This window comes from Tetrao urogallus (assembly GCF_951394365.1).
Source record: "Tetrao urogallus genome assembly, chromosome: 3".
Lineage (NCBI taxonomy): Eukaryota > Metazoa > Chordata > Aves > Galliformes > Phasianidae > Tetrao > Tetrao urogallus.
Genome location: NC_136815.1, coordinates 38,432,695 through 38,576,873, shown reverse-complemented (window position 1 = coordinate 38,576,873; position 144,179 = coordinate 38,432,695). Strand labels below are relative to the sequence as shown.

General features: G+C 36.8%; 1 protein-coding gene across 2 annotated transcripts; it reads right to left on the bottom strand.

Moving 5' to 3' along the window:
- Positions 1 to 47,274: 47,274 nt before the first annotated feature.
- Positions 47,275 to 103,100, bottom strand: RB1CC1 (RB1 inducible coiled-coil 1; the record flags this gene model as incomplete). 2 transcript variants are annotated; one of them, XM_079533730.1, is made up of 22 exons in its annotated part: positions 47,275 to 47,352; positions 47,927 to 47,997; positions 51,541 to 51,677; positions 53,442 to 53,500; positions 56,523 to 56,570; positions 57,585 to 57,636; positions 60,363 to 60,603; positions 60,722 to 60,830; positions 62,969 to 63,128; positions 66,307 to 68,222; positions 74,383 to 74,509; positions 76,589 to 76,692; positions 77,541 to 77,602; positions 78,290 to 78,371; positions 78,452 to 78,638; positions 81,356 to 81,540; positions 85,725 to 85,895; positions 89,153 to 89,588; positions 90,621 to 90,823; positions 100,974 to 101,144; positions 101,398 to 101,524; positions 102,979 to 103,100. In XM_079533730.1, 22 exons carry the CDS (start codon positions 103,047 to 103,049, stop codon positions 47,275 to 47,277), a joined length of 4,797 nt encoding a protein of 1,598 aa, XP_079389856.1. The 2 variants fall into 2 exon arrangements, with proteins under 2 accessions (XP_079389856.1, XP_079389855.1); XM_079533729.1 differs by having other exon boundaries at positions 51,550 to 51,677; positions 102,979 to 103,049.
- Between the last annotated feature and the right edge of the window lie 41,079 nt (positions 103,101 to 144,179).

Below are 144,179 nucleotides of genomic sequence, written 5' to 3'. Positions count from 1 at the left end.
ACCCATGTGCCCTTTTTCTGTCATCAGCTTTCCAGCGCCTCCATGACTTTCTTTTCATCTCTCTCGAGCCCTGATTGAATACTGTTCTAATGCTTCTCTACATCTTTTGAACAGGCTGAGAGAGCTGGGGCTGATCAGCCTGGAGAAGAGAAGGCTCTGAGGAGACATGGGGACAGCCTTTCAGTATCTAAAGGGGGGCTGTAAGAAGGAAGGGGACAGACTCTTTGGCGGGGTCTGTTGTGATAGGACAAGGGGAAATGGTTTCAAATCGAAAGAGGGGAGATTTAGATTGGACATAATAAGGAAGTTTTTTAGGATAAGGGTGGTGAGGCACTGGAACAGGATGGTAGAAGATCCATCCCTGGAGACACTCAGAGTCAAGCTGGATGGAGGTCAGCAACCTGATGTAACTATAGGTGTCCCTGTTCCTTGCAGAAGACTAGGTAACCTTTAAGGACCTCCTCCAACTCCAAAAATTCTGTGATCTTTAAAGTAAGCAAGCATTACTGCAGTGATTGCTAAAGGACACACCTGAGAGCAATTCTTGGTTCTTCTAACACACCACAGAAACATTGATGCACATTAGTTTTTGCTTTTTTGAAGGAAACCTGCTCCATCAGAAAAAACTGATTAAAAAGGACATATGTATCCTGCAGGAATCCATAATAAAGTTCAGCAGAAATAACCCAGCTTTGGAGGCACTAGCCAGTTGGCTGGCAGTAAGATGGGCAGGTTGGCGGCTCCCTGGGACCCTCAATTTCCCTATCAGAGCAGCTGGGTCCTTAGGCATCTAACAAGCCAGCTTGGCAGATAGGCAACAGAACATCCAGGAAAGCAATCAGAGAGGTAGGGAGTTAAAGAGTTTGGCAGCTGGCAAACCAAGAGGGACATTAAAGTTATCTCATTCCCATGGAAAGAGTCAGGTTTCTGGCTTTTCATCTTGATACAGGAAGCTATATGCATATATTTATAATATACATATATAAGCATATTGATGCATATGTCTACCTATTTAAAATGTTATTTCTTGTGAGAAAGGAAATCCTTCTTCCAGCTGGCTGTGATGAATTGTTGCTATCCTTGCCATGAAGATTACAAGTAGGCCAATGTAGGCTGAAATTAGGGAAACAAATTTCAGGGAGCCTAGCTGATGAAAGGAAGTGCCACGACATTATCACTACAAATAAATATGAGATGGAATTGAACAGAGAGAGTGTAGCTTTTTTAGTCCTGCATGAAGCAATCATCACAAAATACTTCTTAAAGCTCTATTAAGCATAACAAAAATAAGAAAGATAGAGAAAATAAGCTTAAGTAATATAGTTATGTTTATAAATGTTTATCCTTATAAAGAAATATATCATTACACTTACAACATAATACTTTATACTTATAAATACTCAACATATTTATAACTTATACATACATTTATACTTATATTTGCATTTGAAATAGAACTACTGCATCAGTAATATTTTTTCTTACCTTTCTTCTGCCCTTATTCTTTATAACAAAAAATATCCTCAGTTTGGCAATCTTCATGAAAATATATATATATATATATATATATATATATATATATATATATGTATAAAACCCAAGCTGAGAGGATCTTGAGCACTTTCTGAGAACTTTCTGTTCCTGGTTCTTGAAGTCAAAGATCAAGTTAAGGGAAGGATTAAAGAAAATAAGAGCAAAGGTAGGAAATGCTGTTGTCTCTAGTGTGGACTCCTCTGGCATCACAACTTCAGAGTGGTGAGCAAGCTGTCTTGGCAGCTGCCTATTAAAGTGTCCATGTGAATCTGCTAAGGACATTGTTTTCATCTAGTCAAAAGCTGAAATAGTGGGTAGAGTGATGCAGTCTTGACTGGCTCGCTGAACTCACCATTCCCAGGTCACAAATAATGACTTTCCTGGCTTTCCAACAGTTTCTGTTTGCATTAGTATGATGTCTCCAAGGGACTTAGCCAGTTCCCTCTGCCTGTGTCCAAACAACAACTGTGCATGGAAAATCCTAAATCAATAGTTAAACATATCTGGCTTCTCTGAACTTTTAAGAACACCTGTCTAATGTCAGATGCAGTGAGAAGGCTCATGAAGGTACAGTCGATGTCAGCATTTTTCATTGGATTGTTTTTTATTGATCAAGGTAATTAATGAACTTGAAAATCACATTATTTGAGTAGTATCTAATATAAGCATGTAGAGAAACAATTTGTTTTCTTCTAAAATAATTTTCCAAATTGTATTTGTTATATAATGCCAAATGAAAGAGACTTGCTCCCAAAAATTAAATGCCTAAACTAAAATTAGCAATAATAAATATTATAAATAATATAAATAAAATATTTTTCTTATTTTGATAATGAGAACTTGTTCTCATGTTTTGTTCTCATTATTTTGATAATGAGAACAAAAGACCTCTGTTGCAAGTAGACTTACAACATAAATATAGCTGTCAATGCCTGTGTGCTTTGATCTTAATACCGACAGGCCCCTGCTACCTCCCACTTTTGATTTTGTGAACAGTAGATTAAGCAACAACCTTTCTCAGATAAAAGGATTACAACTCTATTACAATATTCTCTTACAAAACTCAAACATTCATAAAACTTGTCAAACAGCTTTCCTTGCCTTGTACTTCCAAAGCACACAACTGAAGCCCTCGGTCTATGCTGAGCACTTAGTACTGTTTGGGTATGTTAAACATTCATTGCAAAACAATGCCAAAATCTCATTACTAAACCGTGGGTATGACATCACTCCCCATGCTTTGCACAAACACAGTGTGAAAAGTGCACCCAAGTCCTGCTCAGCCTATGGCTCTAATGACTAAGCAGCCCTCATGCCTCCTTGGGGACAGTCCTTCCCTGAGGCTGCCACACTACCAATGGCTGGGGTAAGAGCTTAGTGCACTTCCACACAGATGGATTTATGCTCTGGTCTTCTTGGTGATGCTTTGCTTGGCAAAGCAGCTCATTTCATTCTACCAGAATTCACATTACCACATTTTCTTTTTTTTTTTTTTTTTTTCTCCACCTCCAGAGAGCATCACTTGCTACTAAATATTAAACAACATATATTTTAAAAAAAGTCAAATATGTCCTAAGTGCATGGAAATAACCATTTATTTTTAGAATAAATTTTCCTATATAAAAAAGAATGAAAAAATATTCCTCAGTGTTTTTTCATAAGATATTTCAATATATAGCTTCTCATTAACTCTGGCAACACTGTTGTTTTTTTGTTTGTTTGTTTGTTTGTTTTCATTTGTTTAATTGTTTTAAACTGTAATCAACACATATCATTTATCTTTATTCACCTTACCTTTTGAAAAAAATTTCAAGTTTTTTGTTCACTGCTCCCAGGACCTGGGAAATATTCATTTTAATGAAAAAATAATGAAATTTTAAGATACATATATACATGAATCAGTATTCCGCTTTTATATAGATCAGTTTTCATCTTATCTGTTGAATCTATACACATCTTACATAGTGAATATTTATAGAAAAAAAGATGTCAGTTGAAACATTTCAAATCTCAATGTGTAATTCAAATCTCAATCTATAATTGGCAACACATGGATGAAATTTGTGGCTTCTGAAAGAATAAATCCTTCGCTAATATGTCAAAGGATCTAATATCCCAGTGTATTTAGAAAGGTCTGTAAAAAATTTATTTAAAAATACAGGAATAATTTATTTCTTCTAAATGTATGTTTTGTTGAATTCTCTAATTTAAAGTCCAAATGATATAATGGAAGTATTAATGGTAAGAGACTTTACTTTTGTGTCAGTTATAACACATCTGCAATTATCGCTCAATGAACACTAGAAATTCTAATACAGTTAGTGGCATGAGCCACTGAAGTCTTGCTTAAAATTAGTTTTGACTGATTTATTCATAGGTGTGGAGATCTTATGAACACTCTAAATAAGATGTCGAAGAAAATTACTTAGCTCATTATTCCATCGTTAGTTCTGTGTGTACTTACTACACTCATTAAGCACTATTCAGAAATAGAGATAAATGTTTTAAATATTAAAAAGAGGTTAATCACTTATTTTACTTTGATTAATTTCATAGGTATTGGTCAGGACGGTTCTCCTTTACATATTTGAAGTGTAGAGCACTCATGCAACAAGTATTTCCCCGTGGTTTTTTTTTTTTTTTCTATCAAGGATAAAGTGATAATGATAAATCAAACTGTGGCAATCAGTACCATTGATCTAGAAGATATCATGGTACTTCTTAGGAGATTCTCCCAACAGCATGAAATATTTCTCACTGGCAACCACATTATCTCAAACTTGAGAATCCTAGAATCCCCTTAACACCAACTAGGTGTTTTCTTCTGAAAACATGAGTACAGTCTCATATTAATTATGGAGAGTTGTATTATAACAGACAAAACCAGCCAAGTAATACAAAGAAAAGCTAGCATAAATGGAGTACATTTCATGTGCTGACAGTTTCTCATTTTAAAACATCATCATGAGTTGTGGTAGGCTGAGAAGATATATGATCATGTTTAACTTCAAAGTATGTCTGATTTCAGGTAAATTATGGGATTTCTAGTCCCTTATCTTAGTGGGACAATAAGGTTAGCTTATTTGTTACCAATAGATGGCAGTGATCGCTCAGTTTCCTGCGGGAGTAAAAAATGTGGATCAAAAGTCAGGTGTCGGGAAGTGGGTCAGTGTTCAAGATCCACCTGTAAATGTTGGAGTATTGTTCTTATTATTCTGTTTATTACACACATACGTTTTATTATTCTGTTTATTACACACATACGTTCAGGTAATCCTTGGATTAAGGAAACCTCTTTTAATGCCTACTGTGATATCAAATCCATGTCTTAGTTACAACCTGCTGGATTTAAGCCTTCTCGTTGAGTTATCCATTCCTCCTCAGGAGGCAAGTGGATGAGTGTACTTCCTTTGCTAACAAATATCTCATGGTTTGTAGACAGCTCTTCTCAGCAGCCTTCCCTTTCTTCTTTCCACCATGTCTCACATGCTTAATGGGCAGCTACCAAGGGTGACTCAGTAGGCAGTCAACACTATCTTGGAAAAGAGCACTCAGAAGCAGAATTGATGAATAATACATTCTGGGGACAAGAATGAGGAATTTTCTGAACAAATGGTTTTGTGTCACTGGTGATAAACAAGTCCTCTCAACTGCTACATAAATTCAAAATTTCTGTCAGTATGTGCTGTCAGTATGAAAACAACAGAAGAGAAAAGCAAGTCTGGACTCTCTGCTCTCTTTCTGATGATTCTCACTGGGCTTGAGTCTTCCATAATTCTTGGCAATGGGCATGTGTCTTTTCAGTAAATAAGAGCAGTCGAACAGTCATGGTTACTCCTAGGAGGAATCAGCCAACTCCTGAAAGGCCTGAGTATCCAGATGGTGAAATACGTAACACTCAAAATTTTCTCTTCTATTACTTGCACAGCTTACTGAGATACAAGGTAACTCTAACCATCTCATAGCTTTGATGAAAGAATTAATTACCTCTGTTCCTTGTCTTTACTACTTCCATTGGCCATTCAGGTATTTACAAAAGTTGCTGTTGTAAAGGAATATGAGCCCTTCCCAAATGTTTCTTGAGTCTTCTGGAGTCTTTGAGTTGGCTAATTACCATAGATCCATTAAAGGGCTTAGGAGTTCAACTCTTGCTTTAAATACCTATGTTCAAACTGTAGATCCTCAAAATACCACGCAGATCTATCACCTAATCATGGCCGCATCTATAGTTTGAAAGCAATTCTGTTTCGGAGTATTTGATGGTCAGATAAACTTTAACACTACATCAAAGCTCCAGCAAGACTCACAAATGAAGACTTCTCTTGCTGAGCTCATTCTCAGAACACTATTTATAATCAAAGGAGAAGTAATAGTGGCAGCAAATTTGTCCTCATTAGCTCTGTGGTTACAAACATACGTGGAAAGGAGAAAAGCAAGGTTAATTTTATTTTTCACCTAAAGACCTTTCAGATCATAGCTCTGATGACAATGCCCTAACTCCAAGACAAAAGTGTTTTGAAATTTTCCGGCTGCTCCTATCTGAATAGCTGAAAATTCATAGGAAGTGAAGCTGATCCCACTCCTCTTCCCTCAAGACATCTGAAGCCATTAAATCATTTTTAACTTCCATGTCCCTCTTCTCTTTCCTACCACCACTTGGGTTGTGTGTAGGTTTTCCTAACTACAAGATAAGTGCTACAGTATGAGCACCATAAGGAAGCCTCTTTCTTACCCTCAAGATAAGCTCCTAACTCCCCAGAGGAAAAAGTGATTGCTGTGGATGCATGGCAAAGCCTCTCAGAATGACAAGAGGTGTGTCCCTGTACTGCTGCTAGGACTAACCAAATTTCTACTTCATTGTCATTGCTGACTGTATTTGCGTCCAGTATATTTTCCTGGGAAGCAAAAGTCTACGCTACCAAATGGACCAGGTTGTGCACATCTCAGCTGCAACACACTAATTAGTATAGACTAATAAATACATAAGGATGAAAATTTTTAATTCATTTTGGTTACATATTTTAAATTGGAATTGTTTTAGATTTTTAAGACAGATCACTGTAGGAATAAATAGTCATTCCTCACTTACCAAATTTCTCCTGCTTTATTACACTTAGGTGGTAATTTTCTCTAAGTGGCCCAGTAATAAGTCAGCTGAGAGACTGTTTTACATTCAGGTTAGAAATACCAGAAAAACACCTGCTTATGCTAATTTGGTGTTTCCAATCTGCATTTACCGTGGTGCCAAAAATGTTGCATAAAGGAAAAAATGCCTGGCTCATTTTGTTGAAAGGTCTGAATATTTCCTTTTCCTAATTTTTATGTACAATAAAAGTGTGTTTTCCAGTAAGGGTTATGATTTCTCCTAGCAGCGTTAAGAACTCCCCTTGTGAGACAGGATCTCTTTTATTCTAGGCACTCTTACAGGTAACAAAACTGCCTGAAGAAATTCTCAGTATAGACAAGACAACATAAAACCAGTGTGCAAATGTTTTACAAATGAGACACCAAGGTATAAACAAATTAAATGCCTTGTCCACTTTAGGCCTGTAGCAACAGAAATTGATCAAAGGTCTCTGAAGTTACACATCACCTCCTTAAGGGCAAGAAAATTACTCTTTTTTTTAAAAAAAAAAGGTGAAGATGGCATCAGAAGAGATGCTCATCAACAGGTAAATATTTCTGAGTGAAGTCAGACTGCTGAGTTGGCCTGTCATTGGCAATCGCTGTAAATACATAGACAATAGATAGCATTGGTCAACCAGCATGTATGTTGTATACAACAACAAGCTTTAACATTGCTTCTTCCCCCATTGCCATCACATTTCTTCGTGAAAAGAGAAGCAAAATTATTTTTTCTGTTACAAGTGAGCTGGACATTTCAGTGAATTGACACCAAGTTATCTAAGATGGCAAAGATAAGAGCTATCTCTGAGGAGATGCAGAAGTATCATGTGAGTAGACCAAAACCAGCAGAGGAAGTTCAGTGTAAATAAATGGATCCTGATTCACATAGGGAAAAATAATTCCAAATGTACATAAGAATTAAGTTCTGAGTTGATCAGTAGCACTGGGATCAAGATTTCGGGGCAGTGAATAATAACTTCATGAAATAGCAGTTCAGAGCACAAAAGCAATAAAAAAATTCAGACCAGATGTTAGGAATTACAAGGAAAGGAATAAAGTAGAAAGCTACAGTGATCAAAGCATCATTCTGCCATCTATAAATCTTTAACCTGCCTGCACTGTCTGTATTCTGGTTCTCCAAAAAATAACTTTTTAATCTTGAAAAGGGAAAAAAATTGTGAGACTTTAGGAAAAAAAAAATAATCAGAGTATTCAGAGAAATGTCTTTACCCTGATGGTTTGGGTCAATCCTTGTAAAATACATCTAACTAACACCATTTATACAGCCAACAGTATAGTATACTGGGCAAGTAGTTGTATGGCCTTGTATAATGCTGTTCGGAACAGAGTAATTTGACTCTATTTAGTACTCAGAACTTGTTGATGAAGAGAGTTTTGTGGTACAGGAAATCACTGAAAGCAGTTTGACTAGAGGTAATTGCCTCTGTAAAGGATAGGAAAAAAGATGGTAAGATATGCTTACAAGTCCTTTTACTTCAGTCTTAACCAAGCCAAGCATTGCCTGTTTGAAAGAGATGTTCTGGGTCATCTTCTAAAAGTTATAGCTTTAGAGATGCTAGGAAACATGCAGGCAGACTTTGGCTGACAACAGAACTTGTTTCAACAGGGAATATATCTAAATTTATTGTTTTCTGATAAATGCTCTACATTTTATGACAAGTCATAAAACACAGCAAAGTTAAAATTTATTCACAGGATCTCCTTAGCTTATAGAAACTATGATAAATCCCATTTTAACCTTTTACTCACTACATGAAATGATTTAGGTCTGAAGGTCAAAAAGTATACAGAATCAGAGAACTTCAAAACCTTCATAAGTTGCTTTTAAGAAGAAACAGATATAATCAGCTGTCCACACTGGCACTTGATATCTCAGGATAAAACAAAAAGAAAGGTAGACTCCACATAAAGCAACAGGGTGGTCTCTTAGCAGAAGGTACATAGAAAACAGCTTTTTTGGCTAGGAATACAGATCACTGTAGTGGAGAAAAGAGAGCTACCAAAAGAATGCCCATACGTTGTACAAGGTGAGGCTTTAATAATGTGATTTCCTTTGTTTATCAATCTGCATATAAAACAATAGCCTGTAAACACCATGTTTGGTCAAGATGTCAGGAAATATTTAATAGATAGTAGAAGGATGGATGAGAAGGAAGGGGAACAACTGCTCTTAATCCACCATCGTTAAGGAAGTCTGTAATTATTTATAGGTAAACAATCAACTTATATCTGTTGTCACTAACCTCCAAGAAAATAAGAGCTCTTGAATCAATTCTGACAGCTTTTAGAGGAGCTTGAAATTCTAACTTTCAAGATGGAATAAATCTTAGTCTTAACAATAAGAAGCATAGAAGTAGAAGCAAGTATGTACAAGTCATATTACAGCAACTAGAGTGTGTCCTAGATTAAAAAAATAAAGAGGAATGCTTTGGAATATTAAGGAACAGATAAATTGCAATCTTCTGTATTTAAAAAAACAATTTATAAAATTACTGTTCTTATTTTCTTTGGAAATTAACATTAAATGAGCAAGTAATTGTCGAACGTTTGCAACATACATAAATAGTGGAGCAACCACTTCTTTGTAGTTCAATTATTCTGACTGCAAATGATTTGATTACATCAAGTTTAACTTTAAAATATTGTGTTGGTGTGGGTGCAACTTTTTGCTTACACAATCCACTTAGATGCTAGATACACAATTTTTTCAAATCACTTTCCATGTAAGCAAGTGTTCAGCAGAACTAATAATTACCATGGTACAGAAAACCTTATATATGATTATTAAAAAAAAAAAATAGCAGACAATCTGTTATATTTCTTCTCAGGGATACTTTCAACAATAGGCACACAGCTGAAGTGGCCAAAACTTGAAGCAAAACACAGAACTTGCAGTCAAGTGTTCCTATTCGGTGGTTGGTACCAATATCACACACTATTCAACATTATTCAATATAACACAAAAGGAGAGAAGGGTGGAAAAGAAAGGGTAGACAAGTGAAAGAGAAGAGAAAAAGACAACATGTTGAAATGCCTCTGTCCTCCTGGTTTATCTTAAAAAATTAATCTGCCAGAAAGCTTTTAAAAATCAGTCTACATATGTATTGTCCTTTTTCTTTTCATATATAAATTTGTGTTCAATTTGTCATTAGGTTTGTTTTCTGCTTTGAGTCTGAAGAATCATCTAAGACTCCTGAAGTATAGATCATGTTTTTTGACATGTATTTAACTAGATTTTATTCCAGTGTAAAATTTTAACTTGGCTGTGGCCCACACTTCCACAGCTGACTCAGTGCATGACATTCATAAATAATGTGATTTATGACACAGAACTTAATACCACTAAGATAGAAAAGCAGGAAGTTTTCTTAGATCAGAACATCTTTTTTCATTTGAGCCTTGATAAGTATTAATAATTTGTCTTTGACCTTTTTAGAAAGAAGCTCAGACTTACCGCTCTCGAACTGCAGTTACAGAATGCCTTGATGATTATTTGAGCCTCCAGTAAGTGCCAGAAGAGAGCTTAGTTTAATAAACTGCTGTTTATTTGTGAGGTTTGTTGATGTTTCATTCACTTCTAAATAAATCCAGAGTCATTACCGCTTACCTAAGGTCTGCATGAGTTTCACATTTCAGAAATGTGAATAAGTACCTCTTTTCTCACCTGTTACAGAAGCTCTAAAACATTTAAGCTCCTCATGTACTTGGCCTGAGAGGAATTTTTATGGTTGCAATGACTTCTAGGTCACGATGCCACAATTCATTGCTGTCCTTAAACACAAGTATGAAAGGAATAGATACCAGTAAGTGGCTAAAAGTACACTTGTTATTTCTGAATTCCTAGAAAAGCAAGAAAACGGTATTAGATGTTTCATTCCAGACTAAGATCTATAATAAGCATATTCAGTAATGCAAGTGACACATTTGAATCAATCAGTGCATAATAAATGACAGTAAACAAAGATTATTTGTTAAGCTTAGGTGTCAAAAAAACACTTTTCTAAATTCAGTGAGAGAACTACAGAGAGAACACAAGATCAGTTCAATAATAATATAATATACATTTGGATTAGAAATAGTCTCCTAATTTGTAAAGACCCATGCATAATGTGCAGACCTTTAGAAGCGCAAATCATCACTGTCAGAATCATGTTTCAACCAGTGTTCACCAGTTGGGATCTTTTCCAAATGCCTCAGAGAAGCTACAGTATCTGCTAGTCTTGATAATTGCATGTGGCTTTTGTCCTCTGATAGCTTTATTAAGATTTTTCTCTCTTGTCACTGACACAGCTGAAAAAAGGTAGCTGAAGACTTTAGGGCTAGGTATAAAACTACTCATTTCAAAGGCAAGAAGGCTATGTTAAAGTCAAAAATCATATTCCACATGTTATAAGACAACAAATGCAATTTAACTTTTTCGCCCATTTGCAGGTTTTGTACAAGCTCTGTTTTGGAATAGTTAGTTTAGTGGTAACATAAATGTGTTTAATCATGACAGAAACATAATACTCTCCTGGATTCTGGCTAACTTGGTTTGTTAGAAAAATCTCATTTGCAAAATCTAAACATTTCATATTAGCACATAAGTATTAAAATACAACCCGATCTCTCAATAAACTTGCTGTTCAGCTTATAAACCAGGGTTACAAACTCAACTACTTTCTATTAAAACATTGTTCACATCTCCAACCTTCAACATTTAGAAGAACAAAATGAAACAAAATGTAACAAAATGAAACAACAAAACAAAACAAAACAAAAAAACAGAGCAAAAGAAAAATAATTAATTTTTGGCTCTAACTAAATTTTGAAATGACTATAGCTAGACTTAATGAAGGCATTAAAATTATGAGCTGCTGCAAAGAGGTAAAAGGTGGCCAAAATAGAAATGTTACTTACATAGACTTTAGAGATATACAACTTGATGGTGAAAAAGAAATGTTTACATCGCTCACATACCAGCAGTCACTTGGGAATCCAAATGCCCTAAATAGGACTCTGGGAGAAAATGTAGTTCCCTAGTAGGCAGTATGTGTATTCCCTTCGAGACACAACATCCCTGATTCACTTCCTTTTGAAGTCTGTCTCAATCTGATCAAGAGGACCATCAAGTCAGATGATCCTCTTTTCATGAGGACATGCTGGAAAAATAATATTCGCAGCTCTCTCATTCCCTCCAAGTCACTTCTTGTTCCACATTCTTTTCTTTCAAATGGATCTGTAGCAGTTCTTTTCAGCGGCTATTTATTATATTCCGTAAAGACAAAAATTCAAGAGCAGGAAATGTTTTCCATTCATTTGACTAACTTTTGCACTGACTATGAGGCACAGATATAGCAAAAAACAGTTAATAACAACGAAACAAATGTTTGATCCTTTGTAACACCCAAAGAAAAAAATGGAATTTGTGCCAATCAATCAAACATTTAATTTCAGGTTGGATTCACACAGTGAACTTTTTGGTAAACCCCTTATTTTCAATGTCGATACAACTGTAGCTTAAAGGTGGCATTAATTCTAATTTACGTATCTTTCACTGGATGAAGTCCATAGCTAATCTAAATTGTTCCTTCTTTGTATGAAATGAGGCATTGAGGGACCAATGTATTATAGAAGGGAGGAATCTGGTTGCAAAACACATGCACACAAAATTGAATTCTCAATAGAGCATCACTCAACTGTACTTATTAAAGTAAATCACCAATTGTCTTTGATTAGATTTTGGTTCCACTGCAAGTATAAATGTGTCGATAGAATCCTATGAGATCAGTATTTTAATAAGTATTGTGATTCATTTTGGACAGTGTGTCCATCTGTATTAACCCCAATAACATGATAGCCAGCAGGATCCTTGACATGACATAAGGGGTGAATACATTTTTGCTGGGTTGAAAAACGGGCTTGCACTGATCTGCAAGTGAAATGTAAAAAAAAAAATGTCCAGCTGGTCAAAATGAGAAGGAAATCATTTAAACAGCTAGGGAGTCTTCAGAATTCTTCTTTGATTTCTTTATCTCTGAAGACAAAGCTTCAATTTATCATTGAAAAGAATACATGTATCTGTTATGTTTCACTCATTAAGGAAATAAAAATCAGAATAGAATCATGGACACTTTTTAACCTGTTGTCATGAATATAAATAACCTCCTCTTCACATCAAAATTTTTATAATTCCTACAGGTTTGATTAATTCACAGCATTGCTGAACTCAGCCCCATGAAGATACTAATTTAATTTGTTTAGTTCTTCATCCCTTGCTAAGTACAGATTTCAAATATATATTATATATACATATGTAAATACATACACACAACTACAACTGCCTTCCTTCATCCCTCTTTTCTAGACCAGAGTCACCTTAAGTCAGAGTCGAGAAATATAACTGGTGTGTTGAACAAAATATACTTGTCATGGACAAATGTAAGCAGAGGAAAAAACACCAATACTGACCAAGGAAGAGTATAAAGATGTCATTAGAGGGACTGGAACGCATATGTACATGTAGTGTGCAGTAGATTGTAGAAAGAAAGAAAATTCAGTCTCATAACTCAAAAGACATTTTTCACTTTCTGTGACTGAATGCACTGTCAGAAACTGCTAGCTTTCTACTAACTTGGGATTGCAACCAGAAATAGTTACTGCTGTAATTATCCTTGAAAGAATGTGTAAAGTTTTGCTTAGCTACTTTTGCTCTACCAAAAACTTTTGCTCTACTTTTTCTCTCCTGGGAATATGGTGCCTGTCCATTCAACAGTAAGAATGATTGCATGCTCCATTTAGCCAAGAACAACTGAGCAAAATTCTGTGCTCTAAGGTTGACAGGGAACTCTGAGTACCTGACTGGTTTTGTGTGATCTTGAACTGCCACTCAGCCACTCTGACAGTGTCACTGTCAGAGTGACCCATTTTGTTCATCTGTAAAATAGAGCAGAATCCTGAGATCCTCAGCTGAGAGACATTACATAAGTGCAATTCTTGTATGCTCCAGTAAAGTAGTAACTGCTGAAAGCCGAGAAATAACTGAGCTCTTAAGGGTCTGGAGCCTATAGGAATCACACAGTGTAAGAGGAAATTACACCAGTGTCTGCTCTGGAGTTAACATCCAGCTAGTAAATGCTTCCTTTTCCATTAGAAAAGATGAAAGCAGAGTGAGTACAAGCCTTGCAGGAACAGCAGATAAATGGCTCTGGCTTTGTCATCATTCTTCCATTATTGCTCATAGTGCTGTTCTCCTGCTTGCATTATGCAGTTTGATTGTCCAGACTTTGCACCATGGGATGCACAGTCTACAGTGTCTGTTTTTAGAAGAGATCAATATTGCTTTTTCTGCATGAAGCTCTTAAGTTCTCTCTTCTCACAGGGACATAGAGATGGAAGTGATGATCACAAGACATCCAGTCTCTCACCCTTCTTCAGAACACACCACTGATATGTCTGACTGATGCTTGTCAAGTCTATTCTGAGGAGCTTACAGTGGTGGGAGACTCTACCATCTCAGTACAGACACTACTTCAATGCTGTAAGAAAGTTTTCTTCCAATATACTTCTTTGTCACATTGTAACTTATATCCATTACTCCTAGTTCTATTTAAAATGGGCCAAGTGTAATTATTCTTTCATGTCTACCTTAATGTTATTGAAGACTATTATAAAATCTCCATCAAAACTTCAGTCTCCTGAGGTAATCCAGGTCTTTGGGGAAGACTAGTGACTGTACTGGTCATTTGTTTTCTGAGGGTCAATAGCAAAAGCAGCCTTGGAGAAGCCTTTTGCCTTCTTACTGTTTCCTCCTGCAAAATAATTTTTCTAGCCATTCTACAGTCTTCATTCTGGGAGTGGCTGGTACAATAACACAGCCTGCAACTCAAATGCATTGTTATTTTAAATTTTAAAGGTAAAAGTTATTGCCTGAAAATATTAAATCAAATCACCAAGAATTACCTAACCCTTGAACTAGGTTCACTGAAGACATCAATCAAAAATAGAAATAAGCATTTTTCCGGTAAGACAGAGAACTCCTTAATAGAAGACTAAGGCCAGTAAAAAAGAAAAAAAGATCTGCCTCTTAAATCATAGTCCAACTTACAGAAAAGCCAAGAATCTATAACATCGCAGCATTACTGAAATTGCCTATTAGAGTCCTTGGAGAATCTCCCTTCAGACTTTTGAAACATTCAAACTGAGAAAGTAATAGATAGAAAACTGCTCTTGATTTTCATCCTCTGTTACTTAACTTGAAAGTAAAGATAAAGCAAGGCAGTGAGTTCAGCTAGAGGCATTATTTTTTGGAGAATGTATTTACTTGAAATATTCCAACAACAACATTTAGGAGTGGGGGAGGGCAGAAAGGAATTATACTATAAAAGAATCAGCATTTTCACACACCTAAGGATCTTGGTGTTGTTTTGCTTTACTTCAGCACATCTTGGTCTAGCTTCAAAAAGCTGAAATGTTCTATCTGAAAACTAGGTTTTTTAAAATCAAGTTTTTTTTTTCTTCCCTTCTCTGTCCCAGATTAGATGTCACTCCCAAGTATGATGAATTCAGTAAATGCCCATCCACAAACAATACACATGAATAGCAAACAAATTAAAAAAAAAAAAAAAAAAGAGAGAGAGAAAGAGTCACTGGTTACTGCCAAAAATGCATTCTTCCGTACGCTGAAAAAACAAATCAAGACCAAAGGACTCTCTAGAGAGCTCAGTATAAGACAATTTATCATTGTAAGAGAAAAGGGACTGAAGATTTTCAATGGAATTGACATATCCCAGTCCATGCAAGCCAAAGTTAAAATGAAGGATTACCAAGACTGTATAGATGATGTACTACCCACAGAAGATGGACTTTCTCTCTTTTGCTTACTAAACACTCAGAAGTCCGCAGAGAAAGGTGATAATAAATTTTACTCTGATTTGCTTTTTTCTTTTACTCTGATTTGCTGCCTGGGAATTATAATTCACTTTTAAAATAAAACCATAACACAAACAGAAAGGCAGTTCCCCATTGGTACCTCTGTGCAAACTGACAGATTATGAAATAGACTCAAAGAACAAATTTGTGTAATCTGTTTCCGAAAGGCAGTTTGTTGCATGATATAAATTTACACCAGATTACCTGTAAGAAGGGATAAAACCTCTTCATTCCTCAGTGAAATTCTTAAGCCTATTTAAGGAGAAGCACTGGACAGGCAGGAAAGAGGTGTGACTTTCCTCCTCCATCATCTTACATTGCTTATGAAACAGCTTAAACTCTTGAAAAAAAAAAAGTCAATCCACCAATCATCTTCATCTTTCTTTCTGAGACCAACTGCTGAAGTTACTGGGAGCCATGGTCTTTCCAAGCCCAGGTGGGAAGCAGAACCAGGTATTTGCATGCCTTGATTTTTGAGGTGAAACAGTCAGCATACTCAGCACACAAAACCCCTACTGCCTGTAGATACCTGCTACAATAGGCACCTTCAGCTTTGGTATGATACTCAGTTGCCCTGTCAGCCAAAAATAGCCCAGAAATGAAAGTGAAAAGATATAAAATGAAAGGATGGAATTAAATCCATGCCATTTTTTAATGAGGTGAATAAATTTACTCTGAAATATTCATGGATTCCTGTTGAACCAGTAATTTATTAATGAATTATGGATCTATTTATATCAGTAACTTTGTGAAAAACATTCTGAAACTCTTCTTAATCAGGTAAGAACTGGAACTGTTCTTTCTTATATGCCTTATTTATATCACCATGTACTGTCTGGAAAAAAGTCAGAAAGTAGCAAATAGAATCATAAAAGGATGGTCAAAACACACCAAACTCTCCTTTCTAGTCTAACCTGCCTAAAGCCTGATATCTCTATCTAGGGTCAAAGTTTGACAGGTTTATTTGTGGTCAGGTGGCCAGCCAAATTTACTGTTAGGCACCTGAAATCAAGCCGAATGTTCAACAGATCTGGAAAGGGAAAAAGAACTGAAGTCAGTATTTCAGGCTGTGATAATTACACCTTACAGTCAGTTAAAAATATGAAGGCACTTACCAAATTTATCCTCAAAATAGTATTTTCAATCAATGATAGTTATAAAACATTTTCTGATCATTGGTACGTCATAAATAACATCCAATACCTAAGGAAAATTGAGACTAGTTACATTTTTTCTTTAAATCATAAACTTACCAACTCCAACAGAGAGAAATAAGCCTAGCAGATGTTTTGCAGATACCCACAGTATGTAATCCCCCTCCTTAAATAGTTCACATGCTTTATTTACACAGTGAAATATCACTTTCCAAAATACCAAGCCATTTTCATTCTTATAAATGAAAATTTGACCAGCACAAGAACCAAGATGAAAATACACCCAGATCTGAAATGCAGGATATATCCTCATAATACCTACTGCTTTTGAAGGCTAAACCTGATATTATCTTCTCAAGCATACACTGATAAAAACTTTCTGAAAGGAAACTTCTTTTTAAGTATCAATGTTCCCCTTCTGTTTCTATTTTCAGATTCTATTTTCTGTGACTAACAAGTTAATTCAATTACAAAGACTCATTCAAAAGAACAAAATGCTACAATCGGATCACAGTATGAGCCACAAAAAAAAAAACACTTAAACGTGACAGCCAGAAGTTTTAAGCCCATCATCCATTGTATAATGTAGGGACAAGAATTTATTGCAGGTTTAACCCTCATTGGATGACTCATTTCATTTCATTGACTCATTTTAATTATTTTAATGACTCATTGTGATTATTCTAGCAGCATAAATTCAGTTTGTTTTGTCAACAGCACACAGATATCAGCTAAATACTTCAGAAGAATCAAATAGCATAAACAGTTAAAATTAAATAAAAACCTTATTTTTTTCAGGGTGAAGCATTGATTTCATATGCATAAAACCTTTTTTCTTTACAATACTCCTCATTCTCTTGTGGCATTATACCCCAAAGTGTGGCCCTTGACACAGTGAATGATGTTTCACAGATTATTATTTTGCATTTGTTTGCCTTGATTTATCATGGCAAAGATCTGAAAGCTCTATGCCACTACTGTTTAACTCCTGCAACTGTCAGCATGTAATTTCAAAGCATTTGTTACTGCTGATCTGTTCGTTCTAGTACACTTGTCCTCTAACTGAATACTCTGAATTATCCAAATTATCATCTCTCCTTGGAGGTAGGTAGTGGGGCAAAGTGGAAAAAGAAACTGCTACCCATCTTCTCTCTCCTGCAAGCACTCCATGGAATCTGCCAGATACATACTCATTTTTCATGAGCTGTCTGGAACTGCAGCACTGTGCCTCGCTGAGATATTGGTAAACCCCCAAACCCAGCTTTATTTTTTCACAGTGGAGCCAAAAATTTAAACACAAGAAATATTCAGTCACATACCAGTTCACTGCATGTTATTAAGTGGCTCAGCAGGAATATACAAACCTTGCTCCCTTAGTTGCTGGTGCATGCAAAGGTCCCCCACAACAGAGATTCCCTAACTGCCAGAAGACAGATGGTTTCAATACTTAAGACATAGAAAAGTATTTCCTAAATCACATGAGTGACCAGGCAACTTTGAAATCTACATGTTGCTTTACCCACAGATACCAATAAGCTAAAAATTTACAAAGAAAATTATTAACCATATTAAATCATGAATCATTTATCTCAGTGGCAAAAACAACAACTAATAAAAATAAATTGGCCAAAATAATAGAATCATAGAATGATTTGGGTTGGAAGGGACTTTAAGATCATGTAGTTCCAACCCCTCTATATAGGAGGGATACCTCCCTCTAGACCAGATTGCTCAGAGACGCATCCAGCATGGTCTTGAGTGCTTCCAGGGAGGGGGCATCCACAACCCCAATGGGCAACCTGTTCCAGTGTCTCACCAGCCTCACAGTAAAGAATTTCTTCCTAATATCTACTTTAAATCTACCCTCTTCCAGTTTAAAGCCATTTCCCCTTGTCACATCACTACATGCCCTTACAAAAGTACTTCCCCAGACTCAGCTATAGATGCCAATTCAATTCATATTTTCAATACCGAAATTCTCAATGAAGATAAGTTTCAAATTTGCCATTAAAGTGTAGCCAGTCCATGTATCTTTCAGTATGTCCCATGCCAGAGATTAACAGTTATCCACTTTTTTGGAACTTCTTTTCCCTACTTTTATTGTTGTACATTTGATATAGTTCACTAGGAACACTGTTTAGACGGATTTCCTTCTTTAAGTGATTGCAGTCAGAGAGCAACTGGAAGGTTACATATAGTTTAGGATGAGTCCATATCTTCCAGGTACCAAGTGAATCAGTGTAAAACATTTAATGATTGACCTCAAACCTCATTACTGCCAGCTAAGCTTGGCAAACAATTCTGTGATGCGCTCACGGCTCTGGCTTTTTTGACTGATTTTCCTCTACAAAATGTAACCATACATTTTCTGTTTGTCTGCCCATTAAAATATAGCAGATGATCAAAAGTATTTGAATATAAATTTCTTGATGTCAGACACCATAGAATTTTCATATACTTGTCATAGATTAAAAAAATCAAATATTTCTCATATGCAAATCAATCCGTCTTACTATGTTTTGGTTTATATTCTGTTGCCATGTTAGGTTAATAACATTAATATTTTAACTTACTAAACAAATACATTGGCCTGTCTCCATTAAAAAAATCATTCTGCTGGGTCCTCCTAACTCCACTGGGAGGGGCAATTCAAAGACATACTCTCAGGAGAGCCCTGAAAGCAAGGCTCAGTTAATCATATCCAGAAGTCCAAAGAGTTTCTTCTGGACTGATAACCAGTCCCTTTTCACATCTTCAGTACAGGGCTCCATATAGACAGAGGAGTCTCTAAGGGGGAGCAGAGGGGATAATATTCTGCTCTAACCCAGTTTTTGCAGCAACAAGAAGGTAAAATATACCAGGACTTTCTGATACATTATGATGATGGCTCCTACAAGAACTCCTAATACATTTGTATCGGTTTCTGTCTTTTGAATAGACAAACATGGTCAGGAAGATAATTTTTATGAAGGATTTGTCTTTCTCAGAACCTCTTGCTTGCTTTGTATACATCTAACACAACATCAGAGCAGAGTTTGTATGGAGTAACAAGGTACGAACAATAACTAAACTCCAAGAATAAAGCTTTAACTTACCATAAATAAGCTATCTGCATTATAAACCACATTGTCTCTCACCAATTTTAAGTATGATACCCTCTGAAATAAAATAATTGATTATCTTTTTTAATGCCATTTGTGGAGGCTGGCATTTTCGTCTGCCACTGCAGCAGGCTGAATAGCGTGCAATGAGAATACAGGTGAATGTTTTTCATCTCAGGCATTACCCATTGATATTTGCTATTGGGGACTGTGCTGTAGACCAGAGGAAGGTTTTGTCTGAATGGGACCAGCCCAAATGTGTTTGACTGTGAAAGGGAGATAATTGCTACACACACACACACACACACACGAAAAAAAAAAGAAGTAGAAGCAGTTCAAACCTGCTCCATAAATTTACAACCAGCCATTATGAAGTAGGAATCTATTCTGGGGAAAAGAAATCGACACAATTGTAATGTAATGAAAGGAAAAAAAATTACAAACTCTAACCTTTTACTACTTCACCAGTCAAATGAAAATCAAATGCATTTATGTGCATTAGTGATGATAAAATGCTTGGGATTTCAAAGCACAAAATGTACTGAAAAGTTGCAGTCCTACTTCCTGCACTGAATGTATTGGTGCCATCCAGCAATCAAAAATTCTTCAGTTGAATGGAAAACAGCAAGAGTTTAGATTTTAAAACTTCTTTGAGAAAGAAATTAATTTAAAAATGCAGGTTTTTTTTGTCATATTTCTGTTCTCTTTCTTCTTATTCTGGCATTTAGGATAAGGACGGTCTTCAAAAAAACACAGCTTTCAGGATTTCTTAATGATAAATATTAGAAAGTCTCTGTATGGAAGGAAACATTTTTTAGATATCAATTTTAGGCAGTTCAGCCATTAATCTGAAGTGTGTAATTGCTTCAGTTAACAGCCAGAGAACTCAGAAGCTTCTACCAACCAAAGCTTTGGCAGGAAATTACGTGGTTTACTATGACTTATAAAGGAGTTAAAGAAATTTAAATTCTAAAGGATTGCCAGGAAAAGGCTCTCTTTTCAAGCAAGTAAAGGTACACAGAGCTCTCTTTTTAATTTTTTTTTTCTGTAAATTATGCAGGTTTTTTTTGTTGGTGGTGATGGTGTTTGTTTGTTTTTTTTTCCTTTTATTACTTGCACATAAAAACCAGCCACTATTTCTGAAGATTCACTCAAGCCCCCAGTGTAGCCTTAAAAATTCTGGATTGCAGTACCATTAAATAGTCTAATTTCCCTGAAAGAACAGCTTAAGGTGGTCAGGAGGGGAGGAGTATGTTTCCAAGAGCAATCAAAAATCCAATAAAATTGGCAAAGAGATTTTAATTCAATTAAGTGTACATTGCTGAATTTTAACCTGATCTATCTGCTACTGCTAGAGCTGAAAAACATTTCAGTTAGAATTAATCAGGATTTAATACTGGCCTTTGTATAGAAATAAGGAGTCTTAAAATCTATTTTATAATCTGTCTATTCAAAGGTGAGCAACAAGCTTGCAAGCTTCTGCTAAACCATATACAGTGCCCAGAAGGTAATAATTTTTTCTCCTCGCTATTTGGTTAGTTCATTTGTAAATCATAAGGCTTCAGCATCAGATCTGCACCACATGTACAGGAAAGCTTGAACAGTCACAAAGACAAGGCTGTGTTCACAGCAAGAAAACAGGCAAACAGCTAAAAAAGGATATTAAACAGCAGTGTAGGTCATGTGTTGGGGCTCAAACAATTACACAATTACTTTCACTTGTGCTGCTTTTTCTAAAAAGTTGGGCTTAGAATAGTTTTGTTCCATGTTAAAGTGTGGTGGCAGCTTAAAATAGTTTGGGTTTTTTTTTATTTCTTCGTTTTCCTTTCTTTTTTCCCTGAGTGACCTCGGGGACCTAGCTTTTAGGTCTCTAATACTGGGAATGCAGTGTAGTAATTTCAGCATTTAATGAATATCTCTAAGCTCTTCAGCCTTTAATAGTCTCTAGTCCATATGGATTTCCCAACTTATTTTATTTGTATAAACTTGCCCAAAATTTAGACAAAATTACACCTATGTGGGAAAAAAAAAAAAAAGAAAGAAAGAAAAAGAAAAAGAAAAACATTCAAATGTTTTCCCTCATGGTCCAAACTACATTTTAGTAGATTCCACAGAGAAACCAGAATATCACTAATGCGTGCCCACATCTTACCAGTGCTGGCGGCGTCTCTGTAGCAGCCTGTGCCAATGGGAGACATCACCTGTAAGTTTGCCAGAAGGAAAGAATACTCAATTGTGCAATCCTACATAGCAACATTTTGAAGTACATATTATCTGAATGAACTGGGGCCATCTCTCCACAGAAGTTACAGGTTAATTTTCTCTTGCTCCAGCCTGTTTCTTCAGTTCTCTGTTAGTCCAACTTATAAACAAAGCATAAAGTTTTTAACTAAGACAAAAATTAATTCTGCTCAAATGTAATGAATTTGTCACACTGATTGAAGTAAACAGTGTCACTTGCAAACATGAAAAGAAATTTCCCTGTGGTCTGAGTCCTGTACTAGTAGCAGGTCCCAGTTGTAAGCACCACTGTTCAGATTATATCCATCCCCAGATGACAGCTTGCGGGAGTGGGGAAGTGGATGCTTAAAACTTCATGGGATCTGTCATGATGCTGCTCTTCAAAAAGTTCCCCTGAACGTCCTCTCCCATGTATGAGAGCCGAAGCTTGCCCATTCAACTCACAAGCTCATCCACAGCTTGACTCCCACTATCCCATCAGCCTGAGCTGGGCCGCTGGGTGCAAATTGGCACCTGGTCCCAGTGTTTCAATGCTCTTCTAACCTTCTTGACAGATGATCTGAGAACTTTTGGCTTAAACTACTTCACTGGGTAGAAGTAAACCCAGCCCATCTCGTTACTGCCTGGAGCCTTACAGAACCAAACTTGCATTTGTCTGAAAGAACTGAATGTACCACTGATATGCTATTGCTCTATCTGGCCTAAGATTGACTCTGAAGTTAAAACAAGACACTCGATGAACATATGGATGCAGTAATTTTCACTCAGAGTCATTTGAAAATGCCATAAGAGCAATAAATTTGAGCAAAAAATAAAAAATAACTTTTATTTTAATTTAGAGTTTTAAGCAATTTCTTTCCCCTGACATCTAATTTTTCTTATTTAAATGTATTGTAGGGATGAAATAATTTCCTCTGTAAAATGCTCAGTACTGAACTGTTTCCAAAGTGCATGTGGCATGTGATTAGATATCTGAGAAAAATCTTTTCCATCTCTATCATTCACAAATGTTTTCACACTTCGAAAATGTTGTTAGACTTGGTGTTGTCATAACAACACTTTGTGTTTGTGCCCTTTTTTTTTAATATACAGAACCACAGGTGCACAGCTGATGGAACATTTGTGGAAATTTGGGACAATCAAGAGTTGCTTAGTTGTCCCAAATTGTTGATTATTCCAACCCCTTCATGACAGACTATTAAACTCCTGCAAACCTCTACCTCCTCAAGCTAAGAAAGTGCAAATAGCCATATAGTCCAGATAGAGGATCTCATCTCAATGCTCTGCCACATGTGTCCAACCCACTCGTTTTGGTTTTGTTCCACTCTTTCTTTCTTCTTTTTCTGTGTATTCAGTACAAATACAAAGAAATAAAAGAAGTTAAAAAAAGAAGTTTGTTACTGACATACATTAAATATATAATATATCTTATTTGCAGCCAAAGACAATTCTTTTTGTCTCAGTATGGCACAGGCAAGCCGGAGAGTTGGATATCCTCTGCTCTGACTAATCCTTGCAGTGGCCAGTAACAAAAGCAAAGGGAAAGAGTTTAAGCATGAACAGTATTTGCATGCAGTTTCCAGCACTCCAAAGTTTGAGGGGTTTCTGGTCCAGATGTTGTATTTGTACCTTTAAATAAAGATCTTATAACAGTAAGCAACAAATTTTAGTATGTTTTTTTGTTTGTTTGTTTTCAAAAAAAATAGTACTATCGTTTGCTTTATTTTTTTTTAATATTACTTTCCACTTTAGTAATACCACTTGGCTGCTCTTTTTATCAAGAAAAACACTGAATAATTATTCCCTGTATATTACTCTATCACAGACTTTGAAATAGGTTGTTTACAGTGTGCCCAGAGTTGAGAATGCTGCAGATTGCAAAGCTGGGCAATGGGAAGTCCCATACCTGGCTAGGGATGGATGAATGGATTACAGGGCAACCAGGCTGAAAAGCAGCTCCCCTTATTTGACATGGAACGTGGATTGCAAGAACAGATTTCTCATACTGTTAAAAAAAAAAAAAAGTAATTTAAAACAATCTGGCATGTTCTAAAAGCTCATATCAGATATCCCAGAACCCACGTGCAATTAAAGCATGGGGTATGAATGTACTGCCACAAAAAGCACTGAGGCTCAGAAAATCTGCAGTCTGTGGAAAAAGTGGTCATTTCCATGGATGACAAAAGCATCCATAGGATCGTGATTCAGTACAGCTGACTGAGACATGAAGTCACAGTCCTCAGGATTTAAGCCAATTTCAAACGACTGCAACTCAGAATAAGCCTGCAAATATCTGTGGAGGAGCAAAGGCCACATAATCCCATTTTCTTCTGAAGTAATCTTTACTGAAGATGTGGTATGGGATTAGGTGTGTTTGGAGCCTAATCCAGGATGGTATTTCCTATACGCCAGCTCAGTGCTACTTTTAGCTTTTCCATTAACCCCCTTAAGGTGCCCAGAAGAAAAGCAACTTTTGCACACTGCCTGCACTTGCAATCTTAGACTGAAGTTCTCACAAGATCCCCCCATAGATTCAGTACATAGTATAAAGATGAGGAAATAAATCCTTTTCTCTGAGAATGAGCATTCTATTAAAAGGCCTCCCAGTTTCCATAACTTTGAGAAATGCAAACAGAGAAGCTAACTTAGGAAAACACAGAACTGATGTGCCTGCCGCATTGGCTAAACTGTATTTCCTCTTTAATCGTTTCTCAGCCCCACCTTCTTCTGGAGTTGGAGGGAAAGAGTAAAGACCTCTATTCAATTTTTGAAAAGTTTAGAAGTCTGAAATACATTAGGATTAAAGAAACCTAGGGAGATCCACAACTGGGTATTCCAAGCACTGCAGTACTATGGGTCAGATCCCAAAGCATCACATGACAGGCTTAGAAAGATTTATGACTTTTTTTATTTTAAAATAATCAACTTTCAAGCAGTTTCTCTTCTGAAATTAGGACATTTAGTTGAGCTGGTTTTCCAAGTTCACACATACAAAGCTTTGAATTCCATAGTTCAAAGCTTAAAAAAATAACAAAACCAACATAAGATTAAAAAGGCTCAGAGTTCTCTTTCTAATGCCACTACAAAACAGCCAGCATACCAGTTGTATTTTCTTTCTTTCCCTTGACTCTGATCAAGCTGTGAAAAAAAATGAAAATACAGGGGAAAGCCTTGATACCAAATCAAAAACTCCTATTTGATCTCCTGGAACCAGACTTTCATCTTATGAATTGCTATAATACGGCCAAGAATTATACCCAGCTACAGTTCAACTAATTCAACATCCCCTTGATAGCAAACCTGTGAGATTCAGTATAAATCAGCATAAAGAGCTATGAAAGGATTCCTAGGGAACCCCTAACTCACCAGCTCTGTTATAAATAAAGAATGTGATTAAAGAGAACAAAAGCATGAATACAATATTGTTTCTTCCTGAAGGTTTTCTTTATTGTTCCAAATTAAACAATTCATGTGATACCTTTTTTTTTCTTTCTGTTTTGCACTCGGTGTGCAAGCACAAATAGCAACTGTCATCTCTTCCAATTTCCTTGCTGCCTCTGGAGCTATTGAAGACACATCTTGGTGCTTTTGATATTTCTTGACTGCTAGTATGCTTCATGCTTGATTTTCTGCAATAACATATATTGTTCCTCCATGAAGACAACAGTCTGTCTGCTTAGGCTAATAAGTACAGAAACAGCAGCTGGAGTTCCTGCTTTTTCTCAGGAGATGTCTCAACAACACTGATTCCCTAAATAACATATTTTCAATGCATGTACTGGGGGTTTACAAAGGACATGGAGCTGCAGTGAACCTAGGTTGATTTTCCTACTCAACATGGCAAAAGGCAGAATTTTTCTCATATTAAATTAATAAATGAAGGTGATAGTCCTCAAGTCATCAATTAATTTGACTATAATTATTTGATTTTGAACAAAATACTGGCATCTGATGCATCAGTGCATACTAATTGCATTAATGCAATTCTGCTGTGTTCTTTTATGCTGTGATTTGAGGTCTTGCTGCTCACTAGTCCATTGCATTATTAGCAACAATATATTTCAGATCAGAGAAAGGTTGTAAAAGACTTATGGCAACCCTACCAGAAGCACTATTCTGCTTATCACTATTTCCCTTCATAACTATTAACTTCTCATGTATTAGATTGATGTTTCCTTTCCTGAGATTCTAATATCATAGTAACATAATCCACATCTTTTTTGCCAGCGAAACTACAAGTGTGTCCTGCTGGTATTCCAAAGTCCTTCTAAAGTGACATGGTCATGTTGGAAGCTGGAATAGGCATTTTGGTTTGGCCAGTGAGTAGTCTCCTTCTGACATTTGAAAACAATGTCTGATACATAACACATCTGCAGACATGTCTGGCTCAAAAGAGGGTATGTTGCTACAGCCTCAACAGCACCAAGTAAAGTAACACAGAATAGGGCTTACTTTACCAGTGAATGAGTGATCAGTGCTGACTCGTATTCGGTTTGGTTTCTGCTGTAACGTCTGTTCCTTTTGAGCAGCGCTGATCTTTCTTTTTTTCTTTTTGTTATTCTCCCTTGAAAATCCTAACATCTTTTCCTCCCATAGTCTTGATTATTCTCACAACATTATGTGGAAATGTCCTCAAATTCCATGGAAAAGTAGAATAAACTTCTCTTTGTCCGAATAGTTCCTTACTGGCATATTTTATAAAAATTGATGGCAAAATAATGGGAAATTCATTGCTTGGAGAGAGAGATAATATTCCTCATAGTGACTACCAGATAGCATTTCCTGATATTCAGGCTCTGTGGATTGGGGCTGCCCATGCAGCAGCACTCCATAGAGCAGTGGTACCAAACCTGGTGTCAAGGATTCACTCTGTAATGCAGCAAAGTGTCTGCCTTCATGCGGGTGCTAAGCAGAGAGCATCAAGACGGCACCAAATTCTTTCTCTTCTCAGGTTGCTTTCAGCTGATGGAAGACATCATTCACCCCCCTGCTCCAAATATGCCCTGGCTGCTTCTTGGATGGCTCTGCACACTGAACTGAAGATTTTATTACATGGCCCACAGACAAAGGCTAACTGTCTCTTCAGTAGAGATGTTTAAGAAGTAAATATGTGTAATCCTTTAGATTAATTATCTTATTTTCTTAAACTAGTTTGCCACTAGAACTCATGTGCACTTGGAAAAATCTGTTTGACCTTTTGGGTGTGTGCCACAGCTGTAAGAAGAACTTCCTGAATTTCTGTTCTCCTTATGTGGAAAAGGTGTCACATCACTCAACTAAAAAATTTACGTATTTTCAGATATTTGTGAACTTCTTCCCTTTATAGAGACTTGCTGATTTTCTAATGTACCACATTTTGCAGGCTGCAAGTCACTTCCCACAACATATTTTGCAAGATACTCCTCCCATCCATGTCTTCTCTAATTCATTAGACCAACTACACATTTTTAAGACTACTATTCTAACTTCACCCTTGTTTTTTGTTTACCATTAAGCTTACTTTTTCCTGCATGTTAATTCCTACAGTTCTGCCACATCATCAGTTCCTTGTTTTGTTTGAATTTTATTGGATTTTTTTCCCCATATTTTATTGTTATTATTATTATTACTACCCACATTTGGGTAACATTCTTTCCAATGTCATTCACTTGTCCCCTCCAACTTCAAAAAGGGATAAAAAGTTTGGGAAAGATACAAGAGAACAACTAAATTGATACATAATTATTCTCTGCAGAAAGTAAGTTAGGTCCAAATAATCAATACTGATCTTTTAAATCTATTTAGTTCATAAACTATTTACACAATCCCTCAAAGTCAGATTATATCTATTTTGTATTCACTTATGATAACTATCATTACCCTAGGAAAGAATTTGGTTTAAGCAAGGCCGATCATTTTCATAACATATTCACTCAAAATATATATTAAAAAAATGCTGCATCCACATCTTACTCACTAATTTTTAATTTAATCCATTTCATTTTTTTAACAGCTCTGAATGTCACATGGTAAATGCATAAAAATTCATTATGCCATCCTCTGAAAATGCATTCACATGCCTGTAGCAGTGAAAAAGCTGCATCTTTCTCCTTAAAATGGTAACACAACAGAAACACGATACTGCCCTCCATCTCCAAACTCTCACTGCTCTCAGCAGAGCCCAGGTTTGCACTCAGTTACAGTGCAGCACAGATTTCTAATGCAAAAAAAGTGTTACATTACTCACATATTTTTGTGAATATAGGTCACGTCTGCGCTATGATGCACTTCACAGTTGTGATGCACTTGCCTCTAATGTGATAAAATTATCAAAGCTGAAAGTTTCTTACAGTTTATATTTTGTAACATCCTCTAGAATCTTAAACGCATCAGTCTTTCTTGTTTGTGGGCTAAGAGCTCTCCTCTGGGAATGGAAACATTAGCTACTGATGAAAATATTCTTGAATTCTTTGTCATGCTATTTTTATGAAGGGAAATTCCATCTATATCATGATCATGAACCAGCAAGTAAACTAATCTTTACTGTTATGTATTAGTCATATTTTCCTTCATGTTCTTTGTAGAACAAGTGGTACATTACTATTTATACAGAATTAAGTTAAATACTCAATAGGGCCTTTATCATATCACCTTGATATCTCCTTTGGGCTAGTTGCTATTTAGTCTAGAAGCCTGAAAAAGAATACATTTTTTTCAGTTAATACAATGGTGTGTGATGGTAGTCAGCCCTCAGCCTTGCAGAAAATTTAAGAATTACTAATCCTACATTTAAATGACTTAATAAGTAGCTGACCAATGACAGAATCTCCTCATTTTCAGTTATAGTATTAATTGATTTCTCGACAGATTCTTACTTGCAAGAATTAATCAAAGGAGCTTTCAAGACTTGATATGCAAATATATTGAGTCCTCCAGTTAGCATGGCTGGTGGTTTTGTGTGCACTGTTAAAAGGTTGATGGGAAAGACTGTAGAACATGAGTGTCCAAACTTTTGGCTTGCCTGGACCACACTGAATGAAGAGAACTTGACTGGCATCAATGTACTGGTCATTGCTGAGCAAAGGGAGCATATCCAGGCCTTGCAACCCAGTGGCAGAGCCACCACCATGATGGCATGGGCCAGGGGTGGGACAGGGCCAATATAGGTGCCTGAATGAGCCTGGGTTAATTCTGTACTTCTTGGCACCACACAGGGAGGTATAAAGCTGCAGGGAACTGGCTGGGGATGGCTGGTTCTCAGAGGTTGTCCGGGTGTCAGTCAGAGGGTGATGAGACATTGCATCGCTCAGCAGAGCATTGATTGGCAGGTATTTCTATTCTTAGCTGGGCATCAGGTTGCAAGTAACTGCATTGTGAATATATATATAAATATTTATCATTATTTTGTTTCATTTTCCTTTTCTGTCTTAGTAAATAGCTTTTATCTCAATCCACGAGTTCTATTTCTTCTCTAATTCTCTCCTTCATACTATGGAGAGGAGTGAGTGAGTGGCTGCGTGGCACTGGGCTGCCTGATGGCTTAAACAACAACAGTACGGTGCTGACACATTTTGTAATTTCCAGCACCTCAAAAAGCTCACAAAAATTATAAAATAATTTGCAATATCTCAGAATCACAGAATGGTCAGGGTTGGAAGGGACCTCAAGGATCACGAATCTACAGCCTCCCTGCCACATGCAGGGCCAACAACCTCCACATTTAGTACTAGACCAGGCTGCCCAGGGCCCCATCCAATCTGGCCTTGAACACCTCCAGGGACGGGGCATCCACAGCTTCTCTGGGCAGCCTGTTCCAGCACCTCACCACTCTCTCGGTAAAGAACTTCCCCCTGACATCCAACCTTAATGTTACCTCTCTCAACTTAAAAGCATTTCCCCTTGTCCTGCTCTTTTCTACCCTTTCAAAGAGCTGAATTATGATTTTAAATGAAATGTAAGTTGAAATATTTTTTAAATTAGTTTTGCAACATATATTTGATTAGTGTTTCTGGTATTCTGAACACATTGGGGCAATTTGAGAGTAGGTTTAAGGATCTCTGAATGTCATCTTTATTTTTTTTGTATAGTTGCAACTCCATTTTCAATCAGCATAAATATATTATCTGTGTATTTTCAAATTGAATATATAAAGCTGCTATCAGATATTCCAAAAAAAAAAAAAAAAAAAAAAAAAAAAGGGATCATGTGTCTATAAGGATTTTATAAGTCCTGTCTTATCAGAGAAAGATATCTATTTCTTCACAATCACACTTTATTCATGTCATCACTTTTTGGCTATAGTTAAATTTTTGAAAAACTCTTTTCAAGGATGTAGCACAGGAAGAGTAAAATTAAATGAAAATATCTCTGACAAACACCTTGAGACCTCACTAAGTATTGCAACCATTGCCATCAAACCAGGCTGATGTATTAGTTTCACAAACAAAAGGTCAGACATCCCACTAATTTTATAGTTTTGTTGACCACTATTTTTAATGTTTTAATATAAAAATATATATATATATAAAAAATAAGCTATAAGTTATATGATATATTTTATGTGCAGCCCAAGACTATTCCTCTGCACTCACTGAGGCCCAGGCAAACCAAAAGGTTGGACACTCATGCTTTAAAACAAGCACCTTTGCTGCATGTAGCTGCACAGCCTTCTGTGGAGGAGAAGAAGATTCTATCTAGCTTATCTCTTCATTACAGGATATCCCAGCTAGTGCTATGTTCCCTCAAAATGCAGGAGGCTACCAGGCTGTCAGGGGAAGGAGCCATGACCATGCAGTTGCACTAATTGCATGTAGGATGGGGCATGGAGAAGCAGCCTAGGACCTGTGTATGTGAAGCTGAAATCCCTGACTCTGTTCCTGCTTACCCTTGCCAGTATTACATCATTCCACAAGGGCAGACAACCCAGTTTTCAGACCAACATTAAACTGGAAGACAGCTGAGTTTTTCTTTCCCACCTGTAAATTTATATTCAAAGGGTTTTTTTTTAGGAAAAAGTATATAACACGCCAATCTATTTCTAATCCAAGCATATGTTGAAAAGCAGCCTACGATGGTGTACAGATAGATACAGAGTGGGGTGTAGGAAGGGAAAAAACTCTTACATGAGCTCCAGAATCACTTACATCGCAATACAAATTGAATTTGCCCTATGAGCCAGTTCTAAGGGGTTCAGAGTCATTAAAAGTGAATTCAGCCATCTGAGGAATGCACCTGAGCAGCTGATTTTCATGACTGTGCTCCCTGATGCCTTTCTATGTGAAAAGATGCTCTAGCTGTTTAACTTCATCTCACTGGAATGTGTTTTGCAAATGTTTTAATAAGTTATGACCCTACTTGTCTGTGTAATGCAATTCTTCAGATACGTCAGCTGTGCTCCTCTCAGCTTAAACAGCTGCAAATTCCTTAACAGCTTGGATGTTTTGGAAAAAGGGAAGCTTACACCTTGCTAAACAGGGTTGTTGCTACTTCAGTGATAAATTCTCACTGAATGAATATCTAAGAAAGCAATTTTAAAATAAAGTCTATATTTTTATTGTTTCTCATGAGTCCTTGAGGCTGTGCTGCACATTTCCCATCTCCCACAGTGAGAGTGTATCAGGACAGGTAACCTGACTGCAAATCTCTCCGTGCCAGGCAGCTGGAACAGCTGCAGAGATGCACACTGAAGAATACCTCCCACTCAGCTGCTCATCCTTGGAGCACACTGTGTTCTGCTTAGACACAAATCCCAAGGCATGGGAAGCCCTGCTCTTTACTTGCTATCAAGGTGCCTCTGCCTTCTGCAGTAGCTGTCAGAAATATGCAATTTGTGTGTGAACTTTGATACTGCCAAACTATCAAACTGCATAGGTAACCATTTTGTTTTAGTAAGTGTACAGCACAGAGATTGTAGGAGTGGCTTCAGACCAAGCTGGGGAAAAAAACAATCAAAACAAAGAAAAAAAACATCAAACCCACAAAACAGCAATCAAAACTCCACCCTCTACTGAGTATATCTCATTTCAGAAGGCCAGCCTGAAGAGACTATTAAATATTGATTTGAAGGAGCCTGGAAAGAGGAAATCAAATCAGATTTTGGTTTGCCCAACCAACAAGTGCTTTTGAAGGCCTATTGTGTCTACTTGAACAGTGAAAATAAAGTGATACTTTTCATTAATTGTTGGTGCTTTGTTTATTCTCTCTAAGGTCATGAGAACCTGCATGAATTGCTTTTTATATGATTTATAAAATTAGATTACTCTCTTGTTCAACAGGAGCAAGACAGAAATTCATTCTCCTAAAGAAAGCCTACCTTTGGTCCTTGCAGTTTTTGAATAGCTGTAGTCAGTCCATCCACTTAGTAGGATCTCTTAGTAGAGACCTCATCTTCAGCAAGGGACACAGAAGAAAGATTTTCAGAACTAAATTCTCAAAGTGATTTCATTGCACATCTGGCAACCTAAAAGATGCTAAGGAGAGAAGGATAAGTTAAAATAAATTCACAGAGGCCAATTCGTAGAGTTGAGTTCCAAACACATTGAGAAGCAGAGGAAAAGCATGAAGAGTCTTGGGGAAGATGATTTGCTTCAGACAGCACTACGAATTGGTAGAGCAAACCTGGGATCCCTCCTAAGGACTCACATCAACCATATAGTCCCATTTCTATGGGACTCAGGATATCTAAAACAAACAACTGTTCACTAAACAACTCTGAGAGGAAGTTTAGCATTTTTAGCACACAACCTTCCTTCCTTGTGTGCTGAGGTTTAAATCACAGGCCTAGGTAACAGGAGGCATGAAATCAACCCCTTTGTGGTCCTGAGGAAACCTGAGCAATACTTTTGATAAACTATTTATTTCATGAAAATAACCTAGCATTCTTTTATAAGGATATGAATTTCTAATTTATATTTCTATAAAAATATTCTTTTAATAAGGATATCACTGGCCAGCAGCTGACAGAGCACCAGACACTCAAATCTTTGGTCATGAACAAGCCTGAAGATTAATCAAGTTTTTGACCAATTTTGGCGAAGGGAAATAAAAAATTCATAATAAAAAATGTACATAAAAGTCCTGTCTTATAATACTTCAGTCATTAAACTCCAAAACAAAAAAGGAAAAGCTGAATTGTTGCTCCTGCTTGGGGGCACTTGAATCCACCTCTATCACCATCTTTTAGAGCACATTTTGCTGTCATATCTAACAGCATGACAATGGATGCCAAGGGAATGATTTCCTGGAAGCTTTGTTGCATCTCTACGTGTACTGACGCCTACAGCACTTCACTTGGATGTTAAACATTAACTTTCTCATCAAACATGCTGCTGCATTAAGTGGCAGATCTTAATGAAATCTTGTCCCTGTTACCAGGTCTGCATAATTTTTGTTTAAAAAATACAAAGCCTCCTTATTGACTTTTATAAAGTACAGGTTTTTACACAGAGGAGGAAAGAGTTTAAATATCTATTCATGTTGAAACTTGCAGTCCTCAAGGGGAAATTTGTTCCACAGAGAAGTAACGAGGCTAAAATCTTGTTAGTTTGCAATTAGCCATTCTTCAGCTGTTTTCATAGCAGCATTTACAGTAACAAAGAACACTCATCAGAGACCAGAAGTGCCTGATACAGACATCAGGACTGGATTTTTTTTCCTTGTTTAACAGATCACAAATGTTGTTTCATACCAAAAACTAAGTAATTTCCCGTACAATCCACATTACCTTATATTATCAAAGCTGGGAAAAGATTATCTGCATAAGACTGGTATTATCATAGTCATCAGAGCTGTCCATCAGTCTTCTGAAATGTGTCTCCAAGCATTAATCTCAAATAATTATTTTCTTCTTTCCAATCAGAGCAGCAACACAGACGCTATCACATAGAGCGAGAACATCTAAATATTCTTTTGTATCTAAATATCTTATCCAACATCATTTAAAATATCTTAGAAACATCCCTAGCTGCTGTTAACAGTCAATTTTTATTCATATTTAACGTGCACAAGAAACCAGTTCTGGTTGGTGATTTTATGTGGATTAAGGGCCAGTTTTCAATACTGTCTCCCCTTGTACTCAGTCAATGCAAAGACATCCTACAGACAATTTAACAATTGTCATCCTCAGCTTGGCAATCTGCTCTGGAATTTCTAGCCACAGAGCTAGAGGCTGGACCAATACCAACTAGCATACGTACAGATACATACAGCAGGCGAAGGAAGAGGAACACATGCTCTCTCATTAGCACTGTGAAGTCGTTGCCCTTGGTTGCGAACATAATTAGGTCAGCATGGATGTGGGTGGCGGGCATTCATGAAGGTACCTCTGATTCTCCTGCTGCTCTCCAGATTGAAGAAGGATCTCTCTTGATCAATCAAGAGATCAATCTATGAAGTCAATCAAAAAGAAGAATAAGATGCAATTATCTTCAGGAAGGGAACATGCTTTCCTGCTTCCCCCATGGTCCAGTAGATACAGGGTCACTAAAGCATTTGTACAAGCTACAACTCACATTTTACCCTAACACGCCCAGGGCAACAGACCACTAGAATGAGACCAAGGGCCATGTGATTTAGAAGTCAAGCTCATTTTTATTGTTTGCATTTTTAGAAAGCAATGTTAATTGCTGTAACAAATTAGTAGGTGCTGCTGAGAGTCTTGATAGTAGGATCCAGTATCCTCATGAAAAACAAGCTCATGCCTGTTATTTTGATTTAGGCAGGTTGTTGCGTTCAGTCGTAATGGAGAAAAGTATTAAGTGCTTAGAATGCCAAACTGAGGTCAAACTAAATAACCTAATCAGCTTTCTGACTTAAAGTCTACACAATTACAAAAATATTTTAAAAATAAAATTAATAAATAGAAAAATATGAAAACAGTCACTAGGACAACAGCACAAAATACCATTACCAGCATTCCCGCAGATGGAAGAATTGATACTGGCTGAACGTACAGTCATTTTAAAGACATTACTCAGCATAAAAAATAGATCAGTCTAAACAAAACAGGTTTTCAAAAAAAAAAATCTAATTAATTATGTAAAATAAATTCATATTTATCCATAAATGAGATACTTTGTTTCCATGCAAATTACTCTTAAGGGAACTTGAAGCTAATTAGTTTGGAATGGAAGACTACTCTAAAGGAGTAACTCCCAGAATACTTACCCAGATATTAAGCTTGTTATTAACATACATTTCTTTAGTCTCATGATGCAATACAAAGAGATTTTTTAATGCAGCCATTTTAGCATTAGAAAGGTAAGTTAGAAACAGCTTACATTTTTTCTTTCTTTCTTCAAAAAAACCCTACATTTTCCTTAATCATTAGAGGTGTAAACATTTAACATAAACCTGTGAAAACCAGTTTTAGATGAGAATCATATCATAGAATCACAGAATCATAGAAGGGCCTGGGTTGAAAAGGACCTCAAAGATCATCTAGTGTCAATTCCCCTGCTATGTGCAGGATTACCAGCCATCAGACCAGGCTGCCAAGAGCCACATCCAGCCTGGCCTTGAATGCCTCCAGGGATGGGGCATCCACAACCTCCTTGGGAAGGAGATTAGGTTGCTGTTTTTACTTTTTTATTTGGAAAAAAGTTATTGGAAATAAACTCCAAACATTACAGAACAGATATTGAGAGCATCAGTTCATACATAGTGAAAAATTATATACCTTTAAAATGATTTACCTCTAATAAAATACCAGAAGACAGCCTTCCACCTGAAATGCAATTTTATTTTAGCACGTCTTTCCTTGTAGATAAAGTTGTTGGCTCATCTTATTTTAAAGAAATATGCTGGTGTGAGGCTACAACAATATTTTTCTGCCACTGCATGGTCATGCAACATCTCCCACAGTGTGCTTAATATCTAGAGCTGATTAAATTCTTGCAGAAGACTCCATATCAGTTAACAGAATACCCTGTCCATGGCATTGTGTTTGTTAGAGGAGTCAAAGGTTCATCTCAGCAAGAAACTAATAAAAAACATTCTTACTAAATATAAGACTTCTAATGAATAGTGAAAAATACGAAATAGTGAAAAAATATCAAAGGACATCTCATGAGTTGTCTTTTGGTTCATATTGGTCACAGATGACTTTTCTTAATCAAGGAAAAAAATATTCAAAGCAACAGTAGGTTTTTGATTAGTTTAATAACTTCATAGGAATTTACCACCCTTATGGCTCTGATATTCAAGGATTCAAAGCACTGGAAAAGATCTGCTTTCTTCACTGATATTCACCCAGTTACTTCCACAAGCAGGAAAAAAAAAAAAACAAAAAAAAACCTAAAAAACAAAAACCTCTACTTTCTTCTCTCACCAATGAAGAAACTCAGCTAAAAATTCCACCACGGTCTTCTACTACAGGAAAAAATGAAACAATCAAAACCTTGCCTTCCAAAAACGGACAAAATCAGTTCCAAATTCAGAATCATTAAAACCAGTCCACTGAATAACGTTTATAGGTTATTTGTTGTTGCCTGGATTTGTAGGGGCCTTCCCTTAAATAGGGGTGCTTTGGTATCAGGAGGCATCACATTCCTTTCATCTGGCATCAAAAGGCTTCAGAAAGGAAAGTTGCTTTCCTCCATCAAGATGTAAGATCTCGTGCTTTTAATTCACTGCCTTGTGTGTTGAAGTCACACACTTCTCTACTTGCCTATCTTTGAAGATAACTTCATTTTCTTAAAAGGTTATCTTACTCCTAAACAGCTTCTCAGAATGTACCACCTTTCTCTCTGCACATACAGTATCACGCTTCTGACATTGTGCCAGCCACAGGCATCTGAAATAATCACAGATTTTTTTTAACCATTGTATGTTTTGACACTTCTGTCTGCAGTTCCTCTAATGCTGCTTTTTAATGTAGCTATTCAGGGTTTTCTGTTAAACGCATCAGAAAATGGCAGTTATTTGAGAGTATAGATCCCAGTTTCTTTTAGTGACCCTTTATTGACCTTGAGCATCATCTTGCCCCCAGTGCTTTGGGGAGAGGGAAGTGAGCAGTCAGAATTGCGTCCCTAAGCCCAAAGTTCTCTACAGGCACTGCATTCCTCACTGAAACAGTGGCTCGTTACAAACATCACACTATCTATCACTAGATATTTTCAGCTGAAGCCACTGAGCTGTTCCTCTGTATTATGTGTTACAGCAAAGCCTCAGCAAGGAAAACATCACAAGAACTTACAGGTAAAGGTGTAAGGCAAGCTCTTATTTTTCCCCAGTGCAACACAAACCAGCCATAATGACTTTGGTCTGTCCTTAGCCAGCACCTTGGTCTCTTTTGTTTATCTTAGTTATTAGCATATACTGCAAAACCCTGAATGTTTCTTGACTGGACCACATGTAGTCAAAACAGCGTTGAAAAGGCCTTCTCAAATGTTTGAAGTGGTCAAAGACCTATGCTAGAAAATTAGATATAGTGGGAGAAACAGAATCTATATGAATATTTGATGAAGCATATTCAAAAATATCCATTCTTTTCTGCAGAAATTAAGCAGCACAATGGAACATGAAACACAGAAGACTGCCTCTGAATTTCAGACAGCACTTCTGAGATGTAAGGGTGACGGAACACTGGCACAGGCTGCCCAGAGGTTGTGTGTGGGGTCCTCAGCAGCTGCCGCCTGGACATGGGCCTGGGCCACTGCTCTGATACCCATGCTGGAGCAGGGGTAGGACCCGATGGACTCCTACATCTGATAGTTATTCAATGAAATTACACTGAGCCATACTATGTCTGTGTATGCAATTGACAGTACTAACATAATTCTCTCACGAGCCTCAAAGGCACATTAGCAGATACCGCTCTGATGATGTCAACCCAGCAGGACTTGCTCCCCAGAATCCCACTGGCTTTCCTGTGTCGAAGGCATTCCACTGCCAACCTTGTTCCTCCAGTGGTATGCAGCCAGCAGTCCTCCAGCTGCTCATCCTTTTGGCAATAGCTAGAATTTTCCTTTCCTCCTTCAAAGCTGACAGCTATTCCTATTATGAGACTGTGAGCTTTCAGTATTATTCTCAAAACTATGTCACATAGCTATTTTCCACCTCACAATTGAATTGCATCATTTCCACTCAGATATTACTTACACGCACTGAAGCTTTTTGTAGAAGCTAATACTGAGTAATCAATTTTCATTCTTACTCTCAAGACAGCAAAATTTTTCTTGCTTCTTCATAGTATCTTCCTGAAATGGAAGCAGCCATTTCCTCCTTAAAATTGCCATAAAAGAGGCATTCAGGAGGTGTGAACTCTTCAGGTTAGATGCAAACTACTGAAAGCTCAATTGAGAATAGACAGATTAAGTTAGCTATCACAGAATCACAGAATGGCCAGGGTTGGAAGGGACCTCAAGGATCATGAATCTACAGCCTCCCTGCCACATGCAGGGCCAACAACCTCCACGTTCAATACTAGACCAGGCTGCCCAGGGCTCCATCCAATCTGGCCTTGAACACCTCCAGGGATGGGGCATCCACAACCTCTCTGGGCAGCCTGTTCCAGCACCTCACCACTCTCTCTGTAAAGAATTTCCCCGACATCAAACCTAAATCTCCCCTCCCTCAACTTAAAACCATTTCCCCTTCTCCTGCAGTTATCAACCCTTTCAAAGAGTTGATTTCCCTCCTCTTTGTAAGCTCCCTTTAGGTAATGAAAGGCTGCAATGAGGTCACCCCGCAGCCTGCTGTTCTCCAGGCTGAACAAGCCCAGCTTCCTCATCCTGTCTTTGCAGGGGAGATGCTCCAGTCCCCTGGTCATCTTCGCGGCTCTCCTCTGGACCCTCTCCAACAGCTCCTTGTCTTTCTTGTACTGGGGGCTCTGGACCTGGACACAGGTCTCTAGATGGGGCCTCAGAAGAGCAGAGTAGAAGTGCACAATCACCTCCCTGTCCCTGCTGGCCACCCCTCTTCTGAAGGAGCCCAGGATACCATTTGCTTTCCAAGCTGCAAGAGCACACTGCTGGTTCATGTTAAGCTTTTCATCCATCAAGATTCCCAGGTCCTTCTCTGCAGGGCTGCTCTCAAAGACTGCTCCTTCCAGTCTGTATGGATGCCTGGGATTCCTCCGGCCTAAGTCCAAAACTCTGCACTTTGCTGTTCTGAACTTCATTAGGTTCACCCAGGCCCACCTTTCCAGCCTGTTGAGGTCCCTCTGAATGGCATCCCTTCCTTCCACCGTTGTCAACCGCACCACTCAGCTTGGTGTTGTCAGCAAACTTGCTGAGCACACTCAATTCTGTCATCGATGTCACTGATAAAGATGATAAAGATGTTAAAAGAGCACCGGTCCCAACACAGACCCTGGGGAACGCCGCTCATTACCAGCCTCCACCTGGACATAGAGCCATTGATGACCACCCTCTGTCTGCAGCCTTTCAACCAAGTTCTTATCTATCGAGTGGTCCACCCCTCAAATCCACACCCCTCCAATTTGGAGATAAAGATGTGGTGGGGAATGTCAAAGGCCTTGCTCAAGGTAAATGACATCGGTTGCCTTTCCCTTGTCTACCGATGCCGTCACTCCATCATAGAAGGCCACCAGGTTAGTTAAGCATGACCTTCCTCTGGTGAAGGTGTGCTGGCTATTTCAGATCACACGCTATCTGGCACCACCTACTCCCTTCTGTTCTTCCATAGTTCAGTACTCTGGGACTCTGGGAAGCAGATGCTAAGGAAAAAGAAAAACAAAACAAAAATTCTATATATTCTCCCACAGTAATCTCATGATTTCTCATTTTCATTATCAACACGGAAAGGAATTAGGGTTAAACATACAAAGGAAAAAGGAAAACTCATAAATGGGAGGAAAGAAAAAAGACGCAGAACAGCCACAGAGAACAGCTACAGGTTGTAAGTCTAGCCTGTGCGAAACATGGACCTGGAGAAACATCTCAGCCAAGATCCTTCTTCCCATCTATCAAGATGTTACACAGAGGAGAGAGTGGAGTTACAGGTAACCACTAATGCTAAACATCAGTGAAATGAGTATATACATAAAGCAGGAGATATGCTCATTCACAAGTCAAAAGTAGAACTTAACGAAAGACAGGAAATACAGACTATTTGAAGTACTACCTTGTATGAAATTAGGGTGTGGTTTTTTTTTTTTTTATGTCTTGCCTCAAAACATGCAACTTCTAAAAAGCAGGACTGGAGGACGTCAATTGTAAAGACTAATCTTATATCAGACAGAAACAGGCATCAGGAATTACCAGCTTCACATCACAGCCATCCAGATACATCACAAACATGAAGCTACCCATACAGCAACACCATATTGCTGTTTTCGTGCTATGTAACCTCTATAGAACCACAGATTAGAAGCAGGGCATGAAAAAAACTTGGGCTTACTGCCTTATGCCCAGTCACTTTCTAAAGGATGAAATGCAGCAGAAAGCAAGCAATTATTTTCATTATAGCTATTAACATATTGTTTATTCTGTGATTTTATTGTTCATCAAGTAAGCATACACAAAAAGAAGAAGGAACTATCCTGAATACATAATTGCATTCAGTTTAATAAGAGATAATTTTTTTTTTTTTTTAAACTCTGGTTTTTAAAATAAAAAGCATCCAATTCTCTTTTTTTAAAAATAGATTTAAGCATAACTTATGTAAAAAAATTGTATGAGACTACTAATATCTTGCTTTGTCTCTTTCCATTGAAATAACCCACGGATTTTATGTTATAAAAAGACTTCTGGATTGCCAGGACACACTTGAAATAGTAACTTACTGAGAGTCATTTTATGCTTTCAAAAATTTAATAATAGTCCTCCTTTGCACTTGAAATCCAGCACATTATTATTATTTTCCATTCTGGATGTGAACATACCTACCTAACCAACTATTCTGCCTTTCATATTATCATCATATGCTTGTTTTAAAAGGATCAACTATGCACGCAGAAATAAGTGCTACTATTGCTCTTTCATTTACCTAACAACCATGTTCTTAACAAAAATATTCTCTCAGAAAGAACCCAAAGAAGGTAATGCAACAGAGACAGACACTGTCCTGTGGGAACTGTTAATTCATTGTAAGAAGCTAAAAGTGTGAGCACTCATTTCTGGAGGTGTATTAAAGATAGATGAATGCCACAACTACATATGGTTAGGACTCTGGCAGTTGGAAGTAAAAGAATAACAACATTTTTTTTCCTTCAGGTTCATGAATCTCTTGCAGCACCACACTTTGTAAGAGAAGGCATAAGCTTTAAGCACTGTCCTGAACTTTTATTGGAGAACGTGTGCAAGAACTACTTCACTACCTATTCTACAGACTGCCATCCTGAACCACTTGCTACACTCAGTTGAAGGATTAAATTTGAAGAAAAATATAATAAATATATAATATAATAAATAAATATATAATATAATAAATAATAAATATAATAAATAATATAATAAATATAATAAATTATTACCTTTTCCCCCTCCCACTATAGGCCAATAAACTATTTTGTACAATAATCTGAGGCAAAAGGCAATGTCCCAAAGGTCCCACCTGTAGATCCTGCATGGTCAAGGCCAACAACACAATTCAGCTGCCAGGATGGCCTGCTGTTCACAGCTGGTACTCAAATCTGCTCCCTTCTATGTTCCCTTCAATTGCCTCAGTCATTTCAAAGAGCTTACAATGACTGGGTTGGAGTCGGCAGCACCAAAACAAACTGAATTCTAGAAGAAATGAAGCAGGATTTGGTAAGCTTGTTCAAAGGTTTAAAGAATCATGTGAAATGGAGCATTTTGACAGAACCAGCTATTCAACAAAGTACTGGAAGCAACACCATAATTTCAGAATGAAGCAGGCAACTTCAGCATCAGATTAATAACCTTCTCTGAAGACCTGTCAAACAAATCACCAGTATGTTTCCTTCCTATCTCTGCTTGATCAGCAGGTCCTTGTTCAGCCATGCTAGTTTCCTACCACCTCTGCCTGATTTCACAGAATCACAGAGTTGTAGGGGTTGGAAGGGACCTCCAGAGATCATCAAGTCCAACCCCCCTGCCAAAGCAGGTTCCCTACAGCAGGTCGCACAGGTAGGCATCCAGGCAGGTCTTGAACATCTCCAGAGAAGGAGACTCCACCACCTCCCTGGGCAGCCTGTTCCAGTGCTCCGTCACCTCACTGTAAAGAAGTTCTTGCGCATGTTTGTGCGGAACTTCCTATGCTGCAGTTTCCAGCCGTTTCCCCTTGTCCTGTCTCCACTCACCACTGAAAACAGTCTGGCCTCGCCATTCTGCCCCCCACACCTTAGATATTTATAGACCTGGATCAGGTCCCCTCTCAGTCTTCTCTTCTCAAGGCTGAACAGACCCAGTTCACTCAGCCTTTCCTCATAGGAGAGATGCTCCAGGCCCTTCACCATCTTCGCGGCCCTCCGCTGGACTCCCTCCAAGAGATCCTTGTCTTTTTTGTACTGGGGAGCCCAGAACCGGACGCAGCACTCCACTTTCACGCACTGGTGGATGGAGAGCTCTTGCGCTACAAGGTATCTTTAAAGAGGATGTGTTTAGATCACATAGATTGCATGTAGAAGCATGGGGGCAGGAACAGAATTTCTTACTCTCTATGAATGACTTGACAAGGCTTGACAAGGCTTCTCCACACTAACATCTCGGTGAACTTCACCAGCTCAGTTCAGGACAGGAATTTAGTCTAAATGTTCTTTTTAGTACAAGAGACAATTAAGGCGGTCCACTGGGAAAAGTCTCAAGATAAATACGTAGAAGACAAATTTAAATCCAAAAAGAAAATGTTGAGGAAAGAAAAGCAAGGCTGCAGCCCATGATCAATTCCACAGAATTAAGATAAAAATACGGAGAAACTATTCAGCAGTGCAGCAGTAAGCCATAAGTTCAAGGCTTGAAGCATTCTATTACAACCATGAAAAGGAATATAAATTAATATATAAAACAAAAATACAGTGTATTTGCTGGGGACAGCTATAGAAATAACAGTAATTTAGTTGTGATCTCCAATCCTTTAGTGAAAAAGTCCTCGCAATTGTGCCTGAGCAGGCACCCAGACAAGCTGACCTTGAGAGATCACTTCCAACCTCAAATGTTCAGTGATTCTGAGACCACTTGAGCATGTCAACATTGAACTGAATTCCTCGCCAGTAGCTACTTAGAACACAGGACCAGACTTTCCAGTACTCCTCAGTATTATATATGGATGTTGTTAAAACAAGTGATTTAATTACAGTGAGTGCTAAAGGAAGTAACTGTTTAACATTTATAATTTATCATCGCTTTAGGACTGCAGAATGGCTTGTAAAGTGATATTTAAGACGCCGTGACCTTAAAACACAGCACTGAGGCAGCTTACTGAAGTCTAATAGTCAAATGTAGCTTGAAAAGGCAACAATCGCTGAGCTATGAATGTTTGATTTCTAACATTAATCATTTTACTCCAAGGAAAAATAATTTTCTGAACTACAACTTATCAATGAAAAACTGACAGGAATGAGTAAGAACTATAAACCATTTTTCAAATTTTACTGTTACAGCCAATGGGATTTCCAGCTAAAACTCCACAAAACAAGAAGGGGTGGAATACCGGGTCACAGAGAAGATCTCATACTGCAGGACAGCACCAAATAGTTTTGCAAAGGGCTGACTTCCCAGTCTTGTTACACAACAAATGTAGTGGCAGCTATATTTAGGGAAGCACAAACACATATACTTCAGCATATACTAAACCAGTCTTACTCACAGACCATAACAAGATTCAAAAGAACCACAACTGAATTCTTAAAAGCACAAGCACCAGACTGAGACCTGCTGCAGCAAAGCTGAACAAAAGGCCACATACTTTTCGGAGCACTTTCAAGAACAGTAAAAAGAGCCCTTTTAAATCATCACAGCCTTTCATCCTTTTTGTTTAGGTCCAAAGCATAAGCTTTGCTTTCAACCAGCTTTCTCCACCATCCATGTTATTTTGCACTTCAAAATATTGCTGCTGTTGTCTGAAATAGGACTTACTGAATAAACATATCAAAGCACAAAAAAAAAGAAACTTTTTTTTTTTTAAACCAATACATTTTCAACAAAATAGAATTAGAAAAATCTCTGATGATCTAACTTATTCTCAGAATTCCCCCAACCTTGTGAATATTGTGTTCCTCCAAGTTATATAGCTATATACAAAGTTTTATTATGGAGCAAGATGAGACACATAGGTGGTGCATAACAAACATAGTTTCAAGAACCAGTAAGGCTGTGACATACAAAAAATATGTAAACCAAATTTTTTTCAATGACTGTTCAGAATCATTACTGAATATGTTAGGAGTTTGTTTGACAGAATTTCCATTTTGAATATACATACAGATTATAAGATGAAACACATGACAAATATTCCTCAAAACCAATGCCATGGCTTGGTTTTTTGGTTATTTATAATTTGTAAGTATGATGTCATGAAAGAATAACAGATATATCCTGGTATTCTCTTAAGTGGCATAGATCAGCAGGAAAGGACTTTTTCTTCCCTCGTGGTTTGCATTATAGCACTTTATTTTAATCAAGGTATTCAGCTGCCTCACAAGTTCATGTTCATAAACTGCTTGTGTGTTTGTTATATAAATGTCAGTCATGTTTTTGTCTACGTTAAGACAGAAATCAGAAGGAATCAAGAAGTTTCAAAGCATCATATATCACTGCTGCTACTGTCCACATAAAAGTTTAAATATGTACACATATTTTAACCCAGGCAGCAAACGTTTTATTTCATATTTTAAATTCTCAGCACAGGGTTCTGCACTGACCTCACTTCTGCACTCACAAATATGATCCCAAACCCACAGTGACCTCCTTCATGATGCAGAGTAGCAAGACACAGAGGATTTTTGAAATTAGATTACCAGAAACACAATTTAACTTTTGAATGCTCTAAAAGGAGTACTTCTTGTGGATGCATAGTTCTGTAGGGCCATAATCAAAGCAGCAGTTTTTTCCAACCTACAACTTTACAGACACATCCTCGTCTCCATGAAGAATGAACCTGGGGAGTTAACTTTGAAGTATGATATTCAATGATGGCAGCATGGGGCTTTAGGTTGTAGTGCAGGTTTGCATACAGCTGTGCAGGTCCATTGCTGCTGCTCCAGGAGTAAGTGTCCTCCCACGAATGGAAGGACCTCGTGGTCCTCGTGGCTTTTGGGTACCTGGAAGACAAGTACACTCAAAGCAGTAGGGAGACTGCCTCAGGTAGAAAAAATTTTGTCACGGATGTAAAATGTATTTGTGCAAATGAACATGTAGCATATGAAGAAAACAAGGATGAATAGTGCTACACATGACTTTCTTAAACTCAACTGAGTAAAGGAATGAGGCTGCATACAAATTCCAAACAGAACTGAATTCCTATGAATTTGAAAGTAAAGTATTCAGTGAAAATAGTGCATCATAGGTTTTTTGTTGTTGTTGTTGTTGTTGTTGTTTTTTTTTTTTTGCTTTGTTTTATAGATAGATGTTATTTCCATAGCTGACACTGGATAAACTCCAACAATGGCAATATTGTTCCTGAAGTACAAGACACTTCCTGCTAACTTTAAAAAGTCAATACATCAACTAACGAATTTAAGAAACAGATAAGAATGCAACTTGACAAAATAACATCCTATTTTCCAGAGATCAACTGTCTCAGTTTTATTTTAATCAGAGATAAGATACAATTCCAAGTCTATGCATTTCACAACTTAAAACATCTGAAGTAACTTGAAATAACTCTTTTTCTTCTAAGTAAAGCATATACAGGAGTTTCAGGGTACTCAACAGGTTAGTCTACGGGAATACTATTTGCAACATATGGGCAAAAGCATCAACGTTTGCATTGTATCTTTACCTTTTTCTTCCTCCTTTCTACATCTCCTGAAGATAAACCAGTTACATGATTTTATCCACTAAGTCCTAGACATAAGCTTATTACTGAACCAAGAATTTAGCTTTCAACTAGTTACTCATGGTATATCTTTTCACGGTGTTATTAAAAATAAAATGAAATAAATAAATAACTACATCTCAAAAAATGTCACCTATCAGTTTGAATTGCTGAAAAAAATTATTTCTACTGAAATTCTTTTTATTATTACAAGGTAATTCTTGTAACTAATGAATGTTATCGAACATGAACTGGAGAAAACATTTCTATATAACGAAACTTTTAAGTAAGCAGAGAAAAGCTACAACAGGTTAATATAAAATAACATTATAGAAAGTTAATATTTAAAAGGCACACAAATGCTTCAAACACATACAGTTTCAAATCTTTATTGTTTTAAAATTCTACATGTCTTTTACAATTACAATAATTTGTTACTTAAATGACTCTTGTATGGTTAATGTACAATGAGTTTTTTCCTGAAACTCAACCATGAAATACAATTTCATCAATATGATTTTTCTAAATAGATTAATACAAGATTTCTGGTTTGTCAGGAAGAACAAGTGCTTCAATTTGAACAACAGCACAGGTGTCTTCCCCTCAGAATCTGTGATCAATCCATTGAAAGTGCTTTTGAAGATTGCAAATCTAACTGTGACTGATTTCCAAAATCAGTCCATCAAATTACAAGGGTTTTTTTTTTTGTTTTTTTTTTTTTTGTTTCTTTTTTTTTTTTTTAATAACATTAAAGAGCATTTTCATGTAATGAAACAAGTTGCAGTAGTTATTTTTATTCATCTACTGAGGCAAACTCATGTTGAAGGAAAATTATATGATTATCTGCATGCAATGAACACTTCTCTTTAAATAGTTGATGAATTTTACACATATAAAGAATCTGTTAAAGAGTGCAAGTACTTTGATAATGATTTCACAAAAGGACATATGCTGGTAATAATGGTAACTAACACTTAACACCTAAATACAAGCTAATGTATATTTAACAGGCAATTAACACGGCTGACAAACCATGTTGTATGTGGTTGCCCTTTGAGAAAATGAACACATTTGGTCCACACTCCTAAAGTTATCAGGGTAAAAAATTGGAACAGTTAGGGCCAGAGACTTTGATGCAACTCTCTTGTTTCTAAAATGTGACCTGTTAAAAAGTAAAAGCAGTACATCAGTGAAGTATCTTGTCACGTGAACTCAGTATAAAAACATGGCCTGGTATTTGGAGCGACGAATGAGCACTGAAGGACAAGTCAAAAAAGAATGGAGACAGAACAGACTGAAATTCTGCTGTGTTATACTTTCTTGTTCCATGGTACTGCTTTCACTCTGTAGAATTTTGTACCCAGAGGAACTTTAAATCTGTTTTGAGCCTATAAAAATCAAAAAGAAAAACAAAACAAATCACATCAGAAATGTAACTGAAAGCCCATTCCTCTGATTAATATATTTCTAAGCAAAAAATAGACTCCCATCCTTCCAAGTTTGGCAGACTCAAGAGAGTCTGGCAAAGTTCCTCCATACTTTCTCATACTAAATGATTTCTGTATACGGGTCTTCGATGATGCCTCATTATTTCCCCTGATGCTTGAAGGTACCAACGTTTTTCTAGGAATCAAAGCTAACTTTAGCAATTGCAGTCACTGAAATATGCTTGCACGGGGTAATCAGAAATGTTCAGGAGGATCCATAGAAAGCAAAGTTTTCTCACACAGGCAGCTTTCCCAGGGGGGCAATCCTACCCAAGACACTTGCTCACTTTCTCTTTTTTCTCGTTCCCCTTCTCTTGCTATTCAATGACTTGAAGAACAGAGCAAGAATTGCAGAACTTTGGACAATTTTCATCCTGAAGAGCTCTCATTCATTACTCTAATATTTTTAGAAACAGAATCTGATTTTCTCCTCTATTAATTTAATCAGATGATGTTTCTGCTTCCATTTCCTTACCTTTTTTGCCTGACAATATTCCTTTTCCATCACTTTTCCCAGCACCCAAGGTCTCCTAGATGCACCTGAAGCTAAAGAAACAATATATTTATTATTATGGATACTCAACTATAGATAACAGAATATTATACTAATTACAGTTAAAGACTACATCCTTGAAAGCATAAGTTGAACCAGAAACAAGTTTTCTCTTATTTTTTTTTTAAACAGTCACAAAAATTAAAAAAGTTCAAAGACGTAAAAAACAAGGTCACTGGAATTTTCGAATGAAAAAAATGCTTTCTATTTAGATTTTGTTTCAGAATTAGAGAAAACAAAAGCAAGTCAAAACTTTATAGCTTCAATTAAGGGCTGAAAATTATTATAGTCAACCCAGACTGATCTTTGGGTCTAATTTAAGATAGTTATTTCTTGATGTATTTCAAGAGATAGTCTGCGCACAAAACTTTCAGCTTGTATAAATTTCTGTAGAAAATGTTTATTTCTCTTCTATTTTACAAAACAATGTCTACTTAATTGCTTCGCTCTTCTCAAAGTGTCAATGATCAATGGCATGGATACAGCATCAAAAACAGACTGAAGGAACAGCTCAAATATGCAGTGCGTCATCAGTGCTCCTCTAAGCATGACTATGAAAAACTGTATCAAGTGATAAGAACATAAGTCACTTGAGTCATTGTCTGAAATTTTATTCTTACTCTTGAAAATTAATTTGGTTATTAATGATCGTCTTAGTTTCAGCAGGGACAGTACTTTTTTCTTCAGAGTGCCTGGTATGATGCTATGTTTTGGTTCTAGGAGAAAAACCATGTTGATAACACATCGTTGTTTACAGTTATTGCTAAGCAGTGTTGTACAGCGCCAAGGCTGTTCAGTTTCTCAGCTCATGCTAAAGGTTGAGAGGAGACAGAATCAGGACAGCTCACTTAAAACTTGCCAAAGGGATATTCCCTACCATATGACATCACACGATAGGAGAGTTTTGAAAGGGGTGCGAGTCCATCATGCTCTTCAGCTGCTCAGGGGGCTTGCTGGGCATTGGTCGTAAGGCGGTGAGCAACTGCTTGTGCATCACTTGTTATATGCACACATGCATTTGTCATAACTATTATCCTTTCCTCTACATTAGTAAACAGTTTTATCTCAACCCATGAGTTCTACTTTATTTTTTTCCCCACTCAATTGGAAGCAAATGAAGGAAGTGAGCGAACAACTGTGTGATGCTTAGCCACCTGCCAGGTTAAACCACAACAATAATGAAGCAGATTCCATTCTACTTCAAACTTCTACAGATCTGTGTGAAGTATGAGAAGTATTCATACCTGACCTGAAACCTCTGCAACTAACGTTTAAATCAGAAAATACAGTTTTCCTGAATTTGCTTGAGCAATGGACTTCACTTATTTCACAAAAATGAGGAAGATTCCATTTACCCCTGAAATTTGCAAATGAAAACTTCCATATTCAGATGATGTGTAACAACACAGAAACCTTGCAGTCTTCAGCCAATTTCAGTGCCATGCAAGGCAGAAACAACCAATGACAACCTAAATATTTAACTCTTAATACTACAGTTAGATCTGTATAGATTAATACAATACATGTTGGTCAGATTCAGATTGTTTCTGGCAGCCCTGAAAATAATAATCTGCAGTGCCTAGCCCTACACCAATTCTAACTTATCACAAATTAAAGTGAACTAATAATCCTCTCTTTTTTTTTTTTCCTCATTTTCTCTACTGTATTGATGTGAGGATAAAACCAAGACACTGTTTTCTAAAGTACTGAGCTATAAATAAACATTCCGAAAGCAAATGGTAAGTCCTCATGGTTGTTCTACTTGCAACTTTCTCAAATTTGAACACTAACTGCAGTTAACAAGCGGTAAAGAACGGAACAAACTAAATCAATTAGAAGATTTCAGTGAATCACAACTGCAGAATAGAAGAGAAACTGACACAGGGGTACCTTATGCATGAAAAACAATACAATCTATCATATTTCACAGATACACGCAATACCAATTCCATTGTTACATTATATCTGTCTACAAGTATTGTAGCACTTCTTCTCTTAGGTGTCCCAGAAAACAAAGCATAGATTCATCAGCAGTCTTGAAATGAGTTAAAGCTTGGTAGCTTTCTGTTACTGGGATTGAAAACTACAACAAGGGCTGCTGATTGAGAGCAAGTTGATAACTTCACACAAGAAACACCATATAGAAGTTTTCACTGAGAAGTCAGAATTAGTACCAAAGTTCCTTTTCATGTATTCTTACTACATTTTTGCAACAAAAATATGGAGCAAAGTGGGCTGGGAAGGTTTGCAAGACATACATCAGGTATGACAGTTTAAAAACATTCATATGAATCTATTTCTTTTAGTACAACACACTAAACATTCTTTTCCTCATTTCAAAGAGATTAATGCTTCAATTTTGTAAAGTTTACAGAGCTGCCAAAAACAGCTGACAAATAATGTAAATATTAAAGAGGGGAAGCAAATGCACCACCAATTTCAGAGGCAACATAAGCAAAACATACAGAAACTATTCTCTGAAGAATAATGGGTCCTGATAAACACAACTGGATACGATGGAAAAATTTTATCAGCAAAAGCATTGCTTGCAAATCCCTCTACAGTAGCGATAGAATTTAATTTCAGACATGTATATGGAATTTAGAAATTTAAATACAAAGAGAACAAAATTTATCCAAAGACAATCTTTAAAGAATATCATAAAGACAGGTATTAAAAATAAGAACTGAGCACGCATAGTTTGGAAAGAAATATTAAAATGAGTTTTGTGCTTGCCTTTGTCAAAGAAGTCATTAAAAGTTTAAATCTACATAAAAATAGGCCAGAGATATATACAGTTATGCATCATTATTGCTGATTCTGAACAGTTAAGCACGTATTCACAATAGGAAATTTTCATAGAAAATCCAAAAGTTGGAGAACCTGCTCTATGAGGAAAGGCTAAAGCAGTCAGGTCTTTTCATCCTACAAAACAAAAGGCTTGGAAGGATCTCATCACAGCATTCTTGTACTAAATAGGCAGCTGCGAAGAGGACAGAAGATCTCTTCACAAGCAGTTATGTAGGGAAGACAATGTGCAACAGGTACAAACTACACTTAGAGAGGCTCCGAAGCTTTTGGAACTTCTTTTTTCAGTGAAAAGGGCCAATTACTCAGGGATGTTGAATAACTCCCTATCACTGGAGGTTTTCAAGATGCAATTGGACAGGGGGCTAGACAATCTTATCCGGCTCTGTTTTCCTACAAAAGGTTAGACCTAATGATTTTCTGAGGTTCACTCTAACTTGTGCTGTTCTAAGATTTTGTTTACATATACCCACTGTGGACAAAATTGGCATTTATTACAGCTTACTTTAAAGATGCTCCCATTTTTCACAGCTAGATCTAAAATATTCTGTACTGAATATCATTTAATAGCAAATAGCAAAAGCTACAAAGATAACCAATAGCTAACTATATTACATGCTTTTTATGTTTACCACAGATGTTTTTATAATATCATTTACTATCAGAATATCATTTAAGAGTGTTAACTTGGAAGAAGACATAATAATAGAAAGCAATCTGACACTTACCACACTCACCTGGTTTGAGGTCCAGTGCAGCAAGAGATTCAGAGTGCAAGAAATACAAGGTTGGACTAACAGTAAATAAAACGTAATTGTCGTGTCTTTCGTCTAAGATTATGAGAACCAAATCGCCAACCTGAAAACTAAAGAAATTAAGGAATTTAGCTAAAACAGCAAGAAAGTTAAAGATAACATAAATTGCACAAAACATATTTCTACACACTGCCCAAGACGAGACTTCTGTACAGCAGCACATAATTTTCTGCTTGTCAACTCATTCATATTTTGTATTTAGTGGGATCGCCAGAAAAAAAATTGTAACTAAATATGCTTTGGAAATGTTTTCCAATATCCCCATTTCTTTTTTTCCTGAAAGAACTGACAGCTTTGCTTTAAAACACGAACAGGAATATCTAAAACAGTCTTGGTGAATAAAAATCAGTATAAATAGACCTCAGTCTAACGATGATGATAATGGTACCACAGTATTATTACTGTAAATCTACAACAGTAGCTAGGTATCTGGTATTAAAATTTCAGGCATAAGGGAGGGACAGAATATTTGTCAGACTTTGATCAAAAGGTTAAAAAAAGAAACACTTTGGTGACTGACTTCACATAAAAAGTTTTTTAAAATCTTTCTTCTAACATCAGGATAACACAGGAAGCTACAAAATTCTTATGACAAGTTTCAGTAACAGAATTCAGACTTTTTCTGCCTCCAGTTTCTGTTTCACCATGCAAACGTGCTTGAAGTAATTTAATTATCCATGAATGAAATGAAGTTTAAAATAGCTAAAAATTAAACATTAAACTACGAGAGCAATCCAGTAAGAAATACTGATACTATTCTTAAAGTGGGGAGAAATTAGCAAAGAAAGGGGAAATCTCTTCTTCATAAACAAAGAGTGGAGATATCTACTCAGGGATAAGTAAGTATATATACAGAGAAATCTAGCTCATATTCTAGATTGCGAACTTTCAGATTAAATAAGCAATACTACAAGCTTTTCTCCCTATTCTGATAATGATGACAGACTTCAAAGACTCAGGCAAAGACATCCCGCTTGGACAGGCGTATTCTTTCACATTATTTTTCTCCCTGGCTACTTCCAACAGATTTCTACAATATTCTCTGCTCAAAGGAAAGGCTAATTCTGCACATACTACTATTATTGTAATAAAAATGCAATTCTGTGCAAATCAGAAAACATTGAAATAGTGATCATTTGTTTTCTTTTGTAAAAGCAATTTTGATTGAAACATTACTTAAGCAACCATCTACGCCTTTTGTATTTTGCAATAATTAACAGTTCTCCCCTCACTCCCCAGTAACAACTATTAACTCTACGTTATTAATTCAACCATACCTAATGAAATATTTGGGTTCACTTCATTATACAATCAAAAATTTTTTAAGACTCTGGCAAAGCAGGATGTCTAGTGAAACACAAGGTAGCACTACACGTTCAGGGTGAACGTACACCCACTTTTCTTTGCAAAATAATAGCTAAACAAAAAGGAACCTAAAAGAATACATTGGGTGCATTCTAGGAGGCCCATGAAGTACTCGCCTTACAAATAATGTAAAGAACGGCAAAGGGAAAAAAATATAGCAATTAAAAAAATAAAAGTTAAAAAAAAAAAAATAATAATAATCAAGAAAGCCAAGTTCACCAAATCGAAAATGCTTTTTTTTTTTTTTTTTTTAAAAGGAAAAATAAATGTTTAATGTTTTATTGATGCTGAACTAGGATTGTTCCATAACTAACGTGGACTATCGAGAAGATCTATACATCTTTTCATCACGAAGAAAGAACTAAAGAACTGTGACAAACTTTAATTACATAGCCATTACTGAAAGCACAGTCATCTGTTCATAGGGAAATTGTTGAACAAGTACTTACTCTCTAATTGCTATTTTTTCAGAATGTCTTGAGGATACTGATGACATGCTCTGGGACATCTGTATAAAAAAAACAAAAATGAAAAGCTATAAAGAACTGGCAAGCTATGATGAAGTATAAATTTAAGGTTAAGACTCATTATAGGTTTCAAACCCTGTCTGTTCTTGCAGATCAGTTTACCTAAGAAAACTGCATACATTTCTGCCATTTAATTCTGTAGCAGCCATTTTTTTTTTTTGTTAATAACTAGCTTTGATTACAAAACACCTGATATCTCCTTTATTATTTAACAGTGAGAAGTGCTTTCCAGTTCAGTGTTACTGAAGATATTTTCTGAGTATACAGAAGGAATGCAGCTATGCACTCTAACACAGATGCCTTTGGCATTCTAAGAAATCAGATGGTGATACACTAGAAGTTAAACTACTTTACTGCAAATAAACTCCAGACATTGAACTCAATATATGGTCTTAGTTTTACTGAGGGCTGTCACACAGTCTGAAGTTTACTGCTAAATTTAAGTGAGACTCCCTGTAAAAAAAACTGTGGTCAAATGTACTAAGATAAAGCAAAAGCCTAATTCTGCAAGTTTTTGCATGTAATTCTCTTCTCCTATATATAAGTCTTGATATCATTTTGAAGCCCATTCACAGATTATTTTCTTCACTTCATAATACCCTTTTTAACATTAAGAAAGTTAGTTCAGACTGAACACAGCCCCACACAAAAAGCTCTTGACTTTTAATGACTCTTTCAGAAGTTTCCTTTATGCATTCCAACTCCAGATTTTCTTTTTTAGACAACATTTTACTCATTCATATCATACTTTCTTTTTATTATTAAGAAACGCTGCAGCTCACATGGAAGTTTTCAACTGCATATAACTTGTTCATAGACAATGAACAATGGACAATGAAAAGACAACTTTATTTCATGGAATAGCTTGGGCTGGAAGGGTCCTTAAAGTCCATCCAGTTCCAACCCCCACTCGCAGGCAGGGCTGCCCCCAACAGACTCAGGCTACCCAGGGCTGGCCCCATCCAGCTTGGCCCTGAACCTGAGACCCAGAGCTTTTATGGGCAGCCTGTGTCATACCACCCCTCTAAGATTTTGTTCCTAACATCTAACCTATATTTCCCATCTTTTATTATAGCCATTCCTCCCTGTTCTATTGCTATTAACGTAGAAAGTTGTTTCCCGCTCCTGCTTGTAGGTACTGGAAGGCCACAGTGAGGTGTCCCAGGAGCCTCTTCTTCTCGAGGCTGAGCAAGCCTAACTCCCTCAGCTTTTCTTCACAGGAGAGGTGCTCCAGCCCTCTGATAGTGTTTTTGGCCTTCCTCTGAGCCTGCTTCAACAGCTCCACTTCTCTCCTGTACTGTGGGCCTCAGGACCAGACACAGTAAATCATGTCATTCCATCTGTGCAATTTATCCTACTGTTTCTGTCAGAGCAATTAGGTCGTAATTTATTTATTTATTTATTTTAACTGCATCACAGTTTCCATCTCATCCTGCTTACTTCGCTGCTATATACATTACTGCAGAGCTCTTTTCAGTCCTAACATACGAAGTTTTTATTGTAAAAAAATTGGACTAAGCATTAAATTCATTGAAAATGCAAGCCAGCTTGATTTCTGTTTTTTATTATTTTCTAACAAAGAAAAAGCACAAAACATTATCTCCATTTGAACTTGCTACAACTTGAGAATATTCTACGCCTAATGTGCTAATATAGCCTAATAAACAAAAAGTAACTCAAAAGAAATCCTTTAACCACATCCCTGTCATTAAAAGCTCCATTTTCTTCTTTATTACTTACAAAGATAACTCGCACATCTTTTCTACAAAATCGAATGGGCTGGAAACGGTCTTTTTCTGTAGAAAATGTTCTGGGAGAGCTCCAGAATTTAATTCAGAAAATCTACACAGAGGCTTGGCAGAGTGTTCACCGTGTTTCAGAATATGAAGTATGGTGGAAAAGGTGTTGCAATCTTTTCTTTATGACCTTTGCTAGCAGTGTGATTAAGGACTGGTTTTAACATGGAATGGAAAGATTTTTGAAAAAAAAAAAAAAAAAAAAAAAAAAAAAAAAAAGAAAACTATTTCATATCTGACTATGTAACAGAAATAAGCTCTAAACAAATTTCAATCTTATCCCAAACAGAAGACTATCAGGGTCTCCAACTCAACTGGAAAAAGATATTGATACTATGAAATACAGCTTCACTTAAGAACTTAGGTACCAGTTTCTAGTAAATTACTAGATACCATTTGTCACTTTAAGGAAATGGGAGATATCCATGGCCAGTCCAACCAGTATACTGCTAAGAAATACATCTGTTTCCCCATATGCAAAGTAATTTTTTTTTTTAAGCTTAAGGTTAGCAAGGCTAAGTTGTGGGTAAATAAATAGAGAAGGATTCATAGTTCATGAATTAAAATAACTATCAGCATACTCCCTATTCTTCTTTAGGCACTGACTTCAGTGTTAAAAATGATGACTTGAGTATTTTCAGTAGCTAAGCAGAATTGAAGTTTTACACTTGACAAAAATACAAGTGCAAGTTAAAGGGTCTCAGAATATTCTGGATGCTTTATTAGGATAATTACATTTTTGGCTTGTAACTTAGAAATACTTTTTATCAGAAAAGTGACAGACAATAGCACTGACTTTTATATGCTGTATCCATATTCTGAAAATTGAAGAAACCTCCAAAATGCTAACTTCAAGAAACAATTTCCCAAAATTAATCTCTAAGTTAGCTAGCACTCCTTATATACAACCATATATACAATCCTGTAAACTGACTTTCAACCTATTCTACTTGAAAAACCTGAGCCACGGTGCCACTGGAATTTACTCCTATCACATCAAGTATGGATAGTCTGTTCTCTTTGGGAAGAGGTCTCTCTAACCTTATTCATTGTTTACATAAGAAAACTTAAATTGATTTAACTCTGAAAGATTATCAGATCATCAATTTTCCATTGCATTAAAAACATATTCACAGATTTTAACAAGTTTAACATCCGTGATTTTTTTAAATTTTTAAGGTAGTTAAAGCATGTGTTACACACTTACCAATCTTTGATTTAATCTCTTATTCTCCTCTTCTTTCAACTGCAAAGTCTGAGAGAAAAACTTACCAGATTAGTTAATTAATACAACTTTCACAGTATAAACATCTTAAATAGTGTTAATGTGACCAGAGACAGAACTCTTGTGCAGTGCACATACTATAGTTTTAAAATAGAATCAAAATATAATTCAAAGACCTATACAAAGTTTGAAGGACAGTAATCACCACTGCCACACCAAGTGCAAAATTATGTTAATCTGCACAGTTTTTCTCCTTAACTTGAAAAACATTTCACAGATAGAACAGCAACAGAAAATTAACTTATTACTATTTGTAGCTGACAGATACAAACCATGATAAATCATTTGAAAACAGATGACAGAATCAAACATGCAAGTGCTAATAGAAACATCCAGTAACTTGCATTATAAGGTTCCATATTCAATTTATCCTGCTAATCTCAGACTTCAAGGGAACCTACAACCTGAAAGCTAAGAACTGAAATTTGGGGAAGGGAAGGTGAGGTGGAAGCAGAGGCATCTAGGTATAAACTTAAAATCCCAGCCTGCACATTAATTAAATGCTTAATGTAAGGGTACAACCTTGACTTCAGAATAATGATAACGTAACACATTCAAAACAGGTGTTATTTTGCTTCTTAAGAAAGCAAAATTGTCAAGGCTATAATGCATCCCAGTCAGAACTAAAACATCTGTTTCTCAAAGATACAAGTAAACCAAACTTCTTTCCTGACCAATTGGTTCAGATGCTTTGATTTGAAAAAGTTGTTGTTCTTTTTTCCCCACCCGGTGAAGAATTCCCTAGATTAAGGACCTGTCACTTACAAAAGTATTACACCTGATGCATTTGTATGGAAGTTCACATGAATAAGGTGAATTGAGTGGTCCTAGTATAAATAGAGTGCACTAATACCCATTTTGAATGGCTTCAGTTACATTGAAATTAGTACAACCAAAAAACCAAGTATGCCATATTGCATCAGAGTACATAACCAATATATTTACAATAATTAGCTGCAACATTTAATCTCACAATCTACTCACTCTTTCTAACAACATGATCCTCTGTTTTTCTTCAGACATGTGGATATTTTCACTAAAATAGAAAGAAGACAACAGGTATGTTAGAAGTAATTTCCCCTCCCTCCTACACACACACACACACACACACACACACACACACACACACACACACACACACACGTTTCTTTTTCTTTCCTCTTCTCTCACTCACAGGTGAATGCCATCATTCTGCTAGCAGAATGGAATTCACAGAACACTCTGGATCCTAGCATTCTATCTTATGTAGACAAGGCATATATTCAGGAAAAGAAAGGATCAGGAAAGTAGCAAATAAGAGGGAGGAGAAAAACAAAAACACAGTGCAGAAAGGTACCTTAAGAATCAGGACTGACAGAATCTTATAAAGTAGCTTTCATTTTCAACCCAGTGACTTTTCAGCCATTGATAAATAATTTACAAAGTTGCATAGAGTCATTTCTGTGTATTTCACATTATTTTCAAAATGTTAGTATGAACTACAGATCTAAGGCCTTTGGCAGCTAACCTTTGATACTGCAGTTTGGCTTCACAATGCTGTATTTCCCTAATCTTGTCAGCTTAAATGCTCTGTGCTTTGGGAATTCCAGGTAGAGGAAGACCAATATGAATACTGTGTTGCTAACTGTGCATATCTCTGTCCATCTGCGAGATAAAAAGCAGGTGGACACAAGATAACGCTAACAACTTAATTAGAAGTTCCCTAAGAACCCAGAGTAATTCCTTTTACATTTAAATTGTATTTTGAAAGGCAGGTTACTAGAGAAGAGCCAATACCTTGTGAAGCCCAACTTGATTTGGTTGGGAAAGGAAAACGGACACGTTTTTGAACTGATAGTGTATTCATCTAGTCTGACAAGACATGCTATAAAACCAAGCAAAATATTAGGTAGAACTAAAAGATAAGACATTTTTGTTATTATTTTGTATTATGCTTTTAAACTGTTTATTGTCCTCACTCGAAAAAAAGTCCTAATGGATCAACTGGAACAGACCTTCATGCTGAATTTCAGCCCTTCTTCCCATTCATACCAAAGTGTTCTGACCCTGACCCTCCAAAGGAACTGCTACCTCTGTAGCTTCTCTAAGTTAGAGGAGGCCATGGAGGCCATACGGAGCTCAGGGCTGTCCACAGAGCAGCTCAGAGACATCAGTCCCAAACCTGCCATCTTCCTTCCTCGAAGAATGTTCCATGACAACAAAAACATGTCTGAACTGGGCAAGGGAAGGCCTGAGAGTTGCCCTGGTTGTCACTAGCAGGATTCTGCAGGGTCCCATTTTTGCCTGTAATGTTTTCCATGAACGATTCCAACAAAGATCTGGAAGTTATATTAAGTACATTTGGACAATGATAAACTGGAAAGAGTGTTGACTGCCTTGAATGAGGAGAGGCCTTGGACCAAGATCTTGATAAATTTGAAGGTGGTAACCATTAGCATGAAGATGACTAAGTGCTGGATTCTGCACCTGGGATGGGGCAGACTATGGACAAGGTTCTGAAGAGCAGCCCCAGAAAAGGGATCTGGGGGTACTGGTTGGCAGCAAGTTGACCGCAAGTTGTCAGCAGAGCTCCCTGGCAACCAAGAGGGCCAATGTACGCTGGGGTACACTAGGCCCAGCACTGCCAGCCAGGTGAGGGGAGAGGTTATCACCTCTGTTTTGCATAGCCTCACCTCAGTTGCCGTGAGCAGTTTGGTTGCCATAATATAAGGACATAAAACTACTGCAGAGCATCCAGAGCAGAACTACAAGATGGGGAATCATTTAGAAGGCAAGAATAAAGCTCTCCAGACCATTAGTACAGTACCAACAAGTACAGAATATACAGGACAAATAAGTACAGAATATAGTGAAGCTGATCACTGCAATAGAACTTCATGGAGTTCCCTCTGATGTCTTAAATCACTTCAGTATTTCAAACATAGCAATGGCTAGCTATCTGTTGACTAGCCTCTGCAAACTGTGATAAACAGTGAAATGTGAGCAATATTTACGAAAAGCTATTTCAATCCGTTGTAATACCAGTGTACAACAGAACCACTCAAAGAATCAATTTTATGTACTTAAAAGTAAACCTTTCATGCAATTTGCTTGCCCTCAGTATTTCTCCTTAAGTATGAATTTAAAATATCACAGAGTTATTCTTTCCTAGTCCTATTACTACCTTCTAATAAGTGTCTTAACACTGATGATTCAGAGGTTATACAAATTAAGAGATGCTGAATATCTGTCTTCCTCTCCAATAAAACAAAGCATCAACCCACGAAGGCCACTCAGTCTCATGCTTTTCTTTTTCTTAATTTGGAGTATTTGGCTTAATTTTATTAAGTACTTCCCACTCACTATGAAGCATAATTACGCTTGTTTATGTGACTGCTGTAGATAGCAACCACAAATTTCTGTTTTATATGAGAATCAGCCACTGTTCAAAAGATATGCTAATAACATACAACCATCTATCTCACCCTAGGACCCTATTATAATTGCTCTTCTCCCACTTTCCTTATTTTTCACATACGTAAACAATATTTCTCCACCTTTTAATCAAGTTTCACCTTGAAGCTGCCTACTTCTAAGTTACGAAAACCGAGCATTTCTGATAATTGTGATGTCCCAATTGTGTGTGTACTATAGAAAGAGTAATTTTAGCAAGAATGTCAAAGGCAGAAGGAGTGTTACGTGATCTCATCTGTACTCCAGAACATCCAGCAACACACATCTAAAAGAGTATGCTCTATTTCTACCACAATGCCCCATACTTACTGCACAGCCATCATACTGGTTTCCATGGTAGAGTCCATCCTTCCTTCAAGTGCAATGTCAGAAGCCAATCTCTCTGTATCAGTGGGAACATCAGCTGCACAGGCTCCACAAGCTTCTGAAGTTGCTGCTAAGTAGGTTGATGGAGAAAGATTACTACTTCTCAGCTTATTGACTTCTTCTTCAAGCTTTTTCTTTTCTTCAAGTAAACGAGCTCGATCTTCAGAAAGTGTTTCAATCAAATCTGTGACACAAGTAAATAAAAATTCCTGTAATAATAGAAGAACTAAGGAGCAAAGCCAAAGAAGCAAACTGAATTATCCTTTTAGAAAAGACACAAATTTCTGCAGAAGTTAGCTTACCCTTATCTTTTTCTTGCTGCTCTGTTAGCATTTTTAATTTGTCACTAAGATCATTAATTATATTTTCTTTCTTCATTTTTTCTCTTGCTAGAACAGTGTTAAAGTTGGTCTGAAAACAGAAAGAAGTACTACTGAAATACAAAATGTACATTATAAATGGAATGCAAACAATGTAACTAAAACAAAGGAAGTGCAAGAGATATTACATGTGTTTTTCTAGATTATAATTAAACAAGGAAATAAGCTTGTTTGCATACTCTTTTGAACAAACTGTTGGATATTTTATTTTGAGGATTCTTTGAAACAGCCTCTTTCTTTTTCCTCTCAAATTTTCTCTCATATCCCATCAGTCCCATGTCCATAACACGTCATACAATTTTAAACAATCATTAAAAGAATATGGACTTTTAAACACTTTATATTCCAATTTATGTATTAGTTGCATGGTTTTTTAAATTAAAAAGCTGGTTTGGGGATTAAATGGGCCACTACGACAAAGCTACACTGCATCAAGATATATAATACAAAAGACAAATGTAATTATTAATAGAACAATATACTAAAATTTGCATTAAAATAGCTTTCAAGTTATGCAGTAATTCCTCACTGAAGAATTCATTAATGCAGAAGTTACACAGGAATTATTGTGAATTCTCTTGAATTATTTAATATAAAGAAGAGCACTACATGCTTCTGTATCAGTCTGACAAACCTTTCTACTTCTTGAATCCTTCTACTAAACATTATGCACTCACAATTACAACTTTTTGAGGTTACTGCGACGAAACAGGCAAAAACCTATTTACAACTGTCTCTGAAGAGGACACTTTAAGCTACAATTTCACTTCTTCAGGGAATTTAAGAGCCAGGCATGATCTTGACTAGCTTTAGATTCTCTATGCCTATAAACATGCCTATTCATCCGTCTTAAACCATAAGCTACTTGGACAAGTATAAGCTTTACATAGTGCATAGCAGACTCTGGTAAACGTGTGCATAAGAAAACCAACACAATACGCCAAAAGCGTTAAGTAACATCTCAAAGGGACAAAAACTACAAGAGTGTGAAGTTAAATATCCAGAATATTCAGCATTCAGCAGCAACAGTTTTGTGAATCTTTAGCACTGACTGATTCAGGCATGTTTGCTTTTTAATAGATTGTGTACTTCATCAGAATCTGCTGTCAACACTTGTGAACCTTTCCTAGCGTACTCTGCACCACACATGAAGATTACTGCATGAGGAAAACGGCATATCAAGACCAACTCTGATAGAAAAATAAACATTACAGTTGTCTATGTAATCTATAAAATATTCCTACTAGATTAACTACAGAAGGCTCTCTCCAGTATTCATGTCTGCACTCCAAAACTTTCAGAACTTCTTCTGTCTTTATAATTGCCTGTGATATTCGGCTCTCTGCACCAAGTAATTTGCAGCATTCATTTCACCAAGCCGGTTGATTACTCACTGTCTCTTTGTCCTTATTTGATCCTGCTATAGTTAAAGTGTAAGTACTTAAAACAGAAAATCCTTTCTTAGTATTTAAATGCAACAAAGCTGTAGATAATAGCTGTTACTTAGAGATTCAACTTTAGAAGTGAATATTCACCTACAAAATTTGAGATTCAATATTTAAAGAAAAAATGAGCCAGCAAAGATACTGCAATAAGTAATTCAGTGCAGCAGTAATTAATCCAGTATAGTGTGAGTTTGTATTGAGGTGAGGAGTACAGAGAAATGTTTAATCTGAGTTAGAAAGAAGAAAAACATCTGTATTGAACCTAAAACACCATCCACCCAGGCTAATAAAGTCTAAAAGGCACTAAGAAGCATTCCAAATCAATTAGTATTTCTAAGCATTAAATTTGTGTTGCCCAAAAATAATACCATTAACTTAAACTATACTTAAGTGACATCCTTCTGAAGTTCAGAAAATTAACAGGTAAAACTTAGAGTACTAACATAACAATGCAAGCAAAACTATCAAATAAAAAATGAATCTGGATTGCTCACTTCACAAACAGTTAAGCAAAAAAAAAAAAAAAAAAAAAGTCATAAGCATGTTGAATTCCATTGGTGTACCACATCCTGACTCTAGACAATTCCATAACGCAAATTCAGAATGCACAAGTGTTACAATAGCAAAAAGAAAAAAAGAAAAAAGAAAAAAAGTCTATAACTTACAAACAGGAAAAGAACACATCCTTCTCAGGGGAGGAAGAGTAATGAAGAGTCAGATTTACCTGCTGTTCTGCAGTTAGAGATGTTCTAATGTTCTGCACTTCTTCATTCTTTCTTCTTTCTTGTTCTTCAAGCTGCTCCAAGAATTTCATTTTTTCTTCCTGAAGCTTTTCTTGAAGTTCAGCAACCAAGCTTGATTCAGCAGATGATTCAGTGGGAGGACTTAAAAGAAAACGTTTAGGTTTTAAATTCATCATATATATAAGTCCCAGACTATATGAAATATGAAAGTAAGCACACAAGTCAGAAGTTAGTTGTGAGACTCTACTGTATTCAAATTAAGTCATTACTACTCTTCAATTTTATTTTTAAAACACATGCACCTCACCAAATTCTTATTCTTGATCATCAGTGTGTGACCATCAGTGTGTCAATACTGTTAAAATCTGCTTGAGGGGGAAGACATGTTTTTACTATTTGAATAGACGGAATGCAAAGCAGAAGATCAGGAAACAATGACAGATCAACTCCCTGTAGATTTTTACTGTGTCAAAATGTAATACCTCCAAAACTCTTACAAAAATAAGCAATTCAACAATAAGGAATCCAGATGTAAAAGAACTCTGTGGGTTGCAGAATCTAGAGATCAGCAATAGTGATCAGAAGGAGAAGCATTAATTGTCACTCAAGCACGAAGGATAAGAACCTTAAGTGGCTCTTGAAGCAGGTAATCTTAAATGGATAAAATATTTTCTAATAATTGATTTCAAAGCACTACCTATCCACTTCTATGGTCTGGCATGAGTTATCATTAAGCATCACTTTATAAAGTACTGGGACAGACAAATCCCTTCACTGAGCAACTTTTATTAAAATCTGCACTATTTAAAATTCTCATTCTTCTCTTTTGTGCTGATTGAACTTCAAGTTACTTATAAATAAAGTCTAGCCATGAAAGTGTGTGTGTGACAAGTATTATGACCAATATGATACAGTTTCTCTATATGGAGAAGCTTCACCACTAATTGTGGTCTTATGGAACTGGCTGGAAAATACCAAGGCTGGAAGATACCAACTTTTAACTTAATTTACAAAGCAGTCCTATCATACTTTTTTTCTTTTCTTTTTTTTCTCCCCAAGTATTATAAATCAAGTTAATCAGGCTGCTTAATGACAATCATTACAAACATTGTATCATTCAACTAATCTCCATCAATCTTAGTTGAGCACAGTACACACTATGCACGTAAGATCACATAGAAGAATTACAAATGGGTTATAGTTCTATTACCTCTCCTAATCCTGATAACTTCCAGGCACTTTATAACCAAAACACACATTATCATATATTGGTAATGCACAGGTAACACTCAAGTTCAAAAATGAAACTCCTGATAGCAGCAAAATATTCAGAAATTTAACAACTTAAGTTATCACCAGTGCCTTCTGGAACATTAACGTAACAGTGATCTTGCAGAAAAAGACATTTATGTGACAAGCAAAAGTTTCTTTCTAACATTACAAATTAACTTCTAAGCAACAATTCAGCGAGGATAACAAGTCAACTGGAGTTACGTAACTTAAGGCTTTAGGAACTCAAAAAAAACCAACCAAGCAGCTAGACAGTGACTTTGAAATATTAAGACAGATCTACATAACATACGCCCTCTGGAGATGAAACACATGCTAGAAAGGAAAAAACATAACAGCAGATGAAAGGCATAAAGCAAAGCCTTAAAAGGCAATACATATTATAATGTTGTACTTCAAAAATAAAAACTACCTGACAGAACTCATAACTACTAATGCTTCATCAGACTGAAGCAGATAACATTTCTTTGAAATACATTGGTATCAGTCTTATCCAGTTTGTACAGAAATACACAGAGCTTTGCTCAGTTGTTAAAATTTAAATGCAGGTGGTGGTTTTGTTGTTGCTGTGTGTTTTTTGTTTGTTTTTAAGTCTGATGACATAGCTACATCTCTTCCCTACCGAGTCACATTTTTGATCTTCTACAAGCACTAATACAAAGAAAAGGTTTAAATACAGCATTTGATGCTTCCCTCTCCTCATTCTACCACATCTTATTAAATTTAGAGAATATTTTAAGAAAGAGGTCTTAACTGTAACTCAATCACTGAATCTGAATTCAAGAAGTGTATCACTATTTCAACCTTTTCTGTACAGAGATACATAAAATGTCAACACTGATACATCAATGACAGATATTTAGCATAGCAAAATCCTGAGGCAATGGGGATGATCTGGATATTTCAAGAGAAGTGGATGCTTACATTTCTCTTTGCACCACAGAAGTAAATTGTGTGTACACTGGATCACAGGATTCTTTTTATAGCCCCTCCCTCCATTCAACTTAGAAAGAAAATACACCATTACGCTGACATTTAAAAATTAAATGCTAACTTAAATTTGTGTTCATGTTCTGCACTGTTCTTTTTATATCCATTCTATCACTTTTTCTATTTCAAATACTCAATATACTGTAATACCCAGAACAAAAAAAAACTTAAGATATTGTACTAACAAGATTTAACCTTGGAGTTCTGAGACAATCCAAGAACATTAATGACAAATTTGAGCACTTCAAATCAGAATACTGTTTCTAGGCCACAGCAACGGAGAAAAATTCTAATATTTCCATTACACAATATCACAGTCTGCTCTGCTGACAGCATTATGAACTAGCAGACAGATTAGAAACAGGAAGTCAGGAAGCATAACTTGGCATTTATGGGAAGGAATTTTTTTCCCAAATTGGAAAAATATTGCAGAAATTAACAATGAAGAACAGTCATCCTACAATGCTCTTTAAAATGATGTTGCCCAAGTGTGTTTCATTATAAAGCTCAAACTGAAGACCTTTATATATGTAACTATAGCAGTTAAAGCCAGTTGAAGTTCAGGTGGCTGTGGGACTGCCCTCAGCTGTTCATATATTCTCATGCAGTTTTTCACGGCAACATCAGCACCTCCATAAGCATATAGTCAATCAGTATAAGAACGTTATCAACCCAAAAGTGAGGAACCACATGGTGTCACAGTACTAGAGCCAGAGCAAAGGATACAACAGGAGAAGTAGGCTAAGATCATCAAAAATTGAATTTCAGGCAATTGTAATAATAATCCTTAGCATAGCATTTCAAAACTGAAAACCTTACTTCTTGTCTGAAAATAATACGTAAAAGACATCTGGCAAACTTTGTGACTAACTGCACATAGGAATGTCACTACCTACAAAATGAAAGTAACTTGAATAAAAAAACATAAATACTATTACAAATATATAGAAGTTTTACTTAATTCGATGTATAATTACTGCATATTGCAGCATGAACTTTAGAATACAAAGATAGCACAGCAACTTAATCCTTACAGTACCTCTGATTTACTTGCATCTCAAGTTGTTGTATTTTTTCCAAAAGCCCTTTTTCAACAGCTTCCTTTTGTAATTCAAATTCTTTACAAGCAGTTTGTACGGCATCTTCTTTTTCAGAATTGAGTTTCTGAATCAGCAACTGCTTGTCTTGCTCTTGGTTAGATACTAACAGATCTTTCTCTTCCTTAAGCCTATGGATGATAGCTTCATATTTTTCCTGCTGCTCACAAAGTGCCATTTTTTCTGTTTTTTCCTTTTCTAGGGCATTCTTTTCCAACTCTAACTTACACTGCAGTTCTGTTATTTGATCTGAAAGTCTTTTTTCTGCTTCAGAAGTTTTTTGATGCAAAACTGTTACTTTGTTTAGTTCAGTTCTAAGCAAATTTGATTCTTCTTCATATCTGTCTACCAGCTCGGAAATGCATTGATCTTTCTCAATTGTCATTAAAGTTCTTAGTTCTGATAAGCCCACTTGATATTCATCACTGCTAACTTGTATCTTACTGTTTAATTTCTCTATCTCTTTTTTTAAGCTTTCAGTTTCCTTATCAATCTGAGATTTTAAGGTCTCTTGTTGCTGGTTTCTGCTTTCTTCCAAGAGAAGCTTCATTTCATCAGTTTCTGCTTCTTTCAGGGCAAGTTCAACCTCTAATTTACACCTCAAATCAGACAGATCTGAAACTTTGAGTTTTAACTCTTCTACCTGCTGTTGTTTCTCTTGCACAATTGCTGCATGAGATTCCTGCATTTGTTCAAGTCTATGCTGGTTCTCTTTTTTTAATTGATCTAAACTGTCCTTGTGCTCAGCAAGCACCTTCTCAAATTCCTGTAAATGCCTGGCCTGAAGGTTGTTTTCCAGTTCTTTTAAACGGCTTTGTTCTAAACTCTGGAGTTCTGCCCTCAGGAGTTGTAGTTTTTCATCATTTTCAATATGAAGTTTTTTCAAGTCTTCGAGTACTATCTCACGTGACTGTCTCAGTTTCTTAATTTCAGAATTCTGTGTCTCCATTTGGCATTCCAATTCATGTAGCTTCTGATCTTTTTCATTCTGAAGGGAAACTACAGCTTCCTTTTCATTTTTCACCATCGCAAATTCATTGTTCTTATTCTGAAGTACTTCTTCAAGGCCTAACAAGTCACCTTTTAACTTTACAATCTTTTTTTTGCTTTCCTCATCATCCTCCAGTAATTTATTAATTTTGGTTTCATATTCACTTTTCAGAGACTGCACTTCTTTTTGATGTTTATCTTTTAGTGTTTTTTCAAGTGAAAGTTTTACCTTTTCAATAGTATTTACTATTTCTAATGAAGTGCATTTTAAAGAATTAGAAAAGTCACACTGTTCTTTTTGTACAAGTGTTCTAAAGTGGCAAAGATCTTCTTTTATACCTCTTAGACGTACTTTTGAATCTTGAGCAATTACCTTACACTTCTCCACGCAAACACTACGAGAAGCATTTTCTACTGAAATGTCCTTTACGCCAGAACCCGTGTCTTGCATACGTCTACTATCTATTGCATTGATAACTGAAGAATAAAGAGATTCCACCATCATTTCAGGACTCTGTGGATCACTTATAGCGTTAGGAGAGACTGGATTTTCTTCTATAACAAATTCATTTACTGCTGACATAAAGTCAGATTCTGGACTTTCTGCTAATGAATCCAAGTCCAATGATCCTTGCTTGAGAGCTTGCTCCAGGTTCGGGTGGGCAATAGTTTCAAAATCAAATGTATGAGCATCAATGCTGTCTGGTGACAATTCCTCTAGTGGAGCAGGGGGACACACAGGAGGACACAGGGGACCCTGAAGACTGAGCGATGGAGGAGTTCTGGAAGAGGTAGCAATTGTGGTTCCTGCTGTACTTTCCATCCTTGGTGTAGTAGCAGATTGTGGTGATGTTTGACTATTGGAAGCCTGCAAGTTAAAAAAATGCAGAACAAATATTTAAGGTGATAGGTAAAAGTCCTGGCAAAAGTTTGAAACCGATTAAAAATTATCAGGCAAAAGTAAAATGAACAAGTCAGTCTTATCTGTAAGGATGAAAAATAAATAACTTAAAAATTCAACTAAAAATAGCAGAAATTGCAAATGGTACTTTTCTGAAAATTATTGGAAAATTGCACATATACCTTATTACCAAGAGCCCATTTATATAGAAATTCTACAATAATCCCATACAATTGTATTTGAAAGGAGTCAAATGTAAGTTTGGATGATAACAAAAAAACTGAAGTAATCATAAACAGACATTCTTTGTTTCCTGACAAACAAAATTGTTTTTTCCTAATAATTTTGTTAGTTAAATTACTTTCTTTTTGCTTGTACAGCTTTATAAACCAGGGTAATTCAGTCATTGATAACGAATATTAAATTAAGAAGATTTACCACAAATTTTAGTATAACAAAATTGTTGCCTTGTTCAGATCTAAGGATATCACACTTTGAGTAGATTTATTTTTCCATGTTGCTTCCAACACTACTAATTTCTGTCATTTTGCCTAGGGACACTGGAACAAAACCCAGACCTGATTCTGGAGCTCCAGATCATTCAGTCTTCAAATGAATGACTACGGTTTATACGGAATAACTATCTGTAATCTTACTCATGTCTCTTTTCCAAAGAACATGTGCTGACTCTCATGCTGTCTTTAGTCATCACAAATGAATACACGTCGTAAGACACAACTTAAAGAGCAACGTTCCTTTTGGTAAAGGTATTAATAGTCCATATTTCAACACCTGCCTTGGGATCAACTTGCTTTTTAACTACAGAAATTTAGAGAGGAACATGTTGAAAGATATGGTATATGGTGATAAATGGACTCAAATCATACACTTTAAGCAACAAGCATTTAACATTGATAAACCAGAGCTTCAATTGTAATAAAAGCTAGCATCAGAGATGTCATAAACAAAAAACACTTCAGGGAGTGAATATTCTAAGGTTCTACACGCAAAGCAAAGACGGTATCAATTCCAGTGTGGTCCTGCAGGAGTACCAAGAAGGTAGAGAATAACTATAATAGCACAAAGAGTAAAAAACACAGCTCTTCACTGTGTGGAGCAATAGTCTGTAGGGAGCTTGTTTAAAAATTGTGGTTGAAAAAATTCCACGCTTTGCAATGGCTGTTGTGAGCTGGGTCTGTAGTTGCATTACTAGATTACAGCCTCATGTAGAATAAAGCCTCACATTTCGAGGAATTGAACCTAGATGGAAGACAGTTGACTGTTGCCTATTCCCCTGAAAACCTAATGTCTGCCATTTACAGCCTATAGGCAGCAATCAACGTATATGTCATATGCTGTTATTCCCATGATAATGAAGGAACAGGAGTTCAGAGGAAGAAAAGAAAAATAGGAAGCATAGAGAATAGTAGAGCTAATTTAAGTTCTGCAGTGTTGCTGGGTTACATATATTGCCCTGGTTATGTTACTAGGTAAACTCATGGACAAGGAATTGGGCAATTCTTTTAAGGATTACAAACAGTGCTGAATTTTGAACTCAACTAGAACAAGCTGTAGATTCATAATCTCATTTGAAAAGCCAGCTTCTCTTACAAGAGCAATTTTTAATACTACAGGATTGAAAGTGTTAATTACCTGGTACCTATGAAGATGACAACTTAATCATCTTATCTCAGTCCTACAGGCACCTTAACTTTCTCTTAGATATCTTTAGACTAATCGCTGATCCGATTAAACTCTATCAGAAAAATGAAAGGGCACAGCAATCTCTTTGGTGTGAGGCCATTAAACAGAATAAGCAGAAAGCACTAAAAGCACATTTCAAAATTAACAAATTATTTAAAGACCAATGTTGTTCATGATGTATGGTGCGTGGAGGTATGATGTAATATTAGAAGAATCTCACCAGACAACGACACATTTCATCATTAGCATTCCATGAACTTAAAAGCTGTCATAATAAGATTTAAGGAGACACAAAACACACTAAATCTCCAAAACGGTATTGGAATCCCTCTCTGACTTGTTCTTTGTTCACCTGGCTGCACTCACAGCTTTCCTCTCCTGCCTAAAGCAAATGCATGAAGACCACCCTCCTGCATCAGCAAGAAGAGCTAAACTCCGAATCAGACAACTCAACTGCTGCATTAACAACATGCATGAGAAAAACTTTTGTAGTCCAACTTGATGAACCAAGCTTCTACTGCCACTTGTTTTTAATAGAAAGCTGAGGTTATAGAACCACAAAATGACTTAGGTTGGAAGTCACCTTAAAAATCAACTAGTTCCTATCCCCAGTGGTCTGATAGGCCCTGGGCAAATACTGTGGGCTACACAGGCAAATTTCAGTGCCCACTGAGTCATCAGCAAGCTGGGAAGATCTTACAGTTCACAAACAACTTGCAGGAGCGTGAAGATGAAGTCATTTTCAGGACTATTATTAAATATTGATTCATCTTGCTAGTTATGTAGTGCAAATTCCCAGCAACATTAAGGATAAGAAAAGGATACTTCATACTCTTTCAGTAATTCTAAGCAAAAGCACAAAGATATGCAAAAAATAGTATATATATACATACATAAAACTAAAAAAAAAAAAGACACTTCTAGACTGTTTGCAAACCAAAGCGACACAGAGAAGAGACCTAATGTCTTTCATTAGGTGATAACAACAACACAAAGAAAATCATTTCAATAGGCCTATTTGCTTCAGTACAAAAAAGTGTTCAAATGAATCATCAAAATCACAGACAGAAATAGGCGCTTTCAAGATGACATCATGAGTGTTCCAGCTCTGATTGTGCAATGTAATTTACTCTATGGATAGAGACAATTACCCAAATCTGTCTGGGCATTTGACATTTCTGAGTCAGCCAAGAATCCAAAATGGTCAAAGCACAGCAAAAGAAAATTGTGGAAAGAACAGATTCTCCTGACTTAGCAAGCATCTTTTTTGTGAAGCCATAAGCTAATAAAAATGTCTCAGATAAACAAGTCTGAATCAATTTCTAGATGGATTAAGGTGGAATAAGTAAGGCAACTTTTCTTTTTCTTGTTCCAATGTTATGTATTTTGAATTAAAGTTACTGTTTTGACTGATTTCACGTTTTCCTTACACTGTAAGCTTTTGTGGATAATAAATTCCCTAGAAAATGTGTCACTAAGAAATTTCAGGATGCTTTCAGCTGGAAGTGGACATTTACATAGCATAGTGTGATGCGCTGAATGAATATGTTCAGAAAACTCACAGCTGCCACCATTCTTAGCCATTTCATTGTCTAACATGGCGAAAAGGCCCTAAAATACTTATTCATAACAGCTGCTCATAAAGAAATCAATTTTCATTAAGAAAGAAGTGACACACTTTCTTACACTTCAGATCAAAAAGAAGCCCAGATCTCATATTCTACATAGAACTATAAGGTTGGAAAGGACCTGCAAGATCATCTAGTCCAACTGTGCTCCCATTACCATTGCTACCACAAGCACTAAACCATCTCTCGTAGCTCCTCATCCAGACGCCTCTTGAACGCTGCCAGGGATGGCGACTCCAACAGCTCCCTGGGCAGCCATTCCAGTGCCTGATCACCCTCTGAGAGAAAAAGTTCTTCCTTATGTAACCTATCTAACCTAAACCTCCTCTGGTACAACTTGCGGCCATTTCCTTGGGTCCTGTTTGTTCCATGGCAAAGAGGCCAAACCACTCTTCACCACAACCTCCCTTCAGGAAGTTGTAGAGTGCAATGAGGTCTCCCTTGAGCCTCCTCTTCTCCAGACTAAGCAATCCCAGCTCCCTCAGCTGCTCCTCATAGGACTTGTGCTCCAGGCCCCTCACCAGTTTCGTTGCCCTTCTCTGGACACGTTCCAGGGCCTCAATGTCTTTCCTGTAGCGAGGGGCACAAAACTGAACACAATACTCAAGGTGCAGCCTCACCAGCACTGAGTAAGGGGGATGATCACCTCCCTGCTCCTGATTGCCACACTAATTTCTGATTTCTAATTATTTCTAATTAGAAAAAATTTCTAATACAGGCCAGAATGCTGTTGGTCCTCTTGGCCACCTGGGCACACTGTCGGCTCATGTTCAGCCAAGCATCAACCAACACCCCCAGATCCCTTTCCTCTTCACAGTCATCCAATCACTCATCCCCAAGCCTAGAGCACTGCATGGGGTTGTTGTGGTCAAAGAGCAGGACCCAGCACTTGGCCTTGTTGAACCTCACCCCACTCATCTCAGCCCAGTGATCCAGCTTATTTAGATCCCTCAGAAGGGCCCCCTACCCTCAGGCAGATCAACACCACCTCCCAACTTGGTGTCATCTGCAAACTTACTGAGCATTACTCACTCAATCCCCTCATCTGGGTCATCAGTAAAGATACTAAACAAGATGGGCCCCAATATCAACCCCTGGGGGACACCACTTGAATAAGGTCACCAGCTGCACTTAACTCCATTAACCACTACCCATTGGGCATGGTCCTCTAGCCAGTTCCTTACCCAAAGAATGAATCAAAGACTTACAGTAAATCTCATGTTCAAGTTTCAGAAGGGTAAAAAGACAGAGGACTTCACACATCTGCTTTAAACAGGAATTATCTCATTCAAAATTTCACATGCACATGACTTTGAGTAAAAAATAAAAATAATAACAGTAACAGCCCCTTCAATGTATATACAATAAACTTAACTAGGACCATGGCGTTGTGAAGTGAGTTGCACAAGGTTAGTACTAGACAGCATCAAAATCCATCTGAACACTTATATTGTAGGTTATAACATGGAATCCTGCAAAATATTCAACTGCAGGAGAAGGCCAATCTGAAGCACTAAACTTTACATAAAATATTAAACACTGCTTAAGTCCCCAGAATAGGCTACAATCAGAAGCTAAAAGGATCCTATTTGGTGTACAATGTTAGAGGCAGAATGTGTAGAAGCAACCTAAAGTGACTGACAGGCTACTCTTTCTAGGGGAAGAATCTGCTTGATAGGTGGAGGAAGAGGAGGAAAAGGTAGGGGTTTTTTTTGTTTGTTTGTTTTGTTTTTGTTTTGTTTTTAAGCTATCTGTTCCCTGTAAACTCAAAGGACTGCATGTAACACTTCCCCAGAAAGCAGGACTGCAACCAGCAGTTTTCAGATTAATGGCTACAACCAGTTATGGGGTCCCTGAATTCTCCCTTATCTTTCTGAGGCAGAAAGATTTAAACATTGAAAACATCCAAAGAAGTAACAAGCTTATAGAATCACAGAATCACTCAGGTTGGAAAAGACCTCAAAGACCATCAAGTCCAACCACAACCTAACCATACTACCTTAACAGCCCTCCTCTGAATCATGTCCCTGAGCACCACATCCAAACCCATCCAGGGATGGTAACTCAACCACCTCCCTGGGGAGCCTATTCCAGTGCTTAACAACCCTTTCTGGAAACAAGTTTTTCCTGATATCCAACCCAAACTTACCCTGATGCAACTTAAGGCCATTTCCCCTTGTCCTGTCACCTGCCACCAGTGAGAAGCGACCAACCCCGGTCTCACTGTAGGCACTTTTCAGATATTGGAAGAGAGCCATAAGGTCTCCCCTCAGCTTCCTTCTCCCCAGACTGAACATCCCCAGTTCCTTCAGTTTCTCCTCAAAGGGCATACTCTCCAAGCCCTTCACAAGCATTGTTGCCCTTCTTTTTACCTGTCCAGCACCTCAATGTCCCTTCTGTACTGAAGTGCCCAAAACTGAATATTTTTATATTTATGTTTGAAAAATACAAACGAGACAAAATACATACATTCAAAGAGGATCATAAAAATAGCAGAAAAATATGATCAGAATAATTCCACTGGACTATAATTTATTCTATTAATTTTACAAATTCTGTGGAATACAAGCATCTGATGTGTTGAAGGCATTTCATACCTTTAGACTACTTTCTAAATAGACTTACTTTACTTATTATGAAGTAAATTACTACTGTAAAGTTGTGTGATCAACTAATCTTCACATCTGGAAAAACAAAGTACCTTCCTGAAGCAGATAAAACAACATTATGAAAATACACAGCTCTTTTTGAATAGAATATTCTGTTTTTTTGGTTAAGAAAAATAAAAAGCATACCTTTTGTTCATTCAGCAGGTCAGTAATGGTTTGTGACATTTCATCCAAACTCTGTGCTGCTTTTACCAGGTTATGTAAAGCACGTACATGCTGGTGAAGAGGTTCAAAGTCACAAAGTATTGGAACCCTTAAAAACAACACAGGATATGTTTTTGGCACATTGTTACATCTAATATTCAAATGATTGATTTTTTTTAATGTAGACATTCCAGCGAATGTCTTCCCTCTAAATGAAAGCTTCCCTCTAAATGAAAGCTTCCCTCTAAATGAAGTTTATATTTTTTTCATTTCAAGTATTTAGCATAGAAAATCCACACAAGTACCTTTTATTTGTGCTTTAAATTAAGAACTTCAGAGCTCTTAAGGACCACATAATGATAAAAATAATGGGGAAGTACTGCATCAAGGTCTTTCCTTTCAAGACATACCAGAAGAGAACTGATGGTGATCAAATCTGTAACTGAAGCACCTATAATTGCAAATGGCTCAATTATTCTCTTCAGTTGGATCCTCTCCAATCCAGCTCCTACTTTGAAGCAGCAATTAATTCTATATTATTCTATTTAATTTAGGTTACCTATCACTGAAAAGACTGAACAACGCGTTGTGATCACATTGCAAGTGTTGAAAAGTTACAGGTTTCCTAAACCTTTGAAAAAGTAACATTTCATTTTTCTTGAGAGCCTGTACTTCTAGAATATTTAGTTTGTATGAAATTGCTCCACTGAATTAATGAAACAGGAGTTCATTTAGACTAACAAAACGACAAAAGCAGGTAATGTTTCAGTGTATTTTGCATTCTTTAGTCAAAATATATGGCATGTGGTAGGTAGTATTATTTTTATGGAATTAATATTTCAGCAACTAGTTAAACTTAGAACCTCAGAAACTTTTCACTGAAGCACTGTATGAAAATGGAGGCATAATTTTAATCCTGAAGCTCCGGGGATCAGCAGTGATAGAGAAGAATCCCACTGCTCATCCTCAGCTTGCTTGCTTGCCAATTGTTTTCTTTGGGATGTTCAATTAAAGCACTGAAGAGACCACTGCTATAAAGTTTGTTCTGAAGCTCAATGTGTATAAAGATGTGCGAAAGCTAGGCCTGTTGAAGTTATAAGTCCTCCACCTTCATCAACATTACCACCAAATGCAAGTCTGAACCCAGAAGCCAAGGTGAACACAACATAGTCCCACCTCTATTGCCATCAAGTGGAAAGCTGTGTCACTACATCAGTCACGAACAGCTTTGTTACTGAATATTCTCTAACAGCACAACAAAATTCTTACTGGACTCAGAGAGCTTCCTAGGACAGTCATAAAATTCTCACAAATCCCAAAATCATTATGTCAATATCGGCAATATATAAAACTATAGTTTACATTTTATCTTTAGAATCCCTGAGAAGCAAGTCTAACACTGTAACAAGAGAAATTAAAAGGGTTTATCAGCAAAATCATGATTGATAGCAAATTCACTGTCAAGTAGGCTAAGCTCACTACATTTGTTGTTAATACCAGTAGACATAGCACCAGGAGGATAAGCAGGACTCCAGAATCAAAAATAATACCAATACAACATAAAGATGAAAAATGCAGAATTTCAACGCTGCACGCCAGTAACAGGTTTCAGGCTGATACTGTTGGCAAACCTAACAAAAGACAACAGAGCACCTCCACGGGAACTTATCTTATTATTTTCTGTGGGATTTTGGCCTTAAAGCTGGAAAATGGAACTACAGCTCTGTTCTAACAGAACAATAGTCCACACATATAGCATCTCATTGTGGTGATACAGAGAAAGATCTCTTCTGACATAGGATCTTACACACCATACTTGTTCTTGCCTGTTTCTTGCTTGCTAACTTGCTTAACATTACTCTATCTTATTTCTACAGGTTTAAAATACATGAATTTGAAAGCTTATTATCCATCATAGCAATGCCCAACATTCATTACACCTTAGTAGAGAACACATAGGACATAGGTGCTCAGGTCATTTTAACTTGAGTACATGAAGCATACAAAGAACATACCTGCCGTATGTCAGCTAAAAGCATCACTTAAGAACGACACCAGTTTACAAAATATCACTGTCTGTTCCTTACATAAAAGATATCAGAGAGGGAGAGGGGGCCTGAATGAGGAGTGAGCAGGACAGAAAGGGAAGCTACTTCCATATCACAGAGAGGTGAAAAAGGTGATTTACCTGAGTAACGGCTGAACTTCTGAAGGACAAAAAGACTGCAAAAATTGCAAGTCACTTAATGAGATATCTGGAAGCTCACTGTCAAATCTGCGAGGTTTTCTTGTCTGTATCAAGAAGAAATTAATTCATACATTGCTGATGATGATAACAAGATAACTAAAGGATTCAAAAGGAGTCTAATTCATAACAGATAAGTTAAACTATGATTTCTCTCATCAAAGACTTAATTCTCCTTTTAAATAAGCACATCTGGCCATACCCTCACAACCCTAAAGAATAAATATATAAACTCAAATTTATTTATTGTTATCCACAGCGCCTCTGGCAGCAGCACTTTCTCCCTATTATTAAGCTTACTAAAGTTATTAAACAGACCACTAATGTTAAGGGATAAGAGATGACTCTGAAACTTAAGACTAACTTAATACATAAATACAGTCCAGTAATTAAAATACTAAAAAAAAAAAAAGTCAGCAATATTAGAATCAAAATATTTTACTTTAATTAACTAATCTGTGAGAAATTAAATAGGCAATGCTCAATTACAAACAAAAATTCTGTTCCACTCCTCCAGTAATCACAGGAAAAAAGGAAAACACTTGTTTTTACCAAATGATTAATTTTAGGTCTATATTATTCAGAATAATGGATTAAATAAACAATTACTCCTCCTGGCCTTTGTTTTCCGAGCATCAATAAAAAACAATTTTTTAAATCAGTTCTATAGATGACTCCTTAAAAAGAAAGAACAAACTGATACATACTTTCCCACCACAATACAAGTTGGTAAACAGTTAATATAGGTCCCTTTTAATAGCAAAAAGTACACTGTCTAGCTATCTCATCTGTCAGGGCAATGTGACAGGTATACAACATGAATTACGCCTCATTTAAATTTCTAAGTGCTGTTCACAAAAATGAAAGAAACAACAAAAAGATACTAAGTACATACACAAAAGGATGGAGGCCAGGAATCAAGTCCTCTGAACAAGCGATTCCTTAGAAAAGACTTCCCTGGGCAAAGAAAAAATGGTTATTTAAAAGGAATAAATGCAACATACAAACAATGCCTCAACAAAAAACAATTGAGCTATTGTAGTTCAACAATTGAACTAAATTTGAAGTTATTCCCAACATACTTTTTCTCAACAAAAAGTGGTGACAGAACCTCATGTAAAATCCACCATAAAAGCAGAGGCTTGAATGGTGTGATGAATTCTATTTGCTTACTGTTCACCTTTTCAAAAGCCTCAGTTAATTCTTCAAAGTTGCTTCTTTGAAATCTTGCTAACTTCCTTTCCAAACATTTGATAACCTTTTACTCAATTCTCCTATTTAAAGAAAAAAACCTCTGGTCAAGTGTTCCAGACGTGCAACTTCAGCTTTTTATTCATTTTTTAAATGAATTACAGAGGATGCTGCACCAATGCTCAAATACTCAGTAATGATTTCAAAAGGATTCCTTTAAAGGAATCGTAAAGCTTGCAGAACATGTTCAAGCAGAAACTGCATTCAAGTGTAATAACATTTTTTCTTTCAGGAGCATTAAACTAATGAGAACATTCACAGTATTTTTGATAAAACTATATGGAAAAACATAATCATACGCATATTTAAACTAAAACATAATGGAATTATTTTATCTACTTCTGAAGAGAAATGTCATACTAAGCTACGGACCACAGAACAGGAAGTACTTACTGAACAGTTTACCAAAAGATTCTCTTTTTGCCCTTTCAGCTTCATATAGGTGTTTCCCATCATTTATTAAAGCACCTGCCCACTGTGAAATGGGAAATACATAGTTAGTTGTTAATTCATGCAGTGACACAAAGGTTTGAACCTGACATCTTGTTTACTTACCTCCCTGTAGTGTTTTATGAACATTTTTCTCCTCACAACCTCAACGACAGCTAAACAGTACATCTGAGGAACAGTACTGAGAGCCTCTACAACCTTGACCCTCTCTAAGAGTTCTGTCACAAGACGAAGCAATGCTTGCAGTTTCTCTCCATCTTGGTCAGCGTGAAGCATTACAAAACAACACCACCTACAAAAGTAGGTTATACATTAGAAGATAACAACTTAGTCATCTCTTATGCATTTTAATTTCACTGAAATTAGCACCATCTTTGGATCAAGTGAACAATTACATCATTTTATGTGGGACAACAGCATTCTATCTGGAAGTACCAAATAATTTAGAATTCACTAATTGTCTTCTCCATTAATTTCTCCAATAAGGAAGTCTCGAAAGTGCTCCATAATTAACACTTAGTAGCATTTGAGTTAAGGTACTGTTTTTAATAAGTAAGTCTGAGCATACGTAACTTCATAATAAATGATAATGAAGTTTTATCCAGAAGAACTTAAAAAGAAGCTGCTATGCCTAGAAGAGACTAGTCTGTTTATAAGTCTTAAAAATATTTACAGAAAAGCATTAGTAAGAAATATTGAATGTGTGGATACTGTCTAACAGATAAGATAGACTGCCATCTACTCATTCATTACAAATAACTCTAACATCTAAAGCCACTCTTAACATACAAATTCCTATATTGAAAATCTGAATATTTATTCCTTGGCCAACACAATTTTCAATCAGTCAGCAAAATAATTAAATCATAGTTTAACAACTGAAACAGTGCTAAAATTGAGAAGATTGAAAATTGAAGAGAAACATTACAGTGATTTTTTTTACACCAAAGAAGTCGCTTTTAACTGTTAACTTTCTCACAGCAATGAGTAGCAAGAAAGGAGAAGGCATTGCACGAATCCAACAAGCATACAGTTGAAGCACAAAAACGAAGTATTTTCTCTATACCACTGTTATAATGCTCCTTGAAAAAGCCAGGAGCTTGTGAATTCAAAAAAGAATTAATGGAAGAAATCTCCACCAGCAATTAAATACAAATGAACTATTTCTGTAAGTAAATACTCTTAGACAAAAGGATTCCTTCTCACTAGATTCCCATTATGGTCATCTGCTACATACTGCTACTGAAGACAGACAAGCTAGAAAAACATTTGGTTTGACCCAGAATACAATACCTTGCTTTTCTTTTTGAAAATCTTAGCATTCTATGAAATCTATTTTTCTTGCATTCAATCTCCTTGCCATATTAGCTTTTTCCTCCCAAAAGGATGCCAGCCTTTTCCTCTAATAAGTCACTAGTTTGGTGCATAGCTACATAAATACTTTAACATACAGGAAATTAAAATGACATTTACAGCAAGCTAGCTTCTAGGTACTAACTCTCATTAGATGTGAAAAACAGTGCCAAAAGAAAAAAGCCATCTTTTCAGTAAGTTAAAGGCTGCTGTATAGACAAACTTCTATTCTGATCCACCAATAAGTAATTCTTAGTAATAAAGACATAATAGGATCACAGAATGGCCAGGGTTGGAAGGGACCTCAAGAATCACAAATCTCCAACCCCCCTGCCACATGCAGGGCCACCAATCTCCCATTTAATACTAGACCAGGCTGCCCAGGGCCCCATCCAATCTGGCCTTAAACACATCTAGGGATGGGGCATCCACAACCTCTCTGGGCAGCCTGTTCCAGCACCTCACCACTCTCATAGTAAAGATCTTTGTCACTAGTGCACTGCTAATTTATTTTTTCCTGTATCTTGAAACTACCTCTTCTATACAAACTGTAATCTTGCCATGAAGAAAAAATTTTCCTTGATAGATATCTAATCCAGTGTGCAAGTCTATGGTTCTGTGAATACTGCTATAGAGTCCAAATCCTGTCTCTCCATGCAGGAACACCCAAACCATACATGTGACAACACTGTCCAAACTCTCCTTGAATTCTGGCAGCCTAGGGCTGTGATCGACATCCCCAGGGAACCTGTTCTGTGTCCACAGCCCTCCATAGGAAACCCTGTTCCTAACCCCCTGCTGCCCCTCCCCTGACACAGCTCCATGCCATTCCGTCGGGCCCTGTCGCTGTCACAGAAAGCAGAGCTCAGGGCTGCCCTCCGCTCCCTGTGAGGAGCTACAGCAGCCATGAGGGCTCCCCTTATCTCTCCTGCTCTGAACAAGGCATCTCACCCTCTTCTCATGTGCTTCGCCCTCCAGACCTTCCATTAATATTGCTTAATTATTAATTGCTGACACAAATAGAACTATTTAAACAAAATTATTATACTGTGTATGTTCCCTACACATCTGACATAACATTAAAATTTGAGTTGTTTAGTAGCTTGAAATAGTTCAGTAGTGTGAAAAACTTTATCACTGAGCAATACATAATACTTACTGGCTGTGTCACACAGCAACGATGCTCACATGAAAAATACTACTTTTTTTATTAAAGTTAATATAATTATTTTTCATTAACTGCTAGTAAATCACAAACTAACAGCATGCCTTTCTTGCTTTGATATGATCATAAGCTACTGACAAGTATTTTTCATATGCTTGCTACTGCCTTATGAAAACATTCATATAATTATCAGTTAAATTTTAAATAAGACATTGATGGCTTCTGAGGTTGATGGAGGAGGCAGGTTTGAGGATACTGTTTTACTGATATGAAGGTCATACAAACGGCTAAGAAATTTTTCTCTTAATATTTTATCTCACACTTAGAAATGATTTGATAAGCAAATGCAAGTTACAAAGTTTATCCAACTTCTATTTTCTCTTTCATTTAGAAAAAGCTCTATGCATTAATGAAAGTCTCCTTATAAAATACTTTTAAAATCCTCAATACAAATGGAATTCACAATATCAAGTTGAACAGTTGTAACTTACTTTAGTCTGACTTGTAGATTATTTGCAAGCTCCTGCTTGGCAGTGGTACATTTCTGTTTAATATCTAACAGCTTTCTGTGATTAGTTAACATAATCATCAACTGATTTGCATGACTCAAACACAAATCAGGTAGCACAGAAGGATCTTTCAAGTTCTCAGCTCTCTTCTGATTAGCCAAAAATCCCTGGAAAAGAAAAGACAGATGTTAAAAAAAGCTTTATGACAACAAAAAGGCACTGAAGAGATCATCTTCTCTGTACGAATGAGTTTATTAAAACTTCCTGTAAATATTTGGGAGCTAACAGAATCATACATTGTGAAGTCACTGTCCAACATGCATTCTTTTCATTCTATAATGCAATTCAAATACATCTGATCTTACATTTTCTTCTCCAAATATTACTATCACAACCTTATGAGACCTTAACACAACAAACTGAATTCAGTGAAAGATTATAAATTTAATGCAGCAGAAAGAAATAGATACCAATACTGAGGCAATGAACCATCAGTCTGACTTCAACAGCCAGCTTGGTAAATTCAAGCATACTGAAGACTTAGCATTGTAACATGTTCAGTATTACTGCGGGCTAAATTATCTACCTTCTGAATATCAAAATTCTTCTACAAAATCTGGTTTCCTCTCTTCCCTATGAAAACACGTACAAACTCAAACATTATCTTCAGTTATTATCTCCTGGATTGATTAGCAGTACATCATAATTGTTACTACATTTTCAGCCACATAAATCCCACTTAAGACAAATTACTGAATTTCTTTATGCATCATTGAATGTATAACCATAAGAACAGCAAAACAAATACACGCAATGACAATTAAGGATGCCCAGTATTGAAACATTAGAATAACCGACTTAAACTTGCCCTTAATCTTTTCAAAAAGTAAATATCTGGCATTAGCTCTCCTGTATTCTACAGAATATATGTTTCAGAGAAAGTTTGAGTGTAATAATTACTGAAACTTTTTTTTAACTCAGAAGTATTCATTATGTGAATGAGAAATTCACCTTGGGTACCCATGATGCAAGCAAAGACAAAAGACCATTATAACCGTCATTTTCTTTGGAACCTAGACAGCAACACAGATTCTCTGAAACAGTCATCCAGTTCCAGTTGTTCAGCTGACTACAAAAGAATTATGATGTTGCAAACTGTATTGGTAATATGAGGACTACTCCGAAAGTAATGCCTCCTATTTTATTATGTTGGCCTACAATATCAGAGGCCAATGTTGCTAGTATAGCAGCAGGGGTTGAACCATGCAATTAATATCTGATTACACTTTGATGCTGTGCAACAGATGGCAGCAGGGGGGCAGTCTGACAGAATGACATCTGACACAGAAGTGCATATGAAGCAAAGGTGTGGAATTCAATTTCTTTATGCAGAAAAAAAAATGGTACCCATTTACACTCACTGACACTTGCTGAACATTTATGGAGACCAAGCAGAGGATGTGAGCTAAAAAGCTGAAGGAGAAAGATCAGACAGCCAAGGCTGGGAAAAACCTATAATAAGGCAAAACGGTCTTCTAGGAAGTCCTATTCGCAGTGAGAAGGGCTAATAAGACTCAAATTTTCAACATTTGCTCTGAACTTTCCTTGTTTCATGATCCAGCGGAAAACATGAAAACATAGGAGGGTGAGGAATAAACTTTACAGTAGACAGTAAGTACAGCCAGATGTTTATTTGTAACTAGGTGCTGAGCAGGGTAAGGAATTATCTGTTGTTCGTTGTACATATATGTTGTACAGGCAATCCATAAAAGGGGAAGGGGGGCAGAATAGGGAAGATGGACCACCTACATATCTAAATATGTTTTAGAATGCTGATTACAGAACATAACATATATAGACACACACAGAAGAGGCAGTAAAGTCAGGTACAACTTTACTCTTAGTGCCAAAAGACTATTTGTAAATTTGAAACTGCAGAAGATATTCTGTCCCGATGCAGTATATTTTAAAGTACATTTTAAATTCAAATTCCTATTACATGCTAGTAGTCAAAAACATAAAATGACAAAAAAAAAAAAAAAAAAAAAAAAAAAAGGAAAACAAATGTGGGAGAAAACTAAGATGCAAGTAATCAGTTGTTCTCGCAAGTTCTTGCTTTTCTAGCCCTGAGAAGATGAAAGGGTTCATGATGTGACCGTCACAGGTAAACTAAGAAAGGTGCTGAGAAACAGGTATGATAATGCTTTTATTTTGTTTACTCAGTTACTACTTCAAAATTTAGACTTACTTGAAGACTTACTACTACAACATTTTAGACTTACTTGAAGTGAAATAGAACTACCCCAGAATCAAGAAAGTGATATGAAAAAATCGTGTTGACTATGATTAACAGTTCTCATGGGATAACACTTCTATGAACCTAGTTCATGAAGTGAATTTTGATGTAATCATGTTTTTAAAAGCTGCACTACCAATAGCGAAAATTCGGAAAAAATACAACACAAAAATACATGCAAGAAAATGTAAAGGACAAGCTACTGAGTAGAATTAGATTGAAAGACTGAAGGAATTCCAAATTTTCTAGAAAAGTACTTTTGTAAGTAATGCCACCTACTGATCATAATTAAATATGTTTATGATACAAATTCCAGATTTCGTAGAAAATAAGTTTTGAATTGAACAAAGTAGATTTCTCCAGTAAATGTTAGTGGTTCCTAACACTTAATCACCAAGTCATTTTTCATATGAAAGGTTACTTAATGGTCAGTTCATTGAAAATCATATAAAAAAAAAAGAAAAAAGAAAAAAAAAAAAAGAAAAAACAACCCTTAAGGCACGTCCATGGATGAGCAAGTTATCTAAGCAGTGAAGCCTTCTAGCAGCACATGGACTGTTCTGTGAGCTAAGTTTGTTCTGAATTTCAGTAATAAAATTGAATTTGGAGTAGAAAGTCAACTCAAATGAAACACCAGCTTCTTCCAGCCTGGAAAAACAAGCCTGCAGCTTCCAATACACATACTGCCACTAGGATTACCATTTAGATGTTTCTAATCCATGTTCCATAAAGTATATCAACTTGCTGTTCTCTTTATGAACAGAAATAGTTCACTGTTTAGAGGTATAACATAGTAATTTTTTTTTCCAGCACCACTAATATTAACAGCTTTAAAGAACACTCACGTCTTCATCTATATTTTTTGAATTAAACCCTTGCACTTAGCCCTTCTTTCTAGATTTCTATGCTGACCATCACTAGAATGAGTAACATGATACTAGCTCTGGTATCTTAAATGTGCTTGTTTTTTTTCAAACAGTATCTAAACAACTGCATTAAATATTGTAGACCAAATAATAAGACCTTAAGAAATTAAAATCAATGACCTGTTAGAACTGGTCTGAAAATGCTTCCTTTTCCAACATACATGAACAGCATATATGAAAATACTACCATGTAGCATACTTCATCAGTGGTTTAATCACAAGTATTCAACTCATTGAAGCTTCAGAAAAACAAATGACCTCCCATTCTATCTCACCATTCTGAGAAAAAAAAAAACACCACCATACGTCATTTATAAAAATGAATACACAGTTTAGAAAAGATAAGGCAAATATGAGATTTGAAAGTCACAACTCTGGCAAAATTTCAAAAGTTACAAAATCAAAATACACAGAAGTATTTATAAATCTTTTCAAGGGACTCTTAGGCATCTCACTCAAGACAAATTGGTAAGCTTGAGACAAGACTTCTCATTCAAGTGAAAACTGAAATCCAGCTAAGACCACAATCAATAACACTGGACAACCATGTAGAGAGATAGAATACTATCTTTTCCATTATGTGAAATGTCCATTGTATTTAGAAGCTGGCTACAACATAAGCATTTACACAAGACTGAGATTTAAGACAAACTTACTCCTAGACTCAGTCACTGAAATTACTAGAACACAGGCTCCACTGTTAAACAGTGCAGTGTTTCATTCAAAAGGGAAAGGGAGACTGTTCATCTCTCAAGTTCTGATTTTCTAATCGTTTCTCTATTTCTAAGCCACAAGGATAACAATAAATCCCTCCACAAATGAAAACTGAAGGTCACAACTCCTTCTCTAACTACTGGCGTATGATAGTAGTGTCTCAACTTTTCAGTCAAAAAAAAAAAAAAAAAAAAAAAAAAAAAAAAAAACCAGAAAAATAAAGTATTTTAAAAAAATACAAAAATCATACAGAAAATATCAGATTAAAAATTACCAATATCTAAATCTCTAATTATTATGAATAATGAAAATAATGCACAACAATCTGTAATTGTTTCATTATAATTTTTATCACCATGCATATATCAAAAGTTAACATCTTCCAGTGTCTCACACACACATATGTATACATTACCTGAGCAAGTTCTTTTTGTTCATTTACCAGTCTGCTGCAACTTGCTATCATTTGATCCAATGCATAGAGCCTATCCTCAAGGCCTTTAATAGCCTTCATGTTCTGATTATCTAGTTTGGCAATAGTTTGTCGACATTCTGCCAAAAAGGGCTGGATGATCCTTGGATCAAGCTGGAAAAACAAATAAATAAGTGCACTTGTTGTTCTAAAAGATAATGCTAAATAACTACATGAATTTTTATAACTTTATTATTTTTACCTTCATTATTATCTAGTTACCAATACTATTTTCACCAGGATTTTTGTTTGAATCAGACACCCTATGCCTACATCTTTCATTTGTTTCAGAAGCAGTAAGACTGGGTGGTATAGAATATCCCAAGTCACCACATCGATTTATTTGAAGTATTCCAACTAGACTTAGCGTACAAATAGCATACAAACACAGACTAGCATACAAATCCAGTTCTGGCAAGGAGAAGGGATGAGGAGTGGACAGGGGCAATTAAAACCATAGAACAGTTTACAGTGGAAAAGAATCCATACAGCCACAGTTAGAAAGAAAGATAAACATGACTCAGTGGGAAGTCTAATAGGAAGGGCAGAACAAAGAGTTGCAAGACCCACTGTTATTTCCCTACTGAGCAAATATTTTTGATAGCTTCATAGATAAGCAGACCAGTACTAGTAGCTGGAACACAAACCACAGAAAAAGCAAACTACAAGAAAAATTACAAAATTACATTTGTAATATTTTTACTGATATTTTTGTTAATAAAAACACATTTTAGAAAATTATTTCAGCATATTCCTTTGTGATCCATTATTCATGGAAAAAAAACTGGCATGAGAAGCTACACAGAAGCTATAGTAGGGGTAATTCTTCAAGTTTCACTACAGAAGTAGCGAAATAAAGACCTTATTACATGAGAATCTAATGGAAAGGATACAGTCTTCTGAGGTCATCCACACAGTCTTAATACTGGCTTCTTGCATCAGCATGAAATTTTTACATCAACCCACACCACAAGAGCCCAGTAACTCTCAGAAAAGAGGTCACTTACATGGTATCAATATTAACATGACTACACTAAAATACTACCAGAGAAAATACAAAAGCCTGGTAATTCCAGAATTTTTCATAAGAAACAAATTTAATTTACAAAATCCCCAAAGTTTTCTCAAAACTTCTGAAGTTTCTTTTCATCATATTATGAATTTTGTTCTCTTCCAAGTATGAACTGCAGCTACCTGAACAGTTTCTTACTAGAGAAAAAAAAATATTGAAGACCAGGTTTTCTTTTTTCCTTCCCTTTAAATCACCACAAAAAGCATGATTTATCCCATTTATTTCCTTTATAAAGAAAACCTGTTCCTTTTATTTCACCCTGTAATTTATTTCTCCCATCCATTCTTTTTTTTTTTTCTTTCCACCTTTTACCTAATTGCATATGTAGCATTCTGCTCTACTTTCACTACTAAATATATATTGTTCTCCTCATCTTTAAGTCTTCTCTCTTTCTACTTAAATTGTTTCTGTTAAGTGCTGTCATAACATCTGGTTAGCTCCTACTTACCCTCTGCTTTTAATGCAGCCTCTGTTTCTGCAATCAGAAGCATCACTGTTCAAATGCCTAGAGGCTAGAAGAATCACATACCGAACAGTGCTCTGCAACACACCAATTCTATCAAGACTGCTACTGTCAAAGATATAAGCTTCACACTCTGATGCCTTACATTTTAATAAAAATATTACTTGAAACTGAATTCAGGTCATCAATTGTAATCACATGCCACTAGTACAGTTCATTTTTCAAAGAAGGGCAGGTAGAGAACAAGAAAAAGAACAGAATTACTGGTTTTATAGTCTTATTTCCTACTTCAAAGAGTCATTTCAAGTAGATGCTAAGAGAACAATTGTATTTCAGATATTTTGTAATTTTTTCTTTTCCTTTTCATCTAAATAGGCCAATTCTGTTTTTTAACCAATTCTAAATCAATGGCAGATAAAGACTAAATCCTTTGTGCTACCATCAAAAAACCATATTAATGCTTTCCTAAGGAAAACTAGGAACTGTCACATGACTTGGAAGCTTTCGGGTTCTTGTGAACCAAAACAGTTCAAGACCGAATCACCATTACTTGTTTCACGCATAGTCTGAATATCCTGAACATCATTTCTTCCAATTCTAATTATACAAGAAAACAAAGGAGCAAGAGCAATCCCCTTCCCATCCCCTTCCCCCCAAAAATAGCAACTTATATTATAGAACAATTGTAATAATTGAAACAAAGGGTTTCTAACTAGTCTTGGATAAGAAAAGCAAGGACAGAAAAGCACACAGTTGCAAGATAATCTCTTCTTTATATCTGGCACGTGACAGATAAAACTAGAAGCTGATCCAAATAACGTACAATAATGATTTTTTTTTGTTGTTCATTTTTGTTACTTTAGTATCACTAATATAATTTATTTGAAGGACTGTTTAATGCCTCTCTCAAGACACTGATTTTTAAGATAGACCATTACTTTCAAAGTAGAACTCATCAAAATCAATGTGCAAAATCAATTACATAATAATGTTCCTTATAACAGGGGCTTAGACATAACTGAGAGTCTTCCAGACTTACCTTAAAAAGCAAATAAAGTGTCCAAGACAATAAAATTTATTTTCTTTTTTATAGCTATACTGAGTTGCAATAATATTATACATATGCAAACAAAGTTAAACTATTTAAGACATATAAGCCATAGTGAAAGGAACGAGCACGGAAAGATAGGAGGGAATTTCAAAGTAAAAGGTTACAATGATTAGAAGACATCTGGAAAGAATATGAGTAATTTTTTCTTCTTTTCCCCACAGAAATGCAACATAATATACTATGCTCTTGTAAGCACATCTCTATCGACTGATGAATAATACATATGCATATATATATATACACACACACATATATATGGTATTCAAACAAAATCACAATTAAGCACATGAATTTGACCTATATTTTAATAAATACTTAAGTATTTATTAGAATAATATTGAGTTTGGTCCATGAATATTTCACTGTAAGCATAAGAACACAATCAACTAAGATCTGAAGTTGCTTTTTTTAAAAGAAGCCACTGGCTTACCATAAAGAATGGCTACTTTTGGCCAAAAGCAAACAGAAAACATACTAAGATAATGAGCATTTGTTGCAAAATGACAAATTTTCTTAAAGATCAAATTCCTAAAATTTAAGAACCCATTCAAAGTACTTCCCCCACCCTCGCTCTTTTTTCGGTCTCCATCAGAAAATTATTTGAGAAACAACAAACTACAGACAGCTGAATCACTTCAAAAGAACTGGCATTTGGAAAATAAACAAAAAAAATTCCACAGCAAATTCCCAATATAATTTGAGTGTAAACAAAATTATTAACTTACCCTGCTCATAGAATCAAAACATTTTCTGACCAGTGATTCAACATCATTAGGTCTGTCTTGAACATTTATCCAGTCCAATAAAGACACATTGAAGGAAGGCTGATCATCATCTTTCAGTTCAACTGATGTTTCATTGTCCTGGACAGCAGTATTTTGACCAGACTCCTTATCGTCTTTTACATTTTCAGGATTTGTGCCTTCTAAAGCTGAATGTTCAACTGACTTGCAAAATGATGCTAACATTGATTTACTGTTCACTTTAGATACATCAGAATAAAGCACCAGTTCAGAAGATTTCCCATGCTCAGTTTCTTCACTTTCCGCCACTCCATGCTCTGCTGATGAATCCAATCTTCCTAAACACTCCCTGTAACTATGTCTTGTTAGGCACTCCAGCAGTGGTATCTTGGCCATGACAGAGACAGCAGAACCCAAGCTTTTTTAAAAAGGGTGAAAACAAAAAGCCGTCAGTATCCAATTACAAAAACTGACACAAACCACTCATAATTAACGTGTTATTTATATTCAAAATGAATTTGCTGACTATCCTTTCAAAGTACCACGTTTAATATCAACTTCATAAGAAGTTGCAATTTCTGCTCTCTTCCACTGCAGAATATAATCTTCAGAGTGCAATGCAACGACAAAAACAAAAAAAAACAAAAGCCCACAACATTTGACAAACAGACGCGTGCTCACATTTTAAACATGCACTTGGGACTCATGTTTGCATTCTGCATGGGTACACACCAATGCTTACCAGCAAAGACGAGTGCCCTCTGGCTGAATACATCTGCAGAGTTTGAATAGTTTCTATATATTTGTTAAAAGCTATGGAGTTCATCTTTTTTTTTTTTTTTTTCCCCCACTTAAAAAAGTAAACTGGATTTATATTTTATTTCTTTAAGTACCTGACATTCTATTAGGTACATAACACAGAGAAATATCATAATACTATAATGTGAAGAAAGATGTCAAATATTTTCCTTCAAGTAACATATAGAATTTGCAGAATTTAAGTATACATATATACACACACATTCAAAGTGCATATAACAAAATTTTGCATTAAAAATAGCTGCAAATTCGCAACATAAATCATCATTCTTAATGTATGTTTAAGTCCATTCAGAATTAATTCAGAAGTACAACTATGTAGTCAAAATATTGTTTAATGTCTAAATTATGTGTTAAATTATCTAGACGTTTCTAGTGCACATTTGGAAGGACTCCAGCTCTTAAACAGCTCTTCATTAATGAACATCATTTTCCCAATAACTCAGTAGTGATTCTAAGTACTGATGAAAGCAATGAAAAATGTCCATTAAAAATGACTAGTATACAACAGAAAAAATATTTTCAGAAACATAATCAACTATGTGCCTGATTAATTAGAACCAGCAAAAGATATACAACACACACAAAAAAGTAGCTTTGGAGACAGACTGAAGTTTAACAGCAAACCTACTGTGTAAGTTTCAACTTAATATCTTCTATGGACTGCAAATAGCTTGAATATACATTTTCAAACTTGAAAAGCAGCTTTTGATAAGAGTATGTACAGTCTTCCAAGTTGGCCATTATGGCAGCCCAGCCTTGATGTTGAAGATGTTCATCGTGTACCAGACCTTCACAAAACGAGCAAAGCTTCTTGGCAACTTCGTACATTTCCTGCCAAAAAAAAAATTCCAAGAAAAAAAAAAATGCAAGTCACTCTAGATAGATTTGTGATGTTTTATATTGCTATCATTGAAAAGTAAGAGGCCAAGAAAATATTAAGATAAAAAGTGATAAAATGTGACATGTAAGTTTCAACCAAGAACAACAAAACTTTCCTTACTCTTTAAGAAAAAAAGATTAAAAAATCGGAAGATAGAGTAATTAATAATCATTTACTGAGAATTATTTTTCTTATGAAGAAGCAGATTAAAGTTGCAGTTGCAAAAAGAAAAAAAAACACCATAACATCAAACCTCATGAAATTAAATGCTGCCAATATATGTTACTCAGTGCACGCATAATTCATAATTACATCGGTAGTAATCCAGAGTCAGTAAACAAGGTCGATTAAGGAGAAATCTACTAATGTGCCAAACAGAAACTCAGAGCAGGACAAAGAATTGCAGCATCAGCCAGCAGAAGCACAGTGCATCAGATGCAGAGAGAGATGCTGATAAGTTAGGTAGTAATTCAACACAGTCCTTGATACAGCATATATTATTACATCCTCTTAAAATTGCACTAATAGCAATGCTTCATTGTGTTCAACTCTAGATTTCTAACTATTAGTAGAAAATCTATATAAAGTTTACTAAGAAAACAGATTGCCACCCTCATCCGCTAGCGCTACTTCCCAACCACCAAATGAGAAAACAAAACAGATATCACAATAAATCCTTCAGCTCAACACTTTATCAACAACATATATTGGAAATATTCTTCTCATCCTACCTTCCAAGAAATGAAATCCTACAACTTTATGCAGCTTGTTCATGTTGCTGAACTAAACTGAATGCACATTTTTCTTTTGCTTTAGTACATGTGAGAAACTATGCATGGAGAAACAAGTTATTTAAGTTCAGTGAAAAAGCAGTACTAAAACCCAAACCTATGACTCTATTACACAATATTTGCTTATGAACACATAGTTAGCAGCACATATGCTTAACATACAGTATTTTCAAATACAACAATAACACTTGTCTTCCCCAAACAAATAACAAAACAGCAGAGTTATTTATCTGAATATTTCAGAATATGAACAATACCTAATATGAAGCTTCTAAAAACAAATTTGAAAATCCAAGCCTTTTCTCCAGCAGCATCACAAGATTCCATTGTCCTTCAAATTGCTGGTATCAGTAATCAGCGGGTAAACAAAACATATACAACCATTTATACATGAAACTCCAAGGAAATAAAAATCTACTACAAATCTTTATTACTTCAGCAAGATGCTACGTCTTGTTTTCTGAACTCTGTTCACCTTCAGCACGTGTGACAGGAAGCTTGAGAACATTTATTTTATTTGCAGCATAGCTCTCACTTCCTAAGTCAAAAAAGTAGTAACACAACTTGAACAGCACCCAGATAGTCTCTAGATAATGACTTGTGGATGTCAATGCTGTATCTAGTCCCTCTATACAATTTAAACACATATATGCAAACTAGTGTGATACTGAAAACTTGAAGAATTAAAATAAACCCTGAACAAATTTCTCAATGCAATTTCTGCAGCAGATGAAAAAAAGAATATATTGTCTTAATTATCATATTGAGAACCAGAAGAATAGATTATTTTGCCAAAAGGTATAGTTGAAGATATACCAAAAACAAGAAGCTGAAAAGACAACTATATTTATTATATTTATCCATTGTGTTCTAATGTGTGCCTTGTGAACGTAAACGAGCATTCTACTTTCAATCCACAAACTACTCCCTTCCTAAATTCAATCAAGCTATTGGCAAGAATCCCAAAGGCAAGAGCACATGCAGAATCCATGTCAGTTTGAAGACAAAAACAATCTATAAAGCCTACACTGACCATAAAGTCTTATATGCAGCAGTACCCTCAAATGACTACCACAGCATGATTTAGAAAATGAAGACTGGATTTATCTCATCATGAAACAAAAATATTTCTTTAAAAGCCCTGGGTAGAAGCCTTTGTTGGTTCTATTTTCCCTTGGACAAACTGACTCGGCATTGCACAAATCAACTGTGTAATGAGGAAATGCTTACACTAGGCTTAGTAAGATGAGATACTGCCCCGAGATGTACTTTCAACTCAGGCTTTATTTATGAGTTTTTAAGCTAGATATATTTATATTATTCAAAATAGGAGTAAAAAGTTGTTAAGTTAGCTTTGTCCTATTAAGTTTTCTATGTCATTCTCAATGCTCCCTGGAGAACCTAAGTGTTGTCAATTTAAGATTAGTTTTAGCAAAGTTGTTTTCACAGCACAATACTTAAAAGTGAAAAGAGATGTTGCAAGTTACAACATTTTTGTAGGGAAAAAAAAACATTACAACTGAGACTGTCTGGTATGTTACATTTTTTACATTACTTTACAGACAACCAGAGACAATAAGTACTGATAATTTTTACCCACCAGTCTGACCTGTAATGATTTATCTGAGTTCACCCAAGTCAAAGAGCTGAGTCCCAGAAGCTGGACTCCCAGAAAAGTGAAAGACTAAACAACAGTATTTCCCCCAGAAGCAAATTAATAATTTTTTGAAACCACATAACACATGAGCTTAACTGTCAAGATCTGTCACATAACAGAGATATGCCTAGGAACTGCCATATAAAAATATCATCCAATATCATCTAACTATTTAACCAAATTCTTTTTCAGTGTGAGGTGAGCTACAGCTCTTTGTTCTACTTTCAAGACAAATATTAAAACAAAAAATTCCATTATGAGTGCAATCATAAGAATGATTGTGAGATAATTAATGTTTCCACAGTAGCTCAGAAGTAGTTAAGGAAAAAAAAAAAAAAAAAATGAAACCTTCATAGATGTATCTTTGTTATCATGTCATCACTACGGAATGCAGCAACAAGTGATTGGGCCTATTTTCCCTGACTTTTCCACACACTGATTTTAAGGGAAGACATTCTCAAGCTACATTAGGAGAACAATCTACTTCACAATCAGTATATCTGCACACAGAAATAGTTCCTTCCTAAATTAATAATGTTTTAAAACTGAATTATGTCAGGCATATAAACTAATGTCTAAAAACTCAAACTATGTCAGACACATAAACATAGCCCTAAAAGTTTTGTTGGGTTTTTTTGGTTTTTGTTTTTTTTTTTAATTAATGCTTCTCAGCAAAATTGCCAGCTCCAGAACAGAAAAGTGAAGTCTGCCTAACAACTGGCATGCCTTGTCATTGATTTTTCACAGATCAACTCAAAAGTAATTTAGAGAAACCCAGGGATTCACAGTGAATTAAAAAATAAAAAATAAAAAAATTAAAAAAAATCAAAAATAGTTGCCTTGCACAGCTATGTCCATTTTACTCAGATACACAGGCACACCTACAATACTGACAGTTTCACCATGCTGCTGGAATGTGGACCTCAAAAATGCACCACTACTGAGGCAAGACTAGACAAACCCAACCTGGCCATTTATGTCAAAGAGTAAATAAAAGCATCTTCACTTTTGTGTTTGTCAAGAAACTCACAAGCCCACTAGAAAGATTTCTTAAACTTTGTCTGGATGTTTTAACAGAATTTTTACTTTATTATTTCCTCCTATGACCTAAGCTAAAACATTGTGAAGTTAATTTCTCATTAATTTCAAGACTTTGTCTTTGCATCTTGCCATCCTAATTTTGCTCAACTGAATGGAAAAAAGTAAATCTTGGGAAGGTCCAGTTGTCTGAAGTGCTCTTTCGACTTACCTCTACAGAACAAAAGTTCTCAGGAAATGCAGGGTTCTTTCCATTCTCTACAACCCTGTGATAAAAGGAAACAAGTCATCAAAGTCCTCTATTGCCATCTGTCTGGAATTCTGTAAAAAGGACTCCTTAGAGGTTTAAGTCATCAGCATCAAGAAAAAAAGTGGACAACAGCAACAAAAATCAACCTCAGGTCACAACAAAGGATCCCTCAAAGTGTAATTACACACATTCACACAATACAGTAGAGGATAAGAAAAGGTAACCAATATCTTGATTGCCAATATCTCTTTTCATACACCTCATCCAAAAACAACAATAATCCTACTAGACTAATCACTTCTCAATTTTATAACTTGTAATTGCAACAGCTGATTTGTGAGGGAGACTTGAGATCTCATGGTGATTTCTCTTCTTTCATTAGGCAGCTGATATTTCATCCCCTTTTCAAATCTGTCAATTTCAGCAACAGTGTCCTTTGGACATTTGTCCATACAGTTCATGGCTAATTACACATTCATAAGGTATTTTTTCCATCAGCACAATACAGAACCAAGCTATTCATAGCTTAGTGACATTTTCTTAGTCCTTTTTTCACTAGCTCTTGGCAGTAATCCTAAAAGCAGGCTGCAAGAAGTCAAGTGACCATTTAGCACTGAAAAGGATATGAGAAGCTGATGTAACAGCCAGGGAAACAAAGCGGGGTACAAGGCAAGCAGTAGCTTCTACTAACTTGATTCCAAGTTATTCAAGCTTCTTTTTTTCTCTCCTGACTGGTGATTTATCAAACAGCTTGGTCACAAAGGCCAACCAAAACACATCTAATCTTAAATGCTCTTATATTTTAACCATAGCCAGCTCAAATATATTAAAAGATGGTCAGACTGATCAATAATCTAAGTTACAATAAGTTTGGACCTCTGTGAGGAGCTAGAAGTATTTGTAGCTATTAGACCTTTTAGCCAAAACAAAGGAATAAGAACAATTAAGTCACACAGATGTTACAATCTTCACAACACCTTCCAGAACAAAATTTTAAAGTAATTCTTTTCTAGTGGATGTCACAGTAGCTTCCTAGTCAAGACAAGAGAGTATTTATTTAAATAGAGCTACATAGCTTTCAAGCATGCTTGTATTTCTTCAGTAAGAGTTACAAAGCATTTGGACCTGAACCAAGAACGATGTAGGTGCTATGACTACAGTTGCAGTTTTAGGTAACAAAATGAAACAACCACACAGTTTCTCACTCTCATCTGGAAAATAAAAAAACTGACTGGAGTTGACAGTTTGACGATGACAGCAACAGTTTCAGTTCAGATGTGAAACATAGCTCCTAACAGAAAGTCCAAGTTTCCAATAACCTTAGTTATTGGAAACAAATAATGTGGAACTTTCAGTTAAATTACTTAAGAAGATGTTCTAAAAGCTGAATACAAAATACAAAACAAATACAAAATTTTTAGCACTGGTGTTAAAAGATCGAAAAGTTAGAAAACATTCATAGAACACAGTTTATTGCACAATGCACTGTGTAGAGAACAGCTTGTCATCTCCTGCATTTCTGAGTTTGTAACTTTTGAAAGCACTCTGTGCATCTCATTGTCCACATACTACAGAGCTCGAGGCCAGAACTGCTGAACTGAAAGTGAGAAACTAGACAAGCTGCAAGAAAGACATGCTGTCCAACAATTTTTTAGCCAAAGAGAAACCAAGATCACAGAATAGCCTGGGTTGAAATGGACCTCAAAGATCACCTAGTTTCAACCCCCCTGCTATTATTTATTGGTGCAGCGTCACCAAGACCAGGCTGCCCAGAGCCACATCCAGCCTGGCCTTGAATGCCTCCAGGTATGGGGCATCCACAGCCTCCTTGGGCAGCCTGTTAAATTTTTTTGCCAAATAATCTTTATGTAGTGTTTTTAACATCTACTGTTTGGCATTTAAATCACAGTTAAAGCAGGTATTTCCATTTCCCGTACAAGCATCTTAGTGATAGGACAAGTGGGAATGGTTTTAAACTAAGAGAAGGGAGATTTAGGACCCTCTGAGTGAAAAACTTCCTCCTAGCAATTAACCTAAATCTCCCTTCTCTTAGTTTAAAACCATTCCCACTTGTCCTATCACTAAGATGCTTGTACAGGTAAAAAAAAAAAAGTAGAAAAAGAAACAGGTGATAATAAACTTGATTTAAGCAAAGTGCAAGATTGGGAGGTATTGGGAGGTATAAAGACCTAAAATAAGCTACAAAGAAGTTTAAAAAATTGAACATTATTAAACAAAGAAAATAAAGAAAAATTAATAGCTGCTTTAATGTATCTCTACACCATATGGGAAAAAAAAAGATATTAAAATGCAAACATTTCACAAAGACATTTTAGGTTTCTTGCTCATGAAAAAACTGTACTTGTAAGTGGAATGAATTTGATTCGTTCAAACCATAAAAGTAGTCAAGCTGTTTAGCTGACAATGGCTTGCACATGTAGGACAAAGAAAGAAAAACACAAACAAAAATCTTCCATGGATATTACTGAAAACTGGTACAGTTTTGCTAATTTTTTTTTTAATCTCCATGCTTCTGAATTGATGAAATGGAAGAAAAAACAAACCATGAAGTAGCAAAATTTACATATGTATCTTAACAGATACATTCCAGATATAATTCCAATTATAACTATTTTGTTGTACCTATGTTCCAGAATTAATCCAAAGCATGACTAATCACACAACTCAAAAGATTTAACTACCTGTAAGACAGGAGAAGAACTGTGCCTCCTCTGTTAGCTAGAAGACAACTTTTGTTTAAGCTGGAACATTAACTAAGGATATCGGAAACTTATGACAAAAAATGCACAGACAGCAACAGCAAAATCTAAAATCCATGCTGGCCAGTTATAGTTGCCCATTTAACAAAGGAAAGATATAAAATAAGATTTCAGGCAATAATTGATGTGAACAAAAAAAATTATAAAAAGTACTTTGTTAAAGGAGAATGTGGAACCACTTGGTTTTGCAAATAGAAGCTATAAAAGACTGTTTACCTGTATATACAAGGTACAGATCAGAATGCAAATCAGAAATACCTGTGTACATTCTCTACAGTATAAATAAAGTTCAAACTAAGGATGAAAAAACCCCGTGACACAGCTTTACAGCACAGTACAACTCACAGATGCCAAAAAAATGATTTCAATAGTTTTCAAATACATTTAATATGAGGGAGAACCAAAATGAAAACAAAAGCCATCACTCCAAAACACACATAACCTTCCATAGAAGAAAACAAGTTTGCCTATTAATAAATTAGAAGTTGGCCACAAGCTACAGGAGGTTCTGCAAAGTCGAAAGCCAACTTCTAAGCAGTTTTTACTACTACATTTACTTATCAAGTCTGATTTTTAAATGTTACTGCTTGTCTAATAAACAGACCATATTCAAAACAAAAAATAAATTGGCAGCTATAAAATATTCTCCACTACTTTTAAATACCTGCACATCACTGTCTCATTCTTGACAAAATAAGATTTTGTATTACAAGGAACAATTTAGATAAAATATCATTGTAATTAATACCTTCTATAAGTAAATTATCATTAGTTAGATTCCCTGAATAATTAAAACAGGCAAAAATACTAATTACTACTGCAATTCTGCTTTTCTGGTAACACAGAAAATCTCTCTCTCTACAACAAGGCAAACCTTGGATCTTTATACTGCATATTTTTCATTTTAAGTCTAGTATCCAAAACCACAGTAAGTATACTGTACACATCATTCCCACAACTGTGACGGTTCAGAGCCTCTCTTCTCTCCCTGTATCTCAATCAACTGTGAGAAGAATTCCCATGTTTCCTCTTCCTCCCAAATCATACACTTACAAAGAACTTTAAAGAAGATCAATTTCCTCATCACATTTGCAGCCTTCCCCTCAGTTTCTTCTGAATTACTGCTCAATATGTTTCAAGCAGGCAACAAGACAGATCAGTGGAGTATAACACTGCAATACTCCTTTACGGCATTTTCACACTCTGGTACATCTTAAGTTAGAAGAGCCTATTTTCTCACCTTTATTAGGCAGGATGGTTTTCTTATTCCCCTGAACTCCCAGAAAAGTACCCAGTGCACTTCCACAGCTAAATACAGAGCCCATGATTTTGAAATATTTAAAATACTGGATAAAATTAACAAAGTATAAAGAGACAACAGATTTAAGAATAAAACTATCTATTCAGTCTTTATTATTTTTTTTTCTTCAAAAGAATAGGACAGAAGACAGTTTTTCAGAAAATTAATGTGCATACTAGAATAACTCAATTCTACTACAATAGAACGAAGGACCTTCCAAATATTATCATTATCCCCCTCATCAAAAAAATTAATAGATGTCACCAAGCATGGAAAGATTTCTTTACTCTGTGGAAATCAGCTCAAGATCAATCACGAAGTAAACTTTATAGTCTTAAGCTAAATGCTGTAGCTTCAGTTGGCCAATAAAATCTGTACTTCACACATAGGCTTGGAGATTATTTCTGAAATATGTGCTTCCCTTACAGAAGGCATGCCACTAGAACAGGTTAAGATATGAAGAATTACTTTAACACAGAAATACTGCAATGAACTTGCTTGTTGTGTGTATTAATATAACCTTCGTAATTGAAGGAGAAGAGAAAGAAGACTAACAATTCTTTTCAACTTTAAGTATTAGTGCACTTATGAAAAACAAACAAAAAAAAAACACTAAAAATCAACTCCTGGAATACAAAAAGCTTAATCCAGAATAATTAAATCAATTTATTTACCAGCGTACACTAACTTCAGTGGGCCAAAATTGAAGATAAAAATTTTCGAGATCACATAACTGCCACTTTAATTTTTCCCCTTCAGAGATGGAGTAAAAGAAGTAAAGAAAATATCAACAGTGAGAAATGAGAGATGGTAACATCACCTTTCACTTCCATTACACCAAGTAAAGCACATATGTGAAGAATATAACACTTTTTTCTATCAAATCCATCAATATGTTAAACATTTAACAGATACTTGTCTTAATTACTTTTATAAAATCTTCCTAACACCTCACAAAAAAACAGTTTTTGAACATTTCAGTCTCAGCTGCTGGAAAAAAATCCACACAATTCTCACACTCCTCAAGTAAGTAGTAGAGATGAAAACCCTCCTACTCTCAGATGAATTCACATCACTACTCTTCCCAGTATGAGTCATATGATTCACAGAATCCTAATTACTCAAGGTCCTATTTACTAAGTCAGCAAGAACTGTCAACAGGTAATAGAGAGGAAAGTGTTTATGGGACTCAATCCTCACCTTAAATCAGACAAAAAGTTAGTATTAGATTACTTAGGTTGACTTTCCCCTTCATCCATTCCTGAGAGGCCAAGGGAAAAAAAATAAAAGCAAAGAAACAAAACAAAACTTTCATACTACATGCATGATTTGACACTTTCCTCTGAATTCAGCTCTATGAAATCAGAAAAAAAAAAAAAGAACAGTCACTTCAAGTGTTAGATATTCTTTTAGACTAGAAGTTGCTACTGAAACTCAGAAACTATTACCAAGCCAACATGCTAAAACCATATACAACAACGTTAACATAACCATTCCCCCAGTCCCAGCAATTGGAAGTTTAAATAATCCTTAGAGTTAGCAGAAACAATTAAATTTGGAATGCCAAATTTGAAAAGTGAGGATACTATCAGCAAAAAAAATCAATCAATTCAGCTACTGAATATGCTGTGCCACATTCTTGAACGTGCAGCTGTTCGTAGCACATACACAGTACCTTACTGCTCTTGTAGCAGGGCACCAGTCCCTCCTTATCAGAGCAATATGGCAATAATCAACCTGGAATTCTGGGTTTACTTTCTATGCAACTAGAAGTGACTACTCAGTAAGAAAAGATCTGAACGCATTTTGGGAAAAGGAAGTTCAGTTTTATGAATTCCTCACCAGTTGATTAGATGCATAAAATGAAACAGAAGATCAGAAAGGCAGTTTGAAAACATATACCACAAATTTTCTACCCGGGTTAACAGCATTTCCAAACTAACTTTTCTTCTTTCAGGTTGAGGCAGACTAAAGACACTGAAAATAAGGCAAAGCGTGAGGGCAGGAGCCCAAAACAAAAACCAGATTGCTTTTATTTTGCAAATGTTGAAAACACATGCATCCATTAAGCTGTATTACATTCGCTTTTGAAAGAAGCTTTGAAGATGCTGAAGAGCAAGCATGTTTTAGTACCTACCTTGAATCTTAAAGACAAAGGCTTTGATGAATACACCATCACCAATATGCTATTTTCAAACTATTTCAAAGTTTGTATCAAGCTACCAATCCGATATACAGGAAGGTTATTGTTCTTTGTTGTTCAAGTACACTAAGAATTTACTTACCACAGCAAGCTGTGTTCGTGATGCCACTGTATGGAAAACTGCAGGCATCATGAGAGATTCTTCCACTTTCAATTCCATCTCATTCTCTGCTGAAAATGTGGTTTTGGGAATGGCTGGTGGACGCTCACACAAAATCATTTCTTTGTTGAATAAGAAAATTGGGTTGGTGTCCTACACTCAGAAAGAAAATGAAACCAAGTATTAAGTAAAGACAATACACTGTTCAATCACCAATTATTCCATCATACAAGTAACGTTTTCAGAACATTCTACATTTACAAGCTGAACACATTTAAAAAAAAGTTTCTCAAAGTAAAGGAATGTAGCAAACTGAAGAAAAAATACTTGAAAATCCCTCAGTAGAATACTTTTTTTTCTTCTTCTTTAAAGGACAGTTTAGATTATGAATGCAGTGTGCACTTACTGTTCCAGCACTGTAACTACACACTCTTCTGTCTGGAGCCATACACTCTCCTCCATTGACTACCAATACCTGGTGCTGAATGGCAATCTTATACTTTGCTTGTATTGCATGTTTCAGATCAGCCACGCTAGAAAAAACAGGGGCAAGAAGATAACATCAACACGTGTCAAGTTAAACTGATCAACTGAACAGCCTTTATTTTGTCTTGTCCATCCATTTTTCTTCAAAAAAATATCAGACTCAGTGAAAAGTTGGCTCATGTCAGGCCATTAGGTACCCTGTCTGGCAGTTCAGATGTTGTACCTCACTGTAATTTAGGACAGAACGTCTCAGTGTACCAGAGAACACACAGAGGTATTGACATATCTGTAAATCAATTGGAAAAATCACACATCTCTTTAATATCTCCAAGGACGGCAAATCTACTACCATCATTCCAAGCAGCCCATTCCAAAGCCTATCTATGCTCTCCTGCCTTCCAATTTAAACTTCCCCTAGTGCAACTTGAGGTCATTTCCTTGTGTCCTATCATGAGAAAATGGACTGATACCCTCCCCACTGCAATCTCCTTAAAAGTAGTTGTAGAGAGCAATGATGTCTCCCCTCGGTTTCTTTTCCTGCAGGCTAAGCAACCCCAGTTCCCTCAGACACTCATCACATGTATTATAGTCTAGTCCCTTCACAAGCTTCATGACCCAGAAGATCCAAAATGGCTGAGATGAAATATTTTATCTCATCCTCAGTAATATCCCCAGCAGTTCTATTTTTATAGAACAAAAAAAAAAAAAAAAAAAAAAAAAAAAAAAAAAAAAAATCACTCTATGTACACTGTTAGGGCCCTTCTACTCCAATGTTTTAAAATCCAAATTCACTTGCTGAGTCATGAAAATCACAAACAGAAATTCAGGAGGAAGGAAACAGTGGACCTTAGCACTTCCATGGAAGTCTTTTAAGCAGCATAATCTAGCCCATGTTTCAGCATACACATCCGTTACCTGTTAGTCATTCACCACTGACAGAACAGGAAAACAGCTTGGAAGGTTGGCACCAAACATATGAGCTATGACGATGATATACAAGATTTACTGTATTAGACCAGTACTCTCAAACAGTGGAACATGTTTCAGTATACCTAGTACCTATAGGTCTTTATAAAACATTATTAAGATTACAAGATGCTTTTATTGTGCAATGGAAAAAAAAACAGTAATAGTCAAGTTGTTGGGACTTCACTGGGAATCTAAACTACTGCTGTATCAAGCAGTTGGCAGTGCGGAAGTCCATGTTTTACATACAGAATGTTGTAACACACATTAGAGTCTTATATAACAGAACCGAGTTTTTCCACCATGGGCGTAAGACAGATACCTACATGCTTGTTCTTCAGCATTCAGTCTACGCAGTCTATATGAAACACATATTTTATTCAGAAAATGTAAAATACTGTGAGTAGAAAAACAATGTGTAATCTTATGATGCCAATAAGTAAAACATAAAAATGCTATTCAGCAAAAGATCACAGAAGACCAGATGTAATTCTGACAGATTTTCCAAAAAAAAGTAATCGCTTTACTTTCTTACTTTTGTACAGCAAGCTCTGTGTCAAAGGTAAGAGTAGTTCCAGTGTTGACCAGAAATACATATAGCTTCATGATGATTTCTTTAGGTTTCTGAAGTTTATCACTTCCACTGCTAAAATCATTTAGAAACTGTAAAAAAAAAAAAAAAAAAAAAAAAAAAGTGTCAGTTCCACATAGAAGTTATAAGAAGTATGTACTATACAGCTTTTAGCTATATAGAGGGTGAACACACTGCTTTTCATATTCCAGTTCTTTGTTACTGAACATGCAGATGCTTATCCTACAAGAACCATGGGCACAGGAAGCCTTCTGACTTGTGAATGGGCTAGAGAAACACATGGAAAGTTACAGTGGGGATGGACAAGGAAGGGAGGGGAAGACAACTTTCAGTTGAAGAGGGGCAACATCCCAGATCATTACCTGGCTTTTTTTTTTTTTTTTTAAGTTATAAAATACATTTTTAATTCCCCTGCTAAAGTTATTTCTAGTTACCTTTTCTGCTCTTTACAAATAGCAAAATGATCTAAGTACTCATCTCCCAACGTACAGCAACAAAGCCTTGCTACTGGTTATTACCACAGGTGTTGTTTTTCCACTCACATAAAAGAGAACATCAAACCCCCAGAAAAGTAGTTTTTAAAAACGATTAGTTAACTACAGACAGACACAACCAACAAATCTACAGATTTTTCTGTTTTCAGCACTAGCTAACTCTATAGCCTTAGTTACTACTAGCCACTATGCAGTGATCAAAAAAAGACAGTGCATCTCAGAATACTTTCATTCCTGTGCCCCACAAATTTCTAGATAAACGACTATACACGCTTTTTTTTCCAGTATACACATCAGAAAACATTTAATTGCTTTGTAAGACATTCTTAGATATGTTATTTTGTCTTTGAAAGGCTTCATACTTCTGCACCTATTTCTCTTCTGCTCCACAGAAACTCTTAAATTTGTGAATAATTTCTTATGCGCTAATGGAGTGACTGCAAAAGTACACTATCACTGCAATCACTAAAGCATGGCAATTTTTTTATTTTTTTTTTTTTAAATGTAAAAGGGTTATGAAACAGTAAGATGTAGAAGTTTTAGCCTCAGCTATATTTCTGGACCATTATAGAAAAGACTTTTTGCATTAAATTTATTTCACAGGAAGTACAAGATGCTCCTTTCCCTGAAATAAGAACATGTACAAGATCTACACAGCTAACTGTATTATTCTAAAATGAGCTTGAATTTGCATTTATTTTTGTCTACAGAATAAAAAGTCTCATAATCCATAAAGGAAAATAACAAAACCACTATTGAAGTTTGCAGGGCTAGGAAGGTAGTTCTACCAGATAAACAATTCCAGACAGTCCTTAGTTTTCTTCCATGAATACTCACATATTTCAAGTATTAATTGTAGCACATAAACTAGCAGAGACATGCATATTACCAAGAAAGAACATCATATTGGAAAGAGAACCATGTCAAATAAAAAAAAAATCCCTCTGTAGAGAATATATTCCATAAAGAAACTTACTAAACAGACAAAAACTATCAAACCTCAAGAACAAACCAGCAGTAATTCATTAATTTTTCTGCCCTAAGCTATATAACAAATGGGACTTAAAAGTACAGAGAAACTTATTTCCACAACAGGCATTATTTGTGACTACGTTCCATGTAAAATTAGAAACAGACACATTAAATATAACGTTAACACAAGCAGCAGGGAACACCTCTTTCCCACTTAGTCAAATAATTGCATTATATTTACTTTCCATATAAAAATTACTTTGCAAAATCTGGTGATAATCTGTCCAGAAACCTCATTCTGTTCATGTACAGAAAGACACATTTTAATCAATCCATCCCATTCTTAACACCACAGCTAACCATTTAAAGCACTGAAAGAAGATCAAATATTTTATGGCAGCATCTGTCATGCATGCATCAGCAGTCTCAGACTTTCCAACTTTAAGTAAAGCAAGAGTTACCTTCAGGCGCTACACACAGCTATCACCTTCTTCAAATACAAGAGAATAAATGAGCATTTGCTGTACTCGATTTTGGCAACAGAGTAGCATGGCTGTTCAAAACCAGAGAAGATCTGTAAAGAAAATATACAGAACGTAACTACAGGTATCATTAAAATATCAGGATTTTATGGCTACCACTGCAACAAACACCGAAATATATGTATGACAATGCTATTAAAAAAAAAAAAAAAAAAAAGTGGTATTCTTTTAATTTATTAACAATGCCATCTAGTCACAAGTCTACTCAAAACTGCTACACATCTGAGTCTTTTTCCACAAAAATTGCATTTAAATAGCTGTAACATTTTCCAGTGCATACAAGAGAGTTAGTTCACTAAAGAGAACTGCCTGAGTTTCCATCAGTTGAAATTACTTTTTCAGAATCAGTGCAGAATTCTTACATGATGCTAACAGTGAAACAGAAAGTCACAACACAATTGATCTAAGGAAAATCAGAGTAAAACAGCATGTATGCTGTGCTGTGTAATCAACAGTTCTATCTTGCAGATGTATCCAACAGGCACCTTCAGGAATAAACACTCCTTTCCTTTAGGTTAAGCCAGTCACCTATTTGCAAAATAGGTGCTTGTCAGTGGCATCCTTGCCAGAGGCTTCCTCTCCCAGAACTGCTGTTACAACTACAACCAAAGTGAGCCAGATCAGCAGTCTTTTAAAGCTAAGATAGCTCATTTTAACTGTTACCGCTCAGATAACAGTGCTGAAGGAGAAGGAACCCTTGGCAGGAAAAGCAGCGGCAGACAATTGGGCTCAGAAACCCACTGAGCGCAACTGCCACAACAGCAGTCAGCAAACTGCACGCTCAAATTCTGAATTGCAACAAATACTATTTCTACCCTGTTAATGCCCTAGCAAGCTTTCTGAGAAGATGATCGGGCGCTATAAAGGGTGATAATCCATTACTAAAAATAGGATTGCTGAAGCCCCCAAAAAAACATTAGAACATGTAACTCATTTTACACAACCCGTGACTAAGGGTAAATCAAAAACAAACTCTTCGTCCCAAATTTGCAAACATTATGAACAAGGAGAAAAATACACAACTGTATTTTACATGCATGAAACAGATGTCACTTCGTCAGCAGCTAGTTATCTGAGCTTTGAAGTTGTCTTCCTCTCTCCTGAGCCTCCTTTCTTCCACCTATTCAAAAGGCACATACATCACCTACTCAGAAGCAAAGATGCAATAAAATGGAAAAAGCAGTGTGTTTAAGAATCACTATTGCAAAATTATTAATAGAAGCGTCCCTGTTTTGGCCATTGGCAGTAATTGTATCTGGACAAAGTATATCCAGCAATATTTGCAACATTTGCTTTAGATTGCAGTAATGGACATTACCACAAATTGTAAGAAACTACTAGCACAAAGGTGGCCCCCAGTACTATAACTGCTATCATTCTAATTCCTTTGAGACCACTAAAAAGTTAGAAATCAAGCACTGCTTCTATCACTCAACAAACAAGCTAGCAATCAGTCCTGGGGAACTGGGCTACACTGACTGGCAGGACAAATTTGTGCACTCAAAGAATAACAGAACGGCTTGGGTTTGGAAGGGACCTTAAAAATCATCCAGTTAAAGTCCCCTGCTATGGACAGGGCTGCCCCCCACCAGCTCAGCTGCCCAGGGCCCTATCCAACCTGGCCTTGAGTACTCCCAGAGATAAGGCATCCACAGCTTCTCCAGGAAGCTGTGCCAGCACCTCTGCCCTACTGAGGGCAGGCTGCAGCTCTCCCTCCAGCAGGAACCATCCTGCTGAGGACACTACTAAGCTCAGCTGCCTGCTTTCAGATCTCTTTAAGAAAACTAATGTTGAGAGCTCTTGCTACCCTTCTTTTCTCTGGACAATGCTTGGCTGACCATGTCCAACAAAGCCCAAGATTAGTTAAGGGAGGAGATGCATTAAATTTATTCACAGTTGTCTAAGTCTCTTTTCTTCGAGAAGTCAGGTTAAAGTAGGCCAATTCAAGCCAAGTCAGCTACATATCCCACTGCTTTTTGAGTTTACTCCTAGAATTCAAGAATATAATTCAACAATAACAAAAAAGTTTTCCACTTAAGCCGAGAGTGAAAGTCAACAACCATCAAGTTTCAACAGAATATATATCCACAAACACATGTTACTACTCTTAGCATTATTTCAATAGGCTGTTAAGAGAATTTCACAATCTTTTCTGTGACACAGAACACTAAGTTTCAAGCTTCTTAGTGCTTCGGTGCTGAAATTATTTACCTCTTTTTTAATAGAAGTCGAAAAATTACAACATTTGACAACTACAGAATCACAAAATAGTTTGGACTGGAAGGGACCTCAAGGATCATGAATTTCCAGCTGCCCTGCCACATGCAGGGCCACCAACCTCCACATTCAATACCAGACCAGGCTGCCCAGGGCCCCATCCAACCTGGCCTTGAACACATCTAAGGACGGGGCATCCACAACCTCTCCGGGCAGCCTGTTCCAGCACCTCACCACTCTCATAGTAAAGAACTTAACTACCAAAGACAAAGAGGCTAACTGTGTAATTGGAAACTGTCCTGCAGCATTACGTCTATAGTATACATTACCTTTCAGATTATAGAAATTTATATGATAACCAGCCAGGAATTATCAGCAACATCATTAAGTGTTGAAAATTTAGAAACAGAAATTGCTGTAGCAATTCCCAGAACAGACAGAATATGGTAGAAATGAAATATAAGAAAAAGAATGAGGTGACAAAAACAAAGGTCAGAATAGAATGTGGTAGAAAAACCTCCAAAAACTAATTCAAATATGTATGTTGATGCATTACCTAACACCAAAAACAGCCATGAATATGTTATGCTGACAATGTAACATTTATTTCATTGCTCTACATTGTGTTTACATTGCATACATAGAACATGTACATAGAACTACATCTGCTTCACCTTACAAGACTGTCCTCCCACTATAAACTCTGAAACACTGGCAACTTTTTAAGTCTGTGCTGATCAATACTTTCAATGAATGTTGTTCCGAAATTTTCAAATGTAGCTTATTTAGTTCAGAACACATTCATTGCTCCTGCATCTGTAAAAGGAAATGAATGTCTGTTTACAGACCTTTCCTTTTTGTAAGAACACCACAGACGTCATGGGTTTCACAGCACTCCATAAATAATCCTATGGCTACATTAGCCATCCATTTCTGCCATTAACTGCAGAATCCCTACTCCATTACCCAATTGTGACTGTTCCACTGCTTCACAGTACAATTCTTTCCAACTTTACAAACTCAAAACAATAAAATCTGCATTCAGGGCAGGACAAAGACAAAAATGAATGTTTATCTACACTGATTGTGCTTAAAGGGGCATTATGAACCAAATATTAACAATCTGAGTTACCAAAACATTTTAATTTAACTAGCTAGAATTTAAACTAAACGATGCCAAAGTCATTGCTTTTCTTTAATCCCAAGTGTTTTGCATTCCTTTTAGAGAAACACATCAGCAGTAAAAGGTACCTTGCTTTTAGTGCCCAGAGAAGCATTACTTCACATCTGCAAAGTGCTGTACTCATCAGTGCTTCATCTCTGAGATCAGAGAAGACCAAGAAGTCCAAACTCTTTCCTTCCCACACCACCCCCACATATCTTCAGATTGAAAGAAATACAATTCTAAATACAGACAGAACTAGTTCTAAGTAGTCAAGCAAGGCAGTACCCTCACTATTCATTCAGAAGCTTGCAATGCCACATCATTAATTATCAGGCATTCACATAGCTGTTTAGGAACATCACCTGCATAATGCTGATAAAGGAACGTTTTCTTATTGAGGACCCACTAAGGTTACATTGCCAGTAATAATTGATATTGCTTCCATATGAATCAGAAATACTACCTGCGATTACATGAGTCCAATTTCTCACAGTAGATCAATGTAGATAGAATTTCTACCTGTCAAAAGGGTAATTCATTCAGGCAAAGTCTGGCAAGTCCATCACATGCTAAAAAAACAACAACAAAAAAACCTCATGCGCTATTTCTTACTCACTGAGTTATCTCATTTGGAATACACCTCCCCTCAAGGAGAATGTAAGGTTCCTTTCAGTTGAATCTTTCTTCTGCAAATCTGTATTCTGCCTCTACTTCCTTTGCTTTTTCAGGTGCCCTTCTAAAAATGATCTCTTTGTCTAACTTTCACACCTCACTTCACAAGTAAAGGATTTTACAGCACTCTTCCTAATATCAAAGGAAAAGGAACATAGAGACTAAGGCTGAACTTAAGGAAATAAACAACTTTCTTCATGTAAAGTGATGTTTAAAAGGAGCTTTATTCAATACTGCTACTAATGCTTCTAATCAGAGGCATCTTCATTTTGCAGAAGGCCACTATGATCACCTAGAACAGACAAGATGTCCTCACAAGGATAGTACACATTCTCTACCACTGCTTTTAGTTGTGCAAACAGCTTAGTTTAAATAAATGAACAAACAAATAAATAAATAACAAAAAACACAATGAAAATGCATACCTTTATCTGGACAACTGACTGGTCAAAGAAAACACTCCTTAAAATACACTTAAATTAACGTATCACAGAACGGTTTGGGTTGGAAGGGACCTTAAAAACCTCTCAGTTTCAACTCCCCTATTATAAGCAAGGTTTCTACCCACTAAATCAGGGCCCAGGGCCCCATCCAACCTGCCCCTGAACACTTTTAGGTATAGGGCATCCACAGCTTCCTGACAGCCTGTGCCAATGCCTCGCCACTCTCACAGAGAAGAATCTAAGATCTAAAATAAATCTACTCTATTTCCATTTAAAGCCATTATTCCTTGTCCTGTCACTACATTCACTCACACAGAGCCCCTTCTTCAGGTTTCTTCTAGGCCCCTTTTGGATCCTGAAAGGCCACACTGAGGTCTCCCTGGAGACCAGTCCTTCTCAGGCTAAAGAAGCCCAGCTACTTCAGCCTCTCTTTAAGGATGTGCTATAGACCTCTGATCATTCTTGTTGGTTCGGGTCCAGAGGAGACAACAGCTTCTTGTCCCTCCTGTGCTAGAGTACCCAGAGTTGAGCACAGTGCTGCAGGGTGAAGCCTTACAAGAGCTGAGTAGAAGAGGACAACTCCTCCCTCAACCTGCTAGTTACATTATTTTGATATATCCCAGGATAAGGTTGGTTGAGCTACATGGTGAACACCCAGCAGAGCCTGTTCTGAACAGGATTCAGGAAAAAAATTAATTGCTCATCCCCCCAAAAACTTTTAAGCAAGCCATATCTAATGGACAAAACACACTTTACTGTAAGAGGCAATCCTATCTCCCATCACCACCTTACAAGCATTAAAACCTTGCTCAATGCCATCTTCATGTAAGGCTGCCAAACCCCAGTATCTGCAAGGTGCCACATGTAGCTTTATTTATACAGCACTGAGATGTGCACAGGCACAGAACCAGTTAAATAAAGCATCTCCAGCAGTCACTGCATTGTTCTCAAACTCACCAACTGGTCAGTCAAGCAAGTCTCTTATGCTCTTAAAACAGGAAAGATGCTGCAATTCTGCACAGCAATCAGGAAATGTGCCAAATGTCCCTACTTCCCAATTCATTAAAGAGGAATTTCAAAACTCAGAAGTATGGCACAGTTTTACTTCTTTTTCTTTTTGGTTTTTGAGGGTTGGTTTTTTTGTTTGTTTTGTATTATGCATTTTGCAAAACATCAACTCCATCTTTAGCTTTTCAGTTTCAGGAAATATAATTTACACCACGTGAATGCGGGAGCAACTCTGAATAACATGGAAGCTACCTCTGTTCTCCCTGTTCAGCAGTACAGGTGGAGTGACACCTCCACAGATCCTCAGCATCAATGGTGGAAAAGCAAGAGATCAAAAGCAACATTTGGGCAGAAACAACAATAAGAAAACACTGTATTAAGGAATAGCTTTAAAATTGATGTAGTCCAAAACAGCGTAGCTTCTTGCAAGTTCAGCAAGAACTTATGAATTCTAGGAAATAAATAGTTTCAAACAAGTTTATGAAGCAACAAGCACATTATTAGACATTATGTCATGACTCCATACGTATATAATTATAAAACTTCAGTTCTGAGGGTTAGAATCTATTTATATTATTCTGTTCATAGTATTTGAGGAACTGCCAAAATACAATCCACATATGAATCAGACAATTTTTTCCCCCTCCAATAGTTTTAAAAAAAAGGGTGTGGGGGGGGAGTTCACTAGCTTTCGCAAAACCCCAAACCTCACATCTCATCTGTCAGAAAGTGAAGTTTCTGCCTCTTGGTTAACAAATACAAGCCAGAAAACAAGCCAAGGTTTTCTGACATTCTTATTGCTAGGAAACAGCTTACATTTTGTAGAAGCACTCTTTTTGTAGTAGTTTGCTAACTGGTGGAAACAGTCCACAGCTGTTTGCAACTGTGTCTTTGACAAAAATTAACTGAAGGCTGAGTCAGTTTTCCTCTTTTTTTAAATGTATAACTTTGCTATTTCAAAAACAAATGCAGACTACCTATCTCTCTCACATTACGGTGACTAATACTTTACAAAAAATGGTGCTCTTCAGTATGTAGAGCTTCAGGTGGTTTTATTCAAGTTACTGACTAACTCCATACAAGTGGGAAGGCGTCCCCTATAGAAATGAACTTTTGAAAAATACTTAGCATGTAAAATCTTACTGTGTTTGCAAACAATTCCGCAAGAAACAGCCAACGAGCATTCCTTTCCATCTTAGATCAAGATCAGACAAGTCAGCACCAATGCTTCTCCTTCACTAACCCTCACTCTGGCTAACCAAGACCACGATCAAAAACACTGACTACAGCCTGAGCACCAGCCTTATGAATCTCTTTCCTCAGCCAGTTGTCCTGATCCTCTCCCTGCACCAGCTTTCAGCAGCACAACTTTCCAGTTACACGCTGTAAACTGAATTACTTTGCTGCAACAACTTTGAACTCTTTCAAGGACTGCTGTCTGCCACACAGCCCTTCAAACTATTACCCCAGAGCTAAGGGCAGGAAAAAAGATGAGGGATACAAGAGGTAACCAAGTCAGCACTATCACTCAAGAAGAGAAGTGAAAATTTTCAAAAGGCATCACTGCAATTCCTAACTACACGTGCCATCAGGTACGAATTAATTTCTTATAAATGGTAAATGTTTAGAATAACATTAAAGTTTCCAGCAGTAAAGGAATCAACCGCAGTCTTGCTGAAGTGTTCAAATGATTAGCAGCTTCCAAACTTTTTTCCTCATAGTCAGTGTTTCACCTATGAACCACCTCCTATTTATCAAATTCTTTTTAAAATACAACTACATGAAACAGACAAGCAAAGAACCAGTTACTTGCAGAACTGACATAAACCCCATCTTTCCTACAAAGACATTCAAGAAAATCACAACTAGATTTTTGGCACATCAGCTATTTGCATTTTACACAATTAAAAATAACCTTCAGGCCTCTACTGTCAAATCTAAAGGATAAGAGCAACATATTGAGAAATGACAAAAACTGCATGATGGGCATGAAGAACATAATATCTCTAGAAAGTATTTAGTAGCTTTCAATAGGCCTTCTCTGCTTTTCCTGGATAAATCTTTGGCAGTTTAAAGAAGCTAACAAAGCACATTAATAAATGCCTCTGTGGAATATTACCAACTTAAGAAATAGACAATCTCAGAGATTAAAAAAAACCCAACCCCACACCCACAAAGGTTTATACACTACAATTACACCTCTACCTTATTCAACCCCAATTGTGGTGTTTGCAGTCAGAGCATTCATGTGAAATTGCTTTGTTGTATTACACATGCTTTGTTCAGCTTATTGGTATTTTGCCTTCGAGTCTTTCACATGACATAAGAAAAGGCAAATTTACACACTCCACCCCCTCTTTTGCTCTGACTGGGATGTGAGAATTTTTAAATGATATTCTCACTTTTCGTTTAAAGAAATGTTAACTGAAAGGAACTTAATGCAAACCCAATCAGTAGGCAATACAAGTATCCATACAAAGTATTTTAAATTAGAATAGGCAAATAAGTCATCTGCAATTTACAAGCAGAACGCCTGCAATCTAACATAAGCATAATATATTTGAAAAGAGCTGCTAGTCCAGTTACACAATATATTCTTACATAAGAACCTCCATTTCATCTGAATTTAATAGAAATATACACTCTGGAGGATGGAACTAAAACTATGGCAGTATAAACTGCCATTCCAGACACAACTACACCAAATAAGGATGAAATACCTACACTTTTGACATGTCAGCACTAATAGCAGGCATAAATGAACCCAAAACAGAATGTGAGACAGAATACTGACATTTGTAATCCCTGAAGTATCAGAATATGTTAGAAGACTGGAAGTTGCTGCAGCCATATCTGCAAAATCCATATCAGACAAAAGAGCTTATTTGACAGAACGTAGCACAAACATACTCGTTCATACAAAAAACACGGCAGATAAGTTCCATCAAATACAAAAGAGAACATGAGCACAATCCAAATTTGAGCAGCTAACTCAAATGTTCACAGATATCAGATCTCAAAAGTGCCATTTAGAACTGACTGTTTCGCTGAAAGGTATGATTTTTGAATTTGCAATGGAAGTAAAACTTGTCTTTCATTACTTCTCCAGTGCCACTTTCTACCTCAGAAATACACATTACATACACATCTATGACTCTATGATTCTGTGATTGCCTTCAACCTGTTCAAACTGAAAGCACAACGCTAGCCTTTCAAGCACATCACCAAGCATAATAATGAAGACTGCTGTACTGTGACTATCATACAGACACTCTGTCCAAATAAAAAAACTGGCAATTTTAATGCTGAACATACTATTTCCCAAACACTAACAAAACTTTCTTAATATCCCGTAAGTGTAAAAATACCACTAAAACAAAAACAAAACAAAACAAAACACAAACAAACAAACAAAAAAAACCACCACCCTTGAGAGGTAAGAAAATACGAGTTATTTCATAGCAAGGAAATAAAAAAAAGACCTCTGCAGTCAGAACACAGTATAACACAGCAAAACAGATCAGGAACATCTGAAACCCAAGTCAACTAAATGGCTTGGTATTTTATTTTTTCAATCAACAGGTAAACAATGAAGATTGGAGAACAATGCCCATCACAGAGCAGCAAGTAATTTCATACAGAAAGCAGGCTACTCCTTTCTTCAATAGCTGATCTTCTAGACACACCAACTACTATAGATTATATATAGTCACTTCACCTTGATGTGATAAAGGCAGCAGGCCTGGCTGCAAAATCAGTTCCCAGAAGAAAATGTCAACATCTTGGATGGATATAGAAAGCTGCACTAGTAACTGCCACTGCCTGAGTACACAGTTTGAGCTCAGAACCCTACTGGAAAATACACACCTGCAGACAGACGGAAGATAAGCAAGAATTTTCCTGACAGCCAGTAGTTCTCCTGATCAGTCAACTGCAATCCGCTCCATTCGAATCTGAGTGAAAATTTTAAATCAACAAATCTGTTTTGATATTTCTATCAACAACCGCCAAGAATTCAGACTTAGATATTATTTATTATTAACAACTTAGATACATTAAAATACCACTGGCTTTAGAAAGCATTGCTGAAGTCCACTACCAGTTCTTCCCACAGAGGAAAACACCCAATGTCTTCCAACTTTCTTTTCAACTGAACCGAACTGAACTCAAAACTAAATTAAAAGTGTATCTGAAATAAAAGTTTAATTCATAGACAAGTGACTTTAACAACAGCCACAGAATCCTTCACTAGTTCATAAAATAAGTTACTGTCAGTGATTTCTCAATCATCAATCATTTTTATGACTAAGAGACCACATGAGAGTCTTTCAAAATGTTTTCCCAAACCACTACTCTGACAAATCAGCTACAAAATGCACACTAACTCTAGCAGGTAGGTTAGTAATTTCCATATTAGTGATACTTTTTTTGCCTTTTTGGTATCAGTGCATTCAATCAGGTGGTATAACACAATACTATTACAATCATGCTTCTTGTAGACAAGTGTTTGCTATTCACTGATCACTACTGCTGAGAATATCAACAGTTTATGGTCTAGTGCAAAGTTGGTAATTTTTCAAAGAATTTCACCTTTTCACCATTTCATTTTCCTCTTCAGAAATTCCTCAAGTAATGTCATGTAGCTCTGAACCCAACATCAGGAGCACAACTGCTCTTGTGCAATACACATGTAGGAGAGGCATGACAGCTGGGACAGTGTCCAAATGGCTCTGGAGTAGCTCAGATGACAGCCGGGTATGCATGCTATGGCTCACAGCACCCACCTTAGACAACAGTTTTTCATTTTGACTTGTTTCACTTGACTGTAATATAAAAGAAAATCCACTCTGTACAATAAAAAATCTCTAAATTTTCACACCGTCTAAGTCAGCCTTCTACTCAAACTAGCTGCTAGATTAAAAACAAGGCTCTAAGGATCACATTGACAACCACCAACACTACAGTTTAAGATAGTGAAAATTTCTGTCAAACAATCCCACTCCATCACCATCTTATCAAAAGGAGCAGGACTCATGCTATTCCTCTCCTTCCATATACACCTACCGTATTTAACCACAATAACTGAAAGTGTAAGTTTAAGCATGGTTTAGAAATCATACTTTTCACCATAGCTCTCCCGGAACCATACATAACCTTAGCTGCATTCAGATCTCACGGGGACAAGCAATGTCTTAACCAGACACCACAAAAGACCTCAAAATAACCAATGTCCTCTTCTCCAGTAAATGCAAATCTGCCTCGTATGCTTCTAATTATAAATATGGTAACATGACATGGGGACAGAGCCAGCCCCTTGAGTAGGATCCCAGAGACTACTAACCCAAATCTGTGTCAAGCAGAAGGCTGGGTCAACAGACTACAGCACAACTTGGTTTTGCTTACAGAGAAAAAAACAAAAACAAAAAACAAAAACCATACAAACTGCACAATGGTAATAGACTTCCAAATTGCAGTTAAGTCTACCTTACACTAATGCATTATCCCAAAAGTTCCTGCTTGCATTTCTGGATCTATAACTGGCACAGCTGAAGGTCCTTACTCCACATTCGCAAGTTAATTTTTTCTTCACAACTCCCAGTATGATAAAATAAAACCATTTTGAGCTTTAGATGGCTTTTAAAGTAAGTACCATTAGATTCTCTTTAGTTTCATTTAAACTAAAGTTAGTGAGTATTGTCTCATTTCTTTCTTGTGTGTTCTCCTTGGCACTATAGCTTTTGTGAAAATAGATAACACAGTTCTTTGTTCATTTACTTTATCTTTTAAAAACATTCAAGGTATTAGACTGTTTTAGGCATTTGTTCTTTTTTAGAAAAGTTTACAACTTAAACATATAATCAGTGTTTCCTTTATTGAAGTACATTTCGTACCTAGCATCCTAAAAATACTGCCCAACAATATGAACCTCAACTGGGAGCTGCCTCTGCATTATCTGTCCAACAGAGATAAGATATCTTCTACTGTGCAGTGAACTAACCAATTTCAAGAGCATCCTCCCGAAAGGCTGCCATGCCAACTACTTCACACGTTTACATCGAGGCAGAAACAACACATGACCTCCTCATTCCCTCCCATCATGAGGCGAAGGTGAAACTTTTAAAGTGAACTCATCAAATGGCTCACTGACAGAACAGCCTTCTTCAGACAAAAAGAGTCTTTCCTCAAAATAAATAAATAAATAAATAAATAAATAAAAATTGAGATAATTACTGCTTAGGAAGGAAAAAAACTAACATTTGGTGGTTGTTTCTGAGTGTTTTGCTTTTAGGCACAATTTATCATTTTAATCTCTAGATAAAGATGAGGCGTCACAAGGATCTGCCCCTGCAGCTGTCCCACACACGCCTTTACCCTCAGCCAACAGTCACTCACAACTCCGGGGGCACTGAGGACGAGCAGCAGCTCAGCCCCACAGAGCCGTCTGACAGCACGCTCACAAGCAGTAACGAGAAAACAACGGGAGAGCTCGGCACACGCTTCCTCGAGAACAACGATAAGTAAACACTGGAAACGGCGGCAGCGCACCGGCCAACACGGCGCTGCCGCACGCTGAGCCCGGCCGAAAGCACGGGCTGAGTCATTCTCCGGAGTAACTTCGTCGCGCAGCCCTCCCCTGGCAGCGGACCGCGGGCAGGGAGCGCCCCGGCCCTCCCGCAGCCCGCCCGCAGCCCGCCGGGCGCCGCCGCCCCGCGGGCTCCCCCGCCGCCCCGGGGCCGCAACCGGCACCGAGCCGCGCTCCACCCCCGGCCCCCAACGCTCCGCCGCCCACCCCGCGGCCAACCTCTGAACCACCGCCCCTCGCGATAGCCCCAGGAAAGGAGGCCCGCCGGCAGCCCCCAGCCAGGCTCCCCGCGCCAGCGGCGGGCGGGGAGGAGGCGGAGCGGGGCCGCGGAGGGGCCCTCGCCTCCCCCGGCGCCACTCACCCGAGGGTCCGGCGGCGGCCCCGCGCATCCTGCGGCGGCGGAGCCCCCCTACCGGCGCGGCCAGGCCCCGCGGCGCGGCGGGAGCGAGGGCCGCCTCGGCGGCCGCTGCGCTCGGGTGGACGGCGATGGCAGGGAGGGGCGAGCGGCGCGGGGCCGGCCGGGGAGAGCGGGTCCGGGGAGCCCAGGCGCAGCCGCCGCCGATGTTTGTTATTGTCGTCAGCGGCTTCCGGCGCCGGCGCATGCCGGGAGAGGGCGGCCCGGAGGAGGAACCGTGGGGCGGAAGCGGCGGTGCTGGCGAAAGCCGCTTCCCGGGCTGTGGGAGGGTGAGGGGTGCCCGTGGTCCGTCCGGATTTAGCTCTCTCCATCGCGGGTTGCGACGCGGGAGGTTGTATTCCGTTCGGACCGACTCTTCCCTAGCTGAAGGGTGCGCTCACCTTGCTGACCTGGCGCTTCCTCCCAGCGGGGGTCGTAGGGAAGCGCTGAGGCCCCTGGGGGCTCGGAAGGACTTTGACACAGCCTGCCGTGAGACTGCTCCGTGATTCGGCCTCTCGTGCCTGTCCTGAGAAATCGAAAATGAACTTTGCACACGTTGCTTTGTGGTTTCTCTTTTACTTCAGGCTTCCTCATGGAGTTTTAGCCCGTGAGAGCAGATTAGAGAGGTGTGAGGAAGGTTCGCTCTGAACTGCATGTGGTTTTTAGGGGTGTTCTGCACAATGTTCCCTTAAAGTGCAACACGTGGCCGGGTCACACATTCTGCAACACTGCTTTACCATACAGCAGGCAATGCGGGCCCGACCCTGGGAAAGCACCCACCGTCCTGCAACAGCCAAAAGTCAACGCACTATTAATGCTGTCTGAGCTGGAACCAGGGCACAGGGAGGGCACAGTGCAGTACCACTCAAGTTGTAGCTAATAATTTTATGTATTCATTGGCTAAATGCAGCCCTGTGAGCAGCAAACACTCTGCAGTCTTGCTTTCCATTTTGATAAAAGAATTTGAGAACAGGTTTCAAGACTGCAAAAAATCTTTTTTGGGGGTATATTTGCAACTTCAGTTGACATAAATACATTACATGGGAATTTTCTAATGCACCATATAGAGTTCCAATCAGATGCTCTACTTAAAAATCTGACCATGTCTCTTTAATTTTATAAGCCCTCTCTTACCAGAGAAAAAGTATCCTCACTTCACAGTCATATGTTATTCATGTCATCACACATTTGTGAACAATTGTTTTCAAGGATGAAGTACAGGAGGAGTAAAATTTCATCTAAAATCTCTGACAAGCACCTTGAGAGCTCAATAAGAATTGCAGCCGCTGCCATTGAACTAGACTGATGTGGTAGTTTCACAACAACAGGGTCACATATCCCACTAGTTCTGTGTTTTTGTTAGTCTTTTTTGCTTTGTTTTGTTTTAATTAAAAATGCTAAAGATTAAAATAATTTTTGTTACCTATGTACATGAACTACAGTATATATTTTATGAGGGCTGCTGTGAAAGTAATGCCTGCTGTTTTATTTTCTTGGCCCACAATGTCAGAGGCAGATGCTGGTGGTATGGTAGTACAGGCCGAACATTCTCACCAACAGTCCATTACATGTTGTTGCTGTCTGACAGATGGCAGTGGAGGAGCACTGACAAAATGGCATCTGACATGGAAGCACTGGCAGATGAAGCAAAGGTGTGGAACTGAATTCCTCCAGGTGGAAAAAATGGCAGCCTCTGCCATTCAACACTTGTGAACATTTATGGAGATGAAACAGTGGATGTGAGCACAGTAAGATGGTGGGTGGTGTATTTCAGCAGGAGTGACAGCAAGGGTGGATCATGTCCACTGGTGCAGATTTTTATGAGTGCGGCATGCATGCTCTTGTTCATTGCTGGTGAAAATGCACAGCTAATGGTGGTGACTATGTTGAAAAAGTGTTTTGTAGCTGAGAATCTGCTCTATCAAATAGTGCTATTGTGCTCTTTGAATCAGTTGCAGTTCCATGGAAACACAAGAGGCATTACTTTTGGAGCAACCGTTGTGTTTGTGTCCCAAGACAATTTCTGTTCACTCAGTGTGGCCCAGGCAAGCCAAAAGATTGGGCACCTCTTCCATACAGTATAAGCAGCAGGTCATGGCACAGCAGAATTCAAAGTGCAATCCTACAGCCAGCCTACGAGGCAAACACATAAATAAGAGGAATGCAGAGGGGAGCACATGGCACCTCATTTTCAGTATGCAGGACAAGTGCATTTAGTACAATAACTAGATTGGCTATATACAAAATTCAGTCCTGAGATTTTCTCTTAGGCTCACACACACAGCCCTACACCTAACTTCTTTTGCTTTTAGTTCATCAGCTTGTAAGATACCCATTCTCAAAAGCTGGGACAGGTTTCTGGCTCTCACGGGAGCCCTCAGAAGTTCTTGCTGCTGGGTTGAAGAGCTGCCTGTCTGCCTGTGCTGTTACAGACAGCTCTGAGCACCCACATCCTGTGCAGCCAGTTGTTTGTACTTGGAAAACATTGCTGCTGTGGGATGTTGAAAGCAACAAGGCCTCAGTGTCTCCAGGTGCCTTATGGCACCAGATAGATGAGCACTCTCTGGCTTCTGCATCCCGTTGGGAAGCATGGTGTAGTTACCCACATCCTGAAAGATGGTGTTTTCATCTCAGAGTACAGCAGTAAATGGAGTTGAGAACGGTACTGAGAGGAGCAGACTGATTTTAATGGGAAATACCATACAAGTTTCTAACAGCAATTCAAGGCAGATTTAATTTAATCCCAGTGATCAAGCTCCAGTTCTATAGATGTTAACTTCTGCTTTCTGTATCACCAAAAATGTTCTTCCCCTTCATAAAGTCTTTGAGTGCAATGGGGTGATCTGTAACATGAAAAGCTTCACAAAACAAGCACTGTCCATACTCTAAGTGGGGACAAACCAAAGTTAAAAAGCAACTTTGAAATGTATAGAAACATTAAAGTTGTAAAAGATCTCTAAGATTTTCTAGTCCAACCATCAACCTACTACCACCATGCCCACTAACATGTCCTTCAGTGCTATATCTCCATGTTTCCTGAACACCTCCAAGGACAGTGACCCCACCATGCCCTGGGCAGCCCATGTGTGTCTCACCACTCTTTCTGAGAGGAAATTTTTCCTAATATCCCACCTGAACCTCTCCTTGTGCTATTTAAGACTGTTCCCTCTCATTCTGTCATTGTTACCTGGGAGAAGAGTCTGACCCCCATCTTGCCACAACCTCCTTTCAGGCAGTTAGTTAAAGTACCAGGGAGGCTCATTAAAGTTGTCTGGCCGAGGAGATAATACTGAGGTGACCTGTTGCACATCAATAGGAGAAGCTGATAGTAGGTATTCCGACACAGGCTGCAGTGCCACTAGGCCTGGTAGTTTTCTGACAACCTTTGCAATTCAGGCTTTCAGCAATTGCATTAAGGAAGGCTCTGGGCACTGAGGCACTGTTTGGTTTCGGGCAGCACGTGCAGGACAGCTTGATTTCAGCACAGTTCAGGAAGGACTGAAGGAGAAACAGGAGTCAGCAAAGAGCTGCCAGCAGAGCAGGTTGATCTGGCTTGTTCTTGTAACATTTCATTATGTTGCTTCCTCTCAAAGCAATCCAAGAGACTTTGTGTCAAGCAACTAATTACAGGGCTTTTTTTCTGAGACTGTCTGAACAATAACAAACAAAAGTTAAACATTTTATCTAGTACATCTGCCCTGAAAAGAAATATTTTATGAATATTATTTTGTTCCAGGATATATCAAAGGAAAGGAGATAATTCTTCACATTTCAAAGCACTATGCCATGTTTAGGTTATTGTTCTTTCAACATATACTGTCACCCATGCATTTTTTTTCACATTCTGTAAAATAGATCAGAAGTTGGATTGATCAGAAGTTGGAAGTTGAAGGAGGTTATCACTATGTGCTTTTAATTTGGGGTGCTACATTAGGTGTATCAAGGGATCCATTTCCTCAACCTTGTGTTTGTGTGGCTGTAGTTGGGTAGCAAAATGAATGGGCTGCTCTACAAGGGCAAGTGAGTTGGGAGCTCTGTCACTGTGGACTAAGGGCACAGTGGCACATCCAGATTGGTCACTAGTTTTTTTTTTTTTTTACCAGAGCACTGACTGGTCTGTAAGCTCTCAGTAATTTGTTTTTGAATGGTCAATGACTCAGGAGCAGCTGATGCCATTTTTGAAAGCATGCCACTCCCTCTGGGCCCTTTTATGGATCATTCCTAACCAGTAATTTGAACATCATGTGACTCTTCCCAGTATGTTTCTGTAATTCTTTCTATACGCATTTTGAATTCATAAGTGAGTAACACGATTTTTTGAGTTTATTGCCCAAGGTTTGTGCATGAGGGAACAGTTGGCTTCAATTTAGCATCTAGGTCATGAGATTAGGTTTTGGTCCCAAGAAGTAATGCACAAATGATATTTAAAACTCAGACAGAATAGTCAGAATGGACATACTTTCAGAAGTGGTAAAAAAGAGGAGCTCTGAACGGGACACAGACTGAACTTTCCCACCACCTCTTCACAACACGCAGGGGATGCTGAACACAGCAAGGCTGAGGAAGTAATGCATTAAAAGAACAACAGTAATGCTATGTGCAATTATATAAAGACACTGTTGTATTAGCATTACTAAGTATTTCATGCTATTGTGAATAGAACTGACTTTTTTTTTTTAATTTGTAGCAGCTTTATGCACACATGTATATAAGCACTTAAGTCACATTTACATTATACATTTACAGTTTTAAATGTTGTCTAATTCCTATAAACAAATAAGTTTATATAAGCAGATATTTGGATTGAAGAAATTATGCAGGAGTTCATTTGGTCCATGTTTCTAGAAAACTGGTTTTTTTTTTGTTTGTTTGTTGTTTTCATTTTACAGCTATGGCACAAGATATGCTGTCCACATTTGCAGAACAGTGTTCAAAAAACTTAATGGTCTTCCTGTTCACATCCGTACATGATTTGTGTCAGTTACTGTCCTGGATCAGTAACAACAAAGAAATAATTTGTAAGCTAAGGGGTGTAGGCTTACCTATGAGGCTGCAGCTCATCGCAGCCCCTGCAGTGAGCTTTACTTCTCACTGTATCCCCTGGAACAGCACAGAAAAGGAGATTCCAGAGGCAGAATTGACCTGAGACAGAATTTCGGGGCGTACCCATCTGGAAACCCAGGCCATAAGTCACCCCAGCTCCCAGCACACTACCTGCAGCAAGATCCCTCATCAGAGACTGCCCTGAGACAGACTTGTACACTTCTGGACTATGTCCACTCCTTCCATATTTAGATTTTAATGTGTAGTGTATCCTTTCAAAAGCTAGAAAAAGTATAATTACATATGATCTAAGTCAGCAATTTAGGAACTTGTGTTTATTCCTTTCTTTTTTGTTAAAAAAAAAATCATATCCCCTTTTATATTAGCCTACAAACTCCCTCCACCCACAAGCTTTCTATTAACATAAACTTGAAATTTAAGATGCAGAAACTCTTCCTTTAATACATTTTATTAATTATATTTAAGTTAGTAGAATCCTTAAACTAAATATGTACTACTCACTTTGTGCCTATATGAAGATGGATTGTGAAAGGAAAATACTATTTATTGACATATTGAATTTACTTTTCTTCCTTGCCCTGGCAAGCTATAGCATTCAGTGCTTTTTTTTTTTCCTTTCATTTTTATTCCTGAATGAAGTGGAAACAAAACAATCATTTTCTTCTAGCTTTCAGAGTCTCAATTCAGTGAATTAGTCATTGACCTCAGTTAATGGAATAAAGTAGAAAGATTATTCTCTGCATCTCCAAAAGGGGCTGTACCTATCAAACGTTCTTAATTACACATTTAAATTATTCTGTAGGAGTACACTAATTTAAGCTAAGTTTTAAATCACTTTAAAAAAATCTGACTGTTCCGTGTGCACTTGCATTCATTACTCATTCTGAGGAGGTTTTTTATATTCATTGATGAGATCAGGCGTGGGTTCTGGCAGAATCCTCTTTCAGAGCTTTGCAGCTTTGGAATTTGCTCTGTAGGAGAATAAGAAAAATATGTTAAAAGTGTAATCTAACCACCATCAAAATTGTGAATAGGATTCTTGTCTTGAAGACTGGTTTAGGGTTTTTGCTCTTTTTATGCATACATGCAAAATGAGATTTGTGCATAGTGTTTTGCATGTTCATGATTTAACTGTGAAGGTACAAGTTTCTGTAAGTAGCCTGTCTGTTGTTTCATCTAATACATAACCTGAGTCAATGAAGTCTTACTGGTATGGCTCCATTTTCGTGGAACCATTCAGAGAAGGATCAGTGGTGTTGTTTGATTCTGATGTCTTCACTGAATTGATCTGTTAGCACTTTGATGAAAACTGTGGTGTAGGTGGCACATCAAACTATAGATTAACTAGTTTTATCCATTTCTCATTTCAAACACTGCCTTAGCCTTAGAACTCTACATTTTAGTCTTCTGAAGTTTTCCTGCTTTTTTCCAGGTAAAGATACCTGGAGTTACTCACCCAAATTATTAATCCATAGCAAGGATCTAGTAGAGAACTTTTATGTCATTAGATGTTCAGCAGCTTGTTGTAAGCTGAGTGTTAGCTGTAGGATTTGGGGAACAAAAGTGTAATTGACATCTGCCTCGAATGGCTATGCACTTCAGCTTTCCACTTTCTGATGTTCTGTTACTTCCAGGTCACTTTGCTGTTATCTATTTCCCTTTCCTTTTGAGCTGACACATGGTACTGGTTATCTTTGTTGTCGCAGCTGTTTAATTTTTTAGTTCCTTCTTTCATATAAGTATTGAATCTGGATAGGCTCTTAGTGCTAGCTTTCACTAGATTATGATGTTGGGGATTCTGTTCTGCTTTATAAACCCTCTGGAAGAACACCCCGTTTCATCCACGTTTATCTTTGAACTTACCTTTTCAGATCAGTTCTGCTCATTAATTTTACCTTCGGAAATTTAGGTGAAAGGATGCAATAGGTTTACATACATCCTCTTATCTGACCAAAGTATACCCACTCTGAATGTGAGACAAACATTGCTGGTGGTCACTAAACAGCCATAAGTTTAAATTCATGAATTAGTTAAACTAGATTTGTCTGCAGAAGAAGGGTTTTTTTTTTTTTTTTTTTTTTTTTTTTTTTTCCAGCTTGCTTAGTATTTTTGAAAGACAGAGGGGGAGAACCTTTAACCGTAAGCTTTACGGTTACTTTTTTCCTAATGATAGCATTACAATAAAAATAATCTCCAATTGCAGTATAGAGTGGCTAGAGTATTGCTCAGGCACACTCTAAAAAAAACAAGTACATCTGTGTTGACACAGGAAGTAGCAATTAAATGGAGGCAATTAAAGGAAATCACAGAACACTCTTGCTGATGTAAGGAGTAAGCTCAGCAGTGTGCTTAACATAATTAGAAAGAGAGAAGAAAAGTGAGACACAAGTGAGAGGAAGCCAGATCCATAAGTGGAATTAGTGTGAAAGACTTTGCACTCCTTAGTGTCAGATGAGTGCACCAAACGCTGGAAGAACCTGGTGAGATTATTTAGTCATTACTCTCTAGCTGTATTTATGAAGTCCTCTGGAGTCCTCTCGTGAGATGCACTGGGGATGTTCATGTTTTTAAGCCATCCTGCTGTGGCAATTTGTCCATACAGACATTTTTTCTTATTTCTCTGAAGCAATACGTATTTTTTATATTTAGTAGAAATAAATCGATCCCACTTATCAAATACACGCATAGCTCTAGCAGCAAGGTCTGAGCTATAGGGCTTAGGCCAGTGATTCTTGGTACATCTTTGGTGTTACCAAAGAAAAGTGTTGTGTTCTTTCTCAAACCCAAATGAGCAATTGATTTACATCCTGTTCTAACCATGTCTGTGTTTCTAAGTTTATTCTGTCCAGGCTTATGTTTGTTGAAGCCAATATGCAACAGGAGTATTTGTGTAGGCACAGTAACAGCATTATCCTTGCATGAAGTTTGTCTTAGAAAGCACTGCTGCTCAGTCCTTTCCCTACAGACGGTCTATAGTATGCATAGCCAGCAACAGTATGAAGTACATTAGCCTCTCACTTGAATAATACATTCTAGAATTACCTATTTCATGGATGCTGTGGTTTACTTGTGGCAACACTATACTGTAGTTCTGAAAAGGCAACGCTAGGGGACATCATTAGTCTTCACATTTTTTTTTTCTAGCTGAAAGAAAGGTTTTGCTCTGAAAGCTGGAGAGCTTGAAACGTACAAATTGTGAAGTATATTTGGGAAACCAGTCCTCTCTCAATGCATGGTTTTGTAAGTTTTTGCACCTCCTTTTTTGAATTTTTTAAATTATATGTATATTCTTAGGAAATAGAGTAGGACAGCAATCCCAGAGCAGACAAGAGAATGAATATGTTAAAACCAACAAAGTGGTCTTACAACCTGCATGTTAGCCCTACGTGTATTTTGTATTTCTTAGTTGTTTTTTCCACTATCTAATCTAGCAAGAATTAATTTTCTGTTTTAGTATTTTTCACTGAAGTTAGATATTAGGAATTACTACTGAGTTGTGTCTGGCATGTAGAATGCTGCTCAGGCAGTGTTTCAGGAAAGACTTTTATCTTTTGTTTCTTTTACAGTCCAGTGAGTACAAAGTTGTCTGAAAGTCATTTACTATATGCAAAAGGGCATATCCTTGAATATTTCTAATATTCTAACAAAAAAACAAAAAGTTCAGAGGTCTAATATAGCATTACCTCAAGATGTTTTACTATCAGTACATAGACAGATGCACCTAGATAAACAGAGACGTAATTTCACAAAATACTAAGGTTGTATTGCACAGTTCCAGGGTTATGTTCTACTTCAAAATTACTATATTGAAAGATCAAAAATAACAATTTCATAATGAAAAAAATCTTTGAACAATTTCTTTTTTTAAAAGCAGTATTTTATATGAGATAGACATCTCTGTCATGGTATTTTAGAGCAAATAAACTGCTATTCAGATTTATAGAATTACTTGTTTTCTTTATAGAAAATGCATTAAAACACTTTCAGAACTTCAAGCTATTTGAATTTCACTAGTTACTTGGTAAGGCAATAGACAGGATAATAAATAAGGCACACGGGTGTGTGATTTTGTCGGTTTCCAAATGTTGTTTGCATTTGCCATATGGACCTCTCTGAAGGGCATGGTGAGACTTTTAGTCTTTTATATTCATCTTATTCATTAGCCAGAAATCTATAAACACTGCTGGTTATTTACATCTTGATAAATTCAGGAAGAGTGCTTAAAGGTTGAGAAAAGTGCTGTTGAGCAGGTTAAAGCTTTTATTTCCCTTACCTGCTGAAAATCTGCATCTGCCTTATCTGAGAACAGCAAGTTTATTTTTGCTTGCACTAACTTCCAAATAAACACTTTAAAGTATGTTCTTAAGAGGCTTATTTTTTTTAACTTTTAAATTTTATGAACACTGAAATCGCTTCAACTGAGAATATTGCCGCCATGTTATGAGGACGAGCAGATGAATATGGATCTGCTCATCATAAACATTTAAGGCATTGCAACATTTATCCACTCTAGTTTAGATCAAATGTAAGATGCTGATTTATTTATTTTGCATTCTGAAGCGACTTGAATCTGATTTGTAAACATCAGAAGTTTAGTTTAACAACTTTATATCCTTACAAGATTATAAAATGGCACAATGAAGATTGATTACATATCTGAGTTATATATTTGCATACATAAAAGATATTTTTTTAAAAAAGGCAAATCCTTACTTTTTTTTCCATCTGCCTTCTATTAATATGTTTTTTGTTAATTAATTACCCTTATGTCACTAGAGGTTATTTAACTACAATATATTTTGCTATATTTACAAAGTAAATAGGCAATATGCGTTTGGCAGCAACCTTACATTCAAGAATAGATATCTTGGCTTTGAATGCCCTGAGTTAAGTCTGTCATTTCACAGTCTGGTGCCATAACTAGAGGCTAATTCCAAAGGAGATAAATACATTAACGACATCTCAGGGTATCGAAGCTTATTTTAATCCTGTTTCCTTATGGACAAGTAAGCACAACCCTACACTTTTCTCAGAATATCTTGTGTGCTATGTGAGTGTTGTGAAATGAAACCTGAGTTTGATCACATGGTTGTGGCAAGTACACATTTAAGTAAAATAAGAGTTTTATATAATCTTTCAGTTCTTTGTTGTTAAATTTTGTTTGATTTTTAATAATGCCTTAATATTTTTCCCCACTAGATTTACTTACCTCTCCTGCTTGATTGTACTGAGATACTTTGATGGTGTCTTTTTCTAGCCCACATTCTTCCATTTCCCTTCAAGCTCAGATACAAATGGGACCTTTGCAGTAAGTATCCTTTCCTTCAACCATCATTTGCAATACTGCCATTTTTCAAAGCTGTGGGTTTATTCTCTATTTCTTATTTCCTCACTGGCCAATGTTTAGCTGATAATTTCATATCTGATTAACTATGGAGAGAGAAGAAAATATTCAAATTTTAGATATAACTTCAGGAATTAGTCCAGGGATTATTGGTAGTTTGATATTTTTTGTTTTGTTGCTTGTGTTTGGGAAAAATTAGATTAGGAAAAAATAGCATTTCATTCTTCTGTGTAAACACCCAACAGTGCAGAAAGTTTCTTTGGACACTAGATGACAGCGAAAGATTGCAGCAGAACTCTTTTTAAAGTAAAGCATAACTGGAAATACATTCAGTAAGATTGTGTTATCACTGTTGATAAGCCACTGATAATATTTATGGAGTTAGATACTTTGCAGTACAGAAGTTTCTATTACAGAATCTACAGAAGCCTAGCCTTCACCTGTCACATATGGTGAAATATTATCCTGAGTCTGAATTCTACACTGACAGTAGAGTTTTTGCTTAAACTCTGGGTATTTATGAAAGACACTGCTTTTGAGTAGAGTGAGCCTATGCTAGTAAGATATCTGCTTTTATGTTCTTGTCTTGTAGTTTTTCATCCACGTTCCACTGTGTATGTAAGGAAAGAAAACCTAATATTTGCCTTAATGGCAGTCTCACCATAAAAGACTTACAAAGCTAGATTAAAATAGGTACTTCACTTATGAATTAACATACAGCAAATCTCTGTAGTCTCTCTCTTAAGATATTTTGATTGGCAAATTCCTGTTACCAGCAATAAAGCAAGCAATAATAATAAGTGAGTAAAAGTAGATTTCTGCAGAGGAGCAAAATAAAAACAGTCAATAGTTAAAAAAAAAAAAAAAAAAGCAGCCAACAAAGTGGCAAAACATTCATGTGTCAAAGGGAAGAAAAAGAAATAGAGTAGATATAAAAGAAGTAGAGTAGATATAAAAGAAACTGTTCAAAAAAAAAAAAAAATCGTGAAGTTATATAAGTGCATAGAAATGGATTCCAGGATGCTGCATTTTTGACGGTTGGAATATCCTACCAGTCCTCTTTCAGTTAAATGAACTGAGGATCAATTCTGAGATACCATTCCAGCTCTCCTCTCTTTTCTCTGTCTTGCTAAAATTTACAGAAGATGGAAAGTTCACAAGATATGGAAATGCACAAACAGCCCATTCTGAACATTTTGTGCACATAACCCATGCACAAAACTGCTTAAGTCTGAGATAGACTAACTACAAGCATAGTATGTGGGTTAGTAATAAGGCATGCCTAAAGGGATGGTACAGATGCTCAGGCAAGCATCACTCAAACTGAACAAGCATCACTTCTGTGACTGATATATTTAACTGATAAATCAACACTGCCAAAACACGTCACTTGTCAGTGATTGGCATCAAGTAGTTAAGTCATACCTTAGCTGAAGGCAGTGTTGAATCCATTTTCAGTAGTTCTGAGAAGGCACTTATTGCTTTCATTGACCTTATCAGTTTGACTGTGTGTAGCCATTTATTATTCTCCTGGGATAAAACAGAAGTAATCTCTGCTTAAACTGATCATAGATTTACAGGATAACTTAGCTTAGAAGGGATTTCAGGAGACCAAACAGTTCCCACTTCCCTAGCCTACCTCTTACAGGATCCATTTTAGTGTTGTACAAGGTTGCTCAAGGCCTTGTCTTGTCAATGTCTGAAGCCTTCAAGGATGGATTTCAAAACACCTTTGGTCAGTACGTCTCAGAGCTTAACCACTCTAGTTTTGATATTTATTTTAAACAGTCAACATTTCCCTTGCTGCAGCTTATTCCTTTTGTTTCTCATTGTATAGACCTTGCAGAGAAGCTTGAGTAAGTCTTTTATAGCCTACTTTTACACACAAAAGGGCTCTACAGAGCTTTTTTCCTTCATTGTTAATCTCTTCTTTTCCATGCTGAACTAAGCTACTTTCTCTAGTACCTCCTCATATGTTATACTAAAGCCCCCTAACCATCTCAGAGCCTTTCTGCTGGATGTCCTCCAGTTTCTTGATCTTTCTTTCACACTGGAAAGTGAGAGGGTCCAGACAAAGACGTGATAGGTCAAACTCACTCTGAGATGCTTACTGGAAGGGAATCATCATTCTCTTGACCTTTCAATAGACTCTTGCTGATGAATTTATATCAGTAACACAGGGGTACTGTAACCTCACCTAACTTGTTCTCAACCAGAATCACAGGGTAGTTTCTCTAGGGCTGCTGCATCAGCCAGGGCCCAGCCTTTAATGCCACATGCAATTATTTTATCCCACAAGTTTGAACTCCCTTTTATCATTGCTGACCTTCCCATGATTTCTCCTAGCCTGTTCCTTAAGACTGACAAAGTTCCTCTGACAGGCAGATGCTTCTGCCAGCATATTGCCTGCTCCCTTCAATTTGGTATAACCTGCAAGCTCACTGTATACATCTCATCATTCAGGTCATAAGTGGAGATCTGCTTTGCCTACTCCAGAATTCTGGGGGAAGGAATTTGTCACAAGCTACAACTGGGCTGCAAGCCAAAAACTAAATTTTGAGCCTTCTAACCCAGTTAATTTTTCATCAGTCTTAACATACATCCATCTACACACTCTCCCTGCAGCTTGTCTATAAGGTTACCATACCAGAGGATTTTTGAAAGCCCTGCCAAAGTCAGCATAAGATAAATTCACTGTTTTTTCTTTATTCACAGAGCCAGTCATTTCCCCATGGAAGAGAAGTTTGACCAGCAATGCTATACTCTGTCAAGTTATAAAGTTATGCTGGCTGGTTCTGTTGCTCAAAAATGCTCTCAGAATTTGAGTCTTATCAGCTGTTCTGCTTATGAAGAAGCTGAACTACTTCTGGTAGTTTCTTAGTGATACCAGGTAAAGTATTCACAGATAGACCAATCATATACAGAAAAACTCACCCACCTGGTTAGAAGGGCTCACAAGCCCTGCAGCATCCCCTCTCAGGGAGCTGCTTAGGCTCAAGAAATACGCTCTCCTTAGTGAGAGGAACATGTGAGCCCAGTGTGGTTCCACCCTGTGTCCATCCCTTCTGGTCATCTGAGGAGAACAGGTGCAAACAATTTACCTGTGCTCCTGGGCCATCCACACCCCTTCACCAGTTGCTCAATCACCAGTTCAAGCTGTGACCTAACACTTCCCTTACACCAGTGTACCCTCTCCAGCTGTCCACACTGAAGGCTAGAAAAATAGTGATCTTCCTGCTTCCTCAAAATTCAATTTACAGATTACTTTTAAAACCATATGATTACTTTGCTCCTTCTGTAGGATTTGCTGTTTGAAATTAAATATTCTTTCAGTACTGTGTAACCTAGAAAAAAATATGAAAGTCTTTCGCAGCCCTCCAGTATTCTCAAATAAAGGTTTTAATTGTTATGATTGTGTTGGTGATGGCAGAATTTATAGAACTACTCATTTGAATTAGCTAAAAAGAAAATCTAGGTGAAAAAAAAAATCTAAGCATATACAAAATAAATCACATTAAAGAGTAGTATTTGTGTTGGTCATTGCACATCCTTTACTAGATAGCAGTAATAAAGCCAAACCATTTATTAAGGAATTAAGCAGCAGAAAATGTCTGCATTTGTTTAAATAAATTTGGTCTGAAAATAGGAAATGCTGTCTCATTCTCAAATCATATTCTGGGTAGTGGAAGAAAAGTAAACTGTGCAAAAAGAAATCAGGCTTCTCTCCAACTTGTGTATAAAAAACGGATTCTGACCAGATCATGAAGGTCAATGGAAGTGGGATGTCTGATCATAGAACACCAGTGTTTGTTTAGTTGGTTTTCATAAATAGAGATTATTGAAAATTACACCATTAAAATGAAAGACTGTTTCTAGATTTAGAGACAAACTACATCCACAGTTCTAACCACTTGCATTATAGTTTAGCAAATGTGGTAAAGCAAATTTCAGGATCTGTGAATTAGCATGTAAAACATCTATTTAAACCAAGACAGCTGCTTGTGGTCTAGCATATAAAACCCTTGTTCCAAGCCAGGCGCTCAGCAATGAAGCTACACCGCAAGCTAGATTTATATTAGCAATAAGTGGTTGTTAACCCAAACAACCCTGTAACAAAACAGTAGCAGCTAAGAACAGCTCAGGCTTCTGAAAGTAGCAGTCTTGTGGGGGATGAGACCACAGTAATGGAAAAACAAGAAAATGTCATGTGGGTATATGAAGTAAAGGCAGGTTCTCTAATTAGAGCCAAAGTCTTGACATAGAAAGCTAATGGGAGTTATGAATAAAAGTTGAAAAAATTGCTTGAGCTAGTCGAATACCTAGAATGATGGGGAACTTCATTTTTCATATTCCATGCAAAATCCTTTTACAAGCATGCTTTGTCTTCACTCCAGAGACAAGGCTCAGATCAGTGGAGAACAACTTCTTAGTGCTGAAAGCCATGCTCAAATTGTTTAGAGATGTCAAAAGAGGGAGCAGTTGATTAAGACTAGTTGATTAAAAAGAGCTTCTACATTTTTAATAAGAAATATGTCGTCATAACAATGAGCTAACTAGTGACATATTCATATGTTTTCTGGGTGTCCGCTCATATGTCTGGTGAGCTTGTGGGGATTGTATAGCTTGTATAGCTTCAAGTTAGTAGAAGCAGAAAGGAACTAGCTTAGCTTCTTTCTCCATCTTTTACTTGGTGCCAGGATGTTGCTGGTAATTTGAAATATGCAGTCTTAGAGACATTTCAATAATTGTATCAAACAGTAGGAAAAACAAAACCTACAGAGAAGCTGCCAAAACTAAACAAAGGAAAAATATTATATCAAGCAACAGAAAATTAAGGCGTTAAAAACATCTCATGGGGTTATTATTTATTTCTGTAAATTCAGGGTGGAACAATACCTATTCAACCATAATATTTGTCCAAAAACATGCTTAGTAGAGAAACCAATGTCAACAATGTTAACATCTTTTTTACTAAAGATATGGAAAGCAAACTACTGAGATGTCTTTTCTCTTTTTCCTTTTTTTTTTTTTTTTTTTTTCCCAAAAAAGAAAGTTGTGTATGAGAAATGTGGGTAGAAGTAGAGTAAGGGAACAAATACCTAGGAAATTTTTGATAATTATGTAGAACATTTAATGTGATTTCCAAATGCTTAGATCAGGGGATAGTTTATGCTGGCTGCTTCTACTGGGATAAGAAATGATGAAGCAATTTGCACTTGTAACTTTCACACTAACATCTTATTAAATAGCTCACAGTCCTCAAGGACTGTTTCAGAAAGGTTAAGCAGCCTCACAAGCACTGGTACCCAGATCATCATGACAGGCAAAAAAAAAAGTCATATGTTTAGACCTACATTGCTTTGAAAAGCCCTATCAGTTACTGCTCCAGTATTACTGCTTCAGCTTCACAACTACAATGGATTGTGGAATGGTGTGTTAAACAGGGACTAGTTCACTGTATATAAATAAGACAGTAGGACAGGAGCAAGGATCACATTGGGAAGCAGCTCACTCTAGTCTTGTCATTGAAAGAAACAAGCAAATAGCTGTACTTAGAAGTCAGAGCACAATTCGGCATCTGAAGTTTCAAGGAATTGGAAATCCTGCATGGAAGAACGGACTCAGTTCTGGTACCTTATTTTCAATCTGCTGATTTTCACTTTGTTGTTTTCACTGCTTGAGATTTAGCTATGTAATTTGATCAACTTATTCACTCTCTCAGAATGTGATCAGAGGAAATCCATGAGTGACTGAAGAAATGGAAGTTCAATTTCACAGAAATTTCCAATACTAACTACCTTTATTTTCATTCCACATCATATCCTCCTGTAGCTCAACCAGAAGGAAAGACTACGGCACTAAGGAGCCAGCTGTGTTGGATACTTGGCTAGATGAATCTAATCGACCTTTTGGGAGACAGTGTGAGTGAACTACCGAAGTTGACTTTGTCATATTGATTAATATTGATACAACCTTAATTTGAAGCACATTTTGAGTAAATATATTGCAACATCCTTTTTTCAGAGGAATTCCACTGAAATGCTTCTTTTCCCGTGAAACTGTTTACAATTAAACTCTGCCCCTGCTTTTTAAGAGAATAACTTATCAGAGATCTTAGGGCAGAGAGGAGAAATTGTCTCTCTTCTTACCAGAAAAACATGATTGAAACATAGCATTGTATTAGATCCAAAATCATTCCACATTTTCAGCTTTTTCCCTATTAGCAACTGGCAAAGAGCAAAGAAAAGACCCAAGATCACTGGGAACAAAACATACCCTTCATTTTGGCATCTAACAATCTCATCCAAGCCAACTGGGCTCCCAGACAGACTCACAGCTGTTATTATTTACTTGGGAAGCCAAAACTGGTGTTTGGAGAATGATGTTAGAAAAAAAAAAATTAATCAGCATTCATTAATTTTCTGTGTAGCTCTGTTACTGGAAACTGTGTGATATTGTATCACAAACGCCTACACTACAAACCTTGTTTTGCATACAATGTTTTGCACTGTTCTCTTACATAACGTGTCTAGTAAACATTGAGTTAATTCTCAGCTCTTATCACAGAAGAGTAGTGATAAATGAAAGGACTAAAACTATTAAGCATATTTTCCTCCCCAACTCCCATGCATTAGGTAGTAGAATATTTAATATCTGATATTTCTACAGACCTGAATACAAGTCTTGTAACTGTGCCCAAGTACAAAGGCAGAGGTGAGCATGTGTCTCATAGAGAATACCTCACAATACTTAAGGTAGATGCCTCAAAATCATACTGTGGTGAGTACAAATCCTTTGTTGTTTACAGGATCATCTTGTCTTCTGGCATTATGTCTGTAACAGGCACAAAGCATTTCTTGTTTTGTAAGAAAAAGTATTATGCTCTCCTTTGCATTATAGAAAGAAAGGAAACATATGGTATAGTATTCATTATATTAGAGAAACTGAGATCAAATAAATTCACTTTGTAGTGGAAAAGTGATTAGATCTGTGATAGTAACCACTTCTGATTAGTTTTCTTTCAGAATATTTCTTAAAAATTAATCAAAATGTAACCTAAGCTTGCAGCTACTTCCTCTCTCCCCACAAAGGGTCAGAAAAGAGAGAATGGGAAGAACAAGTACCAAAACTCATGTGTCAAGACAAAGACCATTTAATAAGTGACAGAGGGCAAAAAAATAAATGATGCAAAGGTCAACACAGCAGCTCCAACAGGCAGATCAGTGCCCAGCCAGCAAGCAAGTCACCTTAGATACCCCAAGTCGACATCCCCTTTTTCTTCTAATGCAGTTTTTATTGCTGAACATCATGCTGTTTGGCATCAAAACTGACCCCTTGGTCTGTTTTGTTTATCTGGCTGTGTCTACTGCTCTAGCCCAGTCCGACCCAGCACAGACACTTCAGTGTGTGTGTAAAAACAGTCTTTGATAACCCCATTTTGACAGCATAAATGAAGACAAGAAGCAGCTGTTCCAAACAGCACCACAATGAGGAATCCTACAGTTCTGAGCTAAGGACTGCATACCCTGTTCACCTACGTTGTGAAGTTTGCTGTCATTAGCTGTGCAGCATACAAGTCTGCTACAAGGTCAGGGTAGATTTCTGCTCTTACAGCGTCTGATCCATCAGCTTCGAAGGAGATTTTGTTGTTGTTCTTAGGGATGATTGACCTGTAACAGTGAGTAGTCACTGCCATGAATAAGATGAGGACTGAGCACTCAAAACCACACAAGGAACAAGAGAGGGCTCCTGGCCTGTGATGCTGCTGATGTACGTAGAAATCAAAAGACAGGTCAAGGAAAGACACTATCAGAAGTCCCTGGGCAGAATAAATCTTGTTAGTTTTTGCTCAGAGAATATAATCTCACCCCAGAGAAATACTTTCATACAGAAAACATTACTGAAAATATAACAAACAATGCTTTTAACACTGAATAAAGACAGTAGTGAAAATAAAATGTGGTAAAAAGCAGATCAAAATAAAATAATTTTAAGCCAGTGTTTTATTTTCATCCAATGCAAATCTTTTCAATGAGAGCATACAGTACAGAATATAGAATCTCATTTTACCTGGAAATTTTTTCTAGCATGTTTTAATTACTGAAAATTTCCACTGTTAAAAGCTTTTGTTAAAAGCAGGAAAAGCATAATTAAGTGTAAAAAGTAGGATTTTAAGGATAAATAATAATAAAAACAATCAGACTAGCTCTCAGTTAGGAAAGAGTTGCAATAGGAAACATTCTTAAAGAGTTCTCGAGGAAGATCTGAGACAATCCAAAGGACTTCAGCAACTTTTATCTATCCTGATTTTATATTAAAGGCCAATTGTATAGATTCCTATTCCACTAAGTGGTGTTGAAGAGAGCATGAATTATCAAACCTGCATAAGTAATTGTTAAAGTCATCCTGGGAGAAAAGGTTTTCCTTACATCCAATTGGCAACTGTCCTTTTTTGAATCACGCCTATGGCCTCTCATACTGCACTGTGCTCCTATGCGTTCCTGGCTCTGTCTTCTTCATAGTGCTATCTGAGGTGTTATGCATGTGCATCAAAACCTGTTTTCTGCCTGGGAATCATGTAAAAACATGCATTTTTTCATGGTGTTAATGTAATCAGTTTTCCAATTGGCTGCAATGTTTACAAAGATGACAAAAATATCAAAGAGTAAGTCTGGCATCTCCAGAGAGCCAAAATATCAGAGTGCTAGATTTTTAGTGCTATTTGGTTAATTTATTAAAACCTTAACCAAAGCCAATTTTATTTATAGTAAGGAATGCTATTGTATCTTTTCTACTCATCACTGAAAAGCAATATTGGAAAATACATAATAAGCCTCACAAAAAAACCAACCAACATATTAAGTATTAAAATTAGATATTTTACTGAGGGAATTTATTCCAATGCATTATCATAAAGTAAAGTTTCACGATATACAAGCAGTCCGATGCATTGAGATCTAAATTATGTTTCTCTGGTTCAGGAACTACTGTGAGGCAAGAAGCTGCCATGATTTCAAGCTTTGTTTTACCCATGCTCTCTCTATAGTTCTCCAAATGCCAGCCATCTGCATGGTTTTGCAAATATTCAGGTTGTAATTCCATTCTGTGAGCTGCACAAAAGCAATAAAGTTAACGCTGAGATACTAATTTAAGCTTGTTACAGTTATGATCAGATAATATGGTTCAACCAGTCTGTCTGTGTTCATGCAATGAGCTGACCAGTTGGTCTGTGCATAGATGTGTTCAAACAAACACACCCTCTGCATGCACCAAGCTGTAATGCCCCCCCAGACTGGCAGGGGATGATCCATTGCAAGCTTTGATTAAAATGTTCCCGCTAATTTAGCATAGCTGGAATAGCTTTGCAAAATAAAATAAAAACCATTAACTTCAATGGTGGGTGTCTGTGTTTTGGAACAGGAAAATTAGACAAGCCTCAAAGTATGCTGTTTAATTAAGTGTGAGTAGAGAGATAAATTGTATGTGCTAAACCAAATTTGGACTGTTGTAGGCTTTTTTTCTGTCACTGAAAATGATGGGGATGAAAATGACTTACAACCAACCCTAGATTTTGTTTTCTGAACAGGCATCACGTTGGCAATTTTATTAACATTTGTAGACAAGTGGATAGAACCTTTAATTCTCCCCCTCTATTTTGCATTTTTAACAAATTATTTCTATTGCATTTTCCTGCACATGTTTAGCAATCACTTGCTGTTAAATAATTACTTCAGTCCTCATATGTTTACAAATATAATCTAGGGACTAAAAATTAGCTTGTAATATAGTCAGAAGAAAATAAAGATGATGGTTGGTCTTAAGTTTAAAAGGATGAGAAACAACTCAAGGTGTTCAAAGTGGAAAACAGGAGAAAAACCTTTACCATGAAAGAGTATAGTAAAAGGCTAGAGTAGGAAAAGCATAGAATTGGTTCAGATTGAAAGACACCTTAAAGATCTTCTAGCTCCAGAAATACAGATATATAAATGTGAATGATAAAGGGGAATTATCTGAAAACATTTTAAATATGCAAGAGAAAGAAAACTATTTAAGTTTACAATGAGTGTAAGCGAGCACTGTAAGAAAACAAATCCTTCTTACCAAATCATAACAAATGGGAAATACAATACATCAACATCAAATGAAATGCAAATGAAGGTGAAAGGGATAAAGAATATATGAAATATGTGAAAATTATGCCCAGGAAGATTAGGAAAAGACATTTTAAAGTATTAGAAGCACTACAGTCTAACTGTAACACAATAGTGCCCATCTTTGTAACTACAGTACAAGAAGGAGATTTACCAGTTGGAGAGAATTCAGAAGGAAGTTGCGATGTCAGAAAAATACCCCTTAAAGTTGGCTCATAGAAGATTGAATTATTAATTTATTCCCAGCAAGATTAAAAAGATTTCCTAACAGCCAAATAGTACATAGGAGATCAGTCTCTGATACTCAAGTACCAAATCTGCAGTAAAAACAAGCAAAGGAACATAAAGAAAAACAACAACAAAAACCTAACAGTCATTAATTTAAATACATTTTTAAGGAAAGGTCACAGTGAGGTCACAGGACTGAAGTCTTTCAGTGTAGTAGAGGAGATGCATTCAAGTTTTCAGTAAAAAGGCAGTTTTTATTGGCTAAGTTCTCTATTCTAAGGAGTGTTCACTTATACGTGAAATTCATCTGTAGTATCCACCTTTCAAATCCTTCCATTAAGCCAGATTGGAGGTCTTCTGAATTTCTCCAAATGAGAAAATAAATGAATAAATAAATACTTCCTCCCCCCCAAAACAAACAAACAAACAAAAAAAAAAACCCAAGAAATTAAGTTACCTTTTTTATTATTATTGTCAAAAAAAAAAATGAACACCTTTTTTCTTCACACAGAGCAAGAACTGAGAAACACGTTTCATTTCAAGCCCCTCTAGGTGGGGCCCTTCACAAAGACCTTTGTTGTCACCTGTCATGGCATCTTTCTGGCTGCAAGCACTTTCTTCATTTTCTTTTGCAGAACTTTGCTAAAACAAATAAACAAATGACAACAACAAGACCAACTCATTTGCATCAATCTTCAGCCTCTACTGAAAGTTTTTGCTTACACTGCTGTTTCCTTTAGCAGATTTGGAAGTAGCTCAACCGAGCTGCTTTTCCTGCCAGAGCCCATTGAAAAGGCAGCCTCTGGCAATGTGGCAATGCCCAGCCTCCTGCAGCTTCATCCCAGGCTTCCCCATACAAAACTCTTCAACTGGCTGGAGCAGAAAATCAGTCACATCTGTTTCAGCTTGGAATAAGATGCTTTCAGTGAAAAAAAGCAGCCGAGATATTTCAAAATGTACCTTACGTGCATAGCTGTCTCTCAGTAGTGTCTGAAGTGCCTTGGACAAAGAAGTTGTTGGCTTTATTACTTCTCTCTATGTAGTAGAATGAGCACTATTGGGATCTTTTCAGAGGCATGTGCCTGAATTTACAGGCAACAAAAGTATCAGGTTTTACACAGCTTTATACAACCAACTTCATTAAAAGTATTGTTAAATGGAATAAATATTAGTGTCAAGTTTTGAAATGTGCTGGCAATACTAAAAGTTGACATAAAGTGTTTCTTAAAAAAAAAATTAGTTTTGCATTTCAATTGTTTTCTATTGTTCAGTGGAAGAAAACTCCATCATTGATTTATGAATTTTCCAAGTTACCTTCTATTTCAAAAGTCTAGAACCTTAATTTTTCAGGTGCAAATTACTAAGTATGACTAAATAATTACTTTATGAAAGATTTTTATTTGTTTTCCCCATACAGAAGTACAAGAAATTCACTACATGCAAGAAATTTATCCTTATTTAGAGACTAAGAGGGGGGAGAAAGAAAGAAAGCTCATCTATCTGCTTTAATCCATCTGATAAAGCACCTGCGAACAAATGTAATGGCAGCCCTGCGAGTATGGGGAGAAAGCTAACATTAAAGAACTGGGAATGGCAAAATGAGTTTTCAAATCTACAGAAGAGAAAAAGGAAAATGAATGGAGCTTCATTTGAATTTTAATGAATTGAAATGAAAAGAAAACATAATTTCAAAATGAAATTACATTTCCGTGTAATTGAAATTGTTACAGAATTACCTTTATGCAGACATAGAAATGCAATAGAAAAATTGTGACAATTACCTTTGTACAGCTATGATTGGACTCTTGGTATGTTTAATGATCTCTACCTCCCATTAGCATTGTCCAAGCCAGTGTAGCTCATTTTGTTTAGACATAGACCCAGTGAAGATTATCACTTGCTGTGTTTCAGTACTTGGCTCTTTCTTGCAAAGACTACATAAAACAAAACCCTTCTGGAGGGAGAAGATTAAGGATGTGCCTCAAGTTGTTTGTTAAAAATCGTACACATACATAAGCAACTAAAACACCAAAATATTGGTCTGTACTTAGGATAATTATAGCTGCAATGCACAAAGCATTAGAATATGCCCAAGGAAAGATGGATTTAAAAATCTTAAAGCTTAAAAAACAAAAAGAGAGTCTATAGCCAGTGCATAGAAGTGAAAGCATCAAGTTTATATGGCACAGCTGAAGCAGTAGATCTCAAAGTGCGTGCGAATGCCCAGCGTGTTGGACTTTGCTATCACTGTGATGTGGAGGCAGTCCTAAGCCACAGCAGAGCAGCCATTACACAAGAAGTCACATGTCTCAAGGCAGTGAGCCCCTGGCTTAGCACAGTACTATGTCCATACTTTTCCTGCCACGAGTTGGTGATCACACACTCATCTTACATTGGGTTAAATGCAGTCAATACTATAGTTTCTCTCTCTGTATAATACCTGACTACAGGAATTCTCCAACAATAGATAAGCATAGGCATAGGTGGCCAGTACTGTAGACTTCATCTCCAAAGGGAAAGAAGTGTGTTTTCTTGCAAAAGTACAGGCAGTATTTAAGAGGCTCTGACAACCTCCCCAGTAGGCTGGCAATTACAGTTAATTTCTTTCTAGTTTTCAGAAGTTTAATGCTTCCCGGTGAGGATTTTGATGCTTTGTTTACATGATTTTGTCCTTTCTCAAGAAAGCCTGCTGTTTCATTCCGGTGTTTCTGTAAGAGACAACAGCACATAATGCATAACCCAATTAATTTCATTTTCACTAATGATAGCCTTCAATATTAGCCTGTACTCAGCCCTTGTATTTTATGTAGTCCTGCTGCGTTCAGAAATATGGCATGAACATATGAAAGGATAAGCTCAATAAAACAGACAATGGACTTCCCATATGTGTCCAGCATACTTAGGATTTCAAATAAAGCATATGCTTCTTTTTAATGACACTTATTTGACAAACAAGTACAGGAGGACTTAAAAAAATGAAATTTCTAAAAAGACTTACTGTGGAAGTAAGTCTTCCAACTTGCATCCAAACGACAGGCATTTGTCTATTTTTGAATAAAGTTTATTCTAGTTTTTTCTTTTTCCATTTTGAAAACTCATTTTCATTTTAATATAACTGGAAGAAAACTATGAGTCATAACTTTTTTTTTTTTTTTTTAATTCAATCATAATTCCTGTTTTCTGTATTGGTTACTCAAAAATATTTGGGGAAATTCTTGTTCAAATTGGAAAGTTAAATACATAGAAGGTTCAATTACCTCAACCAAAACAAAAAACTTGATACTAAAATATATCCAAAATTGATGTTTTCCTTTTCCCTCCTTCCTCTTCCTATCTCATTTAAATTTATTTTACTTCATGTTCAGCCTGAAACAAAATATTATATTCTTTTTAATTTGATTAGTGTTCATTAATTTCTATTTCCATCACCCTATAACAACGGCAAAATGGAGAACAAAAAAAAAACAAATATTCAATTTCAATTACATATTCAAAGATATATGATAAAAGAAATTTCTTGTGCATTTCTTTATATGAAGACTAAGATTTCCAGACAATCATATCAGTCAACTCTTAATCTTACCTCCCTTGCAGGCCATTATGAAGGGCTTGGAGTATATGCCCTATGAGGAGAAACTGAAGGAACTGGGGATGTTCAGTCTGGGAAAAAGGAGGCTGAGGGGAGACCTCATTGCTCTCTTACAATATCTGAAAGGTGCTTACAGCAAGATGGAGGCAGGTGACAGAACTAGGGGAAATGGCCTCAAGTTGCACCAGGGTAAGTTTAGGTTGGATGTCAGGAAAAACTTCTTTCCAGAAAGGGTTGTTAAGCACTGGAATAGGCTCCCCAGGGAGGTGGTTGAGTTACCATCCCTGGATGTGTTTAAAAACCATTTGGATGTGGTGCTGAGGGACATGATTTAGCAGAAGGTTGTTAGAGTAGGGTAGTATCATTAGGTCATGAGTGAACTCAATGATCTTTGAGGTCTTTTCCAACCTGAGCAATTCCGTGATTATCTAATTCAATAATGCATGAAATAATGCACTGCTCATTCTCATTGAGCTTTCATAGGATCAAAGAATCATTTAAGTCATAATGGACCTTACAGGTCATCTACTCCAACTTCACTGCAAAGAACAGGGACACACTAAAGCTATATCAGGTTGCTCAGAACCCCTCAGCCCAACCTGAAATGTCTCCAAGAACTGGGCATCCACCACATCTTTGGTCAACCTGTTCCACTGTCTCGCTACGCTTATAAAAAACTGTTTTCTTCTATCCAGTCAAGATCTCTCCTCTTTCCGTTTGAAACCATTTCCCCTTGTTCTGTCACAGCAGACCTTGCTAAAGTGTCTATCCCTTTCTTTCTTATAGCCCCTCCTTTAGATACTGAAAAGTTGCTCTCAGGTCTCCCCACAGACTTCTCCTCTCCAGACTGAACATCCCCAGCTCTCCCAGCCTGTCCTTGTAGGGGAGGTGTTCCATCCTTTGCAGCATTTTTGTGGCACTCCACCAGCAATGAACCCAGTGCGTGGCTAAATGGTGCCATGAGACATGGGCTCTTAGGGCATTCGGACATCATGCAGCTGGCACATTGCAGTGGGGAGGCCAGCTGGGTGCTCAGCTGCTGCCACCAGTCATGTCAGACATCTCCTGGGACCCTTAGAACTGTCAGCGGATTACTGCTGATACTGTCAGCACATCCGCTGGAATAGCAACCTGCACCGAGGCAATTAAGAATCCACTGTAATTACTTACAAACTAAATTGGTTTGCTATTTTCAGTTTAATTTAAAAGGGCAAATGGAACGATTACAGCTGATTATATTGCCATCTACATAACCTCATTCAAGCAGACAGCTCAAATAAAAACTGTGCTTAAAGTGAGATTGAATGACTTAACTTTCCCCCTCAGTACAAAGTCAACCCAGAAACCTCTTTCCAGCTGCTATGTCACCCCAGGGATCTCTGCTTCCATAGATATTAGCTTTAACAGTTTTCTGATTCTGAAGTTCCTCAGATTCTTATCTGAAATATGTGCAGAATTACCCAGCCATAGCATTGCTGGACAAATATCTGGCATTCAAGCACACTGGAGATCCAAGGACTGTATTCCTAGAAGGGATCAGCCTTGTAGGCTCTCTCTCACAGCAAAGAATTTCTTCCTTATATCTAATCTCAATCTGCCTTCTTTTAGTTTAAAACCTCGTTGTGTCATTGCACACCCCGGTACGAAGTCACCACCCATCTATTCTGTAGGCCTCTTCAGGTACTCATGGGCCACATGGGGTCTCTCTGGAGCCTTCTCTTCTCCAGGCTGAACAACTCCAGATCCTTTATCTGAGGTTCTTTATCTTCAGCATTAAAAGAGTTTCACTTTTATGGATTCAGAACTGCAACAGGAATGGAAATAAAAAGAGAAAGGGAGACAGTTGAAAAAAAAATCCTAAATTAAAATATCAAAGTTAAAAATGCAACAACAAGAACTCCAATTATTTTTCAGTCCAAATATAACGTATCCGAGAACAAAAAAGAAATTAGAGACAACATTTAATATTCATAACAAAATATTCCTCTGCTAAGAAAATTGTAAGCAATGATTTGGATAGAATAGACAGAATTTTAAGAAACTGTAATGAGTGTCTTTGTAAATAAAAGTGGAATGCTGACTAGCGTTTTAGAGAAACAGACTTTAAATGGTGGTAGGAAATCATGAAAAAAAAACAAAGACCATTTGCTAATCCTTTTTCAGAAGATTAGAAGGAAACAAGCCTTTAAGTCTGTTACATCCATAACAGATACACTTCTATTCCAGCAGCTATCCTTATGCAATGACTGAAATATACCAGCTAGTTATTTCTTTATAG